Source organism: Schistocerca cancellata, chromosome 4 (genome assembly GCF_023864275.1).
Source record: "Schistocerca cancellata isolate TAMUIC-IGC-003103 chromosome 4, iqSchCanc2.1, whole genome shotgun sequence".
Classification (NCBI taxonomy): Eukaryota; Metazoa; Arthropoda; class Insecta; order Orthoptera; family Acrididae; genus Schistocerca; species Schistocerca cancellata.
In genome coordinates this window covers 394,725,977-394,870,155 of record NC_064629.1, presented here as the reverse complement: position 1 = coordinate 394,870,155, position 144,179 = coordinate 394,725,977, and the positions used below count along the sequence as shown (strand labels likewise).

Below are 144,179 nucleotides of genomic sequence, written 5' to 3'. Positions count from 1 at the left end.
CAATTGGGTGACAAAGTGGAACAGAGAAAGGGAGATGGATTGAAAACCGAATCTGGCACCTGAGAGATAAAACAAATATCGTAAAACAACAACCTGAACAAGCAAAAGATGATGAAGAGCTTCAAAGAACTAAACAAAGATTTGCCGGGATAGACCGCCCAGCCAAACGCAGTTGTAGCGCTGACAAAAACAGTGGTTTGAACGAAAGGGTAGAGTGGTGCAAAACGATGTCTCTCGAAATGATAGAAGGACATTGTACCGTATTTTTCGACAACATACTGACGCCCATACTTATTAAACGGCTCCATTAAGGATAAAAATAGCAAACTTCTGATCAGAAACGATGAAAAAGCTGCCCGATGGGTTGAGTATTTCGAAGAAACCTTAAACCAGCCTAACCCAACTAATGCTTACAACTTCGAAAAGGAGCAAAATGCAAGAGTTAATGGCAAAAATGGGTGATATGACAGAAACAGAGAGGTGAGCAGCAATCCTAACTCTTACAAAAACTAAGAATCCGATTGTTTGGATGAAATATCAACCGGAATTCTGAAATATGGAGGTCCGGACTTAAGTCACTACCTTACTGAACTGTGCAATTCCTGCTGTCAAATACGGGGGGTTCCAGAAGACTGGAGGCGTGGCATCATTGTTAAACAACCCAAGAAAGGAAATCTAAGCGAATGTACAAACTGGTAAGGTACCATTCATTTTTCGGTGTTGGGCAAAGTATTTCCTTGTAAAAAGGATGGAAGACGCAGCAGTTTGTCGACTACCGGCTGGGTATTTGAACTGGGAGATACTTTTCCGAACAAATATTCTGCGAAACGTAATAGAACAATGAATGGAATTTAACTGTCCACTACACCTAAACTTCATTTTTTTTCTTTTTTTAAAACCGTTTGACACAATACACCGAGAATCACTATGGCCATAATGGAATCCTATGTGGAATTCTTGAGCATCTGACTGAATTTTTCAGGACCCGTATCTACATCCGGGTTTCAATATGAGAACACGAAAGGTGAACACCCCTTTCTTTAATATTCTAACAGACGTCAGCAAGGAACCCATTCTGTCACCACTCCTCATATTAGTCGTAGATTTTATAATCAGAAAAACTATCGACAACTCGAAGGGCATACATCTGAATGAGCAGTGTTATCTTACGGATCTGGATTTTGCTGATGACATCGTTCTTCTGGCAGAAAATCCACTAATACCAAGAGGGATGAAATGACCTGCCCTGCAGGGATAAAAGAAATAGTGATAAAACAAAATCAGTTAGCACAAAAAGTGGAAATTTATCCACTCAAATTATACTGCAGCAGAAGGCACTGCAAGATGTTGAAAGTTTTGCATACCTCGGCATCCTTACCTATAATAACGATGACGTAGATTTAGACATCACCAGCCAAACTGGGAAATATTCTGCAATCTTACAACGAATGCAATCGATATAACATTTAGATTCGATAAGTTCGTCCACAAAGCCTCAGCTTAACTCCACTACTATCCTACCAATGGTCATACTTGCGTGTGAGACCGGGAAACATCAGCAGAGTCGTCACATTAGCTCAGTGTTTTTCACTAAATTTGTTTAGGGCGAATTTTGAAGATCATCTATCGCCACTACGTTTCAAACGATGACGTGCTGAGAAGAAGCAGTCCACGCAGCCTGCATACAATAGTTGCCTAAAGAAGACTGAAGTTTGAGGGGATGTTATACGCATGACAGACTGAAGAAATCCCAACCCAGCACAGTTATGGAAACCAACGGATGGAGGCATAATACAGGAAGACCTTGTGACGAAGGAAACTAACTTTTGCGAAGTATCTTCATTACACTGAAACTTATTGCCCAGTATGCTACTTAGCACTGGAGTAACTAAATGTAAGTAAATCTAATAACACCGTAGATCTGTATACGTAGTTTTTTTACGCCCTATTTTTGGGTGATGGTTCAATTGCGTCAGTGTAACACCACTATTGTAGGAAACGAAGAAGATCAGTGACGAACGTCCCGTCGCTGAACAGTTGATAAGATACGAAGCTCAAGGTCAACTAGGACAAGGATGGGAAAGGAAGTCGGTCGTGTCTTTTTCAGAGGCACAATCCCGGCATTAGTCTTGAAACGTAATTCTAAAAGGTGGCACTGGGATTTGAATCCAGTTCCTTCCGATATTTCTAGCTAAGCATATTCGTCGGCGGAGGCATGCGCCTCATGTTCCATCCTCAAAATGTCGCCGTAATCGTTCCATCAGCTATTGCATAAAGGTTGTTCCGTCATTGTCAGTGACTGCACTTGGTATTTCGTAAATAATCACGGGCAGTTGTCATCACGTATCCTGCCTTGGCTGGAATTCGTTTTGGAGACGTTATGTCTACCACTTTTTTCAATGTTGCAATGTATCGAGATTCTCGTATGATTTCCTAATGGTCACGCTCAGTGTGCGATAAACCGGCGTATAATGATACCTATCGGTCACTAATAAGTCGTTTAGTGTATTATCATGCTTCTCTGTTTTTAGTGAAGGTATACCTTAGTTTGTCAATGTTATTACTACTGTTAGTTGTCTAGTGTTAGATCTTTCTCGGTCGATAATTGTCACACTCCCGAGAACAAAGGTTGGCACGAAGTTTCCATTTCGTGCACAAAAATAGGTTTTCCAGTGTCGACATTTTTGCACATACTGCATTCATGGGACGTACCTGTTTCATTGCTCAGTAATTTGTTGATGCCCATCTTAAAACCTCAGTGCAACAAATAAGTTTCTGCAAAATAACCACCATTGCAGTTCCACAAAGAAGCATACTAAACCATTATTTCTAAGGAATCTTAGGAAATAACACTGTAACAGAGTGATGATGCAACAGTACTAAATAGAGGGCGTAACTCACTAAAGCTGAGAAAGCCCGGCGTCATTCGAGTGAGGGGTCGAGCAGATACGGGAGTGCGTGGGAACCAGTGCTAGCATGTGCCAAGGCTGAAGGAAATGTTACTCCTATCGTTAAATTACAGAACACAATGCATTTTGTACATTTTGTCTATCAATCACATCCCTTAGTATTTTAGGTATTGTATAGAACTTCATTGGGTAATGTTATATTTCTTTAAAGACTTTTTTGTTAAATCATGTTTCTTGCCAGCTAAGAACGACGTCAACACTTTTTCTCTTTTCCTTCATACCTCTCCAAAACTTTCATTTTCTCAAAATAAGCTCTTTTCCTCCCATCTAACCATTTGACGCCAGATATTTTTCGGTTTGTTTCATCTTACTTAAGACTTTCAGATTACTTGACTTACAATCTGAATTTATCTCAGGTTGAGCGAGGTCTACAGTGCAAACTGTGTTTCTTTTAAGTCCATTTTTGCAATGCCTGCCTACCTATTTTCTTTGTCTATTTTCCTGTTTTGGAAGATTGTGTGGATCTTCTTTATTAATTTGTCTTCCTCCGTTCTCTCTGTATATCCTAAGAATGTACCACGTCCTTTCCTGATCACGTCTGTTATTTTATGGTAGAATTTCAATATATTTACTTACTTGGTCGCAAAACACTGTTTCTTTCTTTCTTTTTGATTGAAAATCATATTTATCTCAAGGTTTTCCTTTCTTTCTTTTCTAAATCTTCTAATACAATTATGTAATACATTCCCCCAAACGGCGAGAGGCAGGAACAGGTAACGCACCCAGGAGCATTGTCGAACTTTATCGATTTGGTGATTCACCGGTTGTGGTGTGGGGAGGCATAATGTTGTATGGCGGTACTGACCTTAAAATCTTTGAACATGGACCACTCACCAATCAAGGTTATTGTGACACTGAACTTCTTCCCCATGTGTGTCTTTTCAGGATGTATTTGGTCCTGACTTCATTTTTATTGATGACAATGTGGAGACACATCCGTTTGAGCAGGTCGAAGAGCTTCTGGAACGAGAGAATATTAGGCGAATAAACTAGTCTGCCTGTTCCCCCAAATAAATCCCAACAACCAAGAGTGGCATTCGACGATGAGACTCATTGCAGCACGCCCACATGCGCCAACAACCATCCACTGGTGTCCAACCGCGCTGGTGGAGGGAGGGAAAGCCCTGTCACAAGAATTTCTTACCAATATTGTTCCCATCATTGCTGCACGTTGCCAAGCATGCATTGCGGCCCTATTAAGAATCATGTACCGCCTTTTGTAATTTTCAGGCGACAACTATCAATCGCGACGATTTTGTTATAATTTCTGGACGGTTCAGTAGAGCATCTGTTTCCATTTCCACTGCCTTCCATATGCGGCCCAGATGTGGCAAACTAGAGAAACTGTTTTTCGAAACTACCCTCGTATACTTACCAAATTTTACAAGTATTAAATAACAAAATAGCGTCGATAAATCTTTGGGTGCACTACCTACTAAGAACCTAAGATTCCTGGTCAATACCTTGTATCCCAACCTATTCATTTCACTGGAAAGATTTACAGCAGTGCAGAAGGGGCAAGTAAGTGCAATGTTCGTATTTCAATATATACAACAGTAACGTAGTAGATAACATCACAAAATACAATGATGGGAGTCCCATTCACAAATTACCATCTTGAGTCTGGTTCCAGCTAGTGGAGCCTATATCTACCTATGGAGGAACACCATCCATCTCCAAAACTCTGCGCCCATCATACATATAACGACCAAATGAGCCACCCTTTGAGTCTAAACAGTCGTAAGGGTGCCAGTCATAGAACATTGTGAATTAGGCTGGACTAGTGGAAAAGTATTTATGGTGGAAGATGTAAATAGTTGTAAAAAGAACTTTGAAATGTGCCATGCAGTGTTGACAGATTTAGCAGCAGGCTGCAGTCTGGTGGATCGTATCTTCTGAAGGGAGGAGGAGTGTTGTACCAACACCAATCTAGCGGACTTCACAATGCGTGGATAGATGGTACAGCCTGCTGGCTGCGAAATTCCGATATGTGAGCCGGAAAAGTGCTGAGTGTACATGATGCATGCCTCAGCACAGTGCAGTGAAGCACTGGGTTACTTCATGAAGCGCTGCCTGAGCCCCTCTACATTACTGAAAGCGGTGCATTGTCAAAGCATAACTTCGGCCAACCTGCAAAAACTGTAAAAATGCTAACCCGCCAACACCTCCTTACTGGAGCAGGCACTGACGCACAGGGTTAAGGACACCGCCTCGATACCATCCACAGCTGCCATGTGAACTCTGCTGAATAAAATATGTTCTTGACACTACTGCTGTTATGGTTTCACAGCTGCCAAAGAACTTGTTATTCGCACCTCCTACCCAGCCAAACATTCTGAGATATCTTCCTGAAGTTTTACAGAGTCAGTAATTCTCGGACCATCCTGTTAAAGTTATACCGAAGCGCACAAACACCACAGAAATTTGCGCCGAATTATCTGTTTTAATCAGAATGCGCAGTCTATTAAAAATAAAATACAGCAAACTGATGCTGAATTACAGTCTATGAACAGCTCAGTGGCCTACATTACAGAGCATTGGTGTGGAGACATGGAATCCGCCTATCGTCATACGAATGTGCATGTTGCTGATGTAGAACAATCCTAAAAGCTGTGCGTCATCAACTCGTCTTTATTTCATACGTGGTGCACATTTTAAAACTGGGTAATGTGTAGATAAAAATTCTGAAGTGCCAACTGTCAAATTAAGAGAGCTAGACACCCATGAAACTCAATCAGTCTGTGTGGGTACTGGCCAGAGTGTCCAAGCGGTTCTAGGCGCTAGAGTCTGGAAGCGCGTGACCGCTACGGTCGCAGGTTCGAATCCTGCCTCGGGCGTGGATGTGTGTGATGTCCCTAGGTTAGTTAGGTTTAAGTAATTCTAAGTTCTAGCGGACTGATGACCTCAGAAGTTAAGTCCCACAGTGCTCAGACCCATTTTTTCTGTGTGTGTGTGCCGCTCGGCGATAATATGGACATTTCCTTTACCAAATTAATTGAAATCCTGGAAACAGTCCTAGACTTCAAAACTGACATAATAACATGTGGATACATGAATATTAGCACAGGTGTTAAGAGCGAAATTAGTAATAACTTCCTATATATTTTGGACACATCTGGTGTGGCATAAATAGTAATCACTGGTATTAGGGAATCAGAATATTGTTTATCAGCAAGCACAATGCTGTTTCTCGCAACAAAGCTCGAGGTCAAGTAGAAACTGCAAAAATTAAAAATAAAAAGTCAGTTGGCCCAGATGAGGTTCCAGTCTCTGTTCAGAAAGTGTGCATGTAGCTGTGTCATATTAGGTGGTAGATGTTAAATCTAAAGATAGTGTGGCGAATGCCATCAGCGTGCTATATTATTGGGGATCCATTATCAGTTTCTAACAGTCAGTGTGTTGTGATGCATTCTTCTTCTACGCTACACTCAGTTCTTAATTACAGGATTCATTTCTGGGGATCAAAGGCACAAAACGTGGACATAATTTTCAGACAGTAGAAAAGTGTCGTAAGAATAACTAGAAGCAATAGTCATGCTCATTGTAGAAACGTTTTTTAAAAAGTGGGTGTCCTTACTGCACCAAGTGACTACATCTATCTATTTATTGTGCGTATTAGGGAAAACATTAGCAGGTACTTCACTGATAGTTCCCCATATAATTATGGAACAAGAGCCAATTAAGTCTTAAATTTAACAAAGAGAAACAAACAAATGACCCAAAACGGAATTTTCTCTCAGGCAATAAAATTGTATAAAAAAATCTCCAACGAAATGAAATACATCGGTTTCAAAAGGTACGAGAACATACTTCATAAGCAGTGCATACTGCACAATTAAACATGGACTCAGAGTAGTGCTTAATAATGAGAAGGTATGTGAACAACATCCCTTCATATTACAATACATTACTACTATGTAAAGATGTCACATGAAAACCATGCCCCATGAGCTACATCGCATGATAATAATGTATTTTCAGTATCCTGAACTCAACATCTCACTTATCGTGAGAGATGATGACTTAGTTTTTAAGACAGACTGAAGGGGTAACATGATGATGTGCATGGGCTCAGCTGAGCGCTTACGACCTCGGAGTCTCATTTCCGAACGGACAGGAGGGAGTGCTAGGGGCACTGCAGCGTGTACGTGGTCCAGAAATCTGTGCAGTATTGAACTGTGTTATGTAGTAAGTTATCCAGTGCAAATTGTGTATGGTCTAAAGAACACTGTACAATAGGACGAGGCGAATGAGGCGGTGGATTTGTTAAGACAATGACCTCAAATTCGAAAGGTTTAAGTTTTCTCTGTCCGGCCACCCTAATTTAGATTCTAGGGGTTTTCTTGAATTATTTCGGGAAAATGACGGGATGGTTCCTTCAACAAGACCAAGGCCGTATAGCTGTCCATTATTCGTAAGACCCTAGTTATATGTTAATGGATATGAATACATTGAGCTATCTGTTTTCATAGTTTTTTGATGACAAACACTGTCTGATTGTGCAATTATCACTTTATGATTATATAAATGAACTCCTCTCATTCTACGTCAATGGTGTGTCGGCAGTTATGTACCATTGTAATTACCACATACATTAGGCCAGTCAAAATACAGAAAGGCCAAGTTCGCAAAGCGTTATGTAGTTCTGATTATTTGGGGTTAGTAACGCTAGTGCGAATCCTAGTTTTCAGCTTCGAAAAACGTGTGCTTCCTGAGCAGCAAGTGAAAAACTACGAGATGTTAGACTTTTGTTGGTTGTTGCCTTATAGCTCATGAAGTATGCATTTTGCTATATTAGTCGAGATAACCATTTCTAACGTACATTAAGTATGCTACAATTTAGCCCGCCAGGTTATCCGTGTGGTCTAACGATCTGCTTTCCGAGCGGGATGGCGTGTCGGTCCCCGGCACGAATCCGACCGGCGGATTAATGTCGAAGTCCGGTGTGCCGGCCAGTCTGTGGATGGTTTTTAAGGCGGTTTTCCATCTGCCTTGGCGAATGCAGGCTAGTTCCCCTTATTCCGCCCCACTTACGCAATGTCGGCAATTGCTGCGCAAACACTTTCTCCACGTACGCGTACACCATAATTACTCTATCACGCAGACATTGGGGTTACACTCGTATGGTGTGAGACGTTCCCGGGGGCTCCACAGAGGTCCGAACCGCACAATAACCCTGGGTTCGGCGTGGGGAGACGGTGGGGTGAGTGGACTGCTGTGAGCTGTTGTGGGGTTGTGTACCACTGCGGGCTACCGCGGGGACAAAGCCTATCCGTCGTTTCCAGGTCCCCAGTTCAATACAATACAATACAATGCTGCGACTTAAGTCCTGTAGCAGCTTTTTACGTCCAGTAGTTTTCAATATATGGAATTTAACAAACAGTTCAAGCACCAAGAATAGGGTCGACAAAAAATTCTCAACACCATGCATACTCGAGGTCTTGAGAGCTCGTATGTTGACAAATCATGCGTTGGTTAATTTGATTTTTAATAAGGCTCCGCTAACTGAGATCGAACGAGCAAGAAAGTGGGAGAACGTTAAGTGAAAGTGATAGGTCACAACTCCTTTTTTCCAGAGAGAATGAAACTGTCCAAATTGTTAACAGTAACATTCAAAACTACATTGGAAAACCTGGAGGGCGAAGTCCCTATCTCTAAGCTCTGGATGCAGTATTATCGAATGACTGTACTTTTCGTCACTTTCAATGAAGCAGAGAGCATGGTAAATTGGAAGCTTCACCTGTATACAAGAAGAGCAATGCTTAGCGGAGTGTCTTTTTACTCTTAAAGTTCTCATCTATATTTACAAGACATGAGTACATACAAAACTGAAATTTGCTATTTTCAGTAAAGGACACACAATGATTCACAGATCTGATATACACTCCTGGAAATGGAAAAAAGAACACATTGACTCCGGTGTGTCAGACCCACCATACTTGCTCCGGACACTGCGAGAGGCCTGTACAAGCAATGATCACACGCACGGCACAGCGGACACACCAGGAACCGCGGTGTTGGCCGTCGAATGGCGCTAGCTGCACAGCATTTGTGCACCGCCGCCGTCAGTGTCAGCCAGTTTGCCGTGGCATACGGAGCTCCATCGCAGTCTTTAACACTGGTAGCATGCCGCGACAGCGTGGACGTGAACCGTATGTGCAGCTGACGGACTTTGAGCGAGGGCGTATAGTGGGCATGCGGGAGGCCGGGTGGACGTACCGCCGAATTGCTCAACACGTGGGGCGTGAGGTCTCCACAGTACATCGATGTTGTCGCCAGTGGTCGGCGGAAGGTGCACGTGCCCGTCGACCTGCGACCGGACCGCAGCGACGCACGGATGCACGCCAAGACCGTAGGATCCTACGCAGTGCCGTAGGGGACCGCACCGCCACTTCCCAGCAAATTAGGGACACTGTTGCTCCTGGGGTATCGGCGAGGACCATTCGCAACCGTCTCCATGAAGCTGGGCTACGGTCCCGCACACCGTTAGGCCGTCTTCCGCTCACGCCCCAACATCGTGCAGCCCGCCTCCAGTGGTGTCGCGACAGGCGTGAATGGAGGGACGAATGGAGACGTGTCGTCTTCAGCGATGAGAGTCGCTTCTGCCTTGGTGCCAATGATGATCGTATGCGTGTTTGGCGCCGTGCAGGTGAGCGCCACAATCAGGACTGCATACGACTGAGGAACACAGGGCCAACACCCGGCATCATGGTGTGGGGAGCGATCTCCTACACTGGCCGTACACCACTGGTGATCGTCGAGGGGACACTGAATAGTGCACGGTACATCCAAACCGACATCGAACCCATCGTTCTACCATTCCTAGACCGGCAAGGGAACTTGCTGTTCCAACAGGACAATGCACGTCCGCATGTATCCCGTGCCACCCAACGTGCTCTAGAAGGTGTAAGTCAACTACCCTGGCCAGCAAGATCTCCGGATCTGTCCCCCATTGAGAATATTTGGGACTGGATGAAGCGTCGTCTCACGCGGTGTGCACGTCCAGCACGAACGCTGGTCCAACTGAGGCGCCAGGTGGAAATGGCATGGCAAGCCGTTCCACAGGACTACATCCAGCATCTCTACGATCGTCTCCATGGGAGAATAGCAGCCTGTATTGCTGCGAAATGTGGATATACACTGTACTAGTGCCGACATTGTGCATGCTCTGTTGCCTGTGTCTATGTGCCTGTGGTTCTGTCAGTGTGATCATGTGATGTATCTGACCCCAGGAATGTGTCAATAAAGTTTCCCCTTCCTGGGACAATGAATTCACGGTGTTCTTATTTCAATTTCCAGGAGTGTATTTTGATCAGTACTGTGGAAAGATTTACCTGTTGAACAGGTTCTAAAGAGATCAATGAAGAGCCCCATAGGGTTAACACATGGTAGTGATATTTTCAGCTGTGTGCTTTCTTGGTGCAATGAAGGAGTGGTGTACAATGTAACACCCCACTCTGAACTTAGTACTTAAGGGAAGTGTGGGGGGTAAAAATCGTGGAGGGAGACCAAGAGATGAATACAGTATGCAGAGTCAGAGGGATGTAGGTTACAGTAGTTACTCGGAGATGATGTGGCATGCACAGGATAGAGTTGCATGGAGAGTTGCATTCAGTCTTTGGGCTGAAGACCATAACAACAGCAAGAAAGTTAATAGAGTTGTCTCCTTTTTTTCCTCGAATGCAGCTGTTTATCATTATGAAGTATGAGTGATCGACATTTCTGTTTTGACTCTGAAAAGCAAGCAGTAACGAGGACAGTTTAAATGGAAAATTTCCTGATGAAGCTGTAGTTTTTTCCATGCAGCAGGGGTTGTGTGGTGTGGTCGGGGCGGTTTTTTAGGTTAGTGGCCTCGGGCAAGTACAGAAAGGGCAACAGCCTCAAAGGTTGCGGGGCAAAGGCAGGACTGGCGGCGACCAAGCAGCAACCGGTATTGTAATTGTAAACTGTCCAAGCTGCGTTGGTAAAGTACCGGAACTTCAAGCGCTGATAGAAAGCACCGAAGCTGAAATCGTTGTAGGTACTAAAAGCTGGCTGAAGCCAGAGATAAATTCCGCCGAAATTTTTACAAAGGCACAGACGGTGTTTAGAAATGATAGATTGCATACAACCGGTGGCGGCGTGTTTGTGGCTGTTAGTAGTAGTTTATACTGTAGCGAAATAGAAGTGGATAGTTCCTGTGAATTATTATGGGTGAAGGTTATACTCAACAACCGAGCTAGGTTAATAATTGGCTCCTTTTACCGACCTCCCGACTCAGCAGCGTTAGTGGCAGAACAACTGAGAGAAAATCAGTAATACATTTAACATAAGTTTCCTCAGCATGTTATAGTCTTAGGTGGAGTGTTAACACATTGTAGTGATATTTTCAGCAGTGTGCTTTCTTGGTGCAATGAAGGAGTGGTGTACATTGTAACACCCCACTCGTCACTTATCTGGTTTTGGCGTGTGTTCACCCCAGCTAATTGACTAACAGATCAACAGAGAGCGCAAAACTACCGCAATATCGGATAACGCAAAGAAAGTAATAAGGCCCTGTAACTCCTGATTGAACTGTGGTGGCAGTTTTGACATTAATTGATTCAGTATTGATCCCCTTTTTAATTACAAAGGGGTGCACATTGATGTTATATTCCGCCATTGAACACCAGATGCAAATGTTGAACACAAAATTAAATAAGAAAGTGATTTGCGATTTCCACTACCTGATTGAAAACAGATGCAGTCGATTAGCACAAATTTATTTTAACTCACGACCTTCTTTCATCACATTATATGACTCTCCTAACAGGCAGTGGGAATAAATTGCGTTTACGTGTAGTAAACTGCGATTTATCAAAATTAATTCCTATCGACTGACCCAGACGTAATGTGAAGTGCGAGAAGAATTCTACTATACAAGACCCATGAAGCCCTCGTGGAAACTTTGCCGGCGTGATCTAACAAATTAATCAGTGGCCTAACTCAAGCCGGAGCGGGCGCAATATCACCGGATTCAGAATGGTGGGGCGGCGTAGTTGTGCGAATGTCGGTCAGCCATATGGTGCTGCAAGGCTGCGCTCGTCGATTCACTCCTAGCTATCTTGCTCAGTACAAAGCTGAACGAAAACTTTCTATCTCCAAGCTCAATCGTTCCATTTGCTAGGTCCTAAACTGCAGAGATGCTCACTCTCACTCAGGCAAGCTGAGCAAAGAACGCCGCGTCCGCACTCTTGGCAAGCTGGAAACAGAAGACCTCTATGGAGACTTCTGCCAGTCCACTCTTCGCCTCGGTTTCCCCTCCAGCAAAATCACTTACACCAATCGCAGCGCCAGTCGCGTTAATTATGCGTCGCTTCCCAGTGCCGGCCAATGCCTGCTCTGGGAAGTGAACAAATTCCCACAAATTTCCCTTCCTCTCAGCGTCTGCTATTTAGCTCCTCCCAGGCCACCCATCAAGGTTAGCGTCTGCATAAAACACCAATGTTTCCGAAATTCTGACTCCCAGGAGAGTACTTCAAATTCCTTGGTACTACGTTCCCATTGGAGGCCGGCGTATTTCGTTCTGTCGCTCTTCACCTGATTTACTTCAGACTCTGCAGACCATGAATTCAGTGTGAAGTTGCTATAGTCACGAACACACATATTTTGGCCTCTGTTGACCGCTCCACCGTAGCTTTGCGTGGCTTTCTCGCATGTTTCACTGAAAACAGGATGACGGATATTTATCAACAAGCGTACTGTTTTCTGTCAGCTTCCCAGTACACCAGCATCGGGTCAACCAGCCCCTCACTGTCACTCATCTTAAGGCAGCTGGATGCCGTGTCCCGTTGCAGCTTTCTCAGAGTCTGAGCCACCCTAAGCTGCCTATCGTCGCTTCCCTTCGCGTGCCGCCACCCGGCCGCAGTCAACTCTGAATACTTTCCTGGGATAACATAGCCTCCAGTAAATTGACGCATGTGCACAAAGTTCTCAAGTCACGTGAATTACGTTAAAACCATCACCCAACATTAATTATTCCAATACGTCCATACTATACCCTCTAGAAGATGCATTGTGCCTTCTCATTTCAAAATGGTTCCAATGGCTCTAAGCACTATGGGACTTAACTTCTGAGATCATCAGTTCCCTAGAACTTAGAACTACTTAAACCTAACTAACCTAAGGACATCACACACAACCATGCCTGAGGCAGGATTCGAACTTGCGACCACAGCGGTTGCGCGGTTCCAGACTGTAGAGCCTAGAACCGCTCGGCCACCCCGGCCGGCGTGCCTTGTCAGACATCTTTGTTCAGCCACATTGTTTGCTCAATGTGAGTAGGTGATCTTTAATGACTTCATGTAAGGGGCATAGTTCTATCCATCTTACAACATACCAAACATCTGGGAAGCGTTGGAACTTTTTTGGGACATTTCTTCTATATCATCAGTACAATACATCCAAATGAGGCAACAAATATTGTACGAGACACTACTGACGTGAAAAAACTCAGTAGTTGGTTCGATATCCATTCTTCATTCACATATAAAGACAAAATTCTATCCATCGACAGTAGAATCGTAATGGGTGCTGAAATATTGGGTATCCGTGCAGGGTGGCCTCGTGGTTGTGGGTGCCATGCCACGGTTTGCGTGGCTCCCTCTGTCGGAGGTTCGAGTACTCCCTCGGGCAAGGGTGTGTGTGTTGTCCTTATCGTTAGTTGGTTTAAGTAGTGTGTAAGTCTAGCGACCTATGACCTAGGGCCGTTTGGTCCCTTAGAAATTCACATACATTTGAACATTCGATGACTTCAGCAGTTTGGTCCCATAGGAACTTACCGCCAAATGCGAAGGCTCTTCGGAAAATAAGGAATGATCGGGTACAAAATGGAAATCACAGTGGAAATCACAACAGTTATCATCAAGTTACCTTGATTTAGGAATGTAGGTACACTCAACGACTGTGATATGACGTTCAAATTTAAGAGCACAGCAATCACCCGCCTTTTCTTTCAGGTGTTATTAGGCAAATCTAGATTCCAGCTAGTGCCTAGCCATTATCAATGCTCTATTTCATAGTATCAATGCATGACCTAGTACGTCAGAGCCCTCTTGGTCATGCTTGTGTCACTGTTCGTTCAAGACTACTCACTAGTCTCGGGTCCGTCAGCTGATCAAACAATGGAGACAAGAGTGTTGGAAACGACATGTCGCCACCATTGTAACATGAAACTCTTATTCCCAGGTTTCGACCGTACTCAGACATCTTTGCGGATATCATACCACCACATGTATATCTGGAATTTCCACAAATTGAGCTGTATATACCGACCCAGACGTAATCACAGAGCTCAGTATGTCCCTCTTTCCAGAAATTATTGCAGGAGTCGGCTGTTCGGTACAGGATATTAAGTCAAACACATTTCAGCCGTCTACTTTCAAAATTATTTTATTTGACATCCAGTTTCGGGGATTTTCTACGCCATCTTCAGGCCCATGCCGACGTGTAGGAAGATTCCACCTTGGTTCTGGTCAAACCACCTGCGGTTGTGTTGGCTCCTTGAGTCTCGGGGCCTTCTGGTTCCGTCCAAGGACAGTTTTCACCGAGGTCACTCCCCCATTGACAACTTGGCATACCTGGAGTCTACCATCCGAACTGCCTTTTCCCGCCGTCAACATATTATTGCTGCCTTTTTTGACCTGACGACTGCCTACGATACCACTTGGCGACGCCACATGCTCACTACTCTGCACGAGTTTGGTCTCCAGGTCCCGCTCCCGATTTTTATATGGAACATTTTGTCACTCCACACTTCCAGAGTTCGAGCCGGTGCTTAACACAGTTTGCGCCATATCCAAGAGAATGGGGTTCCAAGGGCTCTATACTCATTGCCCCAGTCTTTTTTAGTGGTCCTTAATGGTATCGCAGCAGCAGCGGTGTTCTCTTTATCTGCCGGCTTGTATGCTGACGATTTTTGTATTTCCTTCTGCTCCTCTTCTATTGGAGTGGCTGAACGTCGATTGGAGAGAGCCATACGAAAGGCACAGTCATGTGCCCTCACACATGGCTCGGAGTTTTCAACCACCAAGACCTGGGTCTGGCACTTCTGTCACCATCGTATTGTCCATCCGAATCCAGAACTTTCTTTCGATGGCCAACTGCATAAAGTAGTGGAGACTTATCGCTTTTTAGGACCGGACTTGGATGCCCACTTAACTTGGCTTCCCTATTCAAATGGTTCAAATGGCTCTGAGCACTATGGGACTTAACACCTATGGTCATCAGTCCCCTACAACTTAGAACTACTTAAACCTAACTAACCTAAGGACATCACACAACACCCAGTCATCCCAAGGCAGAGAAAATCCCTGCCCCTCCCCCCCCCCCCCTCCCATCGTAGTCAGCTTAAGGAAATGTACTGGTAGCATCTTAAAATTCCACGATGCCTGAGTCACAATGGCTAAGGTGTTGATCGCCCTACACTGTTGCAGCTGTGCAAAGCCTTTGTAGAGTACCGTCTTGAATATGGCAGCCTAGTGTATGGTTTAGCATCTCCCTCAGCATTGCAGGTGCTGGACCCTGCGGAGTTCGACTTGCAACAGGTGTTTTCCGAACGAGACCAGTGAACAGCCTCCTGCTGGAAGCGGGGGTTCCTCCATATTGGATCAGGTGACAACAACTGCTTGCAAACTATGCCGCCCACATTTGCAGTTCGCCTCAACATTCAAATTACCGTCTTCCTTTCCCTAACACGTTGATCCATCCCACGCAGCGGCGGCCCAGATCAGGGATACCGACTACAGTCCATGTCTGATCCATCTCTGTGATTTCGAGTCTTACACTCTGCCACGTTTCCTTCGGGTCATCTCACTTACACCTCCGTGGTCGATGCCTTGGCCACAGCTTCGTCTGGACCAGTTGCGTCCCCCAGAAAACCGAGTTCCCCCTGAGGCAATCCACCTCCAGTTTTTCGCTATTATCGGCGAGTTCCAGAGCTCAGTAATCGCTTCAGTCCGGAAATGCGCTGCTGCTACGATCGCAGGTTCGAATCCTGCCTCGGGCATGGATGTGTGAGATGTCCTTACGTTAGTTAGGTTTCAGTAGTTCTAGGTATATGGGGCTGATGATCTCAGAAGTTAAGTCCCATAGTACTTATAGCCAGTTTCAGCTCAGAAATAGTTTAAACTGATGATTCGATGGTCGCGTTGGTTTCGCTTACGCTCACGCTGGACATTGTGAACAGCTGCCCTTGCTGGATGGCTGGGTTTTCACTGCTTGCTCTTGAGCATATCAGCTCCTGCACAGGCAAATCCTTCCTCGCCTGTAGTGTTTCCTTAAGCAGCCTACAAGCTCTTGTCCAGTGCTTCCCTCGTCATCCTTTGGTAATGACTACTCAGAAGTCTTTTTCTGCCCTCAAAAACCATGGATGTTGAGTGACCTTAATTTGGGCCCCAGGACATATCGGAATCTCACGAAATGAACTTGCTGTCAGGCTGGTCAAACAGGCTACTAGGCCGCGCAGGGTAGGTGCATGGTCTGGGGTGTATTGCCATGGTGCGGACGGGTCCCTCGTCGGAGGTTCGAGTCCTCCCTCGGGCAAGGGTGTGTGTTGTCCTTAGTGTAAATTAGCTTAAGTTAGGTTAAGTAGTATGTAAGACTAGAGAACGATGGCCTCAGCAGTTTGGTCCCTTAGAAACTTACCACAAATTTCCAAACTGCCAGGCTACCGGTAAACCATCTCTGGAGATCGGCACACCGGAGAATGATCTCCGATCAGCTGTGAAGTTTTCGGGACCGTTGATACTGAATGGCACACCCTCAGTCCAACAAATAAACTACGTGTCACTAAGGAGACAACGAATGTGTGGAGGTCATCCATACAAGACACTCGCTGGGTCTCCGTTGTCCTCTGCCGCCTCAGCATCGGCCATACTTGACTACTTGGCTGATTCACAGTCACCTCCTCCGTCGCGAGTACCCAACTCAGTGTCGCTGCGGTTCCCACTTGACTGTCTTGTTGGACTGCCCAGTTTTAACCTTCCCACCACATTGCCTACGGTGTTAGGAGACAATGCCTCAATGGCTGATATAGTTTTACTTTTTCTTCGTGAGGAAGATTTTTATCACACAATCTAAGGCTGGGCGTTTGGTCATCTCTCCATACCTTCACCCCTCCCTCCATTTTATCTCTCCCTCACTCTTCCTTTGCTGTTTGTTGGCCTTTTCCCTATTAGTGTTTCTCTATCCTTATCCGTTAGGCTGGAAATTTTAGTGTGCTGCAGAGCAAGCCATTAATGCTTATTTTCCAGAGGGCAACAGATCAGGTGTTGACTTGTGGCCACGTAAACTCAAAACGGTAAGTTCTGTTTGCCAGAAACTTCAATCCCGTCACACAGCTGGTCGGATATTTCGAACGTTCATACCTTGTTTATTATGCGGCAGTGCGGTATCCTGTCAGGTATCTCCAGCATTCTGGGTCTCGTGAACCAACAAAGCAGCTTAGGTATCATGATCGTTGTTTTCGGAACCCATTTTGGTCTCTACAGAGGACCTTATCAGTCACCAGAAAAGTCATTGTATTAGAGATTAAAACATGTTCCTAAATTTTACAATAAAAACTTTGGATTTTCTGTCGGTTCGGTAAACAAAATTTTACTCCCGAATTCGTTCAACTCTTCATGTATGACTTCCCTAATGCTAATTTTGGCTTAATATGATTTTTGTTTGTCTGTGAGACTTTGGCCACATTTGAATTTCCCGTGACGCTATCTTTAGTGATCGTTTTTGTGACCGTATTTCAGTATATTGGGCATAGCTATATTCGATACACGGATAGAACAACAGATATTTCTATAAACTCCGCCTGCATTACCGTCTTATCAACGTGTACAGTTCCTCATAAATCCTCTGGATCTAAATAGTCTTACTTGAACAACACAGCAGAAACACTTGTCCCGATTAGAGCAAAATACCTTCAATCCCACTCCGTTACTTAGACACCTTCTCAAAGTAATTTTTAGCGGCTCTACGGTGTGGTATGGTATGATATTGCTTACTATATCCAGCAACCACATATCCAGCTTCGAAAGGTGGCTAATGACATATATGCAGAAAAAACTATGTCTGTCTTACGACATTAGAACTAAGTACCCTTTTTTCCAACCAGACATTCGTAATTTCCCAAAGTCCGTAGACTGTGCAGTACATCTGAATTTCTCTCCTTGAGAACTCGCTATGTCCTATAATCTCACTCGTGTACTCCCAAACTCATTTTATGTCTCCAACTGTTAGAATTGTTCCCATTCCTTTTAAAAGTTGTGTTATCACTAGCCCTATAGCTATTTGCTCTTACAAAGAACTTTCACAAACTTAGTTTCATATTTTAAGGAGAAGATAGCACACTTCCAATATATCAGCGATCCCAAGAGAAAATTTAGGCCACAGTTCTGATAGTAAGCAGTTTATGATCTTTAGAAAGTACAGCTTTTAAACTCTCGCGCGAAACGTTGTTCCTCACTTGCTCCACTGCACTGTAACTGGCTAATGCCCGAGCTGTAAGTGTGTAGTGGAATGACAACCAGAGCCCTCCTACTCCTGGGATGACGAAACTGAGCAAAAAGAAGGTGGGAGGTGCATTCATCCGCCAAGCAAGCTCTAAAATCATGTTCGGCAACACATGTTATTCAACGTGAAAACTGGTGTGTAATATTAATACATAAAATACCAACCTCGTGCTCACATATGTTTAAGCCGGCCGCTGTAACCGAGCGGTGCTAGGCGCTTCAGTCTGGAACCGCGGTGCTGCTACGGTCGCAGGTTCGAATCCTGCCTCGCGCATGGATGTGTGTGATGTCCTTAGGTTAGTTAGGTTTAAGTAGTTCTAAGTCTAGGGGACTGAAGACCTCAGATGTTAAGTCCCGTAGTGCTTAGAGCCATTTGAACCATTTGAACCTATGTCCAATATTATTCAAATAATATTCTAGTACTGATATCCTGCCGTTGTATATCGCTTAAAAATCAAAATGAATAAACATAAGAAAATAAAGAATTGGTTCAAATGGCTCTGAGCACTATGGGACTTAACTTCTGAGGTCATCAATCACCTAGAACTTAGAACTACTTAAACCTAACTAACCTAAGGACATGACACACATCCATGCCCGAGGCAGGATTCGAACCTGCGACCGTAGTGGTCGCGTGGTTCCAGACTGTAGCGTCTAGAACCGCTAGACTACTCCGGCCGCCCAAAAATGAAGAATTAATATGAAATGAAGTTAATGATTTTCTGTTTGTTGCTTAATCATGGACATGACGTTGAAGAATAGCACATCTGCTGCAATGTACTTCACTTTAACAGCATCATCTTTAATATCCAAAGAGCGATGTTAATAATTAAATGGGCTTACGCTACTTCGTTATCGACTGACTCATTCGGTTCAGTGATTTACACTTCATTTATGAATCTCAACACAAAAATGTTGAAAGCAAACAGATCTCTGGTGGAACTAGGCACTTAACAGTAATTCAGAAACCTCCTACTCGCTCCTCCGTACCGTAATTGGCGATCGGGAACTAGGTGGCTGCTATGGCGAGGAGCGAGTGACGGGCGATGCGCGATCATGTTTAAAACCTATAATTTAAGAAGGTCATAACTGCGTACTGTCAGAATTAGGGCCCAAATTTTCGTGCAAAGGTGATTTGTGGGACTAACATCTGACATGTGTTCTTTTATCTCCTTAAAATTGATGTCGGACGGGTTATGTTTTCTAGTTAAACAGTTAGCTTGTTCCTAATGGCATAACATACCGTCACATTTTGTTTCAAATCATTTTTATTCTATTAATCCATTCATTACATTTCATTATATTAAAATTATTATAATTCCATACCTAAGTGGGATGTACACTGATGAGCCAAAACGTTTTGACCACCTTATTTTCTCCATATTTGGATCGAAATACACCACTGATTCTGCGTATCAAGGATGAGACAGTTTGTTAGTAGGTTCTTGCAGATATGAGGAATTAGTCTATTAGTCTAAGCACAGGTCATGTAACGAGTAAAAAACGGGCCACTGATTTGCGTACTTGTGATGGTGCCCGGCAGCGATTCAGATTGGTTCCATAGGATTTACATTAGTAGAGTTTGGTTTCCAATAGATTAACGTGAGTTCACGATAATGCTCTTCAAACCACTGTAGCACGGTTGTGGCTCCGTGACACGGACAGTTATACTGTTGAAAGATGCCCGGAACTTTTTATTAATTCTGAAAGATGACATCGCCAACGGGGGAGACATCAAGCATCGAGGGACGCAGGTGGTTCGCAATTGTCAGGGTGTCTTGGATTACTACCACAGGTCCCATGCAAGCGCAGGAGAATGTCTCCCAGTGCCTACTTGAAATGTCCCCTTAGAAAAATTTATGAATTACTGTGCTGATAAACCTCTTACGTTATTTGCTTTTCAAACAGCTGAGCAAAACTGAACGTTCTCAGACATTACTCTCTTTACTTATTCTGATCAACACTAATCTCACACACAATATTTTTAGCGCAACACAATCTGACTTTCAATAACCCCTACAAAAGAATGTCCCTGACTAACATTAACCTATACCTTTCACAACTCACTTACCTCACAAAAATCTTCGTTACTCGAACTACTGCAATTCAGCGAGCGCCACTACTGCCAGCTAAATAAAAGATTCAAACTACTGAAGGCACTAACTACTGATAGGCATAGTTAGCAAATGAGAGATTTTGATAGAGAACATACAATGCAGTTACCTTAACACTGTTCAAAAGTCATAATATATATAGCACTTCATGACATCCAGTCTTACACATTTACTGTCTCTGATGGACACACGTCCAGATCATCCGCTCTCAAAATTCCGCCATCTCTCTCCCCACATCCATCACTGCTAGCGGCTCACCTCCAACTGCGCAACGCCACGCGCTGTTAACAGCCAACTGCCCAACACTACAATGGCAGACAACAATGCAAACTAGCCACAGACTGCACACAGCACAGCCAGTGATTTTCATACAGAGCGCTACGTGGCGTTACCAATAAGAAAACCTAAACAGCCTACTTACATACTGCTTCTCAGACTAGCCTGCGACCATAGGACCCTGCACGTTTCGAGCTGTCGTTCACCTCGATGACGGTGGATGTGGAGATGACAACCGACTTATAGTAGCAAAAATGTGATTCACTCGAAGAACAGACACCTTTCCATTCATTGGCGGTTGAATGTCGACGGTCACGTGTGAGTACTGCAGTCATAACTGATGATGTCGTTGGGTCAACACGTAAAAGTGTAGTGGTGGTCTGCTGCGGAGCTCTATGTTCAACAATGTACGATGAACTGTGTGCCCCGAAACACTTGTGCGTGCACCGGCATTGTGCTCTTTTGGCAGAGATGTCACAGATTACCATATACCCAACATTACAAAGCAGAAAGCCTCCGAACTTCACGTTCTGTGGAGATGGTGGACGTCCAACTATTTAGCACCCAAAAGTGTCTTCGTTGTCCTTCCACCTCTTTCCGTGGATGCTCACGGCACAGCACGTAAACATTCGACAAGCTTCGCCGTTTTTGAGATAAACTACTGGCCATTAAAATTCGTACATTAAGAAGAAATGCAGATGATAAACGAGTATTCATTGGACAAATATATTGTACTAGAACTGACATGTGATTACATTTTCACGCAGTTTGGGTGCATAGATCCTGAGAAATCAGTACCCAGAACAACCACCTCTGGCCGTAATTTCGGCCTTTATACGCCCGGCCATTGAGTCAAACGGAGCTGTACAGGTAAAACTGCCCATGCAGCTTCAACACGATGCCACAGTTCATCAAGAGTATTGTGACGAGCCAGTTGCTCGGCCACCTTTGACCATACGTTTCAGTTGGTGAGAGATTTGGAGAATGTGCTGGCCAGGGCAGCAGTCGAACATTTTCTGTATCCAGAAAGGCCCGTACAGGACCTGCAACATCCGGTCGTGCATTATCCTGCTGAAATGTAGGGTTTGGCAGAGATCGAAAGAATGGTAGAGCCACGGGTCGTAACACATCTGAAATGTAACGTCCACTGTTCAAAGTTCCGTCAATGCGAACAAGAGGTGGCCGAGATGTGTAACCAATGGCACCCATACCATCACGCCGGGTGATACGCCAGTATGGCGATGACGAATACACGCTTCCAATGTGCGTTCACCGCGATGTCGCCAAACACGGATGCGACCGTCATGATGCTGTAGACAACCTGGATTCATCCGAAAAAATAAAGTTTTGCCATTCATGCACCCAGGTTCGTCGTTCAGTACACCATCGCAGGCGCTAACGTCTGTGATGCAGCGTCAAGGGTAATCGCAGCCATGGTCTCAGAGCTGATAGTACATGCTGCTGAAAACGTCATCGAACTGTTCGTGCAGATGGTTGTAGTCTTGCAAACGTCCCCATCTGTTATTCTGCTAACAGTCAATGGATCTCGACCAACAATGTCGCGATTCGATAAGCCGCAATCGCGATAGGCTACAATCCGACCTTTATCAAAATCGGAAACGTGATGGTACGCATTTCTCCTCCTTACACGATGCATCACAACAACGTTTCACCAGGAAACGCCGGTAAACTGCTGTTTGTGTATGATAAATCAGTTGGAAACTTTCCTCATGTCAGTACGTTGTAGGTGTCGCCATCGGCGCCAACCATGTGTGAATGCTCTGAAAAGCTAATCATTTGCATATCACAGCATCTTCTTCCTGTCGGTTAAATTTCGTCCTCGTGGTGTAGCAATTTTTATGGCCAGTAGTGTATTTGTTCACAAGCTTTGCGTAATAATAATGTGCACTTCGCCAGAGTCATTTATATTAATCGGTTTCCCCATTTGCAGCCGGTATCTGGGCTATCTGCTACACATACATACTTTTGTTACCGTCTGATGTATCCACAACGCCACCAACGGCATCAAACGTTGCGGTGGACAGTGGGCATAATGTTTTGCCTGATCACTGTAAACAGTGTTATGTGTGTAGAAGCCTGGTCTGATGTAAAGGAGAGTCTGAAGGCACTTTTCTGATCATGCCAAATAAATAAATTAATTAAAAATGGCTTGGCTCTGAGCACCATGCGACTTAACTTCTGAGGTCATCAGTGGCCTAGAGCTTAGAACTAATTAAACCAAACTAACCTAAGGACATCACACACATCCAGGCTCGAGGCAGGATTCGAACCTGTGACCGTAGCCGTCGCTCGGTTCCAGACTGTAGCCCCTAGAACCGCACGGCCACTCCGGCCGGCTAATTAAAATGAATCGAAGATGCTCTGAAGTGATGTGAAATCAGAAAAAAAGTTCAGAAATGGTGAACGTCGGAGTGTCGTGACAAATTATAATCTTTACCTAACCTGGGTTTCCCATTTTCTTAAATTAAATCAGTGAAGATGCTGATGCTTAAATAAAAGTCTTCTTTGAGTGATATATAAAACAACTGAAATTCTTCTATGATTTTCAGCTTAATCGAAAAAGAACACAAACTTGATTGTGTTTTGATTCTTGTGCTTGACGTCCCTTTTGCATATTCATTTTTACCTTTGACGTGATGCTACCTCTGAGTTTCGTTGATAACTATCTGTAGGATAAAATGAGTTAAAACTTAGATAAAATGTAAACGACCCAGGTTTGTCATAGCTGCAACATCAGTGTTTCTCTTCTTTCAAATTCCTACATTCTTACTGCTTTATTCTCCCTCCCTCTCTCTCTCTCTCTCTCTCTCTCTCGCTTTTCGTTTATAGTTATATTCCCTTATCCTCCGGAACCAGTAAGTTTTCTGTTTACGTCTTTCAACCTGACTCATACGTTCATATCCATTTCCATTTTCTACTATTAGTTCGAGTCACTACAACCATGCCGGCCAGTGTGGCCGTGCGGTTCTAGGCGCTTCAGTCTGGAACCGCGTGACCGCTACGGTCGCAGGTTCGAATCCTGCCTCGGGCATGGATGTGTGTGATGTCCTTACCTTAGTTAGGTTTCAGTAGTTCTAAGTTCTAGGGGACTGATGACCACAGATGTTAAGTCCCATAGTGCTCAGAGCCATTTGAACCATTTGAACTACAACCATGGGAAAAGCACCACTGGGAAACCGATTTGGGGGAAGACCGTGGCTTACTCTGCCACTAAATTAAATTCATTGAATATTATCCAGGATAAAATCATGAAATGATATCAGTGAACACCGTTCATAGATGCCGAACGTGCAATGTAATCAGTGTTGTTTGTAGCTCCATGGCAGGATAAGCACTTCCCTCTACCGGATCCGATCCCCCTGGTTAGTATTCCTATGTACTCAAGAGAAGTGCACGGTTTTAGTATTTGAAAGTAATGGGATAAGCACAAGTGACAACGTAAATCTGTTATTTGCGAATAAATTCGTTTGGTTCGCTTATCGTACTTATTTTAGTTTTATTATGACGTTTGGACTACAGCTGTCACTTGAAAAAGACTTAGAACTCGTAAACAAATTCCGATGTTGACAGCAGTAAAAATTATGCCTGGTTAGACATAGGTTTTGTTGCTGCTGAAACTGAACTTTGGATTATGACTTATATGTTTTATCTGATAATAGCAGTAACCAAGACGTTGTAATTGTTGTGTACAGCTTCATACCCAACTGTAAGGAGATGTGTGAGTGGGGAGGCAACTGTCGACGTAGGAAAACTGGACAGAAGCAGTAATGATTAGCGAACATTTTAACACAGTCAAAATGGGATTTAATTGTATATCTCTTTAAAAAATAGAACAGGAAGAGACAGAGACTAGTTCTCAATGTCAACAAGGAAGAGGCCCTATGAACTAAACCACAAAAGATGCTGCTGGAGACGCTATTAGACGGCGTCGGCATAGCATCAGATGGCGAAAATGTTACGCGTGCGTGTTGTGTTTGATGAGTGGCTCCTACCAACCATTCTATATTGCCGCTCATAGCCCAGCGTCACGGTAGGTTTGGCTCAATGGGCGCACACGATTGGGTCCACCAGGTCCCGCGTCTGACGTAAACTTGCTATTCCATTGCCAGCTTTGACGCACGTCGGGTGGTATCAGTGGGTGCTATCGCAATAATAAATAAAAAATTCAGTAAGTGATCTAGACGGTTTTCTTTGCAAAACTCCACCATGGTTGCAGACCTACAGTATTAAAGGGACTTATTTCATTTGTTAATTACTAGGTTTGCCTCAAAACTGGGGGCGAGCTTAGAAAGACTAATGTTTAAAGCCACTACTTGCAGCAAGCTGAAGATTCGGGTTGAAATCCCATCCCAGTAAAAATTTTCATGTGACACAATATTCATTACGTCGAAAGATGGTCGCTACATGCGCAGTATTGTTGTCTGGCCAGGACGTAGCTGGCATGGACCAGTCGTGCCTGCACGAGGGCCTGCCCGCCGTGCCCGGGGGGCTGCCGCTGCTGGCAGTCCACGCGGCCGTGGACGGCGTCACGCTGCTGCTCATGCTGGCGACGAACGCGTCCATCGTGGCGGCCATCGTCCGCCAGCGCCGCCGCCTCGCCGGCGTCTCCCTGTCGGCGCGCTTCGCCGCCAACCTCGCGGCAGCAGACGCGTTCGTCGGCGCTGCCACCGTCTTCTACCTGTCCTACCGCTACGTGTGCGCCTCGCGGGTGGGGCTCGGTGGCTACAAGTACACGTGCGTGTTACGCTTCGTGGTCGTCAGCAGCGCCCACATGACCTCGGCCTACAGCCTCGTGGCCATAGCTGTCGACCGCTACATCGCAGTTGTGCACGCACTCCGCTACAAGGAAATCATGAACGTCAGGTACGTGTAAAACTCTAGAGCCCGACGCACTCAGTCGGTGATTTTTATTTACCTATTATCAACACTGTTCAGCCAAAACTTCATGACCAGTTAAGAGTACAGCAACCGTATGCAGAATATCTGAATTCAAAACAGTCTTCGTTGAAATTAATTTTTGAATAACAACGCATTTCGCAGTACAGCGGAATGAGGTTGCATACAATGTCTGCTGAGGATGCACATAGGTCGGGCTCAAAGTAGTTAACTAACAGTCAGCATATTCAATGCTTACAAAAAAAGATCTAACAATCGTTGATTGGCTAAAATGAAAGTAAGCGATTACAAATAATCAGAACAAAATCTCCCCTAACGAACTTTAAAATTATTCCAAGTAGATAAAAAAGTGACATCAGCCCTAACTAAATGAAACTGTAACATAACCACCAAACATGGACGTCAACCCGATGACTTGGGATAAAAAAAGTTATTAAAACACCAGGTCCCTACCCGACTATAAAAATATGTTGTCTAGGAATAAAACATTCAGGGGCAGGGAGAAGGGTTGATGAGAAAATAGGTGAAACCGAAATGTAACCCATTAAAAGAGCATAACGAAATTTATGTAGAAGCTTTAAAAACTGACATTATTGAGTGTTAATAGCCTTGGTTCCTACCAGTGAGCTGATAATTCAGCAACAATTCGTCGACCGTACACATATGTTTAAGGATTTCCAACTCTTCCGGCAATTCAGCCAGTGCTTACACGATTTATTAGTTATTTTTGACTAGGTCTCAGCGAGTTCGTCTTATGCAACTGGTGCTTCAGTATAGCGCAGAGTCGTTTTATGGTTTCTAAGACGTTGTAAAAGGAAAAGGTCTCTGCGTGTTCATCTCATTCGATGTGTGTTTCAGTATAGCACAGAGATATTTCTTTGTTTTTATACGTTATAAAAGGAAAATTTTGGGATTAGTAACAGCTCCTTACTCACATTTAGAACTGTGAAGCCAGGACAGTACCTTACTTTTTGCTTAGTTTGTTGTTGTTGTTGTGGTCTTCAGTCCTGAGACTGGTTTGATGCAGCTCTCCATGCTACTCTATCCTGTGCAAGCTTCTTCATCTCCCAGTACCTACTGCCGCCTACATCCTTCTGAATCTGCTTAGTGTAGTCATCTCTTGGTCTCCCTCTACGATTTTTACCCTCCACGCTGCCCTCCAATACTAAATTGGTGATCCCTTGATGCCTCAGAACATTTCCTACCAACCGATCCTTTCTTCTGGTCAAGTTGTGCCACAAACTCCTCTTCTCCCCAATTCTATTCAACACCTCCTCATTAGTTATGTGATCTACCCATCAAATCTTCAGCATTCTTCTGTAGCACCACATTTCGAAAGCTTCTATTATCTTCTTGTCCAAACTATTTATCGTCCATGTTTCACTTCCATACATGGCTACACTCCAGACAAATACTTTCAGAAACGACTTCCTGACATTGAAATCTATACTCGATATTAACAAATTTTTCTTCTTCAGAAACGCTTTCCTTGTCATTGCCAGTCTACATTTTATATCCTCTCTACTTCGACCATCATCAGTTACTTTGCTCCCCAAATAGCAAAACTTCTTTACTACTTTAAGTGTCTCATTTCCTAATCTATCCCCATAGATGCCTCATGAAAGCTAAACGCCTCGTTAATGAAAACATTAATTGTTTTTAATTGAAAAACTACGACCACTTTCTTACCAGAGTGTGTGTCTACCTTCGGAATGCAATACAGCTGCCATTCTGCGTGGCATGAATTCAACAACTGATGTTGATACTGAGTAAGTGTTTAACAGACCACAATGGTACGGCCATCAGTCTCCTACTCAGCCCGCCAGACAAGCAAGTGTAACCTGTCTTTCTGTGGATAAATTCTGCATACAAGTGTGAGAAAGTATTATAAATGTAGGCATAGAATGTAACTAAGGTGTAACATGGTAAACAGCTTTGTATTCACTTAGCGGGACGTAGGAAACCGCCTAAAAACCACAACGATGCGCGCCAGCAGACACACACCTCTTCTTAATCCGGGTAGATACGATCAGGAAGCGGTCGCGTTAACACGTGCAGCTACCCGGGCGGCAGATTCGACAACTCCTTGGTAGTTTTGTGGAGGTATGTTTCACCGGACGTCTGTGCACAGGTCATGCAATTCCCGTAAATTACCGACCGGTAGTTTGTATGCACAGAGATGTCTCCCGACAGCAATCCAGTTGTTTCCGATGCTGTTATGGTCAGATGAATTACGTGACCAGGAATCAACACGAATTCACTATCACTCCCCACATACTTCATTAACACAGTTCTGACCTTGTTAAACTGATATTTATCCTGCTGGAAGATGTTACTGTCATCGAGAAATACATGAAGCACGATGGGATTGAAGTGGATTGCTGTAATGTTCACGTAGACCACAGTTGTCACGATACATTTGATTGCTACCACAGCAGAAGACTCTCCCCACCGGCCTGCGTCTGTAGCACAGTGCATGTTTAGAAGACCTCTTCGCCTCGATGGAGTATCCTGGAACGGCTATTGATCTGTTGTAACTAGAAACTTAATTTATCCGATCAGGTGACAAGTTTACACTGATCTTAGGTCCATTTTGGATCATCTGGCGCTTATTGGGATCGATATCGACGTTTGTAGGTGAATCAACATCGGAACGTGGCCGTGCGGTTAGACGCGCCATGCCACGGATTGCGCGGTCCCTCCGCCGGAGGTTCGAGTCCTCCCTCGGGCGTGTGTGTGTGAGTTTAAGTAGTGTGTAAGTCTAGGGACTGATGATCTCAGCTTTCTGGTCCCTTAGCAATTCACACACATCTCAACATAGAAACATGTAGGTGTCGTCTACCTTGGAGCTCCACATGTAACAATGTACACTGAACAGTGTAGTCCGAAACACTTTAGCCTGCGCCAGTATTGCACTCTGTCGTCAGATTTGTCATAAACTGCCGCTTGTTGTGCTTTAAGGATTGAGCAAGCTCTGTTTCTATTGTGAGGCGTGAAAGTCTAACTCCTTTTCGTCTACTCATAGTTTCAGCATCCTTCAACCACTCTATAAAGACGCACACGATAGTAGCACACGAGCGGCAGACCATTTTCACCCTTTTCGAAATGCTCGTTTCGAGGATGTAGGCTATAGCAATCAGCCTTTTGTCAAAGTTACTTATATCACTGTGTTTCATCATTTGTGACCCATGACTTAGCTAGAAATCTCTCATTCGTCTCTGCTCTGTTTACACATAGGCAATAGGTATAAGTGCATGTATTTCTATTGGTGACAAAAGACGGTGTAGTGATCAGCATAACATCAGTATTTATGTCATTTGCAGACTAATAATTAGAGCATTAGAAGTCATATACTTTTAGATTGGTTAGTACCATCAAGGGCATGCCATCAGTGCATATTTTTTCCTGGGCAGCAGGTCAGATGTTGAAGTGGGGACGGGTGGACGTAAAACAGTTACACTATACTCACAGGCACTGCGACCGCGCAGAAAAAAATCAGATCGTAAGGTTCGTGGCGTGCTTGTGGGAAGATTGTTGCACGCAGAGGAAAAAATCAACCAGAACACAGATGTGAGTACATATTAAGGTACCACATATAAAATTATCTGCCCTTACACCGTTACAACCTACATATTGTCGGTACTGCGTTACATGCCCACAATGGCATTCGATCTTGCAGTGAATGGCGTTCATAATTCTTTGGCTCGTCAGTGTAAACCCATTGTCTTTTTATGTATGCAGCCTGCATTTGTAGAAGACATGTTGTTAATTTTATGTTTCCAAATACGATCCTTAGCTTGACTGACTGCTTATGTATACACTTACAGAAATCTGGATGTGTAATATAATTTTCAACAACTGTAAAACTCAGTAGTTGTAGAGCTCTAGATAGTACGACAGTAGCGATAGGCCGTTCGTCAGCTTCAGGGGTCATAACGATTGACTTTTTCGGGAAGTGAAATGGATGGTCAGGATTTAATTGCCCCTCGATGATAAGATAATTTGAGATGGCGCACAAACTCGAATCGAAGGAACTGTCCCGGCACTTGCCTTTATAATTTAGGGAATCCTTAAAAAACACAAGTGTTGATGACCGAATGGGGACTTGCATCTCTTTGCTCCCAAATCCCTGAGTAGAATTTACAGAACGTGGTCAACATACTTACGGAGACGGTCCGCTGTTTTTCACTCAGTTAGGCTGCACTCACGTTGAAATCCCTATTTCTGGAGGCTCACCTGTTGTTATGCAATCCGCGGCACACCTTCCTTCCATAAAAGGAAAAAAAAGTAGTTTTCCAAACGTTCCCTGCATCACTAGTTACTTATAAGCTTGTGCTTGTGTTTTCGTTTTGTCCTGTCGGTTGACAAATCCATGCTGCAAACAGTGCTTGCTTGCATTTCTCATGTCTGCCTGCTGCTTCCTTCACGTCATCCGCATGAGCGAGTTACCTCCGTTAGACAGTATCCTTCCTTCATGGTCCCGGCCACTGTGCGACTGGGCCATAGGTAACATTCATTGCAAAACATACCAGGACAGGAAAGGGTAGAGTGGAAATCCTAATAGCTTCTGGCTGAACTTCTCAGATACGAGGCTAATTTGCGGCTGATTACTTCCAGGTGGCGGCCTGTGTGGTATTTATGCAATCAGCCTTATAAATCACAGCTCTTCCCGGAAAGGAGAACGGGAAGATAAGATTTTAAGGTCCTTTCGATGAAGTGGTCATTAGAGACTTCTGGAGCGACCAAATAAATCTAAATATTAATCTAATCGTTGATAAGATAGGTGCCAAACACACATAACTAATCGTAGGAAAGAAAGGTGCTACACTAATATTCACTTGAAAGATCAGGAAGTAAAGTGTAGTCCACCAACTACTGAGGTATCTTACAAAACCCTCATTTAATTGATGTTTGAGTATTGCTCCTCATGCTTGAGTCTTTACCAGGTAGGATTGATAGACGAGACAAGGAAGAGTCAAAGAAGAGCAGTGTGGTTCGACATGGGTTTGTTTAGTAAGGACGTAATCGTCAGAGGGATCCAATTCCATTGGCATATAGTTCCAGAGAGACATTGTGTATCACGATTTGGTTTATTGTTTCAATTCCGAGAACGTATTCTCCCACAACAATCAATCAATGTATAGCTTCTTCAGCCGGCCGTTGTGGCCGAGCGGCTCTAGGCGCTTCAGTCTGGAACCGCGCGACCACTACGGTCGCAGGTTCGAATCCTGCCTCGGGCATGGATGTGTGTGATGTCCTAGGTTCGTTAGGTTTAAGTAGTTCTAAGTTCTAGGGAACTGATGACCTCAGATGTTCAGTCCCATAGTTCTCAGAGCCATTTGAGACATTTTTTTTTTTTTTTTGTAGTTACTTCCTACAGATATCACACGAAATATTATGAAGGTAAAAGCAGAGATTTCCGATGTTACACGAATGTTTATCATCAGTAGTTATTCCCACATACCATTTGCGACGGGAAGAGGAAATGGCAAAGTAATAGTGATACCCAAGATATTACCCGTCACACACTATAAGGTGGCTGGCAGGGTATAGCTGTGGATTTAGATGAATTTGGGATGGATCTGTTTCTACCATTTTTGGCCGAAATGTGATTTGGGAATTTCTAACGATTGACACTCAGTGCAGTCTCGTAAAAACTTTTCCTTTGCTTTATAGTAATGTTGATACATACAAGACCGACACCTCATTTATCTCAGGTTGCACCTGATAATTCGTCTACATGTAAACTTTCACTCTATTATTGAGCTGTCAGTTTTACATATTTCCTCAACCAGCTGTGCTGGCTTTGGAATTCAGCATGAACTGTGAAATTCTCTATCAAATATTCACACTTAAGATAGTCTGTATAGTGATCAGATGACTTAATGTTTAATTACAGCAGGTACGAACTGATGTACAAGAGGTGTATCTGTATTTAAAGAAATATTCCTGTATACAAATTCGAGGTGGAGAGGGGAACAAAGGAAAGGAAAGGGAGAGAATTACTGTCAACTGAATCGGGACATTACGCAGAAACAGAGGCGTTGAGTGGAAGTGTGTACTATACCAGGACTCGAACCCAAGACCTCCTGCTTACTAGACAGGTGCGTTAATCACTGCACGATTGCGGACACAGCGTTAACGCAAATGCGCGAACTGTCTCGGCACGTCTCACTGCTGATTCACATTCCCACTGAGCGCCACCGATCTGCAGTCTCTGTCCATTTTCTCAATGTTCGCTCTCTGAGATTCCCAAAAGAGTTAGGACGTATTTGTACATCCGTAAAGAAGAAGGTGGATCCATTGCCCAACTAGGCCTATTAAATTAAATGAATATGTAGTGTCTGTTCTCTCGAACGTGTCCGAAAGAACAGACACCACGCATTAGCTCCGTGTGGAGCTGCCGCCTTGTTTGTAAATATAATTCAAGTTATTCCAGCCTCCAGGTATATAAAGGGTGTCCCATGAGAAATGATCATTCCTTTTCCCCATCTGCTCCTATTCCTCGAACATATCCGCATCCTCTACACCTCCCGCCGTCTTGAACCCCCTCACCCCCTGGCTTCTCTTCTCCTCTCCCATCCCCGCCCCCTGCCACGTCTTCACCGTTGTGTCCCCCCTACCATCCCTCTCTACACCCTCCATCTCCTTTCCCAAGGTGGCTTCCGTCAACTCCCCCTCCCGGACGATGCCCTCTCTCCCTCCATTTATCCTTCCTATCAACTCTGATCCTCACTCCCCCTCCTTCCCTCTGTCCTTTCCCTGGGCTCCCTCTTCCCCCCCCCCCCCTTCCGTCCTGTTTTCTCCCCACTAAACCTCTCCCTACCTCCCTTCTCCCCCCCAAGTCCTTTTGTATTCCCCTCCTCTGCCCACCCCATTCCCTGTCGCGTCTGCCCCCCACCTCTCTTATGGGTCCTCATCCTCCATCAGCTCCTTTCCCGGTTCCCCCCTTCGCTTTTACTCTCCTTTCCCCCCTTTTTTGTTTTCCCATCTTCTGTCCAGTTTCCCCCCACCTGCTCTCGACTGTGGTATGTCAAATTTGCCAACTTTTTAGTGCAGTGTTCCAGTGACTATTCAGTGTTGTTTGTCTTTCTCGTGTTGCGAACAGAAACCATGCTGTCGCTAGGTGTGAATTTTATGTCTTTTGCGAACAGAATCCAGACTGTCGCCGTGTTTTTTAATTGTCTGTCTATTGTTTTCCCTGTCTGCTTCGTATGTATTTTATTAGCATCATCATCCCTCTGTTGTTTGTTTTAAGTTCCTCGATTTCTTTTCGCCATGTTACTCTTTAAGTCTCCGATTTTATCGCCTGTTTTTTATTATTTATTCTCTTGATCTTTCTCACAAAATCTGTAGGCTGAAGAGCGGCATACTAAGCTGCTGCCAGCCCGCCCCCTTCGGGGGGAATTGAAATTCAATAAAGAAAAAAAAAAAAGAAATGATCAGTCTTCAGGGATATTTCTGGAGCGATCATTCGAAGCAAAATGTCTAGTAACCGTGGGCTCTAAAATACATACCTTGAGAGCTGCGACCACGTGTTCATCATCGCTGCTGTGAAATACATCTCTTCCACTGAACAAGTGCTCATAGCTCATAAGGTATGCTTTTTAGAGTCTATGTTTACTGGACTTATTTTCTTAGAATGGTATTTCCTGTCATATCCCTGAATGCTGACCATTTCTGCTGGGACATCCTGTAGAGACGGACTCGTAAAGTTCCACGATGTGGTATGTATGGTCCGTAGTTCCAACTACAGTAGCTGCAGGGCCTAGGTGTCGCTCATATTGCTCACATGGACATAGCCGTTACTCCTGTACCTGGCTTTTGATGCAGGTTTAATAGTCTGTATTGGATTACTGAAGCCATAATCACGTCAGCTCTCGACTTTAGCTATTAACTCACTTTTTGAACCCAGATGTTGATTTTGGAGCCCTGCTGTCGTCTGTGGCGCTGTGTAAGACGATTCTGGGTATTGTTCGTGGCACTGATTCGGGCACACGTTAAATGATGTACTGTTTCCTCGCCACTGTGTTTTCGGATATCGAATCATCTTCGATCTAAGTTTCAAGACACTACATGGCCAGCGACAATGACCTGCCTAGCTTACTGACAGGCTACGACACTTCAGTTACGAATTACAGAACGAAGTATGTGCACAGTCGTAAACATTCCCTGTCAATAAAACTGGCAATTCTGGGGAACTTCCCCCATAGCAAAACACGAATTGTATTTAGACTGACATATGAGACAAAACAGAAGAAATTTACTCTCTGATTAAAGAGTGTTAGTCTGGATGTGATTTTAAGCGGTTTCCTATAATACTTTAGATGACTGCCGGGCTCATTCTGGTTTTTCTCGTGAAACAAAGCACACCGCCAAGTGAATAACATAATACACACATCAAAAAAAAGTTTTGCATCACCCCGGTTTCCCGAACTCCTGAAGATAGACGTTGACTGTGGATATTTTATCACAGACACAGTCCCTTTGACTGTTCAGAGATGTCGCTAAATTCACGCAAAGATGTAAACAACCATGCATGAGCAGCACCTATTAGACGTAAGAGGTTCGACAGCCGATCAGTTCCAGTCATTCCACCAGTAAAGCGGCTCGTGTTGTCTGAAGTTCAACCATGCCTAGACGGTCACTATCGCTGTTCGATCGCGTCAGCATTGTTACTTGGTGCCAGGAGGGCTCTCAACACGGGAGTGTCCGGACGTCTCGGAGTTAACCAAAGCGATGTTGTTCGGACCTGGAGGGGATACAGAGATACAGCAACTGTCTATGACATGCCTCGCTCAGGCCACCCAAGGGCTACTACTGCAGTGGATGACCGCTACCTACGGATTATAGCTCGGAGGAACCCTGGCAGCTAAACTATCGTGTTGAATAACGCATTTAATGCAGCAACAGGACGTCGTGTTACGACTCAAACTGTGCGCAATAGGCTGCATGATGCGCAACTTCACACCCGACTTCCATGGCGAAGTCTATCTTTGCAACCACGAGGACGTGCAGCATGGTACAGATGGGCCCAACAACATGCCGAATGGACCGCTCAGAATTGGCATCACGTTCTCTTGACCAATGAGAGTCGCATAAGCTTTCAACCAGACAATCGTCGAATACGAGTTTGGAGGATACCCGGTCAGACTGAACGCCTTAGATACACTGTCCAGCGAGTGCAACAAGGTTGAGGTTTCCTGTAGTTTTGGGGTGGCATTATGTGTGTCCGACGTACGCCGCTGGTGATCATGGTAGGTGCCTTAACAGCTGTACTATATGTGAATGCCATCCATCGACCGATAGGGCAACCATATCGGCAGCATACTGGCGAGGCATTCGTAATCATGGATGACAATTCTCGCCCCATCTTGCACATCTTGTGAATGACTTCCTTCAGAATACTGACATCACTCGACTAGAGTGGCCAGCATGTTCTTCAGGCATGATCACTATCGAACATGCCTGGGATAGATTTAGAAGGGCTGTTTATGGACTACAGGACCTATCAACCATTCTGAAACATCTACGCCGAATCACCGGTGAAGAGTGGGACAATCTGGAGCAACAGTGCCTTGATGAACCTGTAGATATATGCCACGACGAATACAGGTATGCATCAATCGAAGAGGTCGTGCTACTGGGTATTAGGGATTCCGGTGTGTACAGCAATCTGGACCATCACCTCTGAAGGTCTCGCTTTATGGTAGTACAAAATGCGGTGTGTGATTTTCATGAACAATAAAAAAGTCGAAAATGATGCTTGTTTTGATCTCTATTCCAATTTTCAGTACACGTTCCGGAATTCTCGGAACCGAGGTAATGTAAATCCTTTTCTGATTTGTGTATTTATGTTTGTATTACTAGATCTCGCCGCGCGGTATTAGCCGAGCGGTCTAGGACGCTGCAGTCATGGACTGTGCTGCAGATTCCGGCGGAGATTAGAACCCTCCGTCGGGCATGGGTGTGTGTGTTTGTCCTTAGGATAATTTAGGTTAAGTAGTGTGTAAGCTTAGGGACTGATGACCTTAGCAGTTAAGTCCCATAAGATTTCACACACATTTGAACATTTTTGAACTAGATCTCGATGAAAGATAAAGTACAATGCCTCGTTCTTGGTAGAACAGTGATGTGGGTTCATGAAGGCTATCGTGTCACAGAAAGAAAGGAGCACATCCGCCATCAGGAAGTCATCGACAGGCGTGGAAAGTGCAGTTTCAGAGCTACTCGACGAATAACACAAATAACGTTAAAGTGCTGATTCGAGACTGCAGAAGATAGGAAGGTAGGTTAGATTCTTTTTTCCTTTCTCGCTTCGGAGCACGGACCACACAGCGAATACCACCTACACATGTGTTTTTGTTTACACCCATCAACACATACCTATCTATGTCTTCTACATAAAAGTTTTCATCTTTCTCGTTTAATAAGTATATATTATAAAAGTGGATGTACGCAAGTATATGCAGACAATTATATATGTATGTCTGTCTGTATTTATGAACTGAAAACTGAGGTGACAAACCGTGAGAGGTGGCGCAGTGGTTAGCTCAGTGGACTCGCATTCGTGAGGACGACGGTTCAAACCTGCGTCTGGCCATCCAGATTATACTCTCCCGTGATTTCCCTAAATCGCTCTAGGCAGATGCCGTGATGTTTCCTTTCAAAGGACACGGCCGATTTAGTTCCCTATCCTTGACGTAATCCGAGATTGTGCTCCGTCTCTACTGACCTCGATGTCGACGGGACATAAAAGTCAATTTTTCTTCCTTCTTTCCTGAGATGAACAAAAGTCATGGGCTAGCGATAACATATATACAGATGACGGTATTATCGCGTCTACAGGGTATAAAAGGGCAGTACATTGGCGGAGGTGTCATTTGTATTCAGGTGATTCATGTGAAAACAATTCCAACGTGATTACTGCCACACGACAGGAATTAACAGATTTTCAACGCGAAATAGTAGTTTGAGCTAGACGCATGAGGCAATCCATTTCGGAAATCGTTATGGTATTTAGTATTCTGAGATCCTCAGTGTCAAGAGCGTGACGACAATACCTAATGGAAGGCATCACCTCTCACCACAGACAACGCAGTGGCCTTCGCTTAACCACCGAGAGCAGCAGCTTTTAGGTAGTGCTGTCAGTGCTAACAGACGAGCAACACTGCGTGAAATAATCTCAGGAATCAGTGTGGGTTGTACGACAAACGTATCCGTTAGGATAGTGTTGCGAAATTTGGTTCTAATGGCCTATGGCAGCAGATGATTGACGCGGGTGCCTTTGGTAACCGCACGACATCGCCTGCAGCACTTCTCCTGGGCTCGTGGCGGTATCGGTTGCGCTCTAGACTACTGGAACACCGTGACTTGTTCATCTGAGTTCCGATTTCAGTTGGTAATAGCAAATAGTAGGTTTTGAGTGTGCCGTAGACGTCACGAAGCCGTTGACCGAAGTTGCCAACAAGGCACTCTGTAAGCTGATGGTGACGTCATAATGGGTGGGTTGTGTTTGCATGTGATGAACTTCGTCCTCTAGTTCATCTAAACCAATGATTGAAAGGAAATGGTTGTGTTCGGCTTCTTGGAGACAATTTGCGTCCATTCATGGGCTGCATGTACTCAGAGAACGATGGAATTTTTGTGGATGACAATGCGCCATGTTAGCCGGCCGCAGTTGTTCACGATTTGTTTAAAGAACACTCTGGACAATTCAAGCGTATTAATTGGTTAGTGCTTTGGCCCGACATCAATCCCATCGAACACTGATGGGACATAATCGAGAAGTCATTTCGTGCATAAAATCCGGCTCAGGCAAAACCTTCGAAATTATGGATGGCTAAAAATTCAGCATGGCTCAATATTTCTGCAGGGGACTTCCAGCGACTCGTTAACTCCATGCCACGTAGAGTTACTGCACTATGGAAGACAAATGGAGGTCCAACACGTTCCATGACTTTTTTCACCTCCGTGTATGTATGTATGTTCACCATCTCCTCCAATTGGTCGATTTCTGCCAAACTTGGTACACCTTTCACTCTTTGTCCGGAAAGAACCACTGTGGGTGAAGAACCATCTAACTCGCAAAAGAGTGGCGCTGGGGCTGAAAGAGTAGCGTTGCTCATGCCGCGCAATATAGGCAGACTTCATTCGTTCAGTATTTGACAATGAGAGCACACAGTAATTTGGAACCATTTTTACACAAAATGTCCATCCTATACGACCTTTTTTCTCGCTGACACACCTCACAAAACGGTGAAAGAATAAAAATTTATAGCTTACTACATTTTCCCCGTCCATGCAATAGAACTGTCGCATCAGGCAAAAACTTATATTACTTCTTTACTGTTAAATCTATTTGTAACGCATTTTACAGACGGCATTAACATACACCACTATATGTACCTGAAAAATATATCGCTATACGATACATGGTCCAGGAGATATGGCGTCATAAAAACTGTGATGCATGAAAAACTGCCACTTCATTTATGACGTTTTAATTTATTACGTCTTTATTACTGTTTCTATTCGCAACAAATTTCGCAGACAGTATCCACATGTTTCGCTGAATGTTCCTACAAAAGTATGTCATTTTATGACACATATATCACGAGATATGATGTCAAATAGTGATATGCGTGACAAACTGCAGCATTTTGCATGACTTTTCAGTTTATAACATCTTTATTACTAACTCTACACAAAACGCATTTGGTAGACACTATTCAAGTATACCACTAGATGTACCTGCTAAATTATATGGCTGTATGAAACATGCACCGGTGTCCAACATTAAAGCAGTGAACATCTATTTCACCGTCTTGTGCCTAATTCACGGCATGATCATACACACTGTCAACAGACGTCCGTACGATGGTGTTTCGCGCGGAAGGTGGCATTCCGGTCAATGGACAACCACGCTAACTATGACACTAGGGCACCTATCAAACGGGGCAGTGTTTGCCATTTAGTCCTACATCCACAATAGCTGTGTACACAGTCAAAGTATGGCACAAGGGACACGCCTACCAGAGTCTCTGCTGTGGAGGGTCATGAGAAGAAAGGAAGAAATGGCTCTGACCACTATGGGTCTTAACTTCTGAGGTCATCAGTCCACTAGAACGTAGAACTACTTAAACCTAACTAACCTAAGAACAGCACACACATCCATGCCCGAGGCAGGATTCGAACCTGCGACTGTAGCGGTCACGCGGTTCGAGACTGTAGCGCCTAGAACGGCTCGGCCACTCCGGCCGTCAAAAATGGAAGAAGGACAGTCGCAAACCGATGTGGCCCGATGGCTTCAAGTGAATCGTTCTGTTATTTCCCAGATATGGCGATAATTTATAGAGACCGAAACAGCATCCCGAAGATCCGAAGATCACGGCAGGACCGACCAAGTATGATATCCAAAAGAGAGGAGGGTTATTTGGCTGTAAATACACGACGGTACCCCCTTAGTACTGCACGGAAACTGGCACCTGACCTCGCAGGGTCCGCTGTATGTGTTGTATCGAGATAAACGGTGACAGAAGGCTTCGGTAGAGTGGTCTTTATTGTTGGAAAACTGCTGCATGTGTACCTCTGATGCGTTTTCGTAGAAGGAAACGTCTAGAGAGGAGTCGTCAACATACCACGTCGAATAGTGGGTCAATGTTCTTTTTTCAGAGATGAGTCCCGATTGGGTCTGGAGAGTGATTCTGTTGTGTCTAGACAAGACAGTCTAGACACAAGGCGAGGAAACCGAAAGGGCACGCGTCAACTCACGCCGACTGGCGTGAAGTCTGGAACAGGATACGTTATGAATGCTATAAAGAAAAGTACGTAGCTGCGGTTATACTTAACTTTCATCCATCATTTGTATACAGCATTCTTGATGATACAAGTGAGACTCTCTATAGAAATGGTTAATGGCGCCTTGCTAGGTCGTAGCCATGGACTTAGCTGAAGGCTATTCTAACTATCTCTCGGCAAATGAGAGAAAGTCTTCGTCAGTGTAGTCGCTAGCAAAGTCGTCGTACAACTGGGGACGAGTGCTCGTACGTCTCTCTAGACCTGCCGTGTGGTGGCGCTCGGTCTGCAATTACTGACAGTGGCGACACGCGGGTCCGACATGTACTAATGGACCACGGCCGATTTAAAGCTACCACCTAGCAAGTGTGGCGTCTGGCGGTGACACCACAGATTCTCCAAGCATTCGTATCCGGAAGGAATGTGGAAAACGATTTCAGGACCCAAAAACTGTGGAAACAGACCGATATCGAGGAGGATCCCTTATGATGAGGGCAGGAATTATGTGGACCTCTCGAACACTACTTCTTGAAATTGTAGGGATGTGTCGGCAAGGTTTAAGATTTTGGGATCCTATGAGCCGTTGTTGCGAGGTGGTGTGGACCCAGACTTCGTATTGATCGACGATAACACTCGACCTCATAGAGAACGGGTGGTTGATGTTTCCCTGGAAACGGAAAATGCTGCAAGCATGGCGTCTCCCGGTTTGATTCCCATAGAGCATGTCTGGGATGCACTAGGGAGACAGGTTGCATCACGTCAGCATCTACCAACCACTCTCTAAAACTTGCAAGCAGCTGTGCAGGAGGAATGGGCGTTATTGCCTAAACATGAGACTGATGACATCATTCATAGCATGCTCGGTCGATGTCGTACGTGTATTGCTTTCAGAGGTAGTCACACCCTATACTGAGTACATTCATCACTTGTCAGAATTTTTGCGCAAATCCGTTAAGTGGGAAAAAACGAGAAAATTTTCGTTTACCGTTAAACATGTAGGAGCTATATATGTTCTACATCTGCATCTACATCATTCTCTGCAAGCCACCTAATGGTGTGTGGCGGATTTGATCCCTCCAACCCTGTTCCACTCGCGAGTAGTGCGTGGGAAGAAAGATTGTCGGTAAGTCTCTGTATTGGCTCTAATTTCCCGAATTTTCTCCTCGTAGTCAATACGCGAGATGTATGTGTGGGCAAGTAATATGTTGTCTGGCTCCTCCTGAAAAGTGCTGTCTCGAAATTTCAATGGTAAATCTCTCCGTGATGCACAACGTCTCTCTTCTAACGTCTGCCAGTGGAGTTTGTTTAGTATCTCCGTAACGCTCTCGCCAGCTAAACGATCCCGTGACGAAACGCTCCGCTCATCGTTGGATCTTCTATATCTCCTCTATCAGTCCTACCTCATAGGGATCCCAGATACATGAACAATACTCAAGAATCGGGCGAACGAGCTCCTAATAAGCCACTTCTTTCGCGGATGATTTGCATTTCCTTAAGATTCTTCCAATGAATCTGTGTCTGGTGTCTGCTTTTCCCGCTATGTGTTTTATATGGTCATTCCACATAAGGTCGCTCTGGATAATTACGCCAAGATATTTTACGACAAATACTGTCTCCAGCTGTTTGTCGTCAATAGTGTAGCTGTACAGTAGTGGATTTGTTTTCCTACGTATGCTCAAAATGTTACATTTATTTACGTTCGGGGTCAACTACCAGAGTCTCCACCATTCATCAACTCTCTGCAGGTCGTTCTGCAAATTCTTACTATCTCCTGCCTTTGATAATTTGGTACAAACAACTGCATGCATCATCTGCGAATAGCCTTAAAGAGCATCCGACGCTTTCTACTAGATCATTTATATATACTGTAAACAGCAATGGTCCTATCACACTTCCCTGTGGAACTCCGGATATTACCTTTACATCTGTCGATCTAGTTCCGTTAAGAGCGGTTTGTTGAGTTCTATCTGCAAGATAGTCTTGAATCCAATGGCAGATCTGCTCTCCTTAAGCTCGTATTTTTTTCATTAAACGGTAATGCGGGACGGTGTCAAAAGCCTTACTGAAATCAAGGAACACGGCATCAACCTTAGTGTCGTTGTCCTCTGCGCTGTGGATCTCATGGAGGAGCAGAGCGAGCTGAGTGTCGCAGGATCTCTGTTTGCGGAATCCATATTGATTTTTCTAAAGGAGCTGTTCATTTTCCAAGAACGTCATAATACTTGAACGTAGAACATGTTCCATAATTCTACAACAGATAGCCGTCGACGATATAGGTCTATAATTGTGTGGATCTGTCTTACAGCCTTTCTTAAAAACGGGAATGTCGTGCGCTTTTTTCCAGTCATTAGGTATTTTTCTTTGCTCAAGCGATCTACGATAAATTACTGCTAGAAGGGGAACAACTTCTTTCGGATAATCCTTATAGAATCTTAGAGGTATCTCATCTGGTCCTTAATCCTTTCCACTACTAAGCGATTGTAGCTGCTTTTCTGTTCGGCGTTCGGTTATCTCAGTATCTGCCATTTCGACGTTCGCACGACGATTGAAAGGAGGGACAGTGTTACGATCATCGACGGTGAAACAACTTCGGAAGACCGAATTCAGCATTTCGGCCGTCTCTCTGTTATCTTCCGTTTCGGTGCCGGTGTGGTCGCTGAGATAATGAATACATGATTTTGACCCACTTACTGATTTTACGTACGACCAAAATCTTCTAGGGGATTTACTCAGATCGGTTTACAACGTCTTACTTTCAAATTCATTGAACGCTGCTCTCATTGCTCTCCTTACGCTCATTTTCTCTTCGTTCAGATTTTGTTTGTCAGCTAGATTTTTACTTAAATCTGAGATGAAGAGTTCTTTGTTTACGTAGCGCTTTTCTAACACGGATATTAAACCATGGTGGATCTTTCGCATCCCTTAAAACCTTACTCGGAACATACTTGTCTAGGGCATATCGAACGAGGCCTTTGAATTTTTTTCCATTAGTTCTCCACATCTTAGTCCTCATCGCCGAATATTTGATGCTGACTTCTGATGTATTCTGAAATTTTTATCCTGTCACCCTTGCTGAGCAAATATATCTTCCTCACTTTCTTAACATTCCTTGAAGGACCCGTCGTTATAGATGCTGCCACAGCCTTGTGATCACTGATACCTTCCTCTACGTTAACTGATTCGACAAGTTCAGGTCTGTTTTTTTTTTCCCAGGAGGTCTAAGACGTTACCCTCACGAGTTGGTTCTGTAAATATCTGCTCAAGGTAATTTTCGAACAAGACACCAGAACAATGCCACACGATTCCCTGTCTCTGGCACCAGTTTTGATGGCATAACACTCCCAATCTATACCTGGCAAGTTGAAGTCACTCCCTATTACAACGGCATGATCAGGAAAAGTGCTAATGATGTCCTGCAAGCTCTGTCTGAAGCGTTTTACAACTACAGATCCTGACCCAGGTGGTCTATAAAGGTATCCGATCACCATTTTTGACCGTTCTTTAATACTCAATTTCACCCAGATTAATTCACATTCGGAATCCGTGATAACCTCGCTAGATTTTTATCGAATTTTTTACTGCAATAAACATGCCGCAACCACTGGCAGCTAACCTATCCTTACGATAAACATTCCAGTCTGAACTTAGGATTTCTTTGTCACTGACGTCTGACTTCAACCAGCTTTCTATTCGCAATATTATCTGTGCATTATAACTTTCAATAACCGATAATAATTCTCGGACCTTTATGAATTCTTTTCGTTGTTTCTACTTTATTATCACCTGTTTATACCGTTTCGTGGCAAAATAAACGCAACGTTGCAAAATTTCCGCTTGCTACGTTAATTCTGGACAGTAGTGTAGTTCACAAGATATGACGTCATAAACATTGAACTGTGTGGAAACGAAACTGCAAGGTGAAATTCGCTTGAGATACAGGTGAAATATGTGTACAAATACGTGTGAAATATGTTAAATATATGTGAAGTACATTGGATATGTGCGTACACAAGCAAAGCAGTGGATAAATGCTGCTCCTAAACCCCTGGATAGATTTTAGGCATACTTGGTACAGGTATTGTTTACTATCTAGAAAGGAATATTTTGTGGACAAGAACCAGCAACGCCCTATTGAGCGGAGGTGACGGCTTGGAGAGAGAAGGGGAGATGAGGAGATGAACAGACAGAGGGAGTGAAGTAGGAGATGCACTGAAAGGGATGAGTAGGAGATTGACGCCGTGGGCGCGCAGAGAGAGAGAGAGAGAGAGAGAGAGAGAGGGGGGGGGGAGGTGCAGATGTACAGAGAGAGGGGCAGGAAGAGATAGAGTGTGGAGGGTGGAAGAAGTGTGCAGAGAGAGGGGGATGAAGAGATGGACATAGTGATGAGGATGGAGAAGAAGGACTAATAGATGACAGAAATAAATACATACCTGGGCAACGCCAGGCACTCAGCTAGTCTTCGTTAAAAGTAGGAATCCATTGTGGAAATTTATTATAAGTAGGCTCTCGGTTATGTAAGTTACTTCGTTAAATTGTTTGTACATAGGGCAGTTAGTGCAATTAGAAGAATCGACGTTGATTTTTACTGTCATAGAATGCCTTTGCAGTTCAGACAAAATTTCATTCCATTCCCAGTAGCTGATTACTAAATATAATTAATTAGCGTTACAAAGTAGTACTAAATACAGTGATAGACAGCAGGCAAGAACAGCTAGTGAAACAAAAATTGATTTGTTACCCTCTAATCTAATGATATTTCTCCTTACATTAATAAAGGGAAACTTGAGCACATTTCAGTTAAGAAGATCTCCTCTTCATACTCTACTTTCCTTATACTGCAGAGTATTTCTTTTTTTAAATCTAATGTCGAATCGTTTTATTCAACGTCTGCTTTGGTTGTTTTGAGACTCGCAATTCGAACAGTCCGTATCTGCCCCAACACGATTAAGTTTCGTGGCAAAGAAAGTACACCAGAAGACTAGCCCCACCATTAGGAGTCATGAAAATTGTGACTTTCGTTCTAGTCAACATAAGGAAGATGTTCTCTCACATAACGTCCCGCTATCACTGATGACTTAAGAACGCTGCAGTACACTTAGCTCATCTGTTGAAACTCCTTAGATGTAATGCAATGCGCACATTTGCAATTTGTATGTTAGGAATGACAGATATTGTGTTCCACGTGAGTCATTGGTAAAGTTCAAAGATATTACTAAACATAACATTGATATTTGAATTACTATTAGTTAACTACTGAAACTGTTACATTAAAATTAATTACTGTCACTAATAACACCATATAAATATTGAATAGTTGATGAGACTTACACTTTGGATCTCTCTAGAATGTCATTACCAGTTTTTTTAATTACTGAATCCATGACTAGATATTGGAGCAAATATATGAGAACGTGTATTGGAGTAAATTTGTGGGAGTGTTGTGGTAATGAACTATATGCTATAATTTCGATTTATAGCATGTTATGTGAAATAATTTTAATAAAATTTTTCCTCGATTACTGTATGAAATTAATTAATACGTTTACTTTCATGCTGCAAGTAGCTTTTATTGGGATGACTTCTTGTGATGTGCCAATCCTCTTAACCCTATGTCACAATATTGGCTCGAGGACTTGTTTTAAGAGTGGATCTCAAGCATTTCATTGGCATGATTACATAATTGTCACTTCGTTGGCTAAGATGGACGTACTATATGAAGACTGTTGCCACTTCCGTGTAAGTTAATGGTGCCTTCGTCAGCCTGTGTTTAGCGATGATTCATCTGTGACCGCTTTTCATGGGTTAGTCCCACCCTATTTCATATTCATAGCAGGCAGTGTCTTGTGCAGTTAAGTGTTTCTGTCCCACCTACTTGGCTCATAAACGAGAAGTAGCAATTTCGACGTTTTAAATGCTTCCTAAGAAGCATCAAAACTGCCTTCATCAACTCAAATCGATAGACTGGTCCGTCTCTGAGAGGCTAACCATATATTCGACTTGACACGACAAGGGATGAATTAAATACATAAACGTGTAAATAACCCACCGTAAATATAGCATGAGAGTAAAATTTGCAACGTGCTTCCACAAATGCTATAATGATATAATCAGTAACAAAACTTGCTGTAGGGTATTCAGTAGTGAGAGATATTGGAATACACTGTTTCAGAGGAAACTTATCAGAGGCCATTATTCTAAATGAAAATTTTGGAGTACTTGCTTAATAAGTTTCTAATTAAGTAAATAAAAAATTACTTCCTTTGCTGTCGAGAGAACTAGCAGTACTGCGCGCAAACGAGAGCAACTGAGAAGAAACTTCGGACACAGTTCAACGGTGCTTATATTATTAGTAAAGGAGCAGTAATATTCAGATTTTTCCACTTAATCCGAAAGACGTAAGACTTTGAAAGAGTATGTAAATTTATTAATATTTTAATGGGACTGTGCTGCTCCGATTTTCAGTACACTATGTGTGTAAGTGCGTCACGCTGAGCAGTTATCAGCTGACGCTTACTTTTAGTGTGGCTACCAGAAAACCGAAAGCACCAGTAAAAAAAATCTTTCTATCTTTAGCAACTTAACTTCTATGTCTTACATGATAACTTAGTCACTAAGATACGCAACAAAGGGTTCAGAGCGCTCTAAATTATTCTGTGGTTGCTTTAATATCGCCATCCTACTAACGCTACACATTTACCAGCAGCTAGGGAGAAATTTGTTTTATCTTGAGTAGAAAACTCCATTACATAAGATGACACTATAAACACGTCAGCAAGTTAGCCCAAAACCACAGAAATGCTACGTGGATGCTCGTCAGAGAAACCCATTACGCGAGCTACAGCGTTCTGCGCCAGCGTCGGGTCCCAGAAGTCATTAAGACGACCAAGTCAGTCTCAGCAGTTGTTTTCCATTCGCTGCTTCTGCACCGCCTCTCACCGTGTTCCACTTTAGCAGTTCCAAACAAAGCTACTTAACCGCATGTTCGACAAACGTCATTTCCATGTTAATCGGTTCTTCAGACGAACTGATTTATCGTCTTACCGGGCAGGTCTCCAACCTGCCCCTCAAAAAAACATGAAACACACAGAACGAAGCTTACACGAGGCAAACGACCTTCCTGCCTTACGTTAACTGGTGGATGTTGAAGCGGTTAAGCCACCAGAACCACCAAATCATGCAGTATGTGTACAAGCAACAGCCTTCTTTCCTTTTGTAGTGCCTTTGTTGCGAATCGGTGCGGGGTCGACATGATAGTTAACGAATTTGCCATGGCTGACTTAAGGAGTGGCCGAATACCCTTAGTCTCGTCAGTCCCTTACCATCCGTGGCGGAATATGTGTACCCAAACTTTCTGTACGTAGTGTTATTCGTGTGAGTTCTCTAAATGTTTACGAATCGTGTAACTGTGGCGTGATCTGGATACCAGCCCGTAATTCACTTGCTAGGATGTGGGAAACAGCCTAGAAACCACATCGAGGCTGACAGGCACACCGACCCTCGTCGTAAATCCGCTCTCCGGATTCAATCAGTGGTAGCCGCACCTCCCCGTTCCGGAAGCCGCTCTATAACACTCCCAGGTCTCCCGGTCGGTTTATAATAATAATAGTATCAACAATAATCTAAATAACAACAATAATTAATGTAACCGCACCCATTCACATAACAAATTTCGTATGTTTCATTTGTTATAACACAACGCATATCGATGTTTCGTCCATCACCAATTACACATTACATACAGAACTGTCAGATAATATATTTCGTACCCTGCAAAATAGATCCTACCTTACTTTACCCTACTGTAACTGTCCATTTATTGCACCAATGTCTACCCAGTGTTTGTCAGATGCTGTGTGGCTTCTGCGGACGAGCCGGCCGGGGTGGCCGAACGGTTCTAGGCGCTACAGTCTGGAACCACGCGACCGCTACGGTCGCAGGTTCGAATCCTGCCTCGGGCATGGGTGTGTGTGATGTCCTTAGGTTAGTTAGGCTTAAGTAGTTCTAAGTTCTAGGGGACTAATGACCTCAGAAGTTAAGTATCATAGTGCTGAGAACGATGTGAATCACTTTTCTGCGCACGTGCTAAGTTCAGTAAAGCTTAAATCGGTAAAACAAATTTTCAGCATGATGTGTCAATACGGAAAATACAATAAACAAACTGATAGTATTGCCTAAGCGTACAGAAAGTTAAAAAAATTCATCCTATTTCACAAGATCATGCATGAAGACAGAAACTTGAGATGATTTTCAACTTATGCTCTTAAAGTAAAATTTTACTGTGGTGCCAGTTGTAAGTTTCTAAATGTTCAAATGTGTGTGAAATCTTATGGGACTAAGTTTACACACTACTTAACCTACATTATCCTAAGGACAAGCACACACACCTATGCCCGAGGGAGGACTGGAACCTCCGTCGGGATCAGCCGCACAGTCCATGTCTGCAGCGTGTAAGTTTCTGCCGGTAGGGCATTTCCTGGTGCAGCTCTCTCATTCTGTCATTACCCAGTATGAGTCGAGTCTTTATGCCGATAAAACAGGAAAAAGTCGAGTTCTGCAGTCACTGTGTCACCAGATGCAAGTAAATTATATCACGTTTTAGTCTTATAGCCATATAAAGAAATTCAGTACAGAGTAAGACCTTACTCAGAGTATAAAAAGCGAGTAATAAAACTTAAAAGTATTTGTAAAATCAAATGCATTCCACTTCAGTCAGTTAGTGAAAACAGAGGCCCCGCAATAAATTGAAAATTACTGACAGTGCTACTCAGTACGGTACGCAGTCGGTACTCTGAAACAGGTTACTTTAAATGGAAAAATGGAAATGAGCGTTTGGCGTCATTGGCAGGGAGGCCCGTTGCTGGCAGGTCCGGCCGCCTTGGTTCAGGTCTTATTATATTCGACACCACATTGGGCGACTTGCGCGCCGGATGGGGATGAAATGATGAAGACAGCACAACACCCAGTCCCTGAGCGGAGAAAATCGCCGACCCAGCCGGGAATCGAACCTGGGCCCGTAGGACGGCAATCTGTCACGCTGCCCACTATTTTTCTAAATCTCATTTTTGATCTATATTTTTAGTTGAATTTGTTCGGGGCGGACTTCCGATGACACTCGTTTAGGTTCTACGTTGATCCATTCTCTCAGTTTTTTGTTACAGAGGGTAGCTAACCCTCTGACTCAACACGCTGAGCTACCGTGCCGGCATAAAACTCTCATTTTGGTCGCTTTCGTTCGTTGCATCTGCTCGGGGCGGACGTCGTAAGAGACCCGCTCATCGTTGATCGGTTAGTTCAGTTGTTTTATTACAGAGGGCAGCTAACCCTCTAACCGAACACCCTGAGCTACCGGTCACTCAGCTGTGGGGGCGGACACTTTAAATTAACACGCCAGGTTCGCATGAGTGGGAAACCGTGTCAATGCCAGGACAGACTGCCAGAGTAACAGCATAAGGAAAATCTAACGAAGTTACGATCGGTATAAATCAGATAGCAGGAGAACAGGTTTCTCAAGAAACAGATCGTATGACGAAATATGCGACCAATATATGTTACGATGCTTCTGGGGTGGTCATGACATTTGGATGAATTCACTGTATTTCTTGACAATTGTCATACAATACTTCCTATATGAATAATAATAATCTTCAACTCAATAACCAAATCCATTGTTTTACAGGCGATGGGCTGTCATAATCGCAACTGTATGGCTGGCCTCCATAATGATAAATCTATCACTCTTTGCGTGGAATAAATGGGAGCCTGGAGCTGAATGCGAACTGGACAAAATCGTTCCTCTGGGTTACATGATAGCAGCCGGGATCGCAACCCACGGCGGCATCATCGTGGTCGTGGCACTGGTGCATTACCGGATTCACAGGTTAGTCTGCCTATCTAAACACATTCTGTACTACAGTTCTTAAAGCTCGAGTATTTTTCATCCAGAGTCGAGCGAATAATTTATCATCATTAGAACTACCTGATTACAATATGAAATACCGTTGTTATATCCTCCTACATGCTGTGAAACGAAAGGACAATATTCAATTACTGGTGAAAATTTATTCCTGAATTGCCTCTGTAACCAGGATTATTTAATTACAGTATCGTTCTGATAGCTGACCAGAAGGTAGCATAGCCGAATGGCGTTTACAAAATAAATTTTCCTTGCCTATTAGGAAATCAAAAGTGGTATATACCTTGATCTATGTACTGACAACACTAGACTCGTATCCGGGTGGAACTGTTATCTGAACCCCCATCAGCCGACTTGATTTACATTTTCTATATTATACAGATGTCATTTGAAGCAAACAGTGAAATAAATTATTCAAAGAGACAAAGACTTGTTTCCTTCACCGTCACTCTGCAATTAACCTAATAATCAGTCTCCAATGGTCTGAAGGTCAACGGGACGCTAAATTACAAACATTCTTGATATTTCTCTGCAGTGGGATATGACACTGTTCGTGGTGACTGTTCCACGAGATATGGACAGAACGGGGTGAGACCCCTTAGTGCCCTGCTAGATAAGTACGTAATGAGCCGTCACAAGGTTTCGTCTAGGTCTGTTGATTTTTTAAAAATATCGGTAGTTCGATGTGTCTTTACTTAAAGACATCATTATTGCCTCTCGATATATCGAAAAAGGAATCTATGTGTCGCGGGAAAAAAGCGACCTACCGGCCTAAAATAATATCGGCAGCACATTGTAAATATAGTGCTAGTTTCAGAGCTTTATACTGAGGTATTTTATTATAAGATATCCTGTGCATCAACAAGCTAGCATCCTGCATGTCCCCCTTAGTGCAAGAACTGAAAGGAAAACGATGCGCGTTCACGACTGGAGATAGCCACTTTGCTAACAATGATAACTGTATATAAGTATCTTTTCATTTCTGCCAACGCCAGCGATCTGCCAGTTGCAGTTTCAAAGCTGCGTGGTGAAGCTAAACGTTGCAGTTTCCGTCCGTACCGCCGAGCGTCGATTACGTCACCATTTCACCTCACACGTCCCCACCTACCACAAAGACCAATCTCGCCATTATGATTTTTGTTCACTATTTCCAGAAACTGTGTTTTAAGATTTCCGATGTGGAGAAATAGCACACTACTTGCGTTGAAAATTGTTTTTTAACGCAACTTTCTTGTTATTGCTATTTCTTCGCATCGGAAATCTCGTTATTCCATTCACACCCTCCCCCCCTTTCCAGACCCCCAGTAAAATCGGACTTGTTCTTTTGTGCGACCTATACTTGCTTCATACATTCATGTAGAAAGATTGGACGTAACGAAAGCCAAGAAGTAGTAAGACTCCTTCACACAGTGAAAGTGAAATTATGCTCTACCACTATTTCAAAAGAAAAGCTTTAAATGTTTACCGAAAACTGTGGAAAAATATAATGTACAAAAAATATCGGCACTCGACATTAACAATTTTATAGCGATATATCGATGTATCTGGGAATTTAATCGCCGATATATATCTAGACTTTTGGAAAATATATGGACATATCGATATTTTATCAACAGCCCTAGTTTTGTTCATTCTCTCTCTCTCGATCCGATAATCACCGGTAACAATGCAAAAAAGTCTCTCTTCCCAAACAAACTGTTCCTCACAGTGGCATGCTACTACAGATAGTGATAGAGCTTCCTCCATGTAATATGAGTGTATGCATTGGACGCTTTGCTGACGTTCGTAAAGATGCGCAGATTTACGTTTACGCTGTTAGCGTGCTCGTTATTTCCGTTACATTAGGACTATCAGCTTCGACATGCGTTAGTGAACTGGTATTGTTTCATAGCTGCTAAACGGAATAAATCTATTACCATCTTCTAACGATGTATATGTCGTTGTGTCTGCAATCAGAGGATTTTCTGAAACACAAACACGTATGATGTTTCGAGTAGACTCCGGGATGAGGCATGTGCTAGGTAGTGAAGAAATGTCTATCTGATTATAATAAGGCAAACTTGTTTTAGCAGTAATTCAATGCCCTAATAAGTAAATATGGAGAGGAATATAAACAGAAACAGGTATCTATCAATAAAAATAGGAAACTATCCGTTGTGTCTGCAATCAGAGGATTTTCTGAAACTGAAACACATATGGTGTTTCGAGTTGAATCCGGGATGAGGCATGTGCTAGGTGGTGAACAAATGTCTCTCTAATTATCATAAGACCAATTTGTTTTAGCAGTAATTCAATGCCCTGATAAGTAAATATGCAGAGGAATATAAACATAAACAGGTATTTATCAAGAAAAATAACAAACCATCCGTGAGTGTTACAACCATTTTTAATATCTATACAGTGGATAATCTTAATCGTAAATAGTAGCTTCTGTGTTGGGAGTGTATTTCGCTCACGTCCTTATCTCAGCTCTTCGTAAAAACCATCATCATAATCTTCTATTAAATTCCTCGCACATTGAAAACATAAGAAAATGTCAGATATCACCATCTCTCTGTCACTGTTGTAATGTTCTCCTCTTTTTCTTGGTTTCAATCCACACGGGTTTTTCCTATAAAAGATACATCGTTAGTTTCCTTTTTGGCACTGTTATGTTGGGAGAACCATGCAAACCGTCTCCTTGAAACTGGACTAGCAGGTTTTCCTTTTTTTATAAGACAGTTTACATCAAATCAGTTAAGACTGTTGAGCTATGATACTGCCAATAAGCAGGTTTCAGATCTCTGTTTACAGCATTTCAGCATTTTACAAGGAGAACACTGGGAACGTTCGTAAAATACGTCTAAGCCTGAAGCTAAATTGTCGTTTACCTGAAGTACAAGATACAAATTTATTTCGTCTTGTTATATCTTTAAAAATACAAACAGGATACATTTTATGAAAGAAAGACAGAACATTACAGCATTATGATTATCATTCTGTCGATAACGAGACATGTAGAGACAGAAAACAAGTTGGAACTGAACGAAGATGAGTCAGGAAGCTCAACATTTTCTTCTTGGTTGCTAGACCTTCTATCGGTACTTATTTTTCTGTGGAGTCAGATCTTTGAGTTCTGTATAGTTATGTTTTATAGCACAGAATTCAGTTTGTGTTAATTTCAGGAATGAAATCTTATTCCAAGAACAAAAATGGTTGTAACGCATGTGAGAGATGTTCATTGAAATGAGATTTCGGCCGAGCCAAAATTCCTGTTTCCCCGTAATTTTAAAACCCGTGTATTCAGGTAATATCAGTAAGATCTATATTTGTTCAAAGCTGTTTAGAATACAAGTTGATTTTTTTTCTCAACAGATTAACAGCAGTTGTCTATAGTCTCATTTTCACAACTTCGTATCAGCAACCACTGGTCACATTGGATGAAAAGTGAAGATTTATAACATAACTGTAGTTTACAAACGCATTTAGACACCTCTAACTGTCATAAAATATCATAAATAAATGTCAATAGTGAAGTAACATTAAGGATTCAGCTTTACTGGAAAATCTATTTTCAACTTACCGAAGGAACTATGTTGGAGTTGGCTCACAGTCGCTAAAACAGCGGAAAGCACAGATGTCCTTGGTCAATCTGGATTTTGAGTCCATTTCTCCCCGAAAGCGACATTATTGCCCTAATAACTGATTCAGACACTCAGTTATATGTAATGAGGCAATACCAACAGTCACTGGCGGGAAGTCACATAATTTTCAGCAATTTTCAGCAATCATCTGCGCACACAATTTTCTAACTTCTACCTTAAATCCAGTTCATCATCACATTCATAGGACAGCGTCCATTCAAACGTACAGATTTATTCCATACGATTGGAGATGCCACCTTAATCTCAAACATAGTTTTAGGAGGCACATCGCGGTGGCCGATCTTCTTTGACAAAACTGGCAGTGGAGAATCTGAGACGGACATCGTCTCAGAGCCGGATCTCAGTATGAATTCAAATGAGGGCTACCACCTTGACAGCCATGAAAACTGGACCTACGTCCGTGCAGCTTAACTGTCGCGATGAGTCCACTTCTGTTGTTATCCGAAGCTATTTCTGAACAGTGACGCTGCAGGAGCTCCACACGGCTCCTGGGTATCACAACGTACTTCTTTTCTCTGCTTGGTGCACAACTGTGTTGGCCGTACAGTTTGAGCACTCTGCTACCTTCTCCTTGTGCAGTATAAACTACTTTGTCACGGTCACTCTCAATATCCGTAGAACAGAAGCGATAATTTAATATACTCTGGAAGCTAAACACCAGTTAACTAAAGAGTATCGCTTCTTGAAATAAAATCTTCTTTAATACAGTAATTGGCCCAGCATCATCACATAATTATATATTCCCATACAAAAATAGTAAGCTGAAACAAGACACGTATAGGAACTACACAGCAATTCTATAACCTATTTTGTGCGAAAAATCAAAAATAAATTACAATATTAACGATAACCGAAACATTGATGCACAAGTGCCGATCATGGATTAACCGTAGAAAATATAGCAAGGCCGAATTCCATCATGCTAAATGTGCCGTTTCAGTACAGCACTATTAATGTCACCAATGACTATGAGTATCCAGACCACATATACAGCACAAACATCAAGGTAGCATATACTGATATCAACGGTCTATGTGAAATGAATAGGAATAAATGGAATGCCTCCTTCATATTTTCTATCATCGTGGAAATGGTTTGAGGAATACAGTAACGTATCTCTCAAGAGCAACCCAGCGGCCCTTAATAGTAGGCTGTTCAAAATATTTTTCCAGGACACAATCTCTGTGCGATTGAATGTAAGTAGAAATTAACATTCACTGCATATGAGTAGGGACGTAAAAAGTTTTAAGAGTACTGTATGTTTATACAGGTAGGCCCAAGAGGAACTGTCAGTACTGATGGATATGGCAGGAGCGCTCAGTCGAAGAAAAAATGTCTAGTAAACATTGCCATTAAAATGCACACCTTAATAGATATTTGCACGTTTTCAGTAGAGGAGACGTATTTCACAGTAGTGAAGATGACCAAATGATCATAGTTCTTAAGATAAACGTTTACAATTAAGAGCCCGTGTTTACAAGACAGTTTCCTTCGAATAATCGTTCCTGTCATTGCCCTGCATATTGACCCTTCCTTTTGGGACACTTTGTGTACCGTGTAAATGACTCAACTGTGGATATATCGAAGCTGCACTGTGTAGTAATTTGTTATTTTATTCCACATAGCCCTTTCTCAAATGCTACATGCACAATTGCCGTGTGTCACACAACTATTAATGAGATGATTTCCGTGGAATAAAATAAGTTACATAACGGAAATTGCCTCTGAGGTAGCTTTTGAATGGGAGTCTTGAAGTTGTATACCACGTAGCGTAGACGAGCTCAGATAGTCATCTGCGGATAATGTCATGTAGGATACAATTTCCACCATGGGAGTCAATACAACTGTTCAAACGTTTTAATGCGTACCGAAATTTACCTCAGGTCTCTCACGACAGAACTGACCTCCAATTCATTGTCAATGAGATGGGCTACTGAGCGTGTGTGTTTCTATGAGGGACGTTCAGTAAGTAATGGAACACATGGTTGGAAAAAGGCGGAATTTGTTGGGGGAAATCGAGGAATATTCCTGCTTCAGTTCCCATAGTTTCCAGAATTTCCGCTAGGTGGCGACACCAAACATTGCCTCCTAATTGGCGCCGGTAACGGAGGTGGGCTCCAAGCAGAGAGCTGTCATTGAGTTTCGTTTGACGGAAAACTAGGGCATCGCAGGTATTCATAGGCACTTGCAGAACGTCTACTGAGACCTGTCAGAGAACAAAAGCACGGTGAGTCATTGGATGAGGCGTCTGTCATTACCGCAACAAGGTAGCGCCAACCTGTCCGAGCACCCTCTAGCCAGCCGGCAGCAAACAGCACACAGCAGTGCCTCCTGCAGTGTTGGAAGGTGCGGACACTCGAATTAGAGGTGATCAACGAATCACGTTCAAACAACTCGTTACACAACTGTACGTCCCTGTTGGTAGTGCTCGCTGAAATTCATTGGACTGTTCTTCCTCATCCACCATACAGCCCGGATCTCGCACTTTCCGACTTCATTTGTTTGACCCAATGAAGGATGCACTCTGCGGAAAGCAGTACCTGGATGATGGGCAGGTTATTGATGCAGCAAAACTTTGGCTCCGACACATAGAGGCCCTTCCAGCAAGGTGAAGTGACGCTGCGGAACCGAACGGAAATTATGGTGAAAAGTAGGGTTTGGTGACCAAAACAGTGGGGATTAATACGACGTGCCTGAATCCTGAATGAAACCAACCTGCTTTCAGAAAAAAAAAATGTGTTGCGTTACTTATAGAGTGCACTTCGTACATGGAAGTACAAGGTAAAAGTATTTCTCTCAAATGTAGCTGCTCATTAACATACTTCTACGTACGTATCTTCATGTCGCGAAAGCTATGTTGCTAACATTCTGTATCTACTATCACATCTGTGCGCTGTAAACCACTAAAAAGTGCATGGCGGAGTATACTTACCATCATACTACATACTATCGTTTCTTCATTTTCCAATCGCGTAAAAATCCCGTGAAGATTGGCTGCTTGAATGTTTGTGAGAACCATTAATGGACTGGCCGGTGTACCAAGCCAACTGTTATTAGTCAGAAGCGCCGTTTCGGTACGCGTCTGTTGTCTCGTTCAACGAGCGCTAAAAGATCGTAAATTCGTGTAATTGCAGTTTCTTGTACAGTGGTAGGTGGGGTGCCACGAACCGTATACTAAAAACTCTGACCGGTGGGGTGTCAGGGCGGTTGGAGGTCGTTTAGGGATCGGGTCGAGGTTTGTTTGAAGGTAAATTTTTACGTGTTTCTTGAACAAACCGAAAACGACACCCACTAGCCAAAATAAAATTAACTTAAATTTACTACAAAAACAGATCTTACTAATCTCTTCTTTAGGACAAATAGTTAACACGATGCAGGAGACTGAAAAATCGCAAATTGTTGAAAATTGTATATTAATTGTACAAAATTACAGTTCCTTGTTAAATTATGTGAGTAAAGAACAAATAATAGATGAGTGTACCACGTTTAAGTGCAGCAGACCCATATTAAGGGATATATTGTGTTATGTAGGTGTGACGCCATGGAAGGGGAAACGGGTGTAGGATAGAAACCTGTGGGAAAGAACGTCTTCAGAACCACTTCCCACCTTTAACGGTCTGCAGCCCTAAGAGAGAACAGGTCAGTCTTCATGTTTCACATGTTGCGCTGACTCTTTCACAGCGCACCTTATAAATCAGTGGCAACACAGTGACCAATATTCCAGAAAAGGGTATGTTTATTTTTTAAAAAATGGGACTAACTCTAGATGGAATACAGATATGAGTTACTGATAATACAAACACGAGATACACATAGAGACAGAATCTATATAAATCACTGCACACTGCTAGTGGGGAAATTAGTTCTTAGTTATCCTATAGAAAACTGTAGCGTACTTCTGAGGAAAGTCATTTCACCCACCACGAGCTCTGCTCATTCTGCAGAGTTTACCAATAGACCATACCTCCCCACCATTTTCCATCCAGTTCTCGTATATAAGTATACAAAATTCCACTGTGATCCAGGCAGCTAGGTCATAACACCCCTTATATCTCCCCAACCGTGATAGATAGTAGATAAAAATATGCCGTTTGCATAGTGAATTTCAGGGACAGGGGCTGCTTGATTACAAAATATTTCATGTTTGTGCTTTTTTTATAACAGAGATATGAGGCCATCTTTGGTTTTTTTAAATGGAACCCTATGTTAAATTTTAGCGTAAGATGATGGGCTTAAAAAGACGGTTTCAAATATGTGTATATCATAATATTTAGGCGAATAGTTTTTGAGACACAGATATATTCTCGTATAGTGTTCGTCCTTCGAAGCGGCGTTGACCATTGCGACATTTCCTGCCGCGGATCGTCCTTACACAAACACGCCCATTTACCCGACAATAGTAATACATACTGCGATATTTTGCGCAAAAATTAACTGATGATGTCGCGCAAATATTATTCAGTTATTTGACAAGTGTAATACCAAAATAACAGACAACATACAGTATTAAAATACTACAATATGTTGTTACATTTTAAGTAACAGAAATACAAATGTAAATGAGGAGGCCCTTATTGGTCACAATTTTTTCCTAAGTATTTGTTTTTTATTAGAAAATATTTACTATTGATCACAGTACGAAGAAAATACACACATAGATGCAAAATACATACCGTACTGTACATGATACAAAACTTTACTGAAGCATGTGGTCAAGATGCTTCCCCTCTGCTGCAATGCACTTTTGTAGTCGCCGTTCGAATGATTTGTGAACGGCTGCGAGGGTGTCACATGAGATATCACAGCACGCTTCGATGATACGTTGCTTCATATCGGCTGGCGTAGTTGGTATTTGAGCATACACTTTATGTTTGATTGCTCCCCACAGAAAAAAAAAAAATCAAGATTGGTCAAATCAGGAGACCGGGCTGGCCACTTCACTTCAGCACGTCGTCCTATCCAACAATCCGGTAACTTTCTATTTAACAGCTCTGTAGCCAGTAGCCACACACACACACACACACACACACACACACACACACACACACACACACACACACATATATATATATATATATATATATATATGTGTGTGTGTGTGTGTGTGTGTGTGTGTGGTGGTGTTATATTTCAGTTTATTGAATGATTACTCATTTGCAGTTATTAAGTGAGTTTTAATGGGAAATACGTTCCTATAAGCAATAAGCAATATCTGGGGAAATTGATTGGACTGGCAAATACATGTTTTCTGGTGAAGAAATTCCAGTTATGAATGTTTCAGAAAGCAAAATGCATGGTGTTGTTTATGTATCTCGTTGAAAAGAGTAAACCAGTGCAGACTCAATTAAATGAGGTGACTCATTTCTAAAAGAAGCTCTGACAAAGTAACAGCCTACATTATAGAGCTTAAAGTTTACATTCAGCTCACAAAATTTGGTTTTATAACTATCTATTCTGTGCGGATTTTGGTGATGATGAGTTTCTTGATAAACAAAAGTCAGAAACTCAACAAATGCCACGAAGGAGTTTTATGTTGACTCCTTTATTTAGGACAATATAATTGCAGCTTGTGCACAGGAGAGGATGGGCAAATGGGGAGCCACCATCTGAAGACATATCGGCTCTGTTGTGGCTGTGCAAGCAGCAGATGCAGATCATCATGACGATCACTGTACAAAGTTCTTAAGAGACATAGGATTTACATCGAGAAGAAGACGACACCCTGACCATGAAGAAATTTCTCCATCAATGGAGGTGATTTTCAGTTACATAGAGAGAGATGACAACTGCTGATTCACCTTGGATGAGCTGTTGGCGTTAATTTCCGGAAAAATACCTCGTATAATGTCAGTCACGGACAGAACGAAAGTCACACGAGGGGTCTGTGGTAGTACTTATCGATACCATCCCAGAGGCATGGCGAAGTTAGCAACGGAATTGTAAGTTTCCGTCAGACGTCGATAGCGGTTGTGGGACGACCCAACAGTCCACGCTCAGTGAGCCACGCCTCCAGCGGCTCTGGACTATAAGCGACCTCTCCCACCCCGAGATAGGACGGCCGGCGACAACCAGACGACCCACTTGCCCTTGGAGCCCATTCGATGCGACGCCATTGTTTGTGCTTAGCACAGCGAGCATCTTCTTGGAAAAATACAAGTTAAGTAAATCTTCTGTGTGTTAACTTGTTCGCTAATAATTTCGGCTCCCGTCCAGCTTTCTCTATGAAGACAGTTGCCGCACCACTCTGTAACCCACACCTCCGTATCATTGAGTATGAAGTAGTACACAACACGGAGCACAATGTTTTCAGCATAATTCGCACCAGAAAATCTTTGGTGTGCTTTTCTAATTCAAGGGAAAATTTTTGAAATACATGTGCCATTCTTCAAAGAGCAAAGACGAACATACTGAAGAGAAGTGAGCAGTAAAATCATGTGCCACAGTTATATTGGAAAATAATAGCACATGATAGTTTGCAGACACCTTTTTCTTTCTACAAAGTATGACAGTTTATATGGTATGTCGACGACAGAGAAAGAATCCTGCGATGACTGCAGATAGTGCCGCAGGTTGCCCCAAAGTCGTAACACAACACACACATCTTGTACTAACACGTGTAGATCCAAGTGATGATGGAGGTTTAAACCATAGAAATATGTTGTGGATTTAAATAAACAGTGACTGGGAACAGTACACTTGTTGTTTCATTCGTTATCTTGAAAGATATTAAGTCACTATCTTATCACAACTTTTTTTCCATCTTGTGACAAATTCTGTAGAGGGGCTAAGGAAATAGTACCTCATATAGTCTTCTTCTTCATGGACTGCTTTTCAACGAACAATAGGGCTAAACATCAAATTTAAAAAAAGTGAATATTGCAGCCATTCACAATTGGCCGTTCATATCTCTTGTCGTCCATATTGCCAACCACATCACTCACCGGAAATGCGGATCAGAAACTTGATCAGTCTCCTTTCTGGTTTGGGTTTGAGTGAGCTTACTACAAAACTTAACAATTGGAGCTATAAGCTGTCTGCCACACTGAAGATACAATACTAAGTGAGATATTCTGTCACTGTACACTGTATATTCGAAAATGTCGACTTCCTTTTCTCAGTGACTGGGATTCTTTTCACAGCATGGGGGACAAAACACAGCATCACGACCTCAACTCTGCATCATATGAAAAGGTGCAAGGTTTAAATCAACTCTCTCTGCAACAAAAGTAGACCATCTAGGTATTACGGAACTTAAGATATCAGTGTTCTAGACTTGAACAGTGTGCAAGTTTGTCTACTCACATTAGAGAACAGGAAGGGAAATCTATGAATGTGTGTCTTATTGCATGGACGAGGGACTTCAGCTGAAGATACATGTGAGAAAAAGTACCACCACAGCTGTATCTTGTGAATGACTTTATTCTATCACACGACTACTTTCGGCGGCACAATACCGCCATCCTCATGCCCCACGACAGTTAAAAAAGTATTTGATTTCCTTTGCGCACTTACTGTGGGATTCTTGTTACTGGCACACGTGTCTACAAAACGGTGTCGAGTATAGACTTTGATGAAAGCTAGCCCACGTGTGGTAATAACAAGGATACCATAGTAAATTCGACATGGAAATCAAATACCTTTATGGCAGTGGTGAGGCCTGAGGATGGCTGTAATGTGCCGCCGAAACTACTCGTGTGATAGAATAAAGACGTTCTCAAGATATAGTTGTGTTGGTACTTTTTCTCATATAGGATGGGAAACGCTTGGGTGATACTGTCTGTAAACCAGAGTAACAGCAACGCTTGTTATGGGCAAAGTGGCTTTTCCAAGAAGAACGCTAGAATTGCCATGATAGATGAAAAGTACCACACTAGCACTGTTCAGCGTTTTATGTAAATTTTCTCTGTACCTTTTTCTCGTGTTAGTATTGTCAGTAACTCATGTTTGCATTTCATGTAGAGTTCAAAGAGGTTCAAATGGCTCTGAGCGCTATGGGACTTAACTTCTGAGGTCATCAGTCCCCTAGAACTTAGAACTACTTAAACCTAACTAGTCTAATGATATCACACACATCCATGCCCGAGGCAGGATTCGAACCTGCGACCGTAGCGGTCGCGCGGTTCCAGACTGTAGTGCCTAGAACCGCTCGGCCACACCGGCCGGCCATGTAGAGTTGACCCCAATTTATAAAAACTAAACATCCTCCTGATGGTGTATCTGCGCACTGTGCTCCCACTGATTTGTAAGTCTCGCTGTGAAAGAGTTGTTTAACTTTGTGAAGTATACTGTAGTTGCTTCTCGTGACATAGTGGGGTAGAAAAGTGAGGACTCGTCTGCTCTTCAGTTTGCAGGCGGAGGTGCTGGACCACATTCCGGCGACCTGCTTTCCCTTACGCCTCTACCCTCCACACCATCACAGCCCCATTTTCAAAAATGTTCAAATGTGTGTGAAACCTTATGGGACTTGACTGCTAAGGTCATCAGTCCCTAAGATTACACACTACTTAACCTAAACTATCCTAAGGTCAAACACACACACCAATGCCCGAGGGAGGACTCGAACCTCCGCTGCGACAAGCCGCACAGCCCATGACTGCAGCACCTTAAACCGCTCGGCCAATCCCGCGCGCCTCACAGCCCCATCACATGCTTTCTTTGTTAATGTGACTCTGATACAATTAGATACGTTACACGTATTTAATAATTGTTATTAATACACTTAATTTTACAATAGACATCAATTTATAACTTTAAAACACTAGTTTTAATAATTTGTTTCTTCTATCCCCTGCATCACCGAAACTATTTTCACAAGAGGAAAAATGAACGGGATTTCTGTTAGTAAATTTAGTGTAGTTTAATTTTGTATTGGAACACGTTTTCGCTAGAGGATATGCCTTTCGAGTTATTCGAGAAGGACTTAAAAAAATCGACCTTCACACGCCACGCTCACACCCCTTCTTCTTCCACAAGAAATTTTAGTGTGTTATTTATGGCTCTCCCACCAAAAAGAAATTGTGACTACACGAATTATGTATCCTACTTTTCATTCATAGGCTGTACTATGTTGTGTAACGTAGCGTGTGGCGTGTTAAGCTAGGCGACTTATGAGGTTAACTGGAGAGTATGGTCCTAATTCCAGATAGTGCTCCTCCTCCTACTCCCCTTTCTCCTCCCCACCCCCCCTTTTCGACAGCGTGGCGAGCCGACGAGGAAACGGAAGAGGCGCTTATGTGTCGAAAGGAAGCGTACAGGCATTGACATAGTGGTTATAATACACCTTGCGTTTGACAGAGTAGCAGGTATTTTAAAATTTATGTATATTCGCAGATTCTTCTTGCAAAATTGCTTTTATTTGAGAATAAGAGGGTCTGCTGAGACGTAAGGCCTCAGAATTTTTTATGTGAAAACTGATAAACATTTTAAATAAACAAACGCTTTTAACATTCTACAAATTTATACTTCATGTTTACATATATGTAGCCTTCTGCCACTATAGGGCTCCGAATTGTAGTGTGTAGCATCGTGGTGTGTAACGAACTATGTCGGCGCTCGAGAAACAACGTGCTGTAATCGAGTTCCGAATTCGAGGAGTTCGTCCACACATGGAGCGCCCTTTCCTTTAGGCACCCGGCCAGCTACTCGCTTGTGGCTAGAAATCGCTCACGGAACTGTTTCTTGATAGCAGGATAAGAAGTGAACGCCTTATTGGCTGGTCAACACGTTCACCTACTTTGGTGCCTCTGTGCTTTTCTTTTTCGGTCAAACTCAGATATAAATTATATGCCCAAGTTTCGACGACCCGATAGGATCTAAAACATAGCTTTATTGCAGCATGTCCGATCATAGCGAATGAATATCTTCAGTCTATTCACGCTTCCTTGAAGCAGCGACTGAAAACAAGTATTGCAATAGACAGTGGCCATTTCGGGCACCTGATGACGTAAATGCTATTTTAAGGTATTGTTTGTGACCACAGTCTTTTGCGATTTCATTTTATTGCTATTTCTGATTTAATTTTTCCAATTTGAGGGTTTCTCTTCACTTTAAACGAAGTTATTATGTAAATATACCTGTTTTCTGTTTTAAAAACCCCTATGACTGCTGGCAGACACTTATCTTTCAAGTCTCTGGCAGAAACAAGTGCTGAACGTGTTAATAGTTAACAGGTGAATCATCTTCAGATGCCACGTCCTTTGCTCCAAGTTGGTGTGTTGTTCCAACTTCATGTAACTACGTGCGATTAGCATCAATTTCAAATTAAACTTTTCTCCACTATTCTGATTTTGTAAGCGGATTCTCTTAGTTGCGTCAGGTTGGTGAATATCATCAGCCTGGCGCGACGGTTCCATACAACTACACGATCTTCCATGAAAGACAGCAATTACATGCATGTTAAAAGAGACAAATCTTAAGTTCTAAATACAGTAATTTCTCCTAACTGCTAGTCGCATTTTGCAGAGCGGAACGTGACCGAATTTGTATAATTTAGATCTACTATAGTAACAGTGGAAACTACTGTAGTTCCACTGGAAAAAATGAAACTGATTCTGATATTTCTGTAGCAGATACAGCTATGACAGGAGGCAATACTTCATCTAGTGAGAAGTTTTTCACACTTCATTTGGGTGAAAACTGAATTACGATATCATGAAAGGTGCATTGAGCCCTCAGCCAGGCATTTTATTTTGAATAGCAGAGTAATCACGTAGATGAAGAAAGGCTCGGGAAATATCTGAGGTCAATAGCTGACCTGAACTTTCAGGTGTTCAGATTGAACTACTTAAAACGTGGACCCTTTTTATTCCATGAACCGTCGAAGATTCCAAAACGAAATTCTCGGCGTATAATTGTACGCAGAAGGTCACGCAACTTGGTTGCATGTGTGATCCACTTAACTTTTCCATCAACAGAGGTACTGAAGCAAGTATGTATTTTTTAAAGAAACCATTATATTTTTGACGGTATTAGAAAGTACGTGAAAAGTCGAGTACAGTGAAATAATGTTTGCGTTGAAACTTTTCACAGAAGTATCCGAGAAAGAAACTAAAATTAAAACGTAAGGCGGTATAAATTGGGTATTGCCAAACGAAAACGGCAAAGTGGACCTCTCATGCCACGCTCCATCGGTATATACAACAGAAAAATAGTGGATTAAACTCAGAACAATGCTTTGCCAAGATAAGTGTTAACTGATTAATTGCGCATTGATCTTCTGAAGTACAGTGGGAAAAAAATGGTTCAAATGGCTCTGCGCACTATGGGACTTAACTTCTGAGGTCATCAGTCCCCTAGAACTTAGAACTACTTAAACCTAACTAACCTAAGGACATCACAAACATCCATGCCCGAGGCAAGATTCGAGCCTGCGACCGTTGCGGTCGCGCGGTTCCCGACTGTAGCGCCTAGAACTGCTCGGCCACCCGGGCCGGCCGAAGTACAGTGGAATCAGTCTACAAAGGTCACTAATACTGAGATAAAGCCAAAGTTTATTTAATTTATGCTGTTCGTAAGATATTTAATATCGTAGGATCATTAATTTCTTGACATCTTTTAGATTTGCAAATGAGTTTTAGGAATAAGTATTATCTGACAGTATACTAACTCATGGAGAATGCATAAAATTCGTCAGAACATACATAGAACTGCTATTCTGTAATCAAAAATACCGTACTACTTCCTTCTAAAAAGCTGTTGGTATCCACATCTCGGAAATATTCTTAATATTTGGAGCCATTTTTCCTCAGTTCGCAATCATTCGAATATATTTTAAGGCACAGATTTTACATTTTACAGTACTCCTGAATGATTGTATTTACCATTCTCTTCTGTAACTGTTTTTAGTTTCTTTGGGTTGCGCTGTTTTCCTTAAACGAGATACCAGTGTTACGTTTTTTGAAGATGTTGTCAATCTTATGACAGTTAACTGTGGTACGATATGGTGCAACATATTGGTTTCCGTTATGGTATAATTTTTCTGGTGTGATTTCCATTGTGTTACTGCTACGTGTTGCTTCATCGCGCTCTATAGAAGTTGAATCTCCATCGATGAAAACCTACCTAGATGGCCGTTAGGAGGCATAGTATCGCCGAAGCGTTGTGCTCTCATTGCGAGCGCTCCACCAGTCTCGCCACATGATTGCGCCGCCGCTAGTGTTCCTTGCAGCCGGTTTAAATATCGCCCCAGAGTTATTTCTGTACTCACATCTGATATTGTCGATTAATATCATCACTGTAACATGAACTACGCGATAAAAACCTCGCTCCACACTTGATTCTTCTCTTTGGTCATGTCACGAATTGTGTCTCTCTTTGTTGTTGACCTGTTGACATCGTTGTGGCAAAGTTACTGGCTTTGCACCTCGTTGTTGTATAGGCTGTTATGGGGTTATCATAGTCTGAGTGTTGTCCGTCGTCAATCAGCCTTGCTTAGCTCGACTGCTGCTTGGCACCGTGTTTTCCTCCGCAGGCGGCCTTTCCTCCTTCAGACTTCACCAGTTTCTCTTCTTGGTCGTCGTCGTAAGTTCCAATCGGATCAAACTGCTGAGGTCAGATGTCCCTAGGCTTACACACTACGTAATCTAACTTCTACGCTAAGGACAACACACACACCCATGCCAGGGGAAAGACTCGAACCTCCGACGGGGGGAAACAGCGCGAACCGTGGCAAGGCGCCTAACACCCCGCGGCTACTGCCCGAGGCTTTCCTAGTTTCCGACGCCTCCACTCATATATGACTACCAGCGAATTTTGTATTGTATTTAATTTTGCTGTCTCTGTTTCAGTTTCAGTGCTGTTGTGGAGCTTGTGTGCTGTCTTGAACATAGCATCCATCATTTTCTGCAAAGCTGATGATCATAGTTTTCCTTGATAGTCCTTTTTGCGATATGATTAATTGACAGACCACAAGAACATATGAACATTTAACAGGCATATAAATACTATAGACTACAATATTCAGTCGACAATGGAAATACAGGCAGAAGACACAATACTGTATCTCATCATCCAAATCACAAAATCTAACAAGAGACACAGATTCATCATTTTCAGAAGCGAAGTAGCTACAGACATGATAATTAGCTAGGAATCAAACCACCCACATTCTCAAAAACTGTGGCCAGATATATGATATGCCGACTATGCAGAACAGTCGTAAGCAAAAATAACTGTCAAGAACAACTAAATATTGTTCAAATGTGTGTGAAATCTTATGGGACTTAACTGCTAAGGTCATCAGTCCCTACGCCTATACACTACTTAAACTAAATTATCCTAAGGACAAACACACACATACCCATGCCCGAGGGAGGTTGGTTGGTTTGGGGAAGGAGACCAGACAGCGTGGTCATCGGTCTCATCGGATTAGGGAAGGATTGGGAAGGAAGTCGGCCGTGCCCTTTCAGAGGAACCATCCCGGCATTTGCCTGGAGTGATTTAGGGAAATCACGGAAAACCTAAATCAGGATGGCCGGACGCGGGATTGAACCGTCATCCTCCCGAATGCGAGTCCAGTGTCTAACCACTGCGCCACCCCGCTCGGTGCCCGAGGGAGGACTCGAACCTCCACCGGGAACAGCCACACAGTCCATGACTGCAGCGCCTGAAACCGCTCGGCTAATCCCGCGCGGCAACTAAATATTATCATCAGTGTAGCACATTAAAATGAATTCAACAGCAACCCAGTATCAAAGCTTCACAACAGCCTTGAAATTAATATAAAAGCAGAAGACAGTTGTCCCATTTTCAAGTATGACGTATATGACGCCTGACTATTGCAACTAGATGTGGCGAATGGCCCTGTGTAGATAATGAACAGTCTGCTACACAAACGTTTGCAGAGATCGTGGCGACACGTAGAGGGTTATCCGCCTTTGAAAATGGGGCGGTAATCTGTGCAAGGCGGTCAGGTCATAGCATATCTGCGATTACATACGAATTCAGCGTCAACTGTCTCTAGTGTAGATTCTCAGTTTCGCAGATGCAATGTTTCCACACGAATAAACTGCCACACAGGAAGACCACAAGTGTTCGGCGAATGGATGTCACATCGCCTCCACATAGCCATACTGTATGATCAACGATTTGCTCTGGGTAAAATCACCACCAAATTGAATGTGTGGCTTCGACTACCCATTTCTGTCACAATGGCACGGAGACAAATGCTCTGCATAGGCTTCAGTAGACGACTACGATCTCGTGGTCACCGCCCATTCGCAAGATTTCGCGGCACTCATTGCACAGAACGTTTTTTTCTGATTCTATTTCGCTCATTTCTTAAGTCTAGCCTGATGACTAAAGAACCGAATACTTGTGCACTACTATTAACTACATTCCTTGCCTTTTATTACAGTTTGGTTCCATTCACAAAATGGCTGCGGTAACTACTGAACCATCTATTGCATTTTGTTAATATTTTCAGCTTTGCTGCAGGCCGAGTTATTCTGCTAACTTAATGTTATGTGGCATTTCGAAAATTTACTGTTCTTCTCATTCTGTTGTAGTTTAATGTATCTCTTGCCCTTGGTGGGATCTCTGTTTCTGGAACTTGGCTGACAGTTAAGGGTAACCATCAAAAATACCACTCAGTGCAATTTCTGTTAGCTCTTATCGGTTTTGTTCTGTTTAGTATTTTGATCTGTTGTCTAACTTTCGTTATCCTCTACTGTAATTAAATTTTCTGGTCCAGGGTTAACGTTTGATAGATCACCACTATTATGTTTCTATCGTTTCTATAATGTTTTTTGCATTTCAGCGACATAGAAGTGGCTTCCAAAGAAGCCATCTTACTTGCGTGTGAGCCTTCCTTACTCCTTAAGATAACAAAAGGAGTGCTATACCGCGTAACCACCTGAGACTCTTAGAGAAGCTAATGTCGTTACAGCAACCACTAATGCGCGTTTCGTGTATCTCGAGACTCGTTTGTAACTGAGACCAAGAAATGAGGAGCCTTCGGCCATCGCAACCAAATGTGAAGCAACTTACTGTAGTAAGAGCGCATTAAAAGACAGTATTCTTCATTCTTCTTTAAATACATATGCACAATTTGGCCTGCAGTACCTTCTGTGCAAATCACTAACGATATGGTAGACTAAAGATTCTGTTTTTCTTCTCTTCTCATCACGTACGAGGGTGATATGTTCCAGAAAATGGGTGAACGCTGGTTTTCTCATTATAAGTAGTTATCAAAATATATGGCCATAACTCACAAACTAAACACACCACCTAGGGGCAATCATATATTTAGTCGTGAAATATGAAGAATATTTGCCTACGACAGACATAAGTGGACATAGAGCTCACTTTTATCAACAACGTCTACATTATGGCCTTATATTTTCTTCTTCGTCCCAATTCATGTACCAATTTCTTCCACAAGTTCTATATAAATACCACACAGCAATGTTTTAAATTCATTTAATTTCAGTTGCGCTGTGTAATTCATTGCATTAGTTTATAACTCTTCAGGATGTCCAGAGCGTATAACTGGGATGCACACAATATGACGAACCTCATAGAGGGTTAATCATATCTGAATATGGCAAAGAAGTGCTGAAACCATTTATTAACACTGTAATTACAAGGTGATATTCATGTGATAAGTAATCATTATACACTGCACAACACAATTAAGAGTTAACTTCTTCGAAAACCTGCATTTTTCTCCCATTGAGAAGCATAAGTTTGAAATTTGACTCAAATTTTCCTAAAACATTCTTCTGTAATGGTGTAAAACTGCGGCGCATTGCGATTTCACCCTTTTGACGGCGTCGCTTCGAACAGCAAGGTGTCGACACATGCGGAAACAAGGCCATAGCTCAGAAGATCGCATGTGGCTTAAAGTGGGTTAATGGTCTCACATTGGCACCAATCTTCAGCACAATTCTGTCCAACGCCAGCGTGGACTTGTCACAGGATGGGATGGTCGTCACACCCACTCTTACCTATATTTCAGACGTTCTTTTAAGGCCTCAGCGATGGAGGTCAGAACTGCGACACGCAACGCAGAAATCACGCGGTTTTCTTACGGGTGACCGAGGAAAACATTTCAGACAAACCGCCATTCAGAATCGACACGAAAATTCCTTAGGAGCTGGCATAAAGGACAGCAATGAAACCACCACTGACTTTGGGGCTTGGAGTGCCACACATTTCGCGTTCGAAAACGACAGTTCGCAATGCATGGAGCTAGTGGACGACATTCTTGACAATCTTCGATGCAGCCGACAACCCCCACCCACTCACTCACTCTAAGGATATCGTAGAGCTGCAGCCCTACTGAACGAAATCTGGACCTTTTGGAGCATTTGCAGTTTTTGCTCTGGTATATACTTTGAAACCACAAAGGACAGTTCAAAATCATTATACGAAATTTGAACGTGATCTGAAGCAGCAAATGGTGTTTATGTTTTTTCAGCCCTCCTGTTTGTTTAAGCCCTCCTGCTTGCGTTGGGTACCTCACTACTTCTGAAATTTGATTCCATGAACAATCACGATGTTCTGACGCTGTGTTCGAGGCTTCATATAATACTGTAATTCAACGTGAAAATATTTCGATATATGAAGAAATTCCTAAGCAAAGGATGGTTTCACTGGACGCTTCCTGGATATTTACGGTGCTCGAGTAGACGTAAATATAAAGATGAAGTAAATATTTTCTACGAACGGATGAACGGGGTTCTACGAAAACTAAAGATGCAAAACTGTTTTCGGATTTCATATCAGGATTATATCTGCATTATAAAATGTAAAAATCTTGTCAGATATCTGCTATTTGTTTATCAGTGTAATCGAAAGTCCATTCGACCCATAGTCGGTTGCTGTTAATTTCTGGTTGAAGCAAGGTTAGAAGTAACGCACAGAACAGCAGAAACTTTCACTTACAGCAGACAGTAGACACGCCTCCTCAAAGCCGAGAAAGTATTGTTAATAGCTATTTCAGATATTTTTATGTCTAAAGTATTGTCGTGATGGACAGCATTCTTGGAAATACTTTGACGTTTCCCACAATTTTCATGAACGTCGAATCTTACAGATCTTACAGCAATGAATCGAAAATTTCATACAAATATTTCGTCTATTAAAATAATAGAGCAGCACTTGCGAAGCACATGTCAACGTTGAAGCAGCTGTTTCCACTGACTCATTTCGTAATGACATCCTCATTCATGAAGTCCTTCTCTCTTAATTCCACAAAACGTTTTATTCTTTCGAAGCTCACTACGTTACTGTTAATTTGCATTAATGAAAGTCGCTTATAGTGGCAATAATACAGTGCACTCATTAATTTTCCTTCAGGAGGATCGTGACGTACTGAGATGGCGCTGTATCAAGTAACGTTATTTCTTTTCTCAGCGAACTTCAGCGTTACGGTCTCAAAACGGACTTTTCTCACTACATAATGTTTCACACATTTTGACACGCTGGGCTTTAAACTTGGAAAATTCTTGACCACGTAAGTTACACTCTCTCTCCTGTTTTTGTTAGTTTCTGTCAGTGCCGTCGTTTCATCTGGAATACTGGTCGGTGATGCTCTCCTGATATTATTCATATTTTTTACAACAGTGTATCATTTCGTCCTTGTAAATCTCTACACAATAAGACATTTCTCCGAGAAAGAGTTGCAAAGATCGAGTAAGCGTAATCCAATTAGGACAAGAATAACACTCGATAGAGAATATTTCTCTTCAACAGCCTTTCATCTCCTCGACACGTAACTCAGAATAATGCTGACAACAAATACTCTTATATTTGGGGCTCCGTTCCTCAGTAGGCAGAAACGGAACACTTATAGTATTACTTCGTTGTCCTTCTGTTTGTATGTCTGTCCTACTGTGAACACCCCTTTTTCTCAGGATCAATTACAGATATCAAGTTGACGTTTATATCACATGCTAAGATCTAAGGTGCAAAAACATTACGCTTCTGAGTCAGTTCAATAAAAATATAAAGCCATTTTTGGTACTCAGTCTCATTCACCCAAACGTATGGGGTACTTAGCGTTAAATTAAAATCATGAAATTGGCAAGAAGCACGCTTTAACAATAAAAGTAAAGGAAAAAATTGAATAAGTTTTGGTTTGTAATTATATCACACAAAAAATATTTTTTGCGATTACAAACTTACACTGCGTTTGTAACCTGTCAAAAATCTCAGGAACTACTGTAGGGATTTTTATATGGGTTTTTACTAGCAGGTAGATTGCATCACGAGGAAGTTTTCCGTGTATAATTTCGAAATATTTTGTGACAATTGGCTGAGCTACGATGAAGTGAAGCCTCCTGGCTCTATGAAAACGATGCATTTGCCATCTAGCGATGACTGTCGTAAGGACGCCCGACTCCCGAGCCACGCCGTCTCACTCTCTCAAACATTCTCTGACAGTCTATGCTTCCGACACGTACAGGATCTGTAATGTGTCAGAGCAAAGTATTACTCGTAAATGATTCACCATTGCACTTCAATTTTTTGGCATGTGGTTTCAAAAGCCCATGAAATATCCATTGAAGTGTTCCACAGAACAATTCGAGATTCGCATGACACTAGTAGCCCTATGGCCGGCTGTACCGCTCTATTCTCTGCTGACTTCCGCAGATCTTACCAGTAATCGAAAAAGGCAGGAGATCAGATGGAGTCAGAGAATCTGTAGTAAGAGAGAGCTTACGTCGCCCATCGAAATCGCAACAGTGTGCTTACATTTCACGACGTGCGGTTGCAGCTGTAGCGGTTCTAAAGCTAAGTGCTGAAAAGTCATTTGTGCACTGTATTAAAATACTAAATTTTAGTAGTTTTCAATCGTTCATCCAATTGTTAGCAATGTGTTTGCATTTCGCGTAGTGCAGTGGCAGCTGTAATGGTTCTTACGTTCTGACAAAGTTGTTTGCGCTCTGTTATTTGTTTATTAAAGTTAGTAGTTTTCAGCGGTGTCTCGTGATGATGATAATGATGTTTGGTTTGTGGGGCGCTCAACTGCGTGGTTATCAGCGCCCGTACAATTACCCAATCTTTTGCTCAGTCCTATTTCGCCACTTTCCTGGATGATGATGAAATGAGGAGGACAACACAAACACCCAGTCATCTCGAGGCATGTGAAAATCCCTGACCCCGCCGGGAATCGAACCCGGGACCCCGTGCTCGGTGGTGTCTCGTGTGTTTCTGATGAAATAGCGGATTAATAAACTTTCAGAAACTTTCGCCCATTGTGTTTTATAGAGCCGTTTACGCACTGAAGTCATCTATTAAATTTAGTACGGTAGTTTTCAGTTGACGTTTCTTATTGTTTGTAGCGAAATATTTCAGTAAAACTTTTGTTCACTGTATTTAATTTCTGTTTGTGTTCCAGTAGTCGCTTGGAGTTTTTGTTTTAGATTTTTAGATAAAAAAATTGAGTGAAGTTTTTGTGGTAGTGGTATTAGTTGTGGTTCAATAGTATTAATGAAAGTAGTTGCTTTTTTTGTAAAGAGGGAAATTCGAGATCACTGTTGTTAGTTCTTTAAATAGTTCTACTGTTGTAATTGAACTTAGTTAATGTAATTTTCTCAGTAATTTTTAACATTTTACTATGAGTGAGAAGTGTGGGCTTTGTCGTAGGTTTGTGAGTAGTGGGTTACTGTGTGAGATTTCTTCAAAGTATTTTCATTGGGGAAGGGGGGGGGGGGGAGTGCAGTGGGGAAGGCAGTGGGCATTCTAGCGAGATCCTCTTCTGGAAATGCAGAATTTGTAGCAGAAATGAGTCGATAGAGGAGCAGTGCGTAAGACCTGGCCCTCCAGGTGCAGATACAAAAAGCAAAGGCGAAACTACAAAGTTTGAGGAGGCTATTCGGCGCTGGGGAATGGGAACTGGCGGTTGGTAAGACGGCAGCTAGGTGGAGGAGATATTCAAACAGCTGTACTTTCCATACAACTAATAGATTTGACGAGGTGCAGAGTTCAGTGGAGAGGAGCCTCTTGTAGTTGTACGTGTAGGAGACATTCAGCAGTCCACAGCAGTTAGGATGCCTAAGCCAGTTGCAAATTCTAACAGAAAGGAGAAGGTCCTCTTGCTAGGTAGTTCGCCGGCCGCGGTGGTCTAGCGGTTCTGGCGCTGCAGTCCGGAACCGCGGGACTGCTACGGTCGCAGGCTCGAATCCTGCCTCGGGCATGGGTGTGTGTGATGTCCTTAGGTTAGTTAGGTTTAAGTAGTTCTAAGTTCTAGGGGACTTATGACCTAAGATGTTGAGTCCCATAGTGCTCAGGGGCATTTTTGCTAGGTAGTTCGCAAGGCAGAGGTGGGGCCAGCAGTTGCAGGAAGTGTTGGGGAGTGAGTACCAGGTCACTAGCAATGTGAAGGCTAGGGCAAGGTTGGCTCAGGTGACTGAGAACATAGGGGAGTTACGCAGAAATATTACGAAAGAAGCCGGTCGCTGTGACCGAGGGGCTCTAGGCGCTTCAGTTCGGAACCGCGCTGCTGCTACGGTCGCAGGTTTGAATCCTGCCTCGGGCATGGATGTGTGTGATGGTTCAAATGGCTCTGAGCACTATGGGATTCAACATCTTAGGTCATAAGTCCCCTAGAACTTAGAACTACTTAAACCTAACTAACCTAAGGACATCACACCCACCCACGCCCAAGGCAGGATTCGAACCTGCGACCGTAGCAGTCCCGCGGTTCCGGACTGCAGCGCCAGAACAGCACGGCCACCGCGGCCGGCTGTGTGTGATGTCCTTAGGTTAGTTAGGTCTAAGTAGTTCTATGTCTAGGGGACTGATGACCTCAGATTTTAAATCCCATAGTGCTCAGAGCAATTTGAACCATTTTACGAAATAGGGTCAGGTAGTGATTGTGGGTGGAGTGGGGGACAGGATTGAAAGCGACGGGGAGTATGATTTGGTGATGATCTGATAAAATAGCTATTCAGACTAGCGGCTTTAGTGTGCATTTCATGCAACTGTTTCAGCATCATGGCGGGCCTCATCTTAACGCTGCTGTTAGGCGTGTTAACATTGGGCTTGTTGTGTTGTGCCCAATCGTCTAATATATGGTGCCTAGGAAACATGCTTTCTCGGATCGCTAGACAACAAGTCAAGCAAATCGTATTAATGGAGTTTATTACAAAATGAAATGATTATAATACTTATCTTTATGAGATATAGACGTGTCGCAAGCAAGGAGCGACAGACAAACATAAGAAAGCTCTTCAGTATGTACAATTCGTAATACAAGTTAACCTACACAGTTTCTGAGTCACTGCTGTAGCGTTTGTAGGCCGCCTCGTCTTTAACTAGGGCCGCTACCAGGTGGCGCGGCTCTTATATTCCCTTCTCCTACATGCCGCTGCCGTCTCGGTATCGTCCTAGAGAGGGATCCGTCAGAGCACTATTGGCTGACATCGTCTCACAGCCCTCTCTGCTATAACATTCCTGGCCGAGGTGCCGGCGCTTAACGTTACGCCGGATCAGGGCTGGTTCAAATGGCTCTGAGCACTATGGGCCTTAACATCTATGGTCATCAGTCCCCTAGAACTTAAAACTACTTAAACCTAACTAACCTAAGGACAGCACACAACACCCAGCCATCACGAGGCAGAGAAAATACCTGACCCCGCCGGGAATCGAACCCGGGAAGCCGGGCGTGGGAAGCGAGAACGCTACCGCACGACCACGAGATGCGGGCATCAGGGCTGGAGAAGGCGCTGATGGTGGATGGCATGGCTCACATTGCAATGGTGCCAGTTGAGTCTATCAATAGATCGGGTTCCACTAGGCACGGCGTGCACTTTAATAGGTATGATAAGTGGAGGCTCGCAGAGCTTATAGTTCACAGTGTAATAGGCGGTTGTGGGATTACTCATGGGAAAATTCCTGTAGTAGTCGGTGTTAGAACTGCACCTTTTGTAGACTGAAGTCAGCTGATAGGTATCCCTACTTAAAAGAAGTCCCTCTAACAAAATAATCACCTTCAGAGGAGGCCAGATATCCGAGTAGTAAAGGAATTAGCATATTTCATCAGAATATAAGAAGTATTAAAGATAAAGATAAGGAACTAACATTACTGGTATATCGGAGGACCAATTAAGTAATTCGACAAATCAGAGGCTTCCTTCACCAGAACACAGATTAGCTGTGCTTTTGTTCTTGCTATAGAGTTTTCGTAAAGGTTCCGAACTGATTTAATTATGATAGAACTTATATTAAACGCGTTTAAAGCTTTCCACAATTTACATATGGATATATTATCTTACGCTTTTTCTATACCTACAAATACTAAATGATGGGGTTGATTTTAATTTTTTTCTTTTCAATTATTTGTTGCAAGCAGAATATATGATCTATAATTGATCACCTCGGACTTCATTTCATTAAACTCTGTTTCCAAATATTATTTGATAATCCTTCCATACAGTCTGTTAAATATATCAGTTACCGTTAATCCTCTGTAGTTCTCGCACTCATCTTTTCTTCCTTTCTTGTGGATTGTTGACATATATCCTACTTTCCAGTCTTCTTGTATGGGCTTGCCATTTAAGCACTTTTCAAAAAGCCTTCTCGAGAGTTCATGTTACTTATCTATATCGTATTTCACCAGTTCAGATGGTACTTCTGCAGTTGCAGTAACACTTCGTTATAATTGATATTTTTTTACTGCTTCTGTGACCAGTGAAATGCTGCCATTATTTTCTGTTTCTTCTATATCGTTATGAAGTGTATCCAAAAATCTTCCATGTCTCTGAGCCTCTCTTACCTCTAATTAAATTATTCACTTTATTACAGGTATTTTCGCAATTATTATTTTTTGTTGTCACCATTTTACTAATTTTTGCTTGTTGTGCTCTTAGTCCTAACGTGTCCTGGATACTTTGTGTATTTAGCCATTTTTAAAAAAAATTCTATCTTTATTTGTACCTCTTTCTCTATTTCTGTATCAAAATACACTCCTGGAAATGGAAAAAAGAACACATTGACACCGGTGTGTCAGACCTACCATACTTGCTCCGGACACTGCGAGAGGGCTGTACAAGCAATGATCACACGCACGGCACAGCGGACACACCAGGAACCGCGGTGTTGGCCGTCGAATGGCGCTAGCTGCGCAGCATTTGTGCACCGCCACCGTCAGTGGCAGCCAGTTTGCCGTGGCATACGGAGCTCCATCGCAGTCTTTAACACTGGTAGCATGCCGCGACAGCGTGGACGTGAACCGTATGTGCAGTTGACGGACTTTGAGCGAGGGCGTATAGTGGGTATGCGGGAGGCCGGGTGGACGTACCGCCGAATTGCTCAACACGCGGGCCGTGAGGTCTCCACAGTACATCGATGTTGTCGCCAGTGGTCGGCGGAAGGTGCACGTGCCCGTCGACCTGGGACCGGACCGCAGCGACGCACGGATGCACGCCAAGACCGTAGGATCCTACGCAGTGCCGTAGGGGACCGCACCGCCACTTCCCAGCAAATTAGGGACACTGTTGCTCCTGGGGTATCGGCGAGGACCATTCGCAACCGTCTCCATGAAGCTGGGCTACGGTCCCGCACACCGTTAGGCCGTCTTCCGCTCACGCCCCAACATCGTGCAGCCCGCCTCCAGTGGTGTCGCGACAGGCGTGAATGGAGGGACGAATGGAGACGTGTCGTCTTCAGCGATGAGAGTCGCTTCTGCCTTGGTGCCAATGATGGTCGTATGCGTGTTTGGCGCCGTGCAGGTGAGCGCCACAATCAGGACTGCATACGACCGAGGCACACAGGGCCAACACCCGGCATCATGGTGTGGGGAGCGATCTCCTACACTGGCCGTACACCACTGGTGATCGTCGAGGGGACACTGAATAGTGCACGGTACATCCAAACCGTCATCGAACCCATCGTTCTACCATTCCTAGACCGGCAAGGGAACTTGCTGTTCCAACAGGACAATGCACGTCCGCATGTATCCCGTGCCACCCAACGTGCTCTAGAAGGTGTAAGTCAACTACCCTGGCCAGCAAGATCTCCGGATCTGTCCTCCATTGAGCATGTTTGGGACTGGATGAAGCGTCGTCTCACGCGGTCTGCACGTCCAGCACGAACGCTGGTCCAACTGAGGCGCTAGGTGGAAATGGCATGGCAAGCCGTTCCACAGGACTACATCCAGCATCTCTACGATCGTCTCCATGGGAGAATAGCAGCCTGCATTGCTGCGAAAGGTGGATATACACTGTACTAGTGTCGACATTGTGCATGGTCTGTTGCCTGTGTCTATGTGCCTGTGGTTCTGTCAGTGTGATCATGTGATGTATCTGACCCCAGGAATGTGTCAATAAAGTTTCCCCTTCCTGAGACAATGAATTCACGGTGTTCTTATTTCAATTTCTAGGAGTGTAAATAGTTTTAGAAGTGAATCTAATCACTAATACTATCATAAGATGTAGAGTTTCGGAAATTAGCTTTACAACTTCTAGGACTTGTAGAGAGGAGTGAGTAGATAATATCCTGAATTAGAACCCATGTCCAGAAACATACCGTTTCCGTGCTACAACCATTTGAAAATATGTTGGTAACGTGACCACTTTTACAAGTAACTGATTCATCGTGACCTAGTTTATCACTTGTTTTGCAGTTCCGCCAGAGAAACTGCTCCGGTAGTCGTTGAATGGTTCTCTTTAACGTGATGCAGTACGGGATCTTCCAAGTCGAATGTGAGGTGAGATGTCTCCATCGAGCACCACAGTCACGCTTGCTGACAGTTAAGGTACCCTTCCTCGAAGAAGTTGCGTTATTGTGGAAAAAAGGGTATGCGAAGCAGTCGGATATTTTGGAGAACGATCTTGACGAAGGCGACGAGCGGCTCTTCCACTATCGTAAGCTTTGCCATTCAGAAGGATCATGTAAGTGTATTCTGCAAACGTGTACTCAATCATGTTGCTCCAACACTCAGATACGTGAATGAGGCTCGAACCAGGTCAGAGATATAGGATAGAAGTCAAATCAAGTAGTTATTTCGACGTAACTTCCTCCACCATCACTACACTGTTGCATATCTACCTAAAAAACATGTTTTCAAACGACTACAGCACGGTAACAGTACGATTCCGAACATGTGTTCCTGTTCAAAATATTATGTATTCGCTCAGCTTTACAAGTTGTAGAAGTTTTTAACGGGAATTTGTGAACCCACTGTGTGGAATTAACTAACTCCTATAGGGATAAAACACTGGGCTACTCTTCCGGACCAGTAGTGATGATGTTTGGTTTGTGGGGCGCTCAACTGCGTGGTTATCAGCGCCCTTACAATTACCCAATCTTTGCTCAGTCCAATTTCGCCACTTTCCTGGTTGATGATGAAATGATGAGGTCAACGCAAACACCCAGTCATCTCGAGGCAGGTGAAAATCCCTGACCCCGCCGGGAATCGAACCCGGGACCCCGTGCTCGGGAAGCGAGAACGCTACCGCGAGACCACGAGCGGCGGACTCCGGACCAGTAGTGTTGCCGATTCTCCCGATCTTACATACCGTTGACATTAGTGGTTCACATATGAAACGAGCAAACAGAAAAACACTACAAGGAAGTACACTTGTACACAAAAAGTTGTTATTTAAACTTCTAAATTCTAAAAATTTATTGCTCTGTGTGTAAGTGAGGTATCATGAACAATAAAAATGTCGTTTCTGGCATCAGGTGACTCAAAATCAGAAAAGTTTTTACTAAGAAGTGACGGAACCAGATTCTTCTGTCAAACTCACTGAAAATAATGATGGTACATATTAGAACTAGTCTGACATCTTCTCTGCAGACAGCACCAAAGTTGAGGGCAAAAAATATGTGTTGCCCGCTTTTCCTGCCCTGTTCCCTTTACTAAACCTTTCTCATTGTCATCCCGCTGAAACAGAGTATACATTTTTTAATAGTTTGTGCCCATCCACTGAAGGGCCTTTGATATAGGTAGAACTATACTCTTTTCGTTTTGTTTCGCCTATGAGAGTGATGAGAATGCTTGTGTGTCCTGCAGGGAGGCAGTTGCGGTGAAGTGCCGACGACTGACGGGCGACAACCAGCCATGCCCCGGGGGGTCGGCGGCCAACGTGCTGCGACGCACCATGAACACCAAGTCTGCTCGCGTCCTCCTTCTCGTTACCTGCGTCTACCTGGGCTGCTGGGCGCCCTACACGCTTCTCTATCTCGTTAAGGTCTCCGGAATCTCATCCCCAGCCATCGACCTTGCCCAGAACCTCGCCTATACTTTCGCCAACATGAATTACCTCGTCAACCCATTCATCTATTCGTGGAAGAACGCGAATGTTCGTCAGTGTATTGTGAGGACCCTCCAAGACCTGGGACTGTACGACAAATCTGTATTGAGTAATGCAGTCAAGAGTAATGTTTCTGACAGGAGGACTAGCAGCAGGACACCGTCGAGTGAGCAAATTATTCCTACTTAGTGGTCCATCATTCCAGTGTTTCGTTTATCAATGAGGATTCATCATTCGATTCGTACAGAAGTGTGCTACCGGTATTTTGTAAATGGACGAAGTAGCAGGAGAAACGACCTGTTGAAAAATGTCGTTTGTCCGTCGTCAGTGTCAGTGTAATGTGCAAAATCTGTTGAAAAATGTCCATCCAAAGTGCATTTCGGCAACAGTCAGATACGTGTCCAGAACATTACCATTGTATAAGAAAGATATAGCATATAATTAGTAAGTGCTATTCTGAACCAATTTCCTTTCCTTTTTTGTGTATATAGTGTTTTAAATTATCACCAGAGAACCTCCTACAAGTACGGATTTTACACATGCGTAAAGACATAATTATGAAGGGGACCGTTTGTGTAATCTTCGAAAACGTGACTGTAATTAATAACTGAGTTGAAAGACATTATAAAGCACACTGACGTTCTTAGAATAAGAATTAGTAACAAAAATGTTAGATTTTATGCATTGGCTTTCTTCTCCTACCTTTTTTTAGTAATAACACCCTATGTTTAAATTTTACTACATAAAACATGAATTTCAAGAATCCTCTTTTGATATAGTAATTGGTGAACATCTCATTCACAAACTGGAAATGGGTACAGTTGATAATGTAATCACACATGTGTGTGTGTGTGTGTGTGTGTGTGTGTGTGTGTGTGTGTGTGTGTGAGAGAGAGAGAGAGAGAGAGAGAGAGAGACAGAGAGAGAAAGAGAGATAAGAACGTATTGGTCCTTTTAATTTGATGGTGTAACTACGGTCAACTGTTTCCTGTGTCAAATTTACATTCGATTTTCCTCTTTTACTTATTGTAAAGTACTTGTTGAATTCTTAAATATACAGTCAATCACATAACTTTTGTCAGTGTAAGCGACAGCACCAAACACAAACGGAGCTCTGTCTCCCTCACTTTCCTTCTTTTTCTACATTTTGTCTCTTGTTGCATTAATTTATTGAATAATATATTTGAGATTTTTTACATTAATGGACATAATTCCCAGCTTAAATCTGTGAGTGTTTCTATTTTTCTACATAATCAGTCATAGCATACCTCTAGTGATTAATAACTCACTAAGTAGCTGTTTTTAATTTCCATTATCATACCTGTAGTTGAAGAATCTAAGTTTTAGTCCTAACTCTACATTTCAGATACAGTGCACCCACATCTACTATGTGAACTTTCGTTACATCATGCTCACTATTACCAAACATACACCAAAATGTAAACAATCAGGCAACGCTGTCACTGATATACCAGTGTGAACATAAACACATCCTGCATCAAACCAAATGAGGCTCTGAGAACCATTAGAGCATTAAGCGCAGAAACGAAGTGTGGAGAAAAATAGATGTTTGTGAATATGAAATTCATATGCCAACCAACTGTCTCATTGGTGTGAACTGTGTTTCGACCAAACTCCAGCATCCTATATATCCTAGGAAAAGTAGGGTGCATCCATTTTATGTTATGAAACATTAATTTATGTTTAGGATTTTATGTATTATTAATGTTAATTCACAAAATTTATATATTTAGGATAGTAAGAACAGTATCTTTTCATAGTTGCAATGTTTGTGACTGATGTGAAATTAGAATCAGAACATAAAGAATAGATACTAAGTGTGGCACACACACAATAAATATGACCTTTTTCAACACATCATGGTGCTCGTCATCATCATACTAGTTAAACACATTCTGTGTTACAGGTGAAAGTGCTGACACACATCTGATTATGAAGTATGACTACGGCGTGTATGATGTAGCACTAAATGAGAAGTGCAAAAATACTAAATTATGCTTTGTGCCTTTGGACCGTATGGAAATTGAATATCCAAGAAATCAGTGACACAACTTTTTGTAAATGTTCATATATTAAGTGTAGATACAGATATAGTGTGGATATAGATGTAGGTGAAGCTGGTTCACCATACAATCTACAGGTAACACCTTGATCCATACATGCCACAGTCTCAAAACTGATAACAGTGTGCTTTAGACCCTTGTGGTTCTCAGAACCTCAAATGTTTTATTTTATCTGCTTAACCAGCAACTTATTTTTCACAATTTATTTGGCTGTGGTTCTTGGTACTAGATGAACTGACTTAATTTAGATGATATAAAATGATTTGTGCGTAGATTTTAATTCTTGCCTCACCACAGAATAATGAATATTTCAGTCTACTAAAGTAAATGTTGTGTATTTGAAATTATTTTATGTATCTAAATTGATATCTGTTGGATACCATTTTCCAGACTGTCTCTTTTCTCCTTCATCTAATTAATAATAGTAATATGAAGTAGTTAAAAATCAAGTTTTCAGTAAGTTCCTCTACAAAAGAAAATTATGAAACAATCAGTACACAAATTTGTACATAAAATACTACATTTCTTAAATTGGACTACCTGTTTTCTATTTTTGAAGAAAGAAGTTTTAAATCGTCTATATATTCTCAGAAGTATCTAGAGAGTACGATAAATGTCGTTTTTGATAAGGTTCTTTTGGGTTAACATGTTCTGTGTTTATCTTTGTTTGATGGGTGGCATATAATTTTCTTGAAATTTGGAGTGACTAATTAAAGAAAATTGTGGATATTTTAGAGCAGTTTATTTCAGTAACATGTACTTAGAACAAACAAATGCACAGCACAGTTGATGACAGCAAAAATTACCGAAATCTGCCTATATATCAATTATGCCTCATTCTGCCTGTTGTTCATATTTTAGTCACTAACTGTCAAATTACATGAGTATTAGCAACTGTTTAAAGTATTTAGTAACATCTGTGGCGTTTATGTTCACTGTTCAATAATGGAAAGCTTTCATTGCCTCTGTAAAGATATTTCTTTGTTCTTCCGCTGCATTTTTTCACACAGGAAATCTCAGCTTACACTGATTCTGCTGATTATGGTGAAACACGATCACTTCAGTTAATTCTGTAGGCCTGTTAGTGTTGTTCAAACTTTAAAAGCGTTTTTTACATGCTTACATTTCGCAACTATGACAAATCAGAATTGTTATTTATTACAATCTTCACGTAACACAGTATGTGCAGTTTTGTGAGGAAATATTTAGCCTTTATGTTTAAGCAGTTATTCAAATGTATGGACCCAGTTAATGAAATAGCTAAGGCTATTTTTACTTCTTAATATTTTGCTATTATTACTCTAACAAATATAAGATCTAGTTAGAATGCCAGCAGAATTAACTGTGAAATTTTAAGTTGGCCAAAACTGTAATGAATTAGGAATTCCCTGAAAGTATCTGAAATCTTGTTAAGCATTCTGCCTGATATACTATCAACATTTTCACATAAGTGTCAATTAAAGTCTCTGTTGCAGTCCATCGTTAGAGCCCTATAAATCTTAACGACTATATACAAGAAAAGCAGTTGTGAGAGTTTGAAGGACCGAACTATTTTCTAATAAGAAAGCAGTAATTCTGAATTCATTTTACAATAAGTGAGGGAAATATCCGCTTTTTCAGGATTTTTCATATGCGGTCAGTCACGTCCTTAGTAAATAACAGGAAAACTTTCGATTTCACCAGCCCCTGAGCGTCGCTATGATTTCTACACGGTAGTCTTAACGATCTTTTCACCTCAGTGAAAGAATAACCTTTTTTGAGCAATGCATTGGTGAGATAGTTGAATGTTGCGTCAAGTAGCTCTGGTTCGTATATTTTCATTGATCTATCCGCCAACGTTTCTATGATGCCTCGCTTTTGTTGTGGGTGATGGTTTGGAGACCGATGTAGGTAATGGCCAATGTGCGTGAGTCTACGGTAAACCGTGTGACCCAAGCAACCATCTTTTTTCTTAAAAACTTCTGCGTCAAGAAAATTTAATCTTCTCCCTGTATCCTCCTCCACGGTAAACTGAATTTTCGGGCTGACTCCGTTCAGATGTTCGTGAAAACGATGCAGTTCCTCCCTGCCATGCCACCACAGAACAAACGGTCATCCACGTAACGAAACGACACATTCAGTCTCTTCTTCGCAGCTTCCAATGTCTGATTGTCGAATTTTTCCATAAACAAGTTCGTTATAACTGGGCTTAAGGGGCTCCCAATAGCGACACCATCCGTCTGATCATAGAACTCTTCGTTCCATTCGAAATACGTAGACGTGAGGCAATATAGCGTGAGGACCACCGCGTAGCAATTTTATCGATGCTCAAGCGCTGGAGAAATTGAAAGTTCTCCTGCCATTCATTAAGGACGTGACTGACCACATAGGCGAAATCCTGAGAAAGCGGAACATCGCGGTAATCTACACACCAACACGGAAGATACGGAAAATCGGCCAACAATGCTCGCCAACCCCTGAAAATAACTGGAATTTATACAACTTCATGTAGTTCTGGGGAGCTGTAGGTGGGTACTACAAAAAGAACTGTCAACAAACGATTCGAAGAACACAAGGGAAGTTGCAGAGCAGGGGAGACTGACAGATCAGTGGTTTCGGAACATGTCTTACAATCATTAGACCAGAACATCCATTTTGATAGGACTCAGTTACTGGCAGCCGTAAGTGGACACAATAAAAGTTTATACAGAGAGGCCATAGAGATTGTAAAGCACTCCAGGAATTTCAGTAGGAAGGAGGAGGCGTGAAGTTGAATGACATTTGGATTCCGGTGCTGAAGAAGAAGTGCACGTGTTCCACCATGGGCTGACAGATAATGCCGACGATGGCAGTCGACAGAGGTCTATTGCGCTCACGTATTCAAAACATGTTACGTCACGCCCCTGCGCGGAAGCCCGCGGAAGCGGAATTCTGCAGTAGTCAGAAGCGAGCGAGGGTGTGAACCGAACGTTCAACGAAGCTACGATCCTCCTTGAAAATGTCTTCCTCAGATGGAGACGAACGTCGGGTCTTAAAGCGAAATCCATTAGACCACGGGATAATAGCCCGGAACGCTTTATTAAATGTGGCATTTCCGGCAGTTGAACTTTACACTTTACACAAACTATGTTAACGTAACTCCATACATGGGACTGTCTTTTCTGGGAAGTTATCTAGTATCCGTAAAGTGTTATTATATTTGTCTGTCTCAGACAGTTGAGTTGTTTCATTAATGTCTTTTACGAAGAATTTTTCTCTGATTATCAATTTTCTATCTATTACCTAATATTCAGCCTTACGTTTTAGTTGCAAATGCCATTAATTTCTTAATTTATTTGTATACATACACATTTCGTGTATTAGAATGCTAGTATACCTTTCTTCTTTTAAGGATTGCTGAGGGCTGAATTTTTCTTTCTTATGGAATGAGAGACTCCTATCACACTCCTTATGTAAAAGTTTTTGTAATATGAACATTATCATGTTGTATGTTAGAGAGAAAAATTGTTACCTTTTCTAAGATTTTCCTGAAAATGATTGTATACGATCACCCATTTTTGTTACTTATTTGTGGAACATAGCTAAATTTAAACATTAGTCTATTTTCCTGTTTAAAAAAGATTTCAGTTTTATACGTTCACATTCATATTTTCTTATAAACATTAGAAACGCTTTCATACATAGATACTTTTCTGAAGAGTCGCATTTTTGCATAACTTTTACATTATTTTAATTGTTCATCAAATCATTAATACGTCTTCTGAATGTTGCGGCAGTATCATAGAACAGAAGATATTTTCACAAGACTTCTGTTCAAAGTATATTTACTGTTATACAGGGAATCGTCAACTAAGAATAATTTACATTCTATGGAAGAAGGGAACCAAACTGTATTTGAGTCAAAAAGGTACCAAAAAAGGAAAAGAACAGATAATAAGCTTAGTCTGTTCTTCTTCCTATGCACAAATTGAAACGCATTTTTGTAATATGAAATGGTACCTGCATTTGATAATCGTGGAAGAATGAGTAAATCTGTCACCTAAAAATTACGTAAAAACATCAAAGGGTAGTTTGTCACGTTTCTCTAATAGGAAAATAGCTACTGTCAATTTAGTATATCCAGTTTAATTCAGTATAGTAAGTGAGTCTGCTACTACACTACTATCAATTCCTGTTGTTCAGTGTGGACAATCTTTCTTCAGAAAAGTTCAGAACTTTTTGCAATAAATTATTCTATTGACAGGAATGTTTTCCGCAATGTTTATGCTAATGTCTATTAATTTAGAGATTTCTGTTAAGTTTCTTCGTTTTAGTTCCCTCACTAATGGAAATTTTTATCTCTGTACCAATTTCATTAAACTAACATTAACGAGTGAAAAAAATAGTAATGCATTCTCCTTTCATGATCTTCTGAACAATTTTAGCGTAAATGTTAGCATTCCTAAAAATTTCACATAATCATATGCTAACATACATCTACATCTATATTTAAACTCCGCAAACCACCCAACGGTGTGTGGCGAAGGGCACTTTATGTGCCACTGTCATTACATCCTTTCCTGTTCCAGTCGCGTATGGGTCGCGGGAAGAACGACTGCCGGAAAGCCTTTGTGCGCGCTCGAATCTCTCTAATTTTACATTCGTGATCTCGTCGGGAGGTATAAGTAGGGGGAAGCAATATATTCGATACCTCATCCAAAAACGCACCCTCTCGAAACCTGGACAGCGAGCTACACCGCGATGCCGAGCGCCTCTCTTGCAGAATCGGCCACTTGAGTTTGCTGAACATCTCCGTAACGCTATTACGCTTACCAAATAACCCTGTGACGTAACGCTCCGCTCTTCTTTGGATCTAAAATTAAACATCACTTGATGAGGGACATCATATTTTATGTTCTGTCTTCCACTTACAATTAAAATGGTCGACGTTAGCAGTTATTTATAATTTTATTGCAATTTAAATAATTTTCAAAATTTTGGTACCTTGAAGAAGTGTTGTTAATGTTTCATGACTACTACTGAACACTATCTATATGGTTTCTTTTCCTGACGGTTTTCATCTTTCTTCATGTAATATTCATCTGTGCATCTTAGTTTATTGAGATAATAATAATGGCGTGTGACGGGGTCCTCCCGTCGGGTAGACCGCTCGCCTGGTGCAAGTCTTTTGATTTGACGCCACTTCGGCGACTTGCGCGTCGTTGGGAAATGATGATGATTATTATTATTGTCGTTCTTCAACTACCTCAGATGCAGAACCAAGAATTACAGAAAGTGACAATGAGAAGTGCTTGAAGATTATTTTATACACACACCGACAGTTTAGCTCTAATTAACACCTACTTTTTACAGTCTATTTGAAGAAAAATGATGTAGCAGTGATCGTACTGCAACATAGAAAGCGTATTAGCCATTGAGAAGCTGTAATTTTGCTTTCAGTTACCGTAAATGTGACAGGAGACATAGGAAGGCGAACGCTATTTCTTAGGATCTGGGAGAGAGACTGCGAGAACTTATTTAAGATTTCGATTGATGAGTTACTGGGTGTGAAGCTTTTGTTGAAACACATTCTTGCACTTAGGAGTAACGTCCTGCTTTGTTAATAAAATGAACCTTTACTTGTAACCACACCGTCTCGTTTCACATCATACACTTATGGATATTGCACCACAATATGGCACATGATATTCGTGGAAGGTATACTTCTCGGAGCGACCATTTTTTACTGTGCTGTTTAGAGGTCACCCAGGTTAATTTTTTTCACTTTTTAACTTTAACTTCATGCAGTTTTCATACAAGTACTAATTTCGGTAGTTGTATTAACATACTGCAGGACCTGCTGCTTCATTCCTCTACTCCATTCTCACAATGGTGTCCCACTGATATCACTTAATACCAATAGTCAGTGACACAGAAGTCCTGTAAAAATATAGTCCTTTATGGAAGAGATAATTCGCGTAATCTCGTGTTTACGTAATATTTCTCCAATGGCCATATTACAAGAGTTTTCTCCATCAAAGTCCAAGTGTCCTAAAAGAAAAAAAAAGAAAGAAAAAACGCCGGCCGCGGTGGCCGAGCGGTTCTAAGCGCTTCAGTCCGGAACCGCGCGACTGCTACGTTCGCAGTTTCGAATCCTGCCTCGGGCATGGATGTGTGTGATGTCCTTAGGTTGGTTAGGTTTAAGTAGTTCTAAGTTCTAGGGGACTGATGACCTCAGATGTTAAGTCCCATAGCACTCAGAGCCATTTGAACCATTTTTTGAACCAAAACCAAACCCAAAAATGTAAAGAAAGAAATGTTGCATGACGAATAACCTGAAACGTTTTAACGATAATTGTTCGACACTAGTTCAATGTTATGATTACTGATCTACATCTAGACAACATATATACTTTGCAAGCCACCGTGAATTGCGTGGCTGGGAGTAAGTCATACCATACTACTCAATTCCTTTCTTTTCCAGTCGAAATCAAAGCGAGGGAAAAACGACTATCTATAATCCCCCCTAGAAGCCCTTAATTCTCTTGTGTTCGTGGTCCTTACGCGATATGTTCCTTGTCGCCATTAAAATCGTTCTGAAATCTGCTTCAAATGACAGTTCTACAATTTTTTTCGATATTGTTCCTCAACAAATACGTAACCTTGCCTTCAGTAATTCCCATGTGAGTTCCCACTGCACCGCTGGAATAGTTCTGTATTGATCTAACCCACTGGCAACAACTCTAGCAGCCCACCTCTGAACTGCTTCGATGTCTTCCTTAAATCTAATCTCATTGGGATCCCATATACTCGAGAAGTACCCACAAACGGATAGCACTAGTGTTGTATATGCAGTCTTCTTTACGGATGAACCAGCCTTTCCGAAAATTCTCCAAATGAATTGAAGCCGAGCATTCGCTTTACCCACTTCAATCCTTACATGCTCGTTCCATAACATATCGCACTGCAGCGTTATGCCTAGATATTTAATACACATAACTACGTCAAGTAGCGCACGACTGAAGCTGTATTCGCATATTAAGTGATTGTTTTCCCTACTAATCTGCATTAACTTAATTTTTTCTAAATTAAGAGCTAGCTGCCACTCACCACACCAATTAGAAATTTTTGTCAGTCACCTTGTGTCACCCTACACTTACTCAACGAGGAAACCTTCCTGGACACCATAGAAGCATCACACTGCTGATCATCCTGGCCGTCAGATCATTTACGAATACAGTGAATAATAGTGGTCCTATCACATTTCCCTGGGACATTCCTGGCGATATCCTTGTTACCTTCGATCCTGTAAAACAAATCTCTTCCACAGAAATCTATTTCATGTCCATATTTTGGGAAAATTATTATGGACAAAAACAAGAAAAAATTGTCTGGTAAACATGGGATATAAAACGCTTAAATTGAGAGCTATGAGCACTTGTTTAATGAAATAGCTTTTTCTCTGTAGCGAAGATGAACTAGTAGTCACATCTACTGTTTAATTTGTGACGGTACTAACCGGCACCCCATACCGGTACCTCTGACGAAAAAAAAATCGGAATCACCGGTTTTCAGATGTAGTACGGTAGAACTTTATTTCTTTACTGGTAAAAATGTTCTTTCCGCACTTGCAATATACACAAAACTAGTTAAAATCATGAAAGAAGGTTGCATATATGGAAGAATCCTGGAGGTACTAGAAGGTATCAGATAGATTATATAATGGTAAAACAGAGATTTGGGGACCAGGTTTTAAATTGTAAGACATTTCCAGGGGCAGATGTGGACTCTGACCACAATCTATTGGTTATGAGCTGTAGATTAAAACTGAAGAAACTGCAAAAAGGTGAGAATTTGAGAAGATGGGACCTGGATAAACTGACTAAACCAGAGGTTGTACAGACTTTGAGGGAGAGCATAAGGGAACAATTGTCACGAATGGGGGAAAGAAATACAGTAGAAGAAGAATGGGTAGCTCTGAGGAATGAAATAGTGAAGGCAGCAGAGGTTCAAGTGTGTAAAAGGACAAGGGCTAGAAGAAATCCTTGGGTAACAGAAGAAATATTGAATTTAATTGATGAAAGGAGAAAATATAAAAATGCAGTAAATGAAGCAGGCAAAAAGGAATACAAACGCCTCAAAAATGGGATCGACAGGAAGTGCAAAATGGCTACGCAGGGATGGCTAGAGGACAAATGTAAGTCTGTAGAGGCTTATCTCACTAGGTGTAAGATAGATACTGCCTACAGAAAATTAAAGAGACCTTTGGAGAAAAGAGAACCACTTGTATGAATATCAAGAGCTCAGATGGAAACCCAATTCTAAGCAAAGGAGGAAAAGCAGAAAGGTGGAAGGCGTATATAGAGAGTCTACACAAGGGCGATGTACTTGAGGACAATATTATGGAAATGGACGAGGATGTAGATGAAGATGAAATGGGAGATACGATACTGCGTGAAGAGTTTGACAGAGCACTGAAAGACCTGCGTCGAAACAAGGCCCCGGGAGTATACAACATTCCATTAGAACTACTGACAGCCTTGGGAGAGCCAGTCATGACAAAACTCTACCATCTGGTGAGCACGATGTATGAGACAGGCGAAATACCCTCAGACTTCAAGAAGAATATAATAATTCCAATCTCAAAGAAAGCAGGTGTTGACAGATGTGAAAATTACCGAACTATAAGTTTAATAAGTCACAGCTGCAAAATACTAACGCGAATTCTTTATAGACGAATGGAAAAAGTGCTAGAAGCCGACCTCGGGGGAGCTCAGTTTGGAACACGTGAGGCAATACTGTCCCTACGACATATCTTAGAAGAAAGATTAAGAAAAGGCTAACCTACGTTTCTAGCATTTGTATACTTAGAGAAAGCTTTTGACAATGTTAACTGGAATACTCTCTTTCAAATTCTAAAGGTGGCAGGGGTAAAATACAGGGAGCGAAAGGCCATTTACAATTTGTACAGAAACCAGATGGCAGTTATGAGTGTCGAGGGACATGAAAGGGAAGCAGCGGTTGGGAAGGGAGTGAGACAGGGTTGTAGCCTCTCCCAGATGTTATTCAATTCGTCCATTGAGCAAGCAGTAAAGGAAACAAAAGAAAAATTCGGAGTAGGTATTAAAATCCATGGAGAAGAAATAAAAACTTTGAGGTTCGCCAATGACATTGTAATTCTGTCAGAGATAGCAAATGACTTGTAAGAGCAGTTGAACGGAATGGACAGTGTCTTGAAAGGCAGATATAAGATGAACATCAACAAAAGCAAAAGGAGGATAATGGAATGTAGTCGAATTAAGTCGAGTGATGCTGACGGAATTAGATTAGGAAATGAGACACTTAAAGTAGTAATGGAATTTTGCTATTTGGGGAGCAAAATAACTGATTATGGTCGAAGTAGAGAGGATATAAAATGTAGATTGGCAATGGCAAGGAAAGCGTTTCTGAAGAAGAGAAATTTGTTAACATCGAGTATAGATTAAAGTGTCAGGAAGTCGTTTCTGAAAGTATTAGTATGAAGTGGAGCCATGTATAGAAGTGAAACATGGACGATAAACAGTTTGGACAAGAAGAGAATAGAAGCTTTCGAAATGTGGTGCTACAGAAGAATGCTGAAGATTAGATGGGTAGATTACATAACTAATGAGGAGGTATTGAATGGATTGTGGAGAAGAGGAGATTGTGGCACAACTTGTCAGGAAGAAGGGACCGGTTGGTATGACATATTCTGAGGCATCAAGGGATGACAAATATAGCATTGGAGTGCATTGTGGAGGGAAAAAATCGTAGAGGGAGACCAAGAGATGAATACACTAAGCAGACTCAGAAGGATGTAGGTTGTAGTAAGTAGTGGGAGATGAAGAAGCTTGCACAGGATAGAGTAGCATGGAGAGCTGCATCAAACCAGTCTCAGGACTGAAGACAACAACAGCAACAGTTAAAATAAAATTTTAAGAAGTGTAAATTTAAAAAATAACCTTCCCCTCCCCCCCTCTCCGGAAGGTCACAGTACCGGAACCTCCTTTTCTTACAAATCAAGCACTGCTCATAGCTGTTGACGTATGGACTTTGGAGCCCACGTTTAATGGACTTTTTTGTTGTGTCGGTCCATACTATTACCTCTAAAGAAATAGAAAACACAGACCTTGAGGTTGAAAAGTTTTGTTTGGCCCTAACGAAGATGAAGAAGTGCACATAGCTCTTAAGGTAGGCATTTTATATTCTGTGTTTACCAGACATTTTGTTTCGGATGTTCGTTCCTGTAATGTATCTGAAGATTGACCATTTCTCTTGGGACATCCTGTATACAGGTGTTTCTGATACGACAGCAATGATCATTCAAATCAAAAAAGTCAACTAAACATTGTTTCCAAAACGTAAACCTCAAGAGCTATGAGCAATTCTTGATCTCCTGTGAAACAAATCTCTTCTACTGCAAGTTCTTTGCTTTCCATATCTTGTGAAATGGTAGTAAGGCGCAAGACAAAAAAAAGCAGTAAACATGTGCTCTGAAATGCATACCTTAAGAGATATGAGCACTTGTTCATCTTCGCTACTCTGAAGCAGAGGTCTTCTAATGAGTAAGTGCTCATACCTTTTAACATATGCATTTTAGAGCTCATGTTTACTTGACGTTTTTGTTTCTAATGATCATATATCCCTGAATATTGTCCATCACTGCTATAATCCCTGAATATTTGTTAACAATTAATGGACATAATCACTGTGCTCAGTACGAAGCACATTAAACTATATTATTGTTTCTCTTCTCTTGTGAGGTGTAGAAACTTTAGGTGAAATGGAAACAACACGGATACAGCGCAAGAAAATTGGATTCATGAAAGACGAATATTGATGTCCAACCAGGTTTGTTTCGACTTCATCCTCGACTAACAATGGAGGAAGAAGCAGTGGACTTCAGCACATGTAAACTCGAACCAAAAAACACTGTAAGTAAATGTACGTCAATTTTATAACGAAATATTCTTCGTAATCATGTAATATCAGCTTGTAGAGATATATTATGTATGTCACATTTTCAGAATGATAATAAAAGTTGCTTTATAAATAACAGTTAAACGTATTGAGTGGAACATAGTTTGTAATTTGCAGAGAGCTTAAGACAAAAACCAACATTATTGCATTAATGTACAGTTACAGCCTAAATAACAAATGTGGTCATTTCATCAACCTTATCACATTCCACTTTAGCACAAGGTCCCTCCTCATCTAATTGTGAAAATAACGTTAAAAAATACCAAAGTAATAGACAGCAAACGCAAAAGAGCTTATGTATTGGTCTAATTCCTATATTAATTACATCTTTCATAGAAAATTATTTTTCACCATGTCACAGCTTACTGTATTTTTCCTGTTTCTCAGTATACACACTGAGGCAATGACATGATAGTAAGAAATTACTTTAACTCGTATACATTTCCATCAATGAGCGGCTACATTAGTCAGACACCCTACCAGTGACGTGTGGTGTGACAATAATGATAAGCTCCATATGTTTACTATATTTAATTAGTTGTTCAATATGCTGCTTTATTTCCGAAGGCTTCAAGCCATCCTACAAATAGAAAACGAAATCTCTTCTGAGCTAAATGTAAACGTAGGCTACCTCGGCCGTTGTCAGAGTCAGCAAAATTCTTCTGGGTTTGAGGCCGCATTGCCATCTATAAAATTCCGACGTTTCGGCGACTGTTCCAACAGTCGCCGAAACGTCGGAATTTTATAGATGACAAGGCGGCCTCCAATCCAGAAGAATTCTACTGCCTCTTATGAGCTGTTTTTCAATATTCTGCGGCAAATATTTCACAACTGTGTTCCATTAGGAAAAATTCCTCGTTTTACACTGTAGTCATTCCCAACAGAGGTAAACCGAATAACCTCATTTTTAAAGCAACCGTCGCATACTGCCAGGTACGTTCGAAAATTATTCCATTTGAATATTTCTACTTGAAATACACAATAGTGTTTCTGCATCAACTTACACTAATGTACAGGCCCTAGTGCCGTTGATGATAGGGTTTAGTTTGCTTTCGCCTTCTGTGCCATAGATAATAAACAGACGTGAAACACGTTTTTAGGGCGTCGTATCTTGCAGCCTTAAATATTCTAAGAAAGACGTTCTCCTGCGTGAACCAAAGTTGCTATTTATTATGTTGGCTGACTAATTTCCTATTTAATCAGTATGGACAGGCAAGTAGTGTGTGTTTCAAGCAACACAGGCTTCGTCTGGACAAGTAAACGTAAGTCATTAAAAAATATTGTGGTAATTTCTTATGCATACAGTATTCCATTATTTTTTCAACATGATAATGCAAAGAGTGATGTGATTCGCCAAAGCTGATGATTTACACGACACTTTCCTTTATAAAATACTCCTGGGTAACATACAATACAGAACAACTGGAACATAGTCACCATGTCATGTACACCTGCCACAGATTTCAAATAACGTAATGAAGAATAAACAACCAGAAATGGGAAGAAAAATGTAATATTTTCCATTCAAAGTAGGTATAGTGCTACATACAGTTACATCTATTGTGAATACACGTTATGACCTCAACTATTCAATGAACGAAAAGAAAAAGAAAAAGAAAAATGTTCTTCTCTCGAGACATTAAAAAATTCTTCAAATGTGGGAAAACAGATAGTCACTTTAGGCGATCTGGCGTTCGTTCATAATTCACGTTGCGGATGGATTAAGTTCTCAAGGTACTGCAAGAGGAGGACAAGGCGACACAGATTATTGATTTGCCAATAAAGCGTAACCCAGTTTCCTCGGCGTCTTGTAGTTAACTGAAACGCTATTAATAACGCGTCGTGCTGGGGGACCTAATTCAGTCAAGAGCCACAGGGCGCATTAGGCTCGGGCTGACCCTAAATTATCCCAGCTGACTGGCGCACAGCAGTACACAGAGTTTCCCTGATTATACGTCAATTACACTTACTACGTTCAAGTACTCACCTGATACTTAGTTTAAATGTATTTATATCGACTTCCCACATTTACACAACGAAGTTTCCAAATTTTCATCTTTGTCATTCGCAGTAACAGAGGTCTCAAACTTACGACAAGTACTTCGCTCTCGGTGGTGATGAGAAGATTCTGGGCAATTACGTGTCGTCCATTTGTGGCTTTATCCATCAAAATCGACTTGCTTGTGTTCTGCTGGCCTTATCACGGAAATAAGATTGCAGCTTATGGTGTTAAATTTGTTAGTTGCTTACAGCCTTGAGCATTTAGGCCGTGCTTTGAAGCAAAATCTTACGTTTACCGATCCTCGCAGTGCTGAAGGGGACTTCAGCAGACGATATGCAACGCGCGTTCAAGTTCTTGGACTTAAATTTTTTCCACAAATTTATTCTTTATACTTCACCAATAACAGTTACACTGATATTCCAAATTCGAAGTTTACTGGATCGAGAATGACTGTGTCGCAGACCTCTTTCGGCAGCTGAATTTGCGCTATTTGCTTAGACTACGCTATAACCGTTGCTCCCCTCGGCCAGACCGAGTAAAATGGTTATACATTCTTCCCATAATGTGTGGTGGCTGTGGGCCTGGAATCAGCAGAATAAAAGTTATTTCCTAAGCCGAATTAATTCTTTTTCTTTCCTTTTCAAGTTGTCCCCATCTTCTTTAATTACTGACAGATTTTTAGATATTTTATACAGCAAGGATGAGTCCTAAAACAAAAATTAGTTTCTGAAGCACCAAAACATAGACGACTCGTATTTAACTAATTCATCGAGTGATTATAAAATCTGGGATCTATTTACTGATAGCCGTTTTCTATATATCTTGCAACCTAGATGGTACTGCAACCCGTGACGACCAACAAAAACATGTAATTTGAGTACATCTAGCTTTCTATTATTCAAACATTAAAAATTCAAGACAGAAATAGTGATAAAACGAAAGAATTTTAACATGTTAATTAAAAGTAAGGATTTATTCCTGCAGGTTGACGTAATTTTGTGCTGTTAATGGTATTTTTTAAAAGGTCTTGTAATCCGCTTCGGCGAAGCTTACCATTCTCAGTGGGAGTGTCTGTCTGGTACGAGACTTATTATGTCCTGAATGTGTGATACTATTAAGATTTGCCGTGAATAATACAGAATATTGATCATGGTTTCTATATTACGATTTTGCTAAAAAAATTCTATCACGTTGTTCGGCATTTTTCCGACTTAAAAGACAGTATTTGCAGTTACTAGCGTGATCTACATATGCACTGCAAAGAGGCCACAAAAAAACTGGAAGAAGCACTATTTTCCCCTATTCGTTTGCCCACATCCCGCAAAACATACGAAATAGTAAGATATGTGAGTGATTGTTACGTGTTTCGCTCCCGTTTTTGTGTCACTTAAGCAATGTTGAATGGTAAGGAAATGTGTAGAAGACCTTCCTGCTGCAATAGGCGATTGTCGATATTTTTTCTAGATTAATACAAAAATGTTTCATATAATCAACACTCACAACTACTTTTCATTTTTTATTCGTAAAGTGTACTTTCGGTTACGAATAAATAAATTGTGTATTTAACAATCTAAATGTGGCAACAGTCACTTTTATAGTTGCATTACCCAAACCAGAGTCTTAAGTGGATGAAAGCAATAACTGTAGCGAGAAAAGTGACCTCTCCAGCTGTTAATACCTCAGCCCATGAGTATATAGAAGTACTTTTGTTATCATTTTTATCTGTGGTGTAAGTAGGCTGTTTAGGTTTTTATATTGGTAACGCCACGTAGCGCTCTGTATGAAAATCACTTGCTGTGCTGTGTACAGCCTGTGGCTGGTTTGCATTGTTGTTGGCTATTGTAGTTGGGCAGTTGACTGTTAACAGCGCGTAGCGTTGCGCAGTTGGAAGTGAGCCGCCAGCAGTGGTGGATGTGGGGAAGTGAGATGGCGGATTTGTGAGAGCGGATGATCTCGACTAGTGTCCATCAGAAACAGTACATCTGTAAGAATGGATGTCATGAACAGCTATATATATTATGACTTTTGAACACTATTAAGGTAAATACATTGTTTGTTCTCTATCAAAATCTTTCATTTGCTAACTATGCCTATCAGTTGTTAATGCCTTCAGTAGTCTGAATCTTTTATTTAGCTGGCAGTAGTGGCGCTCGCTGTATTGCAGTAGTTCGAGTAACGAAGGTTTTTGTGAGGTAAGTGATTTGTGAAAGGTATAGGTTAATGTTAGTCAGGGCCATTCTTTTGTAGGGATTATTGAAAGTCAGATTGCGTTGCGCTAAAAAGAATATTGTGTGTCCCTTTAAGCACAGCCATGTATAATTTTTCTAAGGGGACGTTTCAGTGGTTATCAAATTCAGGCAGACAATAGAAGATCATAAAGTAAGTATTTTGAGATCAGGAACCAATGGTCGGAAATGAATATTTGAAGTACTAAGAGGTCATTAATGACAATGTGTGCGAGTCAAATGACGGTAGATTACACTACATTAGATGTACTTTTCGTTTCAATAGATCCACTGTGAGGAGATTCTGCAGCATGCAGGACATGTCAGAAAAACAAAACCGCTTATGTTTCTGCCTCGACGTTGATTACAATACGTTGTAAAACAATGACGTGGACGTTTCCCACGGAGTTACATGGAGTATCTGATGTATAAAACTGCAGTAATATCTGAAAAGTAAATGTTTTGTAGGGTGCTAGTTGTCTGTTCTGTTTCTTAGTTCAACATGAAGTAAAGGTATTGGAGAGAGCTTGGTGACATTTTATGTGACTTAGTTCCCACCGGAGGTTCGAGTCCCCCCTCGGGCATGGGTGTGTGTGTTATTCTTAGCATAAGTTAGTTTAAGTAGTGTGTTAGTCTAGGGACCGTTTACCTCAACAGTTTGGTCCCTTAGAAATTCACACAAATTTGAACATTTTGTGTCTTAGTAAACATACATTGAGACAGGCAGTCGGCACATAGAAGTGTTGTTATGCTCTTAATCTGTTCCTATTTGATGTGAGTTTTTGTACCAATAAAAATTATATAATCGTTTCCGATTGTAAGCTCATTATCTCAAAATACCACGTTTTGCGTCCTCTACACATGTATATTCTGACGCTGAAGACCTGGGACAGCCTACTGAAATCTTTATCTAAAGACAGAAATTTCGACTGGGAAAGCATTCGAATCAGATGTAGCTATCTGTAAAACCAGTGACTGACGGCGCACATGTGGTAGCAGTCTGTGGGCATATAGCATTTCCAGGAAGTAACATCAGCACCCGAGCCGGTTTCTTACATAATGAAGTTTTTACTATGAGAGTGAGTTTAGTACCGAAGTATCTGCAAAAAGAGAAGATCCTGCGGAGGCTCTCATAAAAAGGAACGGCGTTGATGCACACTCATACGGCTCCCTAACAAGCGCTGAGAGTTTCATGAGCCTTCTGCTCTTCCGCCGCGTGTAGCCAGAGATAATAAGACGCTGGCGGCCGTTCGCGTTTTCACACCTCTTGTACGACGAGAAGGAGTGTTCCGACCACGGAAATAAGCGTCCAGTCCCAAGCTGCGAAACCGTGCCTCGTCCAACCGGCAGGGTTCGAAAATCCCGCGTCTTGCTTTACTTAGCTTGAGAGTTTAGGTACTTCCCTTAAGCCCCGTTAGACAGTATACATCATCCGCACAGGATTAAAGTGGTGTCTTTGTTACATTGCAGTCTTAGATAAAATACTAACGCTGCTCACAACGGATAATCTTTGATAATGTAGGTTCAAATCTCGGCTTTTTTATCTTTAAATAACTAGCCTGTTCGAAGTTCGTGGTACTTCTTTTCTATACACGCAGCACAATACCTGCTTGACGCTCACTGAATTAAATACTTATCTGTTTGCTTTCACTTTAACTCTTTTCTGTTTACGATTATCTTGTACTACACTATCTGCCTCACAGCAAAGTTAGTTCTCTTGAATACGTAATAAATATTAACCCTTTCCTTCTCTGCGTAAATATTTGTTATTTCACCGAAACTTCTTTGTTGGTAAGATGCCAATCATCCTTCTGAAAAAAAAAAGAAATTCTCCAGTCAACACCATCTACATCTTTGTGAAGACCACTTGCTCTTATACCAGCAAATATTTTAGCACAATCATATTACAAAGTAAATAAATTCTCTAGGTGAAATAACGCAATCAAGCACTATGTCTGCAAACTGCACAACAAAATGGAATCTCTTAGAACAGTTAACAATCCTCTCCAGTAGGAAGTAATCTCCGGAAACACACCTCACAGTGTTTTACGTTATCTATGGAGAGAACTGTGCCCATTAGGAGTAATTTCGTTTACTTCACTTATCGTAACACCCATTTGAATTGTTACTGCACCATGTTCATCCATAGAGGACGGTTTCTAAATGCGTGTCCAGAAGTTGAACATAAATGGAAATATGGAAAGACAGAAGTAGAGTAATCACCTTAAACAGCCAAGATTTTCCCATGAACAGAAATCCATGTATGTGCATAAGGGATCCCAAACCTTTAGACTCAAATTTATACGCATTATAGATGTTTAAAAAAATCTTAAACTGAAATAAGCTGATGGTCAGCTCATGGTTGGGAACGATTATGTAGTTTTTTTGTTGACATTAATAATTTATGCCTTACGGAAAAAGTCTAAGCTCAAAGAAATTGTTCAAAGTGACGACCACCAGTCTCATTGCTTGCTTTGAAACAACGTCTAAGGTTTTGGCCCGTTCTCTGAAATATCCCTTGTATGTGATGTACATTGCCATAGACAGCTAGGGCCCAACCAACAAATTCTAGCCGTAAATTACCTTCCGCCGGTTTTCATTTACCACCGATTTGATTTTACCCATGTGAGAATCCCTGGCGGAAGGCGACGTTCTTCTCAAGCAACACTGTTGGGGAATTTAGAGAACCGGCATTTGATTTTACTGGCGCCATCATTTATTGCGCTTGAGGACCACGACGATAAGATACGAGAAATTACCCCACAAGTAGTCGTAGAGAGTGCCCTCCGCTTGGCGCAGTACCGTGGCTTGCGGAGTATCTGTGCAGATTTAGTTATAGAAATAACATTGTGCAAGAGATTATTGTGAGAACGATGGTCATGGGACAAATCATTCGACTCCATCCAACGACGAGAATTATTGTTGTTAGTATGCCTATGGATAATAATGTCAGAATGGGGTGCTTCACTGTCATATTGAAAATATCCACTTACAGACAAAAGCAGGTACAACTACAACAAGATCATTCGAACGAGGTGGCAGAAAATACGGGCCTACTATTTTATCTTATAAAACTGCAGCCCGTGAGCTGATAGAGAATCGTTAAATGTGATCTGAGAATCACTCCAGAAACTGCGATCGATGCGTGAGTCCAAGTCCCGAGCGGCCAGCAGCAGGCGCAGTTGAAAGAGATATTTTTCGTTTTCGAGAGCAAAAATACTGCAGTATGTTTAAGTATTTAAATGTGTGGCGAAACAGTCGCTAATAGTCGTTTCTTGATGTTTCTCCTAGTGGATTGAATAACCGATGACGGAATAATCGCAGATATATTTAAAAACAATGACGGTGATTTATACACATTTCTTTCCAATTCTAGCCTTGTGTTTATTGAGTACTCTATGTCTTGAACTATAGTTGTGTCTGGTTACTGAACTTTTGCCGTCACACTGGAACACGTAGTACAATTTGCATCTCACCCAGATACGCGGGAAAGACGCATATTTTCTTTGCTGTAGGACGGACACTAGTAACATCTTTTCTTCTACATATTTTTGTTTTCCAGACGATTACTAGAACATACTGAGAAGCATTCTAATCGAAACAACGTTCTTGGTGGATCTGGCAAATAAGAAACCCACACTCCTAATGAATATGTAAGCCCAGAAATTACGTATAACGCAAATGTTGCAGCTAAGTGTGTGACCTTTACTGCGTTCTAAAAGATTACACCGATGACAAGTGTGGAAGCACCCCGAAAAGGAGATAGAAATCTGCATCTGTGTTGACAGACCAGGATAAACTACAGATTTTTGAAACAGTGCCACACAAAAAGACTGATACAAAAAAAAAATTCCTCCATTCACCAAACGAGGGAGAAAAGTTAATTTTAATTTATAAAACGTGCACAGATAAGGCAGATATGTTTAACGACAGTGCTGCAGAACAGTAAATATCAATCGTGGAACGGTCGGTAATTGCAATACAAGCTTTTATTTTGTATTACTTGAGAGTAAAGGTCTAAGGGGCTGCAGTCATAGACTGTGCGGCTGGTCCCGCCGAAGGTTCGAGTCCTCCCTCGGGCATGGGTGTGTGTGTTTGTCCCTAGGAAAATTTAGGTTAATTAGTGTGTAAGCTTAGGGACTGATGACCTTAGCAGTTAAGTCCCATAAGATTTCACACACATTTGACATTTTTGACATTTGAGAGTAAAATACATAATAAAACTGGTGATATTGTCAAATTTTATTTTACAATCTTAGACTGATCTTCGGGGTGAGATGTCTACTACTGCAAGCTCTAAAAAAATCACTTCGGGACATGACAGTTATGATTTTGTCATACAAATCGTTATTCACTTTGAAGGAAACTTGCCGAACAGCTGTGATTAACTTCGTTTCTAAAATCTCGAAATACCCATCATAACTTCATGTAGAATCAGAAAGTATGGCATTTTACGCAGACGTACTATACGTAGCTTTCCGAAAATAGCTTCTAATCTCAAAATACTCAGCTACCGATCCTCTGCTATCTGTGTAATTCTGTCCGTAAGGGCTTGTGACACTCTTTGTTTGAAACGTATACTAACTGCCTGAACAGGAATGTCACTCAAAGATAACGAAAAATAGTAGCGCTTACCCTTTTTCCGAATTTTACAAAGCAATGCCACAACGAAGACATTTTGATTCTATTTTGAATGATACCCTCCTTGGAAACGGAAGTAATTCTCTGTACCGTCCGACGTGTCTTTGTCGTTTCAAGGATTTTTGTATGGTAGAGGGAGGCAGGAAATGACTGCCGTAGGACAGCACAAATTCAGCCAAGATTAAGAAGTTCTACATCTACATCTACGTTTATACTCCGCAAGCCACTCAAAGGTGTGTGGCGGAGGGCACTTTACGTGCCACTGTCATTACATCCCTTTTCTGTTCCAGTAGCGTATGGTTCGCGGGAAGAACGACTGTCTGAAAGCCCCCGTGCGCGCTCGAATCTCTCTAATTTTACATTCGTGATCTCCTCGGAAGAATAAGTAGGAGGAAGCAATATATTCGATACCTCATCCAGAAACGCACCCTCTCGAAACCTGGCGAGCAAGCTACACCGCGATGCAGAGCGCCTCTCTTGCAGAGTCTGCCACTTGAGTATGCTAAACATATCCGTAACGCTATCACGGTTACCAAATAACTCTGTGACGAAACGCGCCGCTCTTCTTTGGATCTTCTCTATCTTCTCCGTCAACCCGATCTGGTACGGATCCCACACTGATGAGCAATACTCAAGTATAGGTCGAACGAGTGTTTTGTAGGCCACCTCCTATGTTGATGGACTACATTTTCTAAGGACTTTCCCAATGAATCTCAACCTGGTACCCGCCTTACCATCAATTAATTTTATATGAACATTCCACTTCAAATCGTTCCGCACGCATACTCCCAAATATTTTACAGAAGTAACTGTTACCAGTGTTTGTTCCGCTATCATATAATCATACAATAAAGGATCCTTCTTTCTATGTATTCGCAATACATTACATTTGTCTATGTTAAGGGTCAGTTGTCACTCCCTGCACCAAGTGCCTCTCCGCTGCAGATCCTCCTGCATTTCGCTACAATTTTCTAATGCTGCAACTTCTCTGTATACTACAGCATCATCCGCGAAAAGCCGCATGGAACTTCCGACACTATCTACTAGGCCATTTATATATATTGTCAAAAACAATGGTCTCATAACACTCCCCTGGGGCACGCCAGAGGTTACTTTAACGTCTGTAGACGTCTCTCCATTGATAACAACATGCTGTCTTCTGTTTGCTAAAAACTCTTCAGTCCAGCCACACAGCTGGTCTGTTATTCCGTAGGCTCTTACTTTGTTTAACAGGCGACAGTGCGGAATTGTATCGAAGGCCTTCCGGAAGTCAAGGAAAATAGCATCTACTTGGGAGTCTGTATCAAGTATTTTCTGGGTCTCATGAACAAATAAAGCGAGTTGGGTCTCACACGATCCCTGTTTCCGGAATCCATGTTGATTCCTACAGAGTAGATTCTGGGTTTCCAAAAACGACATGATATGCGAGCAAAAAACATGTTCTACAATTCTACAACAGATCGACGTAAGAGATACTCTGTGTAGGATCGAATTGGTATCCCGTCAGGTCCAGTGGACTTTCCTCTGTTGAGTGATTCCAGTTGCTTTTCTATTCGTTGGACACTTATTTCGATGTCAGCCATTTTTTTCGTCTGTGCGAGGATTTAGAGAAAGAACTGCAGTGCGGTCTTCCTCTGTGAAACAGCTTTGGAAAAAGGTGTTTAGTAGTTCAGCTCTACGCGTGTCATTCTCTGTTTCAATGCCATCATCATTCAATGCCATTCTCATTCTGGAAACATCCCCCAGGCTGTGGCTAAGCCATGTCTCCGCAATATCCTTTCTTTCAGGAGTGCTAGTTCTGCTAGGTTCGCAGGAGAGCTTCTGTAAAGTTTGGAAGGTAGGAGGCGAGGTACTGGTGGAAATAAAGCTGTTAGGACGGGGCGTGAGTCGTGCTTGGGTAGCTCAGTAGGTAGAGCACTTGCCCGCGAAAGGCAAAGGTCCCGAGTTCGGGTCTCGGTCCGACACACAGTTTTAATGTGCCAGGAAGTTTCATATCAGCGCACACTCCGCTGCAGAGTGAAATTCTCTTTCTGTGAATGACACAGGTGATTAACTGTATCGAAGGAATTTCAGTGTACTACGTGTTTTCGGGACTCTCTCAAAGAAGCGCTTGACTTTTGGACTTTCGTACAGGAAAGACATTCAGATTTCGTCGTACCCTTGCTAATTCATTAAATAGTGTCTTCAAAGAGGCCCTTGCTACTGAGTCGTACCGGATGAGAGAAGCTGATTCTGGTGGACAGTGATCTGAATCTCGAAGTGGACAATTGAACAAAACTCTATTCCAAGAAGACATGCCACAATTTTGGCAGGACGTCGATTATTTTCTGATGTTTAGAGTGGTCGTCGTTCTTGTATTATACTACCGGAAGGTTGTCCTCATTTGGTTGTATTTTCTTTTATATTGTTTTCTTATAAATTACAACACTGTCCCACAGGATTAATTTTGTATTGTAATTATATTATGCACACCATTGTTAGGTCCATGATTCTCCACATTGTCACTACTGTAAAATTTTTGTAATTGTGATAAAAATGAATACTACTACAGTTTGGCAATAAAAGAGTCAAAATATTAAAAGTTTGTAAAGTTTCCAGCTTTGTCCTCTAGAACTACATCATTTATACAGGGTGTCTCTCGAATAGTACTTCAGCCGCATTTTCTCTTGTGTTTCGGCAGCTATTGGCCATTTCGTTTTTGCAACATGTAGCTGGTCTCAGCCCGAAACAAATTCTTCTCATCACTTATTTCATACGACGATACTGAGTGAGGTGGCGCAATGGTTACCACAGTGGACTCGCATTCGGGAAGGCGACGGTTCAATCGCGCGTCCGGCGATTCTAATTTAGATTTTCCGTGATTTCCCTAAATCTCTTGAGGCAAATGCCGGGATGATTCCTTTGAAAGGGCACGGCCGATATCCTTCCTTAATCCGATGAGACAGATGACTTCACAGTTTAGCCTCCTCACCCCAAATCAAACACCCCCCTCCCCTCCCACCCCCTCATACGACAGCCACCGTCGACGGAATGCATCGGTTTGTTTTCTGTTTCAAACAAAATTATTTTTTAAATTAGGATGGCACGTGCCATTCCATAGAGCGCTATCAGATTTAAGAAATGTTCAAATGTGTGTGAAATTTTATGGGCCTTAACTGCTAAGGTCATCAGTCCCTTAGCTTACACACTACTTAACCTAAATTATCCTAAGGACAAACACACACACCCATGCCCGAGGGAGGACTCGAACCTCCGCTGGGACCAGCCGCACAGTCCATGACTGCAGCTATCAGATTAGTTTAGTGCGATATTCATTTTACCGTTATGTACTATCAGCAACACGAGGAATAATCAGCACTCCAGCAGCGACTGAAGAGCACGCTTCTGCGTCATTCCTCCTGTTTTACTCGCCCTGTTAATACATATCGGTCAAACGGATATTGCAATAGACTAATTAGGGGCCGCTGTGTCGAATGGCAACGTAAAATTCCACCTTAAATATAATTTTGTTTGTAATGGGAAACAAACCGACGCTTTCCATCAACATTTGGCGTCGCATGAAAGTCATGATGAGCGGAATTTGTTTGGACTGACTTCAGCTAGACATTACAAGAACAAGTCTACAAATATCTACCGAAACACCAGATAAAATGTACCTTACTACTCGTAAGAAATGCACTCTGTATATACTATGAACACTAACGGACTTATAAACGCTAAATTGGTGTGCTTTCGAAATCTCGCCACACTAACAACGTGTTGTGTCTGATCTGCTAAGCAGTCCTGCATCCAGTCCGATACTCAATAAGCTAGAAACATTTTCACTAAATGACGGTGTGGAACTGTGTCGAAGCCTTCCGGAAGTCAAGGAGCACGGCATCAACCTGGACGCCAATGTCTACGGCGTTCTAGGTTTCACAGACGAACACAGCGAACAAAGTTTTTCTTGATCTCTGCTTACGGAAATAATTCTAAAGTCTATAGCCGAGATTTTTGTTCTCCATAAACGTTACAATGCGTGAGCATAAAACAGATTCCATGGTTCTACAACAGACTTGCGATAGCGATGTAAGTCTAAGATGTCACGCATCTGTCCGACCAGGCTTCTGGAAAACCAGAGTGATAAGCGCTATATCCATGTCGATTGATTCTCTTTGTTCTCTAGCGACCTATGATAAACTGCTGCTAGAAGTCGAGCCAGTAATTCTTCAAAAACTCTGTAGAATTTCACAGGCCTGAAGCTTTGCCGCTTTGGATTGTCTGTCGTTGATTCTGCATTCAGCGATCACGTATCTCAGTATCTGCCATTTCAGTGTTCGGGCAACCCTTAAAAGAAGGTACTAAGATCTTTCAGAGTCAATCAGTTTCGGAATACCAAATTCAGCATTTTAGTTTTCTCTCTGTCGCCTGTCGTTTCCATGCCAACATGGTCATTACGTTCTGCATAGAATATTTAAGCCAGCTTTTTGACTTTAGGAAGGATCAAACTTCTTAGGATATCTGCTCAGTTCGTTTGTCAAAATTTTACTATCAAATTCTGTGAAAGCTTGTAGCATTGTTCTGCGTACCCTCATTTTCCCTTCGTTTAACTTTTATTTGTGAAGTAGGCTTTGACTCGCTCAAATCTGTTATGAAGCCCTCTTTGCTTTCTGAGACAGCTATTGAACCATGTTTGGTCTTCTCCACCCCAAAAAGATCTTTCGGGATATAATGATCTAGGGCATATTGAACAATGATTTTTAATTTCGTCCGTTTATGCCGCACATCTTCGTCTTCAGAGCAGAATATTTTATCCTCACTACTCACATAATCTGCACTAAGCTAAAACATTTTCCTACTTTTCTTAACATTCCTTTTAACACCTGCAGTCAATAATGCTCTAACAGTGTTACGATATCTGAGGTGCTCCTCTGTGTTAAGTGATTGTAAAGGTGTCAGGCTTTGCCGTCATGAGTCGGACCTCTAACTGTCTGATCAAAGTAATTTTCAGACAGTGCATTCAGAACAAACTCACAAGAATCCCTCTCTCTCTCTTACCAAATTCAATCATACGATTTTGCCATTGCATAGCTGGCAAATTAACTAGTTTAATCAAGAAACTTAGTCACGATACTCTCAAAATTTTCTCTAAAGCACTCTACTACTATGAATCCTGCGGTAAGTGGTCTATGAAAGCATATGATTATCTTATTTTGTCCACTTTTGATAATTACATTCACCCACATTAATGAACACTCAATTTTTGAAATAATCTCACTAAATATTACAGAAGTCTTAACGGTAATAAATGCGCCTCTCCTATTGGCGAGTAGCCTAACTTCGCGATACCCATTCCACTCTGAGTTTAGGATTTCACTACTACTGGCTTCCGATTTCAGCTAGCTTCCTGTTTCTAATTCTATGCAGACATTAGTATCTTCAATAAGCGAGACCAAGTCTACGACCTTACCATGGGTACTCCTACAGTTTACTAACACCACATTCTCACCTTCCAGAAAGTAAGTATTTCTTACAGAGTACTTTCGATGACTTCTATAATGTTTTAGAAGGTAATTCAACAATGACTGCAGGAAGTGGTTCCTATACCATAAAAAATTACCCTGTTGTCGTGGTAGAGAGTTACCGATTTATTTTAATCAAAAACGAAAATGTCTCTTACACTTCACGGCTTTTCTAATGACATGGTAACATTCTTCATCCCAATGCATCTAGCAGAGAGAAAATGAGAATCGGTCTCACAGTAAGGAGGGTAATTTCTCCAAAATAACATTTATTACAGAAAAGGTCGCTGTGACAATTTTACATGTGAAATGCGTTTATTGAAGTACTTAATGAATGGATATGAAATAAGAAGACTTACGCTGCTACGGATGGCTTGTGCATACAACTTATATGAAGCGTAGACGAACGAAAAGCGAACAATTGTTACGACGGGACCATGGAAAGGTGTCATTCAAAACTAACCACCACACGCATTAGACATTTATCCCACTGGGAAACGAGACGACCGTGTTGTAGAACGTGGTCGGCCGCTGACGGGTACACAATCGCACCCACTCTTGCATTTCCTCTCCCGACTGAAACCGACTTCCAAGCATGTATTTCTTCAGGTAGCCAAATATGTGAAAATCATACAGTGAACAATTCGGGCTCTACAGAGAATGTTGCATTATTTCCCAACCAAATAGCTGAAGCGTAGGCTTCCTCCGATAGTAGTGTGAGAGCAATAGGAACTTGGGTGAACAGCTTTGGATTTACACTCCTGGAAATTGAAATAAGAACACCGTGAATTCATTGTCCCAGGAAGGGGAAACTTTATTGACACATTCTTGGGGTCAGATACATCACATGATCACACTGACAGAACCACAGGCACATAGACACAGGCAACAGAGCATGCACAATGTCGGCACTAGTACAGTGTATATCCACCTTTCGCAGCAATGCGGGCTGCTATTCTCCCATGGAGACGATCGTAGAGATGCTGGATGTAGTCCTGTGGAACGGCTTGCCATGCCATTTCCACCTGGCGCCTCAGTTGGACCAGCGTTCGTGCTGGACGTGCAGACCGCGTGAGACGACGCTTCATCCAGTCCCAAACATGCTCAATGGGGGACAGATCCGGAGATCTTGCTGGCCAGGGTAGTTGACTTACACCTTCTAGAGCACGTTGGGTGGCACGGGATACATGCGGACGTGCATTGTCCTGTTGGAACAGCAAGTTCCCTTGCCGGTCTAGGAATGGTAGAACGATGGGTTCGATGACGGTTTGGATGTACCGTGCACTATTCAGTGTCCCCTCGACGATCACCAGTGGTGTACGGCCAGTGTAGGAGATCGCTCCCCACACCATGATGCCGGGTGTTGGCCCTGTGTGCCTCGGTCGTATGCAGTCCTGATTGTGGCGCTCACCTGCACGGCGCCAAACACGCATACGACCATCATTGGCACCAAGGCAGAAGCGACTCTCATCGCTGAAGACGACACGTCTCCATTCGTCCCTCCATTCACGCCTGTCGCGACACCACTGGAGGCGGGCTGCACGATGTTGGGGCGTGAGCGGAAGACGGCCTAACGGTGTGCGGGACCGTAGCCCAGCTTCATGGAGACGGTTGCGAATGGTCCTCGCCGATACCCCAGCAGCAACAGTGTCCCTAATTTGCTGGGAAGTGGCGGTGCGGTCCCCTACGGCACTGCGTAGGATCCTACGGTCTTGGCGTGCATCCGTGCGTCGCTGCGGTCCGGTCCCAGGTCGACGGGCACGTGCACCTTCCGCCGACCACTGGCGACAACATCGATGTACTGTGGAGACCTCACGCCCCACGTGTTGAGCAATTCTGCGGTACGTCCACCCGGCCTCCCGCATGCCCACTATACGCCCTCACTCAAAGTCCGTCAACTGCACATACGGTTCACGTCCACGCTGTCGCGGCATGCTACCAGTGTTAAAGACTACGATGGAGCTCCGTATGCCACGGCAAACTGGCTGACACTGACGGCGGCGGTGCACAAATGCTGCGCAGCTAGCGCCATTCGACGGCCAACACCGCGGTTCCTGGTGTGTCCGCTGTGCCGTGCGTGTGATCATTGCTTGTACAGCCCTCTCGCAGTGTCCGGAGCAAGTATGGTGGGTCTGACACACCGGTACAATGTGTTATTTTTACCATTTCCTGGAGTGTATTTGGCGGGGGACATGTTGGATGTTTCTACTGTTGGCTTTGCCGTTTTCCCTCGGGCTCGAAATGGTGGCTCCACATAAGGTCATGACGACGTTCTTCTTCGACTTCAGTGTCCTTCTGCTTGTCAAGTTCCTAGAACGTCTAACGACAGTCAATGTACAGCGCTACGAAGACAGTTTGTAGAAATTACGACACGCCATAAAATCAAAACGCCCAGGAATGCTACCAATCTGACGATTTGGTTGAGAAACAATCTAACATCCTCCGTACAGCCTGGATCGTTCACTGCGTGGTTTTCACATCTTTGGCGACCTGAAGAAAGATATTCAAGGAAATCGGTTTCTGTCGGACAAAGAAGTGCGAGAGGGGCTACGGTTGTGTATTTGTCACAGGCCGACTGCGTTCTACGAAACAGGCATTGGTCGTCTCGTTTCCCAGTGCGATAAATGTCTTAATGCTTGTGGTGATTTCTTTTGAATGGAATCATTCCGTGGCCCCCATGTGGTTCGTGTTTGGTTTTCTTTGAATGTCTCTTATATTTTCGCCTCACATTTAATTCTATTCCCAGTTGCTACTGTTATTAGTATTTGTAAATGTTTTTCCGATCATCTCAAAGTGTGGTTCAATTTTTCCAATCTATTTTTCTTTAGTTGCAACAAACGATTCTTTCTTGCATTCAGCTCCATATCATATGGAGACACTGAGAGTGACAAAATCCACTCTTCAGAAAGAGACAGAAGAGAAACTTCTGTGTATGATGTGATATTTGCCTGCGACATGACTAGTGTGAAGTCAAAGTTGCAGGGAACGGATATTATATATTTTCACTGTGAAGTGTACAGCTTTTTTATTACTTTCTCGTTGAATTATTATGTTGGAGACACTGCACTAATCACAATGTAAAATGATTTATTGACACGGGACTCCTATATCCAATAGAACTTTGCTTTCATGTAGTTACGCACATGCTACGCGAAACATCAATGATGATCTCTTCTGCTGGCATCTTGTGAGAAAGTAAAACCAAGATGTAAGTAATGACACACTATGAGACTGGGTGCTGCTGTTGGAGGTACGAGGAAGCGATATTCATGTGTTTAAATGGTAGTAAAAAATGAAATTGTCGTGTGGCGCGGATGGTCGGGAGGCCCCGTCCGGGGAAGTTCGGCCGGCGGATGCAAGTCTTATTTCAAGTGACGCCACATTGGGCGAATTGCGCGTCGGTGATGATGAAATGATGATGAGGAAAACACAACACCCAGGGTAAACTCTCCAACCCGGCCGGGAATCCAACACGGTCCCGCTGCATGGTAGGCAAGCACGCTACCACTCAGCTGAGTAGACGGACTAAACAGTATTATCGTTTTTTACACAGTGAGTACGAAGAATTTTGTTTTAGACACCTTGAAGATGAAAATACCTTCTAGGTACATTACATGAGAAAGAAAGTGAAGCACTCACAAGACGTGTCAGATACCAGTAGAATTTCATTCATGTACACACCATCGGCGAACATTTTAATGATTAAAGTTGCAATTCTCTGTCACAGGCAGAATTGCTACAAGTGTGCATTAGTGTCCTTCATGTTTAGCGTTGATACCAGGCTTGGTGGAGTATATAAGGGCGTGAACAATGACAGATGTTAATTTTTCTCTGTGAATGACAACGGAAATACACCACCGTTCGCTCGGCCAAAGATCCGTACCCAAAGACTGGAAAGTTGCACAGGTCACACCAATATTCAAGAAAGTAGTAGTAGTAAACCACTAAATTACAAGCCCATATCGTTAACGTCGATATGCAGTAGGATTTTGGAACATATATTGTGTTCGAACATTATGAATTACCTCGAAGAAAGCGGTCTATTGACACACAGTCAACATGCCGGCCCAGGATAAATAGTGATAGATTCCTGATATGTTACGTGTCACCCCGCACTATTGATCAGAGACTAGTAGCTGCCTGACTAGGGAATCACCGTCCTGTGGGTAGCCTGCCACTAAAACTACTAAACATTCCTCTGCGTTTCGAGCGATTCCATGATTGGGAAGCAAGGAATGCTGTCTGTGTTCAGTGATGAAACGCATCTCCCCACTAACCCAGTATGGCGCTAATCTGGTGAGAAGTCCCATTCTTCCAATGCATAGAAGACACAGACCGGTTTCACTATGGGCGCCATGATATGCTAATACTTCTGGTACGATTAAGGGTCACAGCTGATACTCAACGTGGAAACACTAACAGCGCAACGATACGTTCTAGTGTAACATACTGGGTGACACTGTCGTCGTGTTATTGCAGTGCTCGTCCACTCGTGGTTAGTGTCTCCATGAACTGCCTGCCTGATGTTGAGGCAATTCCGCTCCAAAAAAGATTACCAGATCTTACTCTGAGAGAAAATGTGTGGGAGAAGACCAAATGCCAACATCGTACCCGTACCAGTGTTCAGTATTTCATGGATCAGTTACTACATTTGTGGGTCAGCTGACCTCAGCTGATAGTACAACGGCTTTATGACATCATTTCCTACGAGTCAGCGCAATAATCCAAGCCAGAGTGGGTGCAACGTCATACTGATAAGTTGTCCCATACAACGCTGTTCCTTCTAAATCTGATTAAAGTTTGTAAACACTAAGATAATGTCACATACCTTATCAATCTGTGAAGTTTCATTTCGTTTGCTCTACCTGTGGGTACTTCCCTTTTCCTGTCAGGCATTGTAGATGATTGGGATTTTTAGGGAGTAGGCTTAGCTGCTCTTGTAATCTAGTTGCCTCTTCGTAACTGTCGGAATTCCAACACGCTAACTTCCATTTGAATTGGAGGTAATATTTTCTGGGAGATACATGGAGGGTGTCGGTCGCTCATTAGGCGCTTGCCGGCAGAGAAGAACCTCACATGTGGCAGTAATTACCTCGGCGTGTTTCCAAGCTAGGAAGCTGCGTGGCTAGTAATGAGCTCGATTTCTGTTCAGAAACGCGCCTCGCATAAAGCACAAGTTTTTTCAGTTAATAGTCCTGTCAGTCTGTACGAAAATAGTGCACGAGTAACGGCACAGTTTGTTGCTCATGTAATACCTGCACAGAAGTTCAGACATTTACTTGTCGTTTATCAATACATTACATTTACTATTTCTTCTTTCTGAATGGAAGTAATATAATCATTTTCCACTGCAACAGTATGCTAAGTGAATTTAATGCTTATCCTGATCGACAGAGAAGTAATACAGATTTGACGTGCGCACGTAATTTAGTTTCCGCACACTGCGGTAGTAATTTCATTATTCAACCGATGTAAGTCACAAAAATGGATGCAATAAAAAAACAGATGCCAATCATTTCTGTGTGTTTAACCTTTTACAAGCGCCTAGTGACTGCCACAGTCGGCAAGAGTGTCCACGTGGTCGTGAAACACATACTGTGTTGCATGAGTGTGTGTGTGTGTGTGTGTGTGTGTGTGTGTGTGTGTGTGTGCGTCAGTTCGTGTGGCTCAATCGAAAACCGCTTTTCCAGTCTCTCAGCTAAATAGTAATGCAAAACAGGATCCGAAACATTCCATTACTCTGTTGTAGATTAGTAGCAGATTCGCGATACCCAAGAAAATCCGGTTCCAATCGCTGTCTAGCACAAATTTTAATATTTCCATAAGAGATTTAAATTCATTTTACTACTGTAGAAGATAATAATAATAGCAACAGAAGTGCTTTGATCAGGATATTTCATGTTGGAATGAAGTGCTCAAGTCTAAATTTTTACCTTGAATGTAGTGACAAAATAAATCAATTAGAGGCCGGAGTGGAGATAAAGGAAGCAGAACCTCGTTTTTCTACTGAAATCTGCCACTCCTCTTTTTGCCACTTACTCAGTGTTTAAGTGGGTAGCTCTGGTTCACTGGAGGGCAAGTTCATATCTGATCCTCCTCTACATGACAATAAGCAAACCACCTCATTTTTCATGTTCTTTCTCCCCTGTTTACCTTTGTTTCATTTTGGTTGAAATGGTTGAAATGGCTCTGAGGTCCAAGGGACTTAACATCTGAGGTTATTAGTCCCCTAGAACTTAGAACTACTTAAACCTTACTAACCTAAGGACATCACACACATCCATGCCCGAGGCAGGATTCGAACCTGCGACCTTAGCGGTCGCGCGGTTCCAGGCTGAAGTGCCTAGAACCGTTCGGCCACAACGTCCTGCTTCATTTTGGTGATGGAACGGTTTTCCACTACGGCTATTGCTTGCTTTCTCGCTTCTACGCTAAGCAAAAAATCACATCTCATCATCTATGAAAATTTTTGACAAAATCTTGATTTTAGTTCGCTATTCTGGCAGGTCAAAAGGTTCAAGGTCACAAGATGTGACACAAAAACAAGCATTCCTACGTAACTGTTGCTAATTGTCTTATTCAGTCCGGGTTTAGAGGCACCTAACGAAACAAACCAGCGCTATCGCCATTCGCACACTGGAAAGAATTTCTCGTTCTCGATTATGTCTTGCCATGAGTCATTAGATGTCGGACCAGCACTACGGAATGTTCTTTTGTATATAGTTTTTACAATATTATTTTTCGATACAATTGCCCAGTTAGTGGCGTCCAACAATCTGCTCTCGCTAATGAGTAGCAGATCGTCATTTTTACCCAGCTGCCACTGACCAAAGGGTGGGAAGAAATCAAAAACGGCTAAGTATGTAAACTGTTCGCATGCCGCAGAGGTTAAAGTATACCGTGCATGACAAAATGGTGCTATATACAAAACCACCAACTGTGGTACACCAAGGGATACAAATGGTTCAAAATGGTTCAAATGGCTCTGAGCACTATCGGACTTAACATCTGAGGTCATCAGTCCCCTAGAACTTAGAACTACTTAAACTTAACTACCATAACGACATCACACACGTCCATGCCCGAGGCAGGATTCGAACCTACGGTCGTAGCGGTGGCGCGGTTCCAGACTGAAGCGCCTAGAACCGCTCGGTCACTTTGGCTGGCACCAAGGGCTACAGACGACAGCGGTAAGCAGAGGCTGCAGAGATGTTTACAGACAAATAGATGTGCAGCTTTGTAGCAACTGATTTCCCAGACGAATCAAGCGGTTACCAATAGTGTCTCCTGAACGATTTTTGAGCGAACATTGCTGTGTGTGGGCCTGGTTCACTCACCCATACTATCTGCTGTTCATCGGAGGAGAAAGCTTGAATTTGCACGGCAGAACCATATCCAGACGTCCACTGAGTGAGGACAACTGGTCTTTTCGGAATCACTTTTATGCTCCATCGGACCGATAGCCATTGGTATGTTCGACGTGAAACGTCTGAAAGAAAACACTCAGCAACAATCGGCGGAAGGATCCAGGTCAGAGGAGGGAGCGTTATGGCCTGCGGAATGCTTACGTGGCATTCCCTGGATCACCTCGTTATTCGGAATGGCAAAATGGATCACGACATATACGCCTGTAACCTTAAGGGCCATGTCCACCACTAAATGGAGCTTGTTTCTCCTTAGCATGATGGCACCTACCAGCAGGACCATGTAACGTGTCGCGTAGCTCACAGTGTAAGTGCGTAGTTCGAAGAGCGCCAGGATGAGTTTACCGTACTGCCCTTCCAGAACGCCATTGACTCTATTCCTGCACGTCTCGCAGCGACCCACGCTGCCTGCATAAGGTGGTTATTCAGGTTTTTGACAGTGTATATTTTGACTACACATTAATGTCACTGGACAGTGTATATTTAGTCAAACCACAGGAACTGAAACCAAGTAGACAGACTCACGTGATCGACACGGTTGTTGTTTGTTGTGGTCTTCAGTCTAAAGACAGGTTTGATGCAGCTCTCCATTCTACTCTATCCTGTGGAATCCTCTGCATCTCCGAATAACTACTGCAACCTACATCCTGTTGAATCTCTTGGTCCCCCTCTACGATTTTTACCCTCCACGCTTCCCTCCAATACTAAATTGGTGATCCCTTGATGCGTCAAAACGTGTCCTACGAACCTCTCTCTTTTTGTAGTCAAGTTTAGCCACACAGTACTCTTCTCCCCAATTTTAATCTGTACCTCCTCATTAGTTACGTGATCTACCCATTTAACCTTTAGCATTCTTCTGTAGCACCACATTTCAGAAGCCTCTATACTCTTCTTCTCTAAACTGTTTATTGTCCATGTTTCACTTCCATACACGGCTACAGTCCATACAAATACTTTCAGAACGGACTTCCAGCCACTTAAATCTAGAAACGATGTTAACAAATTTCGCTTCTTCAGAAACGCTTTCCTTGCCATCGCCAGTCTACATTCAATATCCTTTCTACTTCGGCCATCATCAACTATTTTGCTGCCCCAACAGCAAAACTCATCTACTACTTAGTCTCTTTTCCTAATCTAGTTCTCTCGGCGGCACCTGATTTAATTAGACTACATTCCATTATCCTCGTCTTGCTTTTGTTGACGTTCATCTTATATCATCCTTTCAAGACACTGTCGATTCCGTTCAGCCACTCTTCCAAGTCCTTTGCTGTCTCTGAAAGAATTGCAATGTCATCGGCAAACCTCACGGTTTTCATTTCTTCTCGCTGGATTTTAATCCCTACTCCAAATTTTTCTTATGTTTCCTTTACTACTTGCTCAATATAGATTAAATAACATCGAGAATAGGGTACAGCCCTGTGTCACTCTCTGCTAAACCATTGAATCCCTTTAGTTCCCATCGACACTTGTGATTGCCATTTAGTTTCCGTAAAAATTGTAAGTAGCCTTTCGCTCCCTGTATTTTACCCCTGCCACCTTCAGAATTTGAAAGAGAGTATTCAAGTCAACACTGTCAAAAGCTTTCTCTAAGTCTACAAATACTGAAAATGTAGGATTGCCTTTCCTTAACCCGTCTTCTAAGGTAATTCGTAGGGTCAGTATTGCCTCACGTCTGTCCCGAGGTCGGTTTCTACCAGTTTTCCACTCGCCTGTAAGGACTTCGTGTAAATATTTTGCAACAGTGACTTATTAACTGATAGTTCGGTAATTTTCACACCTGTCAGCACCTGCTTCCTTTTGGAATGGGAATCCTTATATTCTTCTTATATATGTTGCTCACCAGACAGAAGAGTTTTGTCATTGCTGTCTCTCCCATGACTATCTGTAGTTCTAGCGGAATGCTTTCCACTCCCAGGGCTCTGTTTCAACTTAGGTCTTTCAATGATCTGTCAAATTCTTCACGCAGCATCATATCTCCCATCTCCTCTTCATCTACGTCCTCTCTCATTTCCATAATATTGTCCTCAAGTACATCGACCTTATATAGACCCTCTATATACTCCTTCCACGTTTCTGCTTTCCCTTCTTTGCTTAGGACTGGTTTTCCATTCATAGAGGTGCTTCTCTTTTCTCCAAAGGTCTCTTGACTCTTCTTGTAGGTGGCACCTATCTTAGCCCTAGTGATCTATGCTTCTACATCCTTAGATGTGTCCTCTAGCCATTCCTGCTTAGCCCTTTTGCCCTTCCTGTCGCTCTCATTTTTGAGACGTTTGTATTCCTTTTCGCCTACTTCATTTACTGCATTTTTAAAATATTTTCTCCTTTCATCATTTAAACTCAATACCTCTTGTATTAGCCAACGATTCCCACTAGCCCTCGTCTTTTTACCTACTTGATCCTATTCTGCCTTCACTATTTCATCTCTCAAAGCTACCAATTCTTTTTCTGCTGTATTCCTTTCCGCTGTACTTGTCAATCTTTCCCTAATGCAGTCTTTGAAACTCTCTACAGCCTCTGGTTCTGTCAATTTATCCAGGTCTCATCTCCTTAAATTCCTATTTTTTGCTGTTTCTTCAGTTTCAATCTACAGTTCATAACCAATAAATTGTGGTAAGAGTTCACATTTCCCCAGGAAAAGTCTTACAGTTTAAAGCCTGGTTCCTAAATCTCTGTCTTATCGTTATATAATCAATCTGAAATCTTCTGGTATCTTCATACCTCTTTCACGTATATAACCATCTTTTATGATTCTTAAACCAACGTCAACACGGTAGACATCATAATAATTAACAGTATGTTTCTCGAAAATCGTTGAGAGTAGAACACAAGTGTAAATGTCGTCTTTCCTTCATAACTTTCCATACAATCATATCGTGGAAACTTGCTGAACTTTCGACAAGAAAGCAGAACCACATGCTTTGTAATTACTTTACGACATTCATCATACTAACTAAAGCCAGTGCTTTGATCTGACTTTGACTCACTATTTCATGTCTCAGAAAAATGATTACATTGTACGATAGGCTAAATACAAGCATTGTGAGATACGGATAAAGTGTATTGTGTTTCGTTTGGCTGTGATTGGAGATACCTCTTTAAGGAGTAGATTATATTAAACCTGTCCACATAGCCGTAAGCCATGAATTGTTAAAGTGCATTACTAAGTAAAGATAATTGTGTTACGAATAATTGGAGAACGTCGTTCTGCCGTAGTGCAACTTGTAACGAAAGGAAGGGAAAAGAAAATTTGAGTTTAACGAACATTCGATCATGACGTCATTAGGGGCAGAGCATAAGCTCGGATTCAAGAACCATGAAGAAGGAAATCGGCCGAGCAGTTTCATGGGAACCTTCCCGGCATTGCCTTTGAAAGATTTATGGGAACTACGTAATATCTAAATCAGGATATCTACAAGGAGTTTAAATCACCGTCCTTCCGAATACAAATCCAGCGTGTTACTATTGTGCCACACTCTCAGTCGAGTAAGGGAATCCAGTAATTTGAAACAGGCAAAATCTGAAAACTATGTTACTTAACATTGGTTTGACGGTGTGCAGTGACAAAGTCTTGGTCGGATGTTTCGCTTCAGTCTTGGTTAGCAGCAATTTCCGTCGTTGTCAGTCCGGGATGAGACGGGGCAAACTAACAGGCAGCGGTGGCTACACTGGAAGCCACGCGGAGGCAGCAACAAGGGGCCCTTGTTCTGCGGACCGCTTGCCGACTAATTGGGATATTTCTGTTCTCTCCCGGAAATTTACAGCCAGCGCGCGTTAATATTAAAAGCACGATGCCTAATTGCCTATTCAGAATCGTCTAGAGTCGTCTCATGGCACAACCTCGTTGTCTTGAGTCGAAGTGACAGCGAGAACAGTCTGATATCGACGGTGGTTTCCTCAGTTACATTAATAAAGTGGAATAACCACTGCAATCTGTAGCGATCTATCTAAATTTATCGCTGCATTGTACATTCGAGAAATGGAAATGGTCGGTGCTCTTGTTTTCCTTAGTAAATCATCCACTTCAGTGGGTATACGTATAAAGGTAAACATCTAAACATCGAAGCCATAAATTTATCAGAACGTTAGCAACGTAGTAATTGAGTCACACAAGTAATTTCGGGGAAGTGAATACAATCCTTGTTTGAATTTAAAACCTATATGCAATATTTCAAGAAATAAGTTAAATGAGTAAGATCCAGTAGCTTGGAGAACTTTTATTTCTAAAATTTCTAAAATATAGTTTTAGAGTTAGAGCTGTTACATTGTTATGCATAGGAGAAATCTCACAAAAATGACGAAGAGGACATAGGTGCCTTGGGTTGAAGCAATTTACTTATGCTTTTATACATGAAAAATACACAACAGTTGAAATTAAATTTCTAGATACTTCAAAACCGACTTCATTACACAGTTCATCTCATTTCTACAAGTAGGTCCCCTCATGATGTTTCAATGTTAGTTTACGATGGTGGCACTTTTTTTAAGGTGAGCTATTAATGTGCCCTTTCTCTCCGCCAGTTTTGTATTCAATCCATCCAGACACAGCTAATATTCAAGCCAGTGAGGCATAGTAACGATAGTGAGCAATAAAGGTGGCCTGTTCAGGCGCTCCATTAGTCAGTGATTGCTAGATTTAGGTGATATATTATGGATAATTGTTCAGTTTTTTTGTATGTTCTCGCATCAACGACTTGTGGATATTACTGAACCCATGACGCTAGGAGGAGCAAACAGTACGACTGAAATGAGTTAGAGATTAAGATTTAGTACCAGTAAAATTGAAATATTCGAGGTTCACCACGTGAAGGGGTTGCATCTGCTGGTAACTGAAAGCATCGGACCACTCTTTACGACATTGTCCTTCTTTCCAGAGAAAATGGTTGTTAGTCTTTTCGTGATAATATTTCAGGAAATAAATATTCATTTCCTGAGATACAAGCCATGTTGCGTAGCATTGGAGATATTTTTGAATGTGTATATATTTTGAAATTCTTTCAAGTGCTTGTCGTAAAACAGGCCTATTAGAACCGTTTCATATTAATAGGCTTTCAGTGTGAGGACTACCAGCAGCTGGGCTTTTAACGTTCTCTAATAAGTAAAGGTAATGATATTATGATTAATTATGCTATGTCACAAGTTATCTACATGTACTGTAGCACAGTCAAACTTCTGTGAGTTATGGTAACATGCCTCAGGAAGAAAGAGGAGTTTTTATACTCATCTAAAATATGTTTATACCTGTACCCGTCCAACATCTACATCTACATGCAACCCCTGCGGGTTCGGGGGTCAGAATAGGAGCGAGGTATTCCTGCCTGCTGTAAGAGGCGACTAAAGGGGTCTCCCACTTTTCGGCCTAAGATGGTAAGGTCCGCTTTTAGGGTTTGACCCCCACTGTTGGAATTTTTCCGAAGTTCGGGCCATTTTGGGAAGGATGCCTTAGTGGTGCATCATATATCTCTCGTGCGCTAAGATCTTGTGCACCTATTATTGTCATGGCACTTCAACACCACTCATATTCCAGCTGTGTGGGCGAGTACACCTTACGTGGTGCATAATCTCCATCGATTGTCCGCTGTCTTTTGCCCATGCCGTTACCTGATTTCCACGCACCCATTGTCAAGCATGGTAGCCAGTCCGTCGTGGAGGGGTCGTCATGTACCCTCTTGGTCGTAGCCCCCTAACTATCCAGAAATATATCATACAATGTAGGCCTTCACGGCCGGTATTGTCTTCACTTAAAACTTCCGAGCTGACTGCGGGAGACATTCTCCGAGATAAAGCAGCGAACTACAAAGAGAACCCGAGGAAGCGCTTATTATATAGGCAGTAAAGAGGGCGCCACTGCCCATCATGTGGCCTCGGCTATGTGACTGTCTCTGGTAATGCTAACATTCTCGATTAAAAGTAACCGATCATCACGCTTTCGGTGCAATGCTGACATCCAAATTTTATCCAGTTTAACACCTTCCTCCTCTGTCCCTCCCCGGGCGTCACTCAAAATTAAATGGATTAATAAGAATAGACATAAATATGTAAATACAATTAAAGAAAGAAAAAGACACAGGGCATAGAGAGATTCAGAGACCGACCCAGAGTGCATCCCAGAGTGCCCCAGGGAGCTAAAACACTAAGAAGAATCGCTTCTCGGCTTTTGGCAAGATCGATGTGTAGTATTATTAAATAAAAAATACCTAGATGGGCTCTTACCAAGGCTGACTGGGACACCTTCACCTCTGCTACCACCTTTGCACCTCTGTTGCATGGCAACAGGTGATCCAGACCATCACTACTACCATTGTTGTAGCAACTGATTCGGCGATCCGTTGTTGCTGAGGTTGCCCTGGTGGATGACCAGTGCCTTGGTGGTCGATGAAAATCGCTGCAGCCATTAGGGACTGTAGATGAGCCCTTCAACGTCGTATATGTCACCCATCCCTGGAGCACGTAATTGCCTTCAAACGGCTCCATGCATGGGTCTGTCAGCTCATCAGTTGACGCATGCAGTAGTGTTAGGAACGATACCTCTGCACCACAGAAACATGAACCTGTCCATTCCAGGTTTGGACCAAGTTCATACGTCTTCATGGATATCAGACCGCTGCAGATATACCTGGAATTTCCACAAATGGAGCTGCATACAGTGATCCAGACATAAATGCAGAGCATCTTGCCAAGCATTATGCTCACACTTCTTCATCTGAGAATTACTGGATCGCTTTTCGTCTCCAAAACCTGCAGATGGAACGACATCGTCTATCTTTTTCTCCACATCACCCACAGCCGTTTAATGCTCCATTCAGTGAGTTCCCTTGCCAACTGTCCTGACACAGCCCTTGGGCCAGACGGCGTCCATCACCAAATGATTAAACATTTGTCATTGGATTATCAAAGGCCCCTCCTTGCTGTCTTCAGCCACATCCGAAGCGATGGAGAACTACCGTCGCCTTGGCGAGAAAGTATCATTGTTCCAGTGGTAAAACCAGGTAAGAACCTTTTAGATATGGATAGCTATCGTCCTGTCATACTCACCGATGTTCTGTGGAAGCTCCTCTATCGTATGGTCAGCCAGCAGTTGTGTTGGCTCCTTAAGTCTTGGCGCCTTCTGGCTCTGTCCCAGATTTTCGCCAAGGTCGCTCCACCACAGACAACTTGGTATATCGGCAGTCTGCCATCCTTATGGTCTTTTTCGGCGTGAATAATTTATTGCCGTCTTTTTTGAGCTGACAAAAGCCTACAATACAACAGGGCGACACCACATACTTGCTACTTAGCACACGAAGTCTCCATAGCCCACTACCGATTTTTATACAGAACTTTTTGTCACTCCTTACTTTCAGAGTTCGAGTAGGTGCCTCACACAGCTCGCCCCATATCTAAGAGAATGGGATCCCACAGCGCTCTGCATTAAGTTGCAAGCTTCCTACTTCCCTTTGCTAAAAGCCTCGTGCCTTCACAAATATGTTTCGTAACAGAGTCTGGACGTCTGGGCGCCAGCGACCTGTCCCATGGAAATTCGCAGAAAGCTAACAGTCGTCTCATCGGCTTCCTACCTAACAAGGGCCCATCCTTTGCTGTATTTCCGGTCTTCAATACTCTCCCCAACGCAGCGGTGACTCCTTGTCACTAGTCAGCCTGCCTGGACACGGCCGCCGACCGACTTTCGCCATTCAACGTGTCTGCATTATGGGATCACAGAACTTGGCAGTCCGCAAATGTTTTCACCCAGGTTGCGCAGAAAAAACTCTCCCCTCGACCCTTAGCCACTCTACGCTTTTACTGCAGTCATTTAAATTGGCACCCTGTTCCTTTGAATGCCGGTAAAGCTTACCGCTATTCCTTCACTAGAGCAAAAAAGCAAGAGCTTCAACTACTGCTCACCACTTCATCATGATGTGTGAAGTCAGATCGTATCCAGGTATAGCAACCAAGTAATAAAGATCAGTTTCCCTAAGAACATTAGGCAGCATAACACCGTATTAGAAGTGAAAGTGCCCTGCAATCTCTCTCAGTCTCCCTGTTCCTCTCAAATTTATTCCTGGGGAGTGTCACATTTTAAAAAAATTAGTTTGACATGGAACAGAATAAATTTTGACACTTTTGTTGGGTCATTATCAAAGAAATTAACATGATTCAATATTTGTTCACCATAAACCCCCGCGCAATGTTATACCCTGTCTTTACCACATTCAACCAGGGGTCACCCATACACTCTCCGCTGTATGCCTACAAAATTAAAGTGAGAAATAATAGTGTGATGGGTGAACCATCGGGTCATATTCTGGAAGACCGAGACTTAAATGACTATTACTAAATAGTTACAGCGTCATGCAGACTTTTATCTGCTCATTCATCCTGAAATTGGAGCCAGAGAAGGTTATTTCCCTAACCATAATATAATGATGTTGTCTTGATTATTCTCTGCTCCATGGAAAATTACTAACCCTGCTCAATTACACAAACGGCTGCATTCATTCCTTGAGAGAATATCGATCACAAACGTTGTCACATTCACTCAATGTAAAAGATCCTTAGTTTTCATTTTGCATGTGTCATTTGTTCCGCTTGTTTCTTCAACATGTGTCAATCTGTTCCTCTGGTCCAAAGATGTAAGTGTCAACACATCAACACAACATAAAAGTGACATAAAACAAGTGAATCTTAAAACAAAACGAAAAATAATACATGAGTTTATTAAGAGAAAACAAAACTTGATAAGAAAACACTGATAATACATGTAATCTTGTAAAAAAAATGAAATCAGCAAGGCACATATAAAACAAACTTAATTGGGAACAACAAATACCTCCTACAGCTCCCTTCTCAAAGGTGTTTAGGAGGTCCGATGTTTTATTAAGATTACAGTTGTCTCACGATTAAACACAGCACTACACATGTCTTGTAACAGGTTAGATGTGGCAGGTATGAAGGGTGAGTTTGCGAATATGTGTTACCCCTTTTCTTCGGCATGTGGAGTACAGGCAGCACCGTTGGTGTGGCAGGACCTTGTCTGTGGCAGCAATCAGTGGCATCTCGATTACTGACCGTCTTGGATGACGTGGTAGTTGCCGCTGTCGAAGACCATTCATGGGATCATTGAGACAGCGTATGGACACAGGTTTGAGGTGAATCACCTCCCGCCGTCACCATCTGTATCGATACGTGACTCCAGACACGTGAGTACCTCCATTCAGTCCTCCGCAGGCAGCCGCATCCCAATGGCCCGTGCTCACCCTTCCATTTAGAGGTAGGTCCCTCAGGGCCTTAGAGTGAGAAGTGGCAGCAAAAGTGCTCGCGAGGTGGCTGGGCACCAGCCCTTCGTTGACGGCTTGTGACGTGGAGGCTCGTTCGCACCTGCCTCCAGTCACTTAGCCCAAAGATGTCATGTCATCCAGCTGCACTGTGGTCACTATGTGGGCCACTGCCCCGTGGAGAGAGCTGCGGACCTTCCGTCTCACAGGGCTAGCAGACGACCTTCACTGTCGTGTCTGCTTTGCGCCAGGTCTGCCCAACTGCTACGCCCGCTCCAGTGTCAGCGACCTCTCTAACTGCATGATACGTCGCCATCAACTCAGCTTCCATTGTCTACACAATGCTTAAATGGAGACTTAGTGCCGTGTTTTTACAAATATGTTAGCAGCATAAACACAAATGGCTCAAATAGCTCTAAGCACTATGGGACTTAACATCTGAGGTCATCAGTGCCATAGACTTAGAACTACTTAAACCTATCTAACCTAAGGCCATCACGCACATCCATTCCCGAGGCAGGATTCGAACCTGCGACCGTAGCAGCCGCGCAGTTCCGGACTGAAGCGCCTAGAACCGCTCGGAAACAGCGGCCGGCTTGTGCGATTCACACACAGAAAACAGAAAACAGAGCAAGTGCTCTCCGAATGTGGAAGTGACTGGATACGCCTGGGGTACATTTACACGAAATTTTAGGACACAGAAAGATAGGTTATGTCACCGTCGCATGGTTGGATAAGACATAAAATAGACAGAAATGCGAAAACTGATTAGCGCATACGTATAAACTAACCTAATATACACCGAAATGCGGTGAAAATGAGGATGTACTTGCTTATCTTCTGGTTCACTCGGCGCAATTTGTACATGGAGTCAAGTATGCGGCAACAAGAGGAATGTAGGAAATCGATGACATCGAAGCGAGCTAAATCAGGAAGGTAGTCAATTTTGTCCCGTTGAGTTCGTATTATAGTGTATGTCTACTGAGGTAGTAGCGACACAGGTGAGTTGAATACTGTATTTGATGCTTTACAGGAGGATAGAGAATCATTCACGTCTAAAGTTACTGACATCTGTGTTAAAGGATAACAGAGAGTGTACGGGATGATCGATTGAGATAGAGCTGTAACTAGGTACGATGTAAATGTTTACTCATTTATTATAGAGAAGGCCAAGTTGCTGAAGGTCGATTTCTTTTCCAGTATTCTATTTGGATGCTTTAGTCACGTGATATAGCCTAAGTTCTACTCGTATGCAGCTACGTGTTCCGTAAGTGGTTTAAAGTACTGTCTACTTGCGATTGTTAGTGGTGAACCCATCGGTGATCAAGGACTTCCGTCTCATGTGTCATGAAAGTTGACGCATTCCTCTAAACGCACTTTGATTTACGCGATCCCCACCCTGTCGCATGCTTGGTGTAAAATCGAGACTTCAGCGTCATAACTAAGTTAGCATGGGTATTTGTGAGGGGCTGTAAACATTGTGTACGCACTTACCCGACAGCTGGGTGTTTACAGAGTTGGTGACGGTATGACTTGTAATTTTCACATGTTGGACGCTGCTGTTATGTGTATCTGTTTGCTTGTAGGATGTACCGCCTGCTACTAACTATCATTTTTATGTAGACCTGATGGAGTAATCGTATAATTTCTGACTCGTGATCGGATGTGATCAGTGGGCACTAGACGTGTCCGCAGGACTATATTGGGCTCGTATCATAGAAAGGGAGAGTTTTACTATTCGAGGAGAGATAGCTCAGCGCGGGGGAACCGGGAAGAAGGATGTATGTCGGACAGGACGGAAAAGTAGGCGATCTATGATTATCGCCCGTTTTGAAGTGCTGAACGTTCTAGTCTTAGGAGTGCATATGTTTATGTTCTCTCTCTCTCTCTTTCTCTCTTACCAGAACCTTCGATGCACCGATCCTAGACTGTAGAACAGTACTTTACACATGATAGATTGGATGATTTAGGTAAAAATGTGTCGAACTACGTTGTGTATAAATATCGCTCCGTTCTTGTTCTTCTTAACTGTATGCTACTAAATTAAGGCAGTCTGAGAATTGTTACTATAGATCGATATGGTGTGCTAAGCTCCAAGACTTGGTTACATCTCGAGAAATGTGGAGCACTTGGAGGGCATAGGACTAGGAAAGCTCTATGCAGTCAAGAGAGGTGGAGTGTAGCTGTATTCGTCTGCTCGGTTGAGGAAAAACTGCGTAGCAATGTTGCGGGGTAGGTTGGTCAATTCCGAGGTGAGGATGGTCTTTTAACGTAAGAGGGGGAGATTGCTCTGTGACCGCCATACGCAGAGAGATTGATCGAGTACTATGCGCGAGGTCTTAGAAATATGTATAGCGTTGTCTGGTATACTTTGATCGTTTTTATGTGTTCGAGAATGAAGTGTGAATGGACGTGCTGAGCAGTCATCTATGAATGTTCGCAATGATACTTGCAAAGCAGAGGAGGTATGGTTTAGCTATGACACTGAAATTAGGAAAACAAGCTGTCACGTGATTGGCCAGTGTTGGACTTAGTGTAAAATTTTTCGCCATATCAGCTGTGATGGATAATATTACAGTAGATCGGTGGTGTCTTATCCATCCCATCCGTGCATTGGATACGACATAATGATTGACTGACAATGCTTGTTTGAGTTGGGGAACAAATTTTGGTTGATGGACCGCGACTTCCAGGGTTGCTAGCACCGGAGACGGTGATCCTGTACTTGTGTGCAAAAATGACCAATCACTAGAAATGCAACGCCGAGTTATCAACTACCCGCTCACTGCAACATATGTGTTTCAATGTAGAGGTGGTCAGTCACTTTCGAGGGGTAGTTTGGAAAGTCGCCACAACGCCACCAGGCTCTTCTAGCTTCCTTGTGTTGTGGTTGTCCTTTATTTAAAATCATTCAATGTTATGCTATCGACTGTAAGAATAAGATTAGCAAAGTACAAGGTATAGTTTCCTGTGAGAGACGGTGCATCAGTCCGTGTTACTGTCCGTTTAGAATCAGACACTGACTTTGAAGTCGCGGCAGAAAGACTAAATGTTCGGCAGTGTGCAAAAGCGTGTTAGAAAACACTGTTTGAACAAGGGTCAGAGGTAGCTTCTCATTCGCTTAGAGTATGGGTGATCAAACTTTAAAGTGGTCTCTGCAGCATCTGTATATTTAATATGATCTTGTTCATATAGGCAGCTGCAGTTTGAGGTGTCAGACCTGGTGAGCTGTTAGGAATTCTTGGATGGTCGCACGCTGGGCTATTTGGGGAGAGTAATGTGAATTCCGTTTGTCCGCACTGGAGGTGGATCGCATTGGTGCCTTTGTGACTTGCAAATATGACGAGCTTTTATAGCTGCTTGATGGTAGAGGATAAAGATGATAGGGTGTTGAGTATTTGTTGTATCTAGTTTGGGACGTACAACATTGCGCGCATTTCCGGCGAATGGTCAAAACAAGGTCCTTTAGCAGTAACTGAGGTCGTTCTGTTTCTATACAGGCTGAAAAAGGTAATGGATAAGTCTTTCTCTGACTTAAATTGCAGAGATCAGATGGGTGAAGATAAATGCATACTCATCTATGGTTAGAAACGGAGAATACTTTTTTTATTATTAAGTGAGTTTTGGCAACAGTGAATATGGTTTTATATATGCGAGTGCTTAAGATTTGTGAGTGGAAATTGTCAGCGAAGAGTGTATGACGTCAGGTTCATGGGCTGGGGTTCAAATGGTTGAAATGGCTCTGAGCACTATGGGACTTAACTTCTGAGGTCATCAGTCCTCTAGAACTTAAAACTACTTAAACCTAACTAACCTAAGGACATCACACTCATCCATGCCCGAGGCAGGATTCGAACCTGCGACCGTAGCGGTCGTGCGGTTCCAGACTGTAGCGCCTAGAACTGCTCGGCCACTACGGCCGGCAACTGGCTGGGGGAGACGCTGATTACATGTCATGTTGGACATGCAGGGGGCATAGAGATCTGCGCTATTCAGGAATCCATTTGTGCACTGTATGTCGTTAGACAATAGCTGGAGAGCAGGTATAGAAAGAGCCCACTTCAGTACGCTGGTCCTGGGGCTGAGTGGACAGCTGTTTAGATGGACAGATATGTGGCTTTGACATGCCGCAGCTAGCGCTCGGACGCTCGATTTGTAAGGTGCTATGGGATCGGTTTCAGCATTTAGTACTTGTTTTGGTGGTTATTGGATTAAGAACTGTAATATTTAAGGTCATGTCCTCAACAGGAACGCTGTGTAATTGAGTAAGAGTGTTTACGTATTTGAAGATATGTTTCACGATTGGTGATGTTAAGTTGATGGCGCAATTTAGCTACCACTGTAAAAAAATAGCTGTCTGCTGCTGAAAGAAAGAAAGAAAGGGGTGACCTTGCCCCACAGACCTGGTGGATGAGTTATTAGATAAGAGCAAGTGGTAGTTGTTGAATGATGGTATGAGTTCGGATATAGGAGTCTCTAAACGGCGGCGCGAGATTTTTTTTTATGTGGAAATTTATGAAATCTATAGACAGTGATATTCGACCGCTAGTGACAAGAGTTAAGAGAGGAAAAATAGCTCCAAATCGAGCGCTGGCAGAATGTTGGGGGCATGGTAATAATATTTAATTCAAGTTGGAGGTGGTAAATTTGGACCAGGCTTTGAATATTGGTGTGAGTGTGATATGTGCTTGATGGTCTGTATAAAAGTTTCACTCTTTAACTGGGTTTGCTATTTCGTGGGTGTGTGTATAGTTAATTTCACTCTTGAAAGTGCGAGAAAGATGAGTTAATTGGTGTTTAGATAGAAGCTACGTTTGTAATTCGAAGAGAGGAGAAGAGAATGGTAAATTGATTGATGGACATGATTTGTGGGATGATACACTCCTGGAAATGGAAAAAAGAACACATTGACACCGGTGTGTCAGACCCACCATACTTGCTCCGGACACTGCGAGAGGGCTGTACAAGCAATGATCACATGCACGGCACAGCGGACACACCAGGAACCGCGGTGTTGGCCGTCGAATGGCGCTAGCTGCGCAACATTTGTGCACCGCCGCCGTCAGTGTCAGCCAGTTTGCCGTGGCATACGGGGCTCCATCGCAGTCTTTAACACTGGTAGCATGCCGCGACAGCGTGGACGTGAACCGTATGTGCAGTTGACGGACTTTGAGCGAGGGCGTATAGTGGGCATGCGGGAGGCCGGGTGGACGTACCGCAGAATTGCTCAACACGTGGGGCGTGAGGTCTCCACAGTACATCGATGTTGTCGCCAGTGGTCGGCGGAAGGTGCACGTGCCCGTCGACCTGGGACCGGACCGCAGCGACGCACGGATGCACGCCAAGACCGTAGGATCCTACGCAGTGCCGTAGGGGACCGCACCGCCACTTCCCAGCAAATTAGGGACACTGTTGCTCCTGGGGTATCGGCGAGGACCATTCGCAACCGTCTCCATGAAGCTGGGCTACGGTCCCGCACACCGTAAGGCCGTCTTCCGCTCACGCCCCAACATCGTGCAGCCCGCCTCCAGTGGTGTCGCGACAGGCGTGAATGGAGGGACGAATGGAGACGTGTCGTCTTCAGCGATGAGAGTCGCTTCTGCCTTGGTGCCAATGATGGTCGTATGCGTGTTTGGCGCCGTGCAGGTGAGCGCCACAATCAGGACTGCATACGACCGAGGCACACAGGGCCAACACCCGGCATCATAGTGTGGGGAGCGATCTCCTACACTGGCCGTACACCACTGGTGATCGTCGAGGGGACACTGAATAGTGCACGGTACATCCAAACCGTCATCGAACCCATCGTTCTACCATTCCTAGACCGGCAAGGGAACTTGCTGTTCCAACAGGACAATGCACGTCCGCATGTATCCCGTGCCACCCAATATGGTCTAGAAGGTGTAAGTCAACTACCCTGGCCAGCAAGATCTCCGGATCTGTCCCCCATTGAGCACGTTTGGGACTGGATGATGCGTCGTCTCACGCGGTCTGCACGTCCAGCACGAACGCTGGTCCAACTGAGGCGCCAGGTGGAAATGGCATGGCAAGCCGTTCCACAGGACTACATCCAGCATCTCTACGATCGTCTCCATGGGAGAATAGCAGCCTGCATTGCTGCGAAAGGTGGATATACACTGTACTAGTGCCGACATTGTGCATGCTCTGTTGCCTGTGTCTATGTGCCTGTGGTTCTGTCAGTGTGATCATGTGATGTATCTGACCCCAGGAATGTGTCAATAAAGTTTCCCCTTCCTGGGACAATGAATTCACGGTGTTCTTATTTCAATTTCCAGGAGTGTATATGAGCGTCAAGATAGGGTTGAGGACGTCTGCGTATGTTGATGGTGGGACAGGTGTGAGGTGGGAGGAACAAATTAGATTTCATTTTTAAAAAAATGTTGTAAATTGAGAATAATATTGAGAAGGTTTTAGATAGCTGGTCACGCGACGAGGCGAGAGCAGGGATGTGTAGTTATGTTTAGATAAAGGGCCATGTAATGTCGTGTGAGGTGCAATGCACAGTGTGTCATAAAAGATAAAGACGTGTGCTGCTGCTATGATGTGTCTAGCGTATGGAGGCTGCGCTTTGGAATTATGCTACGTTGATATAAAGCTGACTTTCACCCGCATTCGGTGGTCGTGGCTAGGGGTTGTGACGGATCGTGGTCCTGCACAGACGTCTGTCTGTGCTTTGACAGTTGAAGAGCTTGTCGACCGCGCCAACTCACGATTGCGGAAGTGGAGCTGGGGCTGTGGGCGGTCTGTAATCTGACGGATGCGTGACTTCATGATCCTGTGGATAGGGTGTTGAGGGGGTACCTGCGCATGTGTACTGAATTATTTTTTGCAAGCGGATGTGCAGGCTCTGCTATACGTTATTTGGATAGTTTACGAGTACTGAGCGTATCTACACATTAGTGTGAAGAATTATTTAGTAGCAGTTTGCTATTGTGGGTACTGAAATTATGATTTGGTGCGTGTCTATTGGCTGTGCAACATGGCCCAGGGTACATCTGGGTGGGTGTTTTGTGATAGTGTGATAGATATGCTGTATGGTTAAATAAGTTGTTTGAAAAAATAAATGGAGTGTTCTCAATCATTACACGCCCCTGCAGAGCAGATCAGTGTGATAGGTTTTCCGTCACCATCTCGGTTGGATGTGAGTAGTAGATGTATTCACGGCGGCGTTCATCGCGTGTGTCAACGAGCTATGGGCTATTCTGACAATAGACGTGAAGGCAGTTCCTGACCTGAGACGCCTGCGGTATACATGAGAAGGACAATGCTACTTTCACATGTGTCAGAGGAGAGTGCCCTTTCTGGTCTGCTGTCACGAGCGTGCAGAAGCTGAACTTGGCTGGAGGCTCTGGAACCCCCTCTCCCGCCGACCGCACGCGTGTCCGGCCTGCCTTGGAGCGTAATCTAAGGCGCTTAGGTGATATCAATTTCTCTGGTGTTAAGTGTGAATGCGACTGTGTTGAGGTCACGTTTGGGGGAGGCCGAGCAGAGACTTTTGGTCAGTTTGGCAGCTGGAGGATGTTTGGGCGCGTCTGTTGCACTATTTTGCGAGCATGTCTGTGCACTGTTCTGTGCTTTATTTGGAGAGTTTAAGAGTACAGAGAGCGTCTGCGGATATTGTGTACTGCATTATTTAAGAGCTGTTTGCTATTGTGTGGTGAAATTAGGAGTTGTTTACATGTTTGTGGCCTGTATCAGATGACCACAGTTGGATCAGTGCAGGTTTTTTGTGACAAATATACTCCATGACTAAGTAAAAGGGCTCGAAATAAATAGAGTTCAGTCCTTCCTTACTTCCCCGAGCAGCACAGTGCAGTCTGAGCGGTTTTTGCGCAAAAACTGCCATCTGGTCAGACTGTGAGTGAGTGAACAAATAACTCGACAAATTTATCTGTAGAGGAGTTACAGGTCTGGATTGGAATTAATATCTTAATGGGTGTGGTTTTGTTGCCACACGTAGGGCACTACCGGAGTTCAGAACTTGACTTAGGTCAGCCTTACTTATCGAAACCTATGAGATGCAAAAGTTTCAAAACGATATGTCCCAAATAAATAAAGTACACTCCTTCCTCCTTCCATCAGCCTATGGACTGAAATTATTTCCAAAAATTAGGAGTTGGTTGGCTATTTGGACGTAAATGTTTAGCATTATTTACGAGCAGTTCGCATGTCTGTAGGCTGTGCTGTTAGCAAGCGTCTGCCTAGACCATTATAAATGAGCTATGTAGGAGTGTTTTGCAGGTCTGTATGGTGTGGGACATACAGACCTGTGATACATATACTCCGTTCCTAAGTAAAGTAAATTCGTTCCTCCATCCATGGGCCGAGTGCACGGTGAGTCCTTTTACCTGAAACGTGTAGGAAGAGGTTGAATCCTGGTGGCTTAGTTTAGTGATGATGAGCTTCATTTGCAACAATTTTCTTGCGTTGGTGGCGGAAGAGCAAGTGAGCTTTGTTTACCGGCAGATTTCAAACTTGGCGCTGGTTCCTAGAAAGATGTGGGGTTCTGGTCCTCGAAAAGTAGTTGAAATTACGTAGTTGAACACCTTTGCATATGTATATGAAATTGTAAATTGAATTATTTATTATGATTAAAACTGAAATGGAATTAAGTACTTAGGTAACTGATAGGTTAGATGAGCGATGTGGGAGTATTTACAGAAGACTATGTCCGTCGCGTGTATGGAGGATGTGTGACGCAAGAGGGGCGGCGGCGCGGCGAGTGTCCAGTTATAACGCTTATGCGAGAGAGAGTCAATTAGCAAGCGTTCTAGTGCCGACCAAACGTGCTGTTACACAGTCATGGCGGATTCCACTGTCGAGCAAACTTTGGCGCCAAAAGTGTAGCTCGGCGTTCTCGGTCACACAAGTACGGTTTTGCAGCCATTATCGTGCTGGAATTTGAATTTAGAGGGAATTTTCTAGTGGAGGCTGGTCAATAATAATAAATAATAACAATAAACGATGAAGGGTAATGAATAATAATCAATAACAATAAAGACAAGTACGGTTTTGCAGCCATTATCGCGCCGGAATTTGAATTTGGAGCGAATTTTCTAGTGGAGGTAGGCCAATAATAATAATAATAAATCATAATAAATGATAATAAATGATAATAAATTATAATGAATGATAATAAATGAAAATGAATGATAATGAATGTTAATAAATGATAATCAATAATAATGAATAATAATAAAGGCAAGTATGGTTTTGCATACATTATCCTGTTGCAATTTGAATTTCGCCCCTATTTTTTCTGGAGGCTTAGGTTAGTGGACGTAGCCCAAATGGTCTACTTTCCCGCCAAAATTCAAAATTTCCGCCATTTTTTCTGGAGGCTACATTAGTGGACATAGCACAATTGGCCTATTTTCCCACCAAAAGCAGACATCTTGTTTGATGTCATGCACTGTTGCCAAGTCTACATGCCTCCATCTTGGATGACGTCATCACCACCATCTTGAATAAATTTGGCAACAATGCAGAGTGCACTGACACTCTCTTAGTCCCACTACTGACATTTTCTTGCGGCCCAGAGTCTCAGTTTCCTCAGCACTTCCGTTTGCTCTGTTGTTCATACGCTCCCATCATCTATTGTCATTGAATCCGGATCTGTGGTTTCTCCATCCATTGTTTTGTGGTCTGTAGCCTTCATTCCTCCTTCCATTCTCGCCTGTGTTGCTTAGTACATAATTATTGCGGTTCCCATTCCAGTCTCTTCGTTGGTCAAATTCACTTCTCCCGAAATTTCCCGACCTTGAATGGTTTCCGTAAGCCGTTCCATTCCATACATTTCCGTTCCTATTATTGTAATGTTTATATTGTGCACGCGACACAGAGCCTACTACGTATCTGTCAGACTTTCCTTTATGTTCTTTGATATTCTCTGCTCGGAATGCGTACTCTAATTCGTAAAGAGTGTTACGGAAAGTACTGAGCTACACATTACACCTGCCAGCTAATACTTGTTGATACGCTGACCGAAGTATGGTGTAATAGTGAAGTATGATTTCACCGGTAGAGCATGGTTCGTCAAGATACTGGTTCATGTCAATCATTGCCTCAAGGAACTTGATTGGGCTTTTGTAGCCGGAACTCTCGGAATCTTTGGCAACAATCATCTCGTATTCTATGCACTCTGTCGTCTCTATAGACCAGTAGATATTTAGGAAGCTTTCCTTGAACTCCTGGTGACTTCGGCACGTCGCCGATATTCCGCGCATTTTCTGCGCAACTAACCCGTGTAAGTGTCCGCAAATAATGTCTAATTTCCATTTTAAAGGCCAATTTGGAGGTGAAGAGAGGTCAGATTGTGATATCCAAGTAAGTGGGTGAATGAAATTACCCTAATCTTGGAAAATTTCAAATTTTCAGACTTGTAAGATGTGTTGAAACTCAAATGGCATTTCGTCAATAACTTCCGTACTACGGTAAGCAGCAGTCCGTCGGATGCCCTCGTTCGACGTCCCCTTATTTGTGCTCCCTCCATGGCTTGGAGAAAATGCGACGTTTGTCTCACCATGTCCAGTGCTCGCTGCTAACTGTATGCAGTTATCCGTTACGTACGAATTTGCTTCTGGTTGTATTGCGTTCGCGATTGGGCGCATTTGAAATAATTTCCTTAGCACCTCCTCCAGTTTCTTCCCAATACGCGTGTTGATGACTTCCTGTTGAGATTGAACGAAAGAAGAGTCCGAATCTCTTCAGTCTCGCTCACTGGAATTGCCGTTGTCACGTCCGAAGAAGTCTCTAATTTGCGCAGCTCTGACTCTAATTTGTCCATGGCCGCTGACGCATGAATATCCGTGGCTTCACGTATTTTCGTGTCGATGTGCTGCTCCACGTCATTTTGCCGCTTTTCCACGCTTTCGACCTCCTTGTTCAGATTGACCACTGCTTCTCGTCCTTGATGTTTTGTGCGTTAACTCGCTTTCGATGCTTCAGCTGCTACCCGTCTTGCGAAACTTGCTACTCTTTTGGCGCTCTCTGCCCTCTTCTTAGCATCATGTGCAATCTTTAAACCTTTAATTGCTTTGGTGTTTACTTTACGTAGGTTTTCCTGGAGTATATTCGCGCATGACTTGTGTTCCGCTCGCATCTGATTTACCTGAGCACTGATATTTCTTATGTCCGTCCTCGTCTCATTGATTTCCTCCTCCAGTTCCTTAACCATACCCATTAAAAATGCCACCAGGTTGAAGTCCTCTTCCTTTTCCTCAGTATCATGATCGACCGAACTTATACTTGATTTCTGCAGTGTTGTTTCCGCGTCATTGTGTTCTGAGACGGCCCTGTCTTCTCTGTCCGGATTTCTAATAAGCACTCCTGCTCCGATATATTGTGGTACGGCCGGCCGAAGTGGCCGTGCGGTTAAAGGCGCTGCAGCCTGGAACCGCAAGACCGCTACGGTCGCAGGTTCGAATCCTGCCTCGGGCATGGATGTTTGTGATGTCCATAGGTTAGTTAGGTTTAACTAGTTCTAAGTTCTAGGGGACTAATGACCTCAGCAGTTGAGTCCCATAGTGCTCAGAGCCATTTTGTTGTGGTACGCTCACATCTTCTATCACAAGCGATCTGATACTGTCTGTCCCCTCAAGAAAAGCCATATCACTTTCGTCTCCCTAATTTCCTTGTTGCACGACTTCGTTGTTGCTAACACCGTTCAACAGCAACGCCTCCCTACGTTCAGACTGTGGCTCCTCCGTTTCATTGCACTCTTCCTCCATGACGTACGCTTTATTTTCCCGCTCCCAGTCTATTAGTCTCCGTACCCTACTTCTCGTTTTCATTCAGATCCTCTATCCACAACAAACATTGATTATCCGTGCCACCCGTGGACATCCGTATTATCTAATTCACAAAATATGTACGCAGTGAAACACAATGACGTCAAAAAATAATTAGCAAAACAGTTTGTAGTTCGAAACTACGACATCATTTGCAGTTCGAGACTACTTAATGTAGTGGAGAATTTCCACTATTTAGGACTGGTTTTCAGCGCCCGCCTAACTGGGCTTCCCCTTCTTTGTCAGCTTAAGGAGAATTGCTGGTGTAGAGGGCCCTACACTACTGAAGCTACACAAAGCCCTTGTCAAGTCCGGTCTTGACTATGGAAGCCTAGCATATGGTTCAGCGTCGCCCTCAGCATTTCAAAAGCTGAACCTGTACACCACTGCAGAGTTCTACTTGCGTCGGGGGCTTTTACAATGAGTCCAGTTGACAGCCGCCTTGTAGAAGCTGGGGATCCTCCCTTGCAGATCTGGAGTCAACAGCTGCTTCCAAATTATACTGCACAAATTAGCAGCTCAGCTCAACATTTCAATTACTGTCTCCCTTTCCCTAATATGCTGATCCATCTCCCATAACGCCAGCCCCAATCGGGGATTCCAGTTACAATCTGTGTCCAGTCCCGTCTCACTGAATTCGAGACTTTCCCTCTACCACCCCCCGTATGGGTCCACTCACTTACACCTCCATGGTCCATGACACGACCACAGCTTTGTGTGGACCTGTTGCAAGGCCCAAAAGGCTCCGTTCCACGTGAGGCTCTCTGCTGGCAATTTTTCTCTGTTCACGGCAAATTCCAGGGCACAAAAATAGTGTACACTGAAGGCTCGTTGGTAGATGGGCACATTGGATTTGCCTATGCTCATGCTGTGAACAGCGCTACTTGATGCATGGCTTCAGTGCTTTCACTGCAGAGTGGCAGCCATCTCTTGCGCACTTGGACGTATCTGCTCCTGCACAGATGAGTCCTTCCTCATCTGTAGAGACTCATTAAGCAGCCTACAAGCTCTCAACCAGTGCTTCCCTCGCCATTCTTTATGGCCTCCAAAGCAGTGAACATTTAGTTTCCTTCATTTGGACCCCAGGTCATGTTGCAATCCCGGGCAATTAACAGGCTGACATGCTGGTCCAATAGACCCTAGAGATTGGCACATCAGAGACTGCCGGTCAGTGTGGCCGAGCGCTTCTAGGCGCTTCACTTTGGAACCGCGCGATCGCTACGGTTACGGGACGTTAAACACTAACCACCTCCACCACCACCTCGCTACGGTTATAGGTTCGAATCCTGCCTCAGGCATGGATGTGTGTGATGTCCTTAGGTTAGTTAGGTTTAAGTAGTTCTAAGTTCTAGGGGACTGATGACCTCAGAAGTTAAGTCCCAAAGTGCTCAGAGCCATCTGAACACCAGAGACTAATCTCCAATTGGTCTTACGTCGTAATGTTTTTGGGATCTGGGATACTGAAAGATGCACCCATAGAACACCATACAAACTATGTTGTATCAAGGTGACAACGAATGTGTGGGGGTAATCCATGCAAGACACTTTCAGGAACTCCACTGTTCTTTGCCAACTATGCATCGGTCATACTTGGCTCATTCACGGTCATCTCCATCGTCATGAGGACCCACCTCCGTGTGGCTGTGGTTCGCACTTGACTGTGGGCCATATCTTCTTGGGCTGCCCATTTTTAGCCGCTCCGAGTGGGCTTTTAGCCTTCCCACTTGAATGACTACAGTGTTCGGAGACAATGCCTCAATGGCTCATCTAGTTTTACGTTTTCTTCGAAAGGAAAGTTTTTATCACTCAATCTAAGGATGGGCGTCTGACTTTCTCTCACAGGCCATCACCATCCCTCTTATTTTAACTCTTCCTCGCTCTATTCGTTCACCCTGACGTTCGTCTTTTCCCTATTTATGTTTCTCTAGCCTTGTGTTTTTCAGCTGAAGATTTTACTGTGTTGATAAGTGGCTGGCTCATTCTTTTTTATTCTTGCGATCAGCCAGTCCAGGCCAATTGCTCTATTATTTTAATACCTTCCACTACCATTTTTTCTTTTAGTGCACGATTTACCACTTTGGTTTGCCTCTTCTGTTTCTTACTTTCCCCGACTCCTTTTGGGAAATGTTTAAACCTGAGACCATTTTGCATGAGGAAAAAGGAATTGATTACCCTGTAGTTTGGTCCCTTTACTCTCCAAACTAACCAATCATCCATCTACATACATACTCGGCAACTCATCATACAGTGTATGGCGGAGGATATTGTTCCACACTGGGATAGCAAGGAGAAATCTAACACATTTCTCAGGAAGTATCTGATAAGATAATTGGGATTCAGATTACGCATACGTTTTTACACAATCGGACTCTTCGATACCCTCACTTCCTCTCGCATGGGGAACCACGGGGAATCGATCTAGGTCACCCATGGGAATCATTAGCCCCTTCCCTCCTCTTTGCTCCCATTTCATCCCCTTTCCTATCGACCAATGAGGATCATGCACCCATTCCGAGATTCGTTTTTAACTGGGTCACTTGTGTAGGATAGATTACTATGGAGCTTGACAGCATAGCGAGAGGATGGTTCAAATGGCTCTGAGCACTATGGGACTTAACATCTATGGTCGTCAGTCCCCTAGAACTTAGAACTACTTAAACCTAACTAACCTAAGGACATCACACACATCCATACCCGAGGCAGGATTCGAACCTGCGACCGTAGCAGTCGCGCGGCTCCGGACTGGGCGCCTAGAACCGCTGGACCACCGCGGCCGGCAGCGAGAGGATGTGTTAGTAACAATTTTACGTATCACCTGAAGAGAAGACTCCCAGGCAGATATGCAAGTGGTCTCATTATTCTATGTGTTTCGTAGTTTCCTATTTGGTAACTGGAGGAGTTGTAGAGCGCAGGGAGAAGTTGCATATTTGTTTGTAGCAAATAGCATCACTTGAGATCTGTTTGTTAGAAACTATTTAATATATCAAGGCACCAGCAAAAACCGCAGCAAGGTAGATGTGTAAGCACTCTAAATGTTACGTATTTCTTCATATTTTCCCCAGTTTTATATATTTATACCGATTTCCTGTTTTATAACTGTAGAAGGATATGTCTATTTGTCGATAACAAATTACATCACACTATGTCTATTGATTAGTTAGAATTTTTCGTGGCATCAGCAGAAATCTCACATAGGGAGATCTGTAAGTACTTTCAGTTTTACGTATTTTTCCTATTTTTTCAATTTTAGACACTTTTCAGCCATTTTCGTATTTTCCATAGTTTTATATATTTTGGGCAATCATGTAAGACTGTTCCTGACGCCGTGATGCTCTTAGGCAATCACAATGCAGCATTAGATATGAGCGATACTGAGGCACACCTCCCAACTCCAGTCTGGAGCAGGTCACCATAGGGGTAGGTCGAGTCTGTTTGTTAACAACAAACCACGTCACTTGGGGTCCGTTTGATTAACACTTCGAGGCACCAGCAAATGCCACACATAGACAGGGAATATGCAAGTACTCAAGATGTGCGTATTTTTCACAGTTTTCCCATGAGTTATGTGTCAACATCGCTTCGTGTCGTGTGACGTCGTCTCATTGCAGTGCCAAGTCGCTTCTCGTCACGATGTCGTATCCCATTGCGTTGACGTCATGACGATGTCGGCTTTTGTCCCGACTTTTGTATCATTTCCAAGCCACCACTCTATTACTACTGCGTGACATAATAATGTCAGAGATGAACAAGTTGTAGAAATAGTGACGACATAGAACCTTCTTTAAGAAAAAAGCGCTGTACGAGAAATACCAAACTATGTTACCGGATTATGTGACGTCATAGTAAAATTACGATGGCTCCAACCAAAGTTTACTCTATTTGTAGCTCACCTCTAGAGGGCGTCGTCCAGTATCTGAGACAACCCCAGTGAAAGTCACGTCACACTGATTCCGACGTGTAGGTGTGTAGCCGCGAAGGCAATAATTGCTTACGGACACAATGCCCAGCAATTGACGAGAAAGTTGCGGCTGATGCCTAACATTGCAGCTATATCAGTCTGGCCGAGAGATCTAGTGGTAATAGTGGCAAATAGATCCCAAATATCAGACACTGGTACACACATACATTACGAGAAACTCCTCATCTGTATTCGTCGTATAATGCCGATACGATATGGAACTCCTCGTAGGATCGTGACCACCAAGTCGTGAACGGGAGAGATCCACATGTCCGTCTAACACTACGCCAGGCCTTTTCAAATGTTCAAATGTCTCTGAGCACTATGGGACATAACATCTGAGGTCATCAGTCCCCTAGACTGTCAACTACTTAAACCTAACCAACCTAAGGACATCACACACATCCATGCTCGAGGCACGATTCGAACCTGCGATCGCAGCAGCAGCATGGTTCCGGACTGAAGCGCCTAGAACCGTTCGGCCACAACGGCCGGCTCAGGCCTTCTCCCCAGGTTTGGTAGGGAAATTTGCACAATGCACGTGTAATCGTTTCCTTCCTAGTAGCTGTTATAAATGACGCTCATTCGTCCACGGAGAGAGCGTCCCGCCACACCAGAACCAATCTTAAATTGTCAATGCGTTTGCAGATAAACGCTGCAAACGGTAGAGGCGCCAAGCACTGCCCTCCCTTCCACTGCATCGTTTTCTCTCTTTGGACCACCTACGCAAACAGGCATAACTCGCAGACACCTTTGCAGATAAACGTTGCTAACAGTTTAGGCACTAAGCACATCCCTCGTCATCACTCTTTCTCTCTGTACCAACCAGATACATACTCCCACTCTCTCTCAATCCAACCCTTATGCTTCTACAACTTATGTGTGTGAGTTCATTCTCAGGCAGGCGACAATCCCAGGTGGAATGAAGAAGCGTAAAAAAATTAACCCTAAAAATGTAAGCGACATTACTACAAGCCTCGCACATTAGCCACAAGGATATCAGAATAAGGTAAGAACTTTCGACTAATGCACTACAGTTAGAAACGGTGTATATATCTTGAGGCAAAGCAATCTACTGTGGGTACATACCAACAATTTATTCAAGTAGTATTTGAGAATAAGAGCACATTGTGCCTTCCAACAAACATTATAAATAGTTTGAAACCTATACGAAATATTTTCTCATTGACGCCTCCCGCAAAATGATGGAAGTAAAAAAGTTTATGGCTTACTACAATTTCGCTGTTCATAGAGTTAAACTGTCGCTTCGGACATTACGTTTTAATTTACTGGGTTTTTACTACTAACTCTATTCACAACACATTTTGTAGGGAGCACACACATTATATGTAACTGCAAAATTATGCATTGTACGACACACTGTTCAGGAAATATTACGTCATAAACATTGAGGTGCGTGAAGAACTAGGTTTTGCTTAAAACGGAACGCAAATTGCCCAGACTGTACTCATCAAGTGTTCCATAATGAAAGCACCTAATTATTTTCAACAAACTTTAAACTTAATTTCTAATATCCAACACATTGAATCATTTGTAAAGTAATCATAGGTTTGAAACTGTTTTATACATGGAAATTCGAGTCTTTGCAGAAGTGGGTTTTTACTGGTAGTTTTATGAACATTGGTCTTTGGAAGTGCCGAGCTGTAGATGTTGGTGGCCACTCAAAACGAAAAACAGTCTGCACGGTTTCCTGCTGAAATAATTACAATTTATCTTCAAACAACTTTTATATGATGAAGTGGTAAGACAGATTCGACCCAAAACCGTCCCTCTCTTGTGCCTGAGGTGAGAATGGTGCGCCTGAACATATAGTGCTTTCTGCGATGCCGTTGGACACCTAAGACAAACTTTACGAAACCAGGACGTAGGAAAGTTAATACGCATACTAGATGATTGGAACTCTACAAACAACATCGCAGGCGAAGTATCTCCAGCACTATATGCGACATGCAAACAGGAGAGAGCGCCCTTTTTATTGCTCATGAAACCACACATTGCATGTTGTACCATCACACAGCGAGACCTGCAGAGGTGGTGGTCCAGATTGCTGTACACACCGGTAACTCTAATACCCAATAGCTCGTCCTCTTGCATTGATGCATGCCTCTATCGGTCGTGACATTCTATCCACAAGTTCATCAACGCACTGTTGGACCAGATTGTCCCACTCTTCAACAGCGATTCGGCTTAGATCCCTCAGAGTGGTCGATGGGTCACGTCGTCCGTAAACGGCCCTTTTCAATCTATCCCTTGCATGTACGATAGGGTTCATGTCTGGAGAATATGCTGGCCAATCGAGTGGAGCGCTGTCGCTATCCTGAAGGAAGCCATTCACAAGATGTGCACCATGAGGGCGCGAATTGTGGTCCATGAAGGTGAATGCCACGCCAATATGCTACCGGTATGGTTACACTATCAGTCGGAGGATAGCATTCACGTATCGTACAGCCGTTGTGGCGCCTTCCATGATCACCAGCGGCGTACGTCGACCCCACATAATGCCACCCCAAAACAGCAGGGAACCTCCACCGTGCTGCACTATCTGGAGAGTGTGTCTAAGGCGTCCAGTCTGACCGGGTTGCCTCCAAACACGTGTCCGAAGATTGTGTGGTTGAGGACCTATTCGACACTTATTGGTGAAGAGGACGTGATGCCAATCCTGAGCGGTCCATTAGGCATGTTGTTGGGCCCATCTGTGCCGCACTGCATGGTGTGGTTGCAAAGATGGGCCTCACCAAGGACGTCGAGAGTGAAGTTGCGCTTCATGGAGCCTACTGCGCACAGTTTGAGTCGTAAGACGACGTCCTGTGGCTCCACGGGAAGCTTTATTCAACATGATGGCGTTGCTGTCAGGGATCCTCCGAGCCATAATCCGCAGGTAGCGGTCATCCACTGCAGTTGGAGCCCTTGGGCGGCCTGAGCGAGGCATGTCATCGACATTTCCAGTCTCTCTGTATGTCCTCCACGTCCGAACAACATCGCTTTGGTTCACTCCGAGACGCATGGACTCTTCCCTTGTTGAGAGACCTTCCTGGCACAAAGTAACATTTCGGAAGCGAGCTAATCGCGGTATTCACTGCCTAGGCATGGCTGAACTAAGGGATTGTGTCTGTGATACGATATCCACACTCAACGTCTATCCCCTGAAGTTCTGGGAACTGGGGTGATGCAAAACTATTTTTGATGTGTGTACAAACATAGCAAAAGTACACGAAGGTTCTACAACGCTACGTGGAATTAATCTGAAGATAACCTCTCTGAGCAGCAGTTGGTTATTACATTTCATAGCATCTAACACTGTCTGAAGACGTGACATTTCTTCTTCCTTCGTTGCATCAGGTGTGACAGGCTCGAGGTTTTACCGAGCCCTCGCACCTGATGCAGCTGACTATGATATTGAAATCAACTCCCAATCTCCACTGTAACCTTATGTTCGGAAACACATTAAAAACTACCTATTCAATACATTAAATTAAGTATTACCAATGTCAAGACAATACATTTTCAACAGACGAAACCATACACGCAGAAAGCATTAAGAGAAGAGCTGTCACATCATAGCTAAGTCAAATTTCCATCTCTTCATTCTTCTATTAAACACACGTTTAAATTGAAGTTAAAATACGTCCTCAAACTGTTATGTATCTCAGTACTATCGTTATCTGAGTTAGCAACAAGTTTACACAAAATTGCTTACATGCGTTTGTACTTATTATATATATATAATTTGTTATTTTAAATTTATTCTTTTGTAAAATTTTCAAGATAAAAAGAATAAATGTACTACTAATAAAACTAAATTTGTGTGACAGAACATGTAAAATCACACAATGAACGTCCTGCTATATTATAACATGAAACAGGTCTTTACTTACGAAATAAGTAAATAAACAGACACACTGGCACGAGGTAAGTTATATTGTTTAATAAATGTGTACCAATAAATGAACTTTCTCAACTACAGAAATTAGGATAACACTGTTGATCATAAGCACTTTCTTTCGATATTGGCACGAATAAAACAAGCAGTCATTACATTAAATAAATGAACAATGTTTAACATAACAAAGTTTCATGACAGCTGTAATGTTTCACGATTCTAAACACGCAAATGAAATATAGACTGCGCCCCGAAATCGGCAGTTGCCGATATGATGCCTTCCAAACTACGCACATCAATAAAACTTTACATCATCCCGGTTCCCAGAACTACTGAAGATAGATGTTGACTGTGGTTATTGTAACACAGACACAATCTAGTTGACTGTTCAGAGATGTCACTAAAACCGCGTAAAGTTGTAAATAACCATTCATGAGCAGCGCCTACTAGACGGAGGAGGTCCGACAGCTGATCAGTTCCAGTCATTACACCAGGAAGGAGGTGGTGTCTGTAGCTTAAACAGGCCTAGACAGTCAATATCGCGCTTCGATCACGTCCGCATTGTTACTTTGTGCAAGGAAGGGCTCTCAACAAGGGAACTGTCCAGGCATCTCCGAGAGATCCAAACCGATGTTGTTCGGACGTGAAGGAAATACGGAGAGACAGGAACTGTTGATGAAATGCCTCGCTCAGGCCGCCCAAGAGCTACTATTGCAGTGTATGACCGCTACCAACTGATTATGGCTCGGAGGAACCCTAACAGCAACGCCATCATGTTAATAATGCATTTCGTGCAGCCACAGGACGTCGTGTTACGACTCAAACTGTGCGCAATAGTCTGCATGATGCGCAACTTCCCTCCTGACGTCCACGGCGAGGTCTATCTTTGCAACCAACACACCATGCAGGGCGGTACAGATGGGCCCATCCACATGCCGAATTGACCGCTCAGGATAGGTTCAAAATGGTTCAAATGGCTCTGAGCACTATGGGACTCAACTGCTGTGGTCATAAGTCCCCTAGAACTTAGAACTACTTAAACCTAGCTAACCTACGGACAGCACACAACAC

The 144,179-nt window shown here is 42.8% G+C and overlaps 1 protein-coding gene across 1 annotated transcript; it reads left to right on the top strand.

The window, feature by feature from the left end:
- The first annotated feature begins 25,444 nt into the window (after nucleotides 1-25,444).
- On the top strand, nucleotides 25,445-82,115 carry LOC126184220 (adenosine receptor A1-like). The gene is made up of 3 exons (XM_049926587.1): nucleotides 25,445-25,767; nucleotides 49,274-49,474; nucleotides 79,115-82,115. Exons 1-3 carry the CDS (start codon nucleotides 25,445-25,447, stop codon nucleotides 79,542-79,544), a joined length of 954 nt encoding a protein of 317 aa, XP_049782544.1. The 3' UTR covers nucleotides 79,545-82,115.
- Nucleotides 82,116-144,179: the final 62,064 nt, after the last annotated feature.

Coding starts and splice junctions, on each gene's coding strand:
- LOC126184220 (XM_049926587.1), top strand. CDS start 25,445: ATGCTGGCGACGAACGCGTCCATCGTGGCGGCCATCGTCCGCCAGCGC. Junction 25,768..49,273: donor AAGGAAATCATGAACGTCAG/GTACGTGTAAAA, acceptor ATTGTTTTACAG/GCGATGGGCTGTCATAATCG. Junction 49,475..79,114: donor GTGCATTACCGGATTCACAG/GTTAGTCTGCCT, acceptor TGTGTCCTGCAG/GGAGGCAGTTGCGGTGAAGT.